The 144179-nt window shown below is 36.9% G+C and overlaps 8 protein-coding genes, 1 long non-coding RNA gene and 1 pseudogene across 14 annotated transcripts in view; 7 read left to right on the top strand and 3 right to left on the bottom strand.

Annotated features, from left to right (window-relative positions):
* Window positions 1-6510, top strand: part of LOC110622604 (probable methyltransferase PMT7) — a 7707-nt gene extending 1197 nt beyond the window's left edge. The window contains exons 2-7 of the mRNA XM_021767170.2: window positions 665-1079; window positions 2168-2457; window positions 3743-4126; window positions 4736-4982; window positions 5080-5218; window positions 6114-6510. Of these exons, the coding sequence (XP_021622862.1) occupies window positions 665-1079; window positions 2168-2457; window positions 3743-4126; window positions 4736-4982; window positions 5080-5218; window positions 6114-6272 (1634 nt within the window). The 3' untranslated portion in view covers window positions 6273-6510. The remainder of the gene's footprint in view (window positions 1-664; window positions 1080-2167; window positions 2458-3742; window positions 4127-4735; window positions 4983-5079; window positions 5219-6113) is intronic.
* Window positions 6511-8016: 1506 nt separating this feature from the next.
* On the top strand, window positions 8017-9088 carry LOC122724549 (annotated as a pseudogene).
* A 21933-nt stretch (window positions 9089-31021) lies between these two features.
* On the top strand, window positions 31022-31516 carry LOC110622648 (secreted RxLR effector protein 161-like). Its single transcript, XM_021767239.1, has one exon. It carries the CDS (start codon window positions 31022-31024, stop codon window positions 31514-31516), a length of 495 nt encoding a protein of 164 aa, XP_021622931.1.
* Window positions 31517-40959: 9443 nt separating this feature from the next.
* LOC110622137 (BTB/POZ domain and ankyrin repeat-containing protein NOOT2) lies at window positions 40960-44137 on the top strand. The gene is made up of 2 exons (XM_021766542.2): window positions 40960-41777; window positions 42624-44137. Exons 1-2 carry the CDS (start codon window positions 41313-41315, stop codon window positions 43590-43592), a joined length of 1434 nt encoding a protein of 477 aa, XP_021622234.1. The 5' UTR covers window positions 40960-41312; the 3' UTR covers window positions 43593-44137.
* Window positions 44138-83382: 39245 nt separating this feature from the next.
* LOC110623734 (ganglioside-induced differentiation-associated protein 2) lies at window positions 83383-86332 on the bottom strand. The gene is made up of 3 exons (XM_021768755.2): window positions 85979-86332; window positions 84582-84846; window positions 83383-83814 (listed from the first exon to the last, which is right to left on the bottom strand). Exons 1-3 carry the CDS (start codon window positions 86244-86246, stop codon window positions 83580-83582), a joined length of 768 nt encoding a protein of 255 aa, XP_021624447.1. The 5' UTR covers window positions 86247-86332; the 3' UTR covers window positions 83383-83579.
* A 578-nt stretch (window positions 86333-86910) lies between these two features.
* LOC110623049 (lycopene beta cyclase, chloroplastic/chromoplastic) lies at window positions 86911-90125 on the top strand. 3 transcript variants are annotated; one of them, XM_021767895.2, is made up of 2 exons: window positions 86911-87342; window positions 88434-90125. In XM_021767895.2, exon 2 carries the CDS (start codon window positions 88493-88495, stop codon window positions 90005-90007), a length of 1515 nt encoding a protein of 504 aa, XP_021623587.1. In that variant the 5' UTR covers window positions 86911-87342; window positions 88434-88492; the 3' UTR covers window positions 90008-90125. The 3 variants fall into 3 exon arrangements, with proteins under 3 accessions (XP_021623587.1, XP_021623586.1, XP_021623588.1); XM_021767894.2 differs by having other exon boundaries at window positions 86911-87346; XM_021767896.2 differs by having other exon boundaries at window positions 86911-87346; window positions 88405-90125.
* A 2582-nt stretch (window positions 90126-92707) lies between these two features.
* On the top strand, window positions 92708-94807 carry LOC122724550. The gene is made up of 2 exons (XR_006352003.1): window positions 92708-93743; window positions 93865-94807. It is a non-coding gene; the product is annotated as an uncharacterized LOC122724550 (long non-coding RNA).
* A 395-nt stretch (window positions 94808-95202) lies between these two features.
* LOC110622647 (pyrroline-5-carboxylate reductase) lies at window positions 95203-102093 on the bottom strand. Of its 2 annotated transcripts, XR_006351858.1 has the most exons (8): window positions 101682-102093; window positions 101351-101399; window positions 100143-100234; window positions 98052-98124; window positions 96742-96862; window positions 96464-96569; window positions 96064-96163; window positions 95517-95651 (listed from the first exon to the last, which is right to left on the bottom strand). XR_006351858.1 is itself a non-coding variant. In XM_043959454.1 (7 exons), the coding sequence occupies exons 1-7, from the start codon at window positions 101877-101879 to the stop codon at window positions 95463-95465; spliced, it is 828 nt and encodes a 275-aa protein (XP_043815389.1). In that variant the 5' UTR covers window positions 101880-102090; the 3' UTR covers window positions 95203-95462. The 2 variants fall into 2 exon arrangements, 1 of the variants encoding a protein (XP_043815389.1); XM_043959454.1 differs by lacking the exon at window positions 96064-96163 and having other exon boundaries at window positions 95203-95651; window positions 101682-102090.
* Window positions 102094-106552: 4459 nt separating this feature from the next.
* On the top strand, window positions 106553-112180 carry LOC110622166 (mitochondrial fission 1 protein A). Its single transcript, XM_021766586.2, has 5 exons — window positions 106553-106774; window positions 107167-107305; window positions 110815-110936; window positions 111762-111825; window positions 111915-112180. Exons 1-5 carry the CDS (start codon window positions 106682-106684, stop codon window positions 111998-112000), a joined length of 504 nt encoding a protein of 167 aa, XP_021622278.1. The 5' UTR covers window positions 106553-106681; the 3' UTR covers window positions 112001-112180.
* A 1119-nt stretch (window positions 112181-113299) lies between these two features.
* LOC110623802 (AUGMIN subunit 1) lies at window positions 113300-118031 on the bottom strand. Of its 3 annotated transcripts, none has more exons than XM_021768828.2 (7): window positions 117492-118031; window positions 116996-117128; window positions 116779-116913; window positions 116458-116581; window positions 114005-114142; window positions 113760-113911; window positions 113300-113659 (listed from the first exon to the last, which is right to left on the bottom strand). In XM_021768828.2, the coding sequence occupies exons 1-6, from the start codon at window positions 117748-117750 to the stop codon at window positions 113804-113806; spliced, it is 897 nt and encodes a 298-aa protein (XP_021624520.1). In that variant the 5' UTR covers window positions 117751-118031; the 3' UTR covers window positions 113300-113659; window positions 113760-113803. The 3 variants fall into 3 exon arrangements, with proteins under 3 accessions (XP_021624520.1, XP_021624521.1, XP_021624519.1); XM_021768829.2 differs by having other exon boundaries at window positions 113300-113636; XM_021768827.2 differs by having other exon boundaries at window positions 113300-113911.
* Window positions 118032-144179: the final 26148 nt, after the last annotated feature.

Below are 144179 nucleotides of genomic sequence, written 5' to 3'. Positions count from 1 at the left end.
TTAAGAGTGATAGGAATGCTGGAGCAGTTTCAATAAGATTCTAGAAATCTGGCATTGTCCTTCACAACAAAGATTATTAATGGAAATGCATTTGGAATTGATTGACCCTTTCTTAGCTGAAAGTATTAAACAAAATAGCTTACCACCAATGAAATTGAATGAGATCACCTTGAAGGGGGAGCTTTATGTAATTCTTTTTTTGGATCAAGCATTATTTGATCATTATATAGGTATTTGATTTGTGATTAAATGAAGTTTTTGAGTCTCCTTGCATTAGTTGACTTGCAGACATTTTTTCTGGGATCAGCTTTTATACTTTCGTATTCCAGATTTGCCAGTCCTATGTAGCTTCAGATATCAAACTACATTTTACACATGCACATATATTATTATTCAATACCAGGTTAGTTAATGTTGATAAAAACATGTCACTTAGAATGTGCACGTGAATTGTTTTATGGGTCTTTTCTTTTCACCTAAACCCCAATTCATTTCTGTTTCTCATGAATGATATTTCCTTTGATTTCGGTTAAAATAAAAAACTGCAATTTAATTTGTTTTGGCCTCCTACGAATGATTGTTATGAAGTTCTTCACTTTATGTGTAATATTGCCTTTTAACTTCTTTTGTGCTTACTGAAATATATTATCTTGGAAACTTTCAGATATGTTCACATTTAGCAACAAAATTGCTCTTACTTATCGCAAAACACCACTGCTGATACCTGAAACTGGGATGAATATATGCCCCCTGAAGTTTAATGAGTACATCCCTTGCCATGATGTTCTCTATGTGAAAAGTTTACTCCCAAGCTTAGATCTTTCTAGAAGAGAAGAGCTAGAGAGGCATTGTCCTCCACCTGAAAAGCGTCTATTTTGTTTGGTGCCACCCCCAGAAGATTATAAATTGCCAATAAAATGGCCAACCAGCAGGGATTATGTTTGGCGAAGCAATGTGAATCATACACGTCTTGCTGAAGTCAAAGGTGGGCAAAATTGGGTGCATGAAATGGATCTATTATGGTGGTTCCCTGGTGGCGGTACTCATTTTAAGCATGGGGCACCTGAGTACATTCAGAGGTAAGTTAGATTATCTTAATACCTTCAAGCTGGTTTTATCATTTAATGTTCCACTATCCAAGCATTGTATTGGTTTGATATTATGGATAACTAGACATGTGCCAGCACATTCCGCAGAAAATTTTGTTTTTTAAAATTATTAATAAAATAAATTTAGAAAATGAATAAAATAAATGTGTACAATTTTGGAAAATTATTAAAATATACAAAAATTTCAATTTTAAGAATATACCTCGTATATATTTGTGAAGACTCTTGTGCATCGTCTCTGGATACTTTTTTATTACAAATTTTTAGATTTGAAGTTTGATGTTTGTAATGTTTTTAGATTTGTATAAGTGTTTTTCTGCTAGTAAAATTTAGCAGATCTATTTTTTCTAAGTAGTAATTTTACTTGGTATTTATTTATGTTTCCATACTTACGGTTGTGGCTTTTTGTATTTAACCATCATGTTTATTAATTATTATTATTATTATTATTATTATTATTATTATTAGCTTTCTTTAACCTATTTTTCTTTTTATTGTAAATCAATTATATATTGAGGTTTTATTTAATAATTTGGCTTTATAAAATTTATATAGGTATACATTTATATACATGTTAAATTAAGAGAATTAGGAAATCAAAGAGTTGTGCTGATTAATGATTACTGCTAAATTTGATCTTAAATCTTATTTAATATGTACATATTATTTTTCAATAATTAACAATAAAATATGGCTAAAGAGATTGAAATAAGATCGATTTAAAATTATGGGCAATCACTTACTAATTAAGAAACTAAAGGTCACTTACTAATTAATTTTATACAGTAATAGTTATACTAATTTTTTTATATACATATTAATTATTATTAATGACAAAAGTTGCATATTTGTTATTTTGACATTAAAAAGTCATATTCTTAAAAAAATAAAAATATAAAGTTACCTATTAATTAATGGTAAATAATACGATAGGGGTAAAATGTACAAATGGAAACAATCTGATAGAATGCTACTTGTCACTCTTATTTTAGAGATTGAATTTATTAGATATAGATTAGTTAAATACCATCCTGTTCCTTTTTTAATTCTAAGTGCAGGTTAGGAAATATGACGACTAATGAAACTGGTGATCTAGGGTCAGCTGGGGTTGTTCAAGTTCTGGATGTTGGCTGTGGGGTTGCTAGCTTCTCGGCTTATCTCCTTCCGTTGGATATACAGACAATGTCTTTTGCTCCCAAAGATGGTCATGAAAATCAGATTCAGTTTGCTTTAGAACGAGGAATTGGTGCTATGATCTCTGCTATTGCCACAAAGCAACTACCATATCCCTCTAGCTCTTTTGAGATGGTTCACTGTTCCAGGTGTCGTGTTGATTGGCATGAGAATGGTATGTTGCTACTCCATGCATATTCTTTTTTGTGCACAGTTGGGTTAGAAAATTGTGCAATATGAAAAAAATAAAAACTAGAACAATCTTGCAGTCATGCTGCAATGTTTTTTTTTTCCAATTAAAATAGTTTTCATATACAAGAAGTTATCACTAAGGAAACAAGTGGAGTGAGGGAGGGGGGTATTAGGGTTAATACAAGTACCGATATCCAAATTTGAACATCAAATTTTAATTTTTAGCATGTTTGTGTATCTGGATTGGTGTATACATATTAAACCATCCAGATCGCCATAGCCAGTGCAAGCTATCAAATCAGTTGAATGGATGATGGATCAGTGAATACATTTGATATGAAGGTGCTATTTTTTATATGGTTTGATAAAAGCCTATGTGGTCCATAGTTACCACATTCTCTCAACCATCCTATGAACTGCATTTTGGGTACTTTGTACCGGAATGCGATACTTTTGCATCCCAAATCATTGGGAGATGCCGACTTGAGTCACTAAAATAGAGGTTAGAACAAGAAATTAAAAGATGGAAGGGCTATAACAAAAGAAAAGTAAAAAGAATAAAACGTGGCATTGTTAACCTGGTAGTATAAATTACTACTGGTTAAACTTTAAAATATTTTCAAAAGTTACAAATATTATCAACTATTTAATTATGTAAACATTATATCATATTGCATAGACATAGTTTTACATGCTCCCAATTAAATTGGCACACCAACTAAAGGTACCACTAGTTGAATTAGTGTACCTATTAAGTTTACCCCTATGTATCCTATATTTCATTCATTGGCCTACCGCATATCATGTATCCGTACCACGATTTAGGTAACTATGATGTGGTCCTGTAGAGTTGCACGATAATTGTGCTAAGGATATTTAGAAGATAAAAAAAGTCATTTAGAAGATCGTACTGATTTTTTACAATGTAATAATTGCAGAGATCTAAAAGTTGTTTTCCTAGTCTACATGTAGAACCTTTTAACAGTTCCTACAGGGTAGAGGAGCAACCATTACCTCAAAAATTCCCAATTTCCTGGTCATACAAGGCAAGCTAATACTTCTTTTTCTCACCTTCCTTTCCCCCTAACTTCTCTTATGGGTGATTTTTTTCAATTCTGAATTTGTTTCAGTATAGGAATTGCGAGAAGCTTGATTGACAATGCCTTACTATATATCTTCATTTTTTATGATGTTAATCTGCTGATTTTCCTTCAATATTTTCACAAAGTTCAATGAATCTAAATTGTATTGCTATATTTTCCCTGCAGATGGTATTTTACTGAAAGAAATTAATCGTGTCCTGCGATATAATGGATATTTTGTCTATTCATCTCCTCCTGCTTACAGAAAGGATAAAGATTATCCAATGATTTGGGAGAAGTTGGTCAACCTGACTTCAGCAATGTGCTGGAAACTCATTGCTCGAAAAGTTCAGACAGCAATCTGGGTTAAACAAGAAAATGATTCATGCCTAATGCACAATGCAGAAATGAAGCTCATAAATATATGTGATACTGTGGATGATATTAAATCATTATGGAATATACCTCTGAGGAACTGTATAACAAGAAGAGGTGCACAAACAAATGCTCAGAATCTCCCTCCAAGGCCTGGGCGTCTCTCTGTTTATTCAGAGAGTCTCATCAAAATAGGTCTTTTTCTATGCCTTAACCTTTTTATGAGCTTTTGGTTAACTTTTTTCTCTTCCTTTCCCGGTTGAGTTCATTACCCTGCTTCACAGCTAATACTTTATTCACATTGACAAGCTTTAAAATAAAAATAAAAATAAAAAACTAAAAAGATGCTTGAGTTTTAAATTGAGAGTATTTTAAGATTTTCAGTTTTATTGTAATAAGCGGAGTGAAAAGAGCAATTCAGACCAAGGGCTTTGGAATGTAACCCTTTTTCCAATGTCCAATGCACAATTAAACCCCTCTTTTTTATATTTATATTGTTTGATTTGGAAAATAAAAAATTGTTGTTTTAGAAGCAAATAAGCCAATTTATGTTGAATGGACTGGATATAATATAAGTAGCTTTTGGTTCGCTACTATAACTTTTTCTTTAACTGTGTTTTATTTTTAAAAATTGTTGCATATCGAATATTTGAAAAACAAATGGAAAAGAATGATATGATATACAAGTTGCATGTCAATCATGAACTCGATGTTTAGCCTTATCATTAGACTTGTTGTTATGGTTACTCGGAAAGATACTTGATACATTTTACTTTGAATTAACTTCTGGAATGCTCATTACAGGTATTAGTGAAGAAGAGTTTGTTTCGGATGCCATATTCTGGAAAAATCAAGTCAAAAGTTACTGGAAGTTGATTGATGTCAGTGAGACTGATATACGAAACATCATGGACATGAATGCTTATCTTGGTGGATTTGCTGTGGCTTTGAACACATTGCCTGTTTGGGTGATGAATACAGTTCCTGTGGGCATGAATAATACATTGTCCGCTATTTATGACAGGGGCCTCTTAGGTGCTTATCATGATTGGTAAGAAATTGTTGATTGAATTCATATGGTTGCCGTATGCTAAATTTGATAAATATCTGTAGTAATGTACCAGTTTGTATGCACATTTTTACTTCAGGTGTGAACCATTCTCGACGTATCCTCGCACATATGATCTGTTGCATGCCAATCATCTCTTCAGTCATTATAGACACCATCTAGAAGGTTGCTTACTAGAAGATGTCATGCTGGAGATGGACCGTATTATAAGACCGCAGGTAATTATTTTTAAATGTTATACTTGATGCTTATATATACTAAAGAATTTAGAATTTAAATGCTGAAGTCGATGAAGAATGATCTGCACTGTTTGAAACTAGCTCAAAGCATTTGGTACTCTTTTTAGCCATCCTCTGCTCGCTAAACTTTTGTTCACTGATGCAATTTCTGATATATTGTTAACTCTGCTACGGTTTGCAGTTGTAATTTCTCCCAAAGCATATACACATATATAGACATCTGATAATTTGGGAAACAGAACGAATATAAATGGCTAAATGTTCAATGTCACACATATACTTATTGGTAATGTTCAATTTAGCCCATTTTTTTTCTTTTTCAAATTATTCTGAAAGTTTCAATTTAAGCTCAGCCTCCCAAAAAATTTAAAAAAGAGAAAATTTTGGCTAAATTTACAATTTATTGAATTAGATATAAAAACCAAGAAGCTCCATGTCATGATTTTTGAGCTAAATTTCTTTATTTTTTTGATTTAGCCCCAAAACCAGGTGAAGGTCAAGAATTGAACTTCCAAGCTAATTTGGACAAGAACTTAACTATGAATTAAATTGAACTTCCTTGATCAGTATCAATCCAAATATAAACATCCATTTTTTTCAGGGGTTGTCATCTTATATCTTACTGGAGGCCATTTTGCTTTTATTTTATTTGTTGCTTCATCTTTGTTTTTAGGTGCATGGCAAGGTAAAATTGATCTCAAGTTCTTTATGCTGGTGCTTTAAATTTCTTTGTTTATTTTGGTTTCTATTTATCTTTCACCATTTCATTTAAATGTTGATGTAATCTTACATTTGAAATCAACTTCATTTTGTTGGATCTAAATATCTACACATACTGATGACTCAGACTCATATTGAGCACATAAATATGCAGGGATTCATTATCATTAGAGATGATGAAGCAGTTACCTCAAGAATCCGTGATTTGGCTCCAAAATTTCTATGGGAAGTCAAATCACACTCTCTGGAAAACAAAGAACAGAAACTTGAAACTGTGCTAATTTGTAAAAAGAAGTTTTGGACAATCATCTAAGGTTTGCTCCCTTATATTTTGTTCTCTCTCAACCTAGTATTAGGCTACTCTTACCATGAGTCTGTTAGCTGTCTTCTTTAACGTTTTCTTCTTTTTCCCCCCTTTGCCTTGGCTTATGCTTTATTGACCTCACAGAATGAAGCATGGTCATAAGCCTATAATTTATTCATATTTTTTGTAATTATCTCATTTGTGCTTTGTTAGTTTTTTCACCCATTACAAGATTTCATTTTTGTGACCTGGAGTTTACATTCTTTTTGGGCCTTGGCCTAGCAATTACATTAGATCAGGCCCTTGTGGAGTAACACAACACTACATCCAGTTCGGCTAGTTAGGAAATGGAATACTTTGATGTTAAATAGAAATGCTTTAGCTCAATAATATTAGAATCAGTTTTAGGATTATAATCTTTTATTCAAAAATTAATAAACAAAAAGTTAGAAAATCAACACTTAATCATTAAACTATTGATTCAACAAACTAAGAAGTAAGAATCAGTTTATACATGAAAAAGACGAATGTAAAAAATTTAAAATAGTTATTAATAAATTTTAGCTTAATAATATGAAAGTTCTCTTCAAAATTGAGTTTGTAGTTTATAATTATAGTTAAATGACAGAACAATTCAATAATTTAAAATCTCTTGCATTATATTTGTAAGTAAAATATATAATATATATTTTTTTAAAATTATTTAGGGCAAATATATATATAAATTTAGAAGGGTGATTATATTTTTTAAACAAATATATAAATTTAGGGTAAAAATTATGAACGATATATGTATAGAGAAGACTGAATTCATAATCATGAAAAAATAGATGAGAATAATTTTAATGTCTTTTGATTTCATGGTAGATAAAATCTACTTAAGAATTTTCCATTGTCCAAAATTTGTAAAAGAAAACTTTTAACATTTGCTTGTGTTGGAGGAATGAAGTAAACAGAAATGAAAGTATGTCAGAGTGGTGGGAGTGATGGAGCAAAGACATAGCCATGCAAATGAAACAGAAGAAAAAGAGGTAAATAAGAAAGAGTGACAAGACAACTCAACCCCACGCTTGTCGCTGTTATTATTTCCTTTTTCCCACAGCTTTGCCTTCTTCTTCTTCCTCTCTTTCTTTTCTCTCTTCATTCTCCCTCTTTTCTTCATCGACTCTTTCTGTCCTCCCCATAAATTAATCAATTAAAAAAAAAAACATGTATAACAATTAGATATTAATTATTTATTATTTTTTCTTTACATAAATTACATTTCTTTTCTCGTATTAATTTTGCACGTATTTATTAATAATTCTTTTATATATATAATTATTAATAAAAAATAATTTAAATATAATATTTGAGATAATAATTGAAATAATAATAGCACTTAAAATAAAAACAAAATATAATATAAATTCTATGTAAGATTTTAACTTCTTAAAATAAAATCTTTTAAATTAAAAAATTAAATTATTTCGACTCACGCCACAGATATAAGGACGCAAGGTCGAGAGACTCCACTTACAATAATTCAATTCAGCTGGTGGATCAGTGAATTACAATGAACTGAAGCCCTTCGAACTTGAGCTTTGAGGGAAAGAACTAAGAGCCGAACCACTCTTAGTGGCGGATGCCGTGGACTGGTGTGGAGTAGATGAGCTAGGGCGGCTAACTCAAATCCCCGATCCAGAACGGGGCTATTTGCAGAAGTGTTAAACTATTAAGTTTTATCCGAGATGTAATCCCTATGCCACATAATGGCTGCCGACCCCTTAAAAAAGATACGTGTAAACAAAAATATGAAGAGATTTCAAGAGAAATAAATAATTCAACGATTTCAATATTATTATGGTTCGAGAGAAAATAACAATATCTACGCAGACAATGCAATGAAAATGTATTGAATCAATAATCAATAATAAATGTCTTTATTATGAATGTTTTATTCTGCCAGTTATGAAAGGCCTTTATGAATGTTTTATTCTGTTTCCAGTTATGAAAGGCCTTGGAGAAATAAAGAAACATGTATTACACGAGCAAAATCTGAGAAAATACCACACGAATTTTCTACTATAACAGGTATTCAAGAATCAATACATGAAATTTTAATGAATTTGAAAGAAATTGTATTAAGAAGCAATTTGTATGGAACTTGTGACACATTTATTTGTGTCAAGGGTCCTGTATATATAACTGCTCAAGACATCATCTTACCACTTTTTGTCAAAATTATTGATAATACATAGCATATCGCTAGCCTAACGAAAACAATTGATTTGTGTATTAAATTACAAATTAAGAGAAATCGTGGCTATCGTATAAAACCAACAAATAACTTTAACTTCAAGACGAGAGTTATTCTATAGATACTATATTCATATCTATTCGAAATGCGAATCATAATATTCATTTTTATGGAAATGGGAATGAAAAGCAAGATATACTTTTTCTCGAAATATGAACAAATGGAAGTTTAACTCCTAAATAAGCACTTCACAAAACCTCCGTAATTTGATTGATTTTTTTATTCATTTTCTACATGCAGAAGAAGAAAACTTACATTTAGAAATAGAAAAAAATCAATCCAAGGTTACTTTATCCCTTATAACTTTCATGATAAATTCACTAAATTAAGAAAAAATTAAAAAAAATAGTATTGAAATACATTTTTATTGACCAATCAGAATTGACTCCAAAATCTATAATTGCTTTAAAAGATCTAATATACATATATTATCAGATTTTTGAATAAAAGTCAAGAAAATCTTATAAAAATTGAACATTTTTGCATAGATGATATAAAACATATATCGGGTATTTTAGAAATAGAAAAATATTTTATAATTGATTTACCAAAAAATAAAACATTTTTATTTTTTTTTCCAAAGAAGATGGAAATGAATTTTGAATTTTTAGCACAATCTATATAGGTTAAAATTTTAATTTTAATTGAAGAATTCAAGTCATTGTAGCACTAGGATTATTTATTTTAGTTTTGTGATGATAAATGTAAAATAAATGAGTTGAGTTGGGCTCCGTATATATTAGATATTTAGACATAACTTAAATGGTAAATATTCTCCAACCACACATATTTGGGCTTCCCCATCTAACGCAACCAAAAATCCTATAGTTTGGAACATTCTCCAACCACGCATGAGGATTGGGGAGTAATTTTTATTTGGATATAAATTCAATAAAGTCCCTGTATTTTTCTAAGAACTAGATAAATTTAATTATTTATTTTATAATATTAATATTTTTTAATAATTTAATAATTTTTAATTACTTATTTAATTAACTAGTAAAATAAATGATAATTGAGATGAAAACTTTAATTAGGGACATTTTAATGCACAAAACATTGTTATCTAAGTTTTGAGAAATTTATTTTAAATTCCATCAAAATTTGAAGAAATTAATTTTAGTTGTAACCAATTCTATGAAATTTAAATTGCTAAAATTTAATTTTAATTTTTCTTCAAACTAAATACATAAAACATAAAATTTAATTAAATTCTATAAAATTTTAGAAATTGAAATTCAATCAAATAGAGTGTAAATTATTATGGACAAGCTGCAAGAAAATTATGAGAATCGAATTATTAATAAAATATGTTATTAATTTAAGAAAATTTTGTGATATTGTTTGAATATTCATTATTAAATTTTATTCCATCTATTCGTCATAATTTATTTTATAAAAAAATTTCAAATAAATTTTTATAGACTAATAGTATGATTATATTTTTAAAAAAAAATTATAAATTAAAAAAAATTGAATTTTCTCATTTTAAATAAAAAAAATCAAATTCTTATAAAATTATATATCCTAAATGGTTAATGATATAACAATATTTTCCCAAAACTTCGTTACTTTTTTTTTAAGGCTAAATTGGTTTGAAACTTTTTTTTTGGGCCAAATATTGAAATTTTTTATTCAACTGTTAAATGGACGGGCCGCCATACACGACCTTGAAATGGCCTTTCCAAGCCTTTCCTTCATGCAATAATAATTATTTTAATTAAAAAAAATTAAACATTCTAAAAGTATTATTAAAAATAAAATAAAATATAATATAATATAAATAAAGCGTAAATTTCCCTAAAATAAAGCCATTCCCATTTGATAATGGTAATAAAAAGACAAGAATGCCCCTAATTATACAGTGGTGTGACAGAAATGTCCATGGTTGACAGACTCTTAACTGCAGTTAACACAGTGGAGTAGTCATGAAATTCAAAGGCATGCAACAACAGAAGTTGCAGCAAAATAAAGAGAAAAAGAGAGAGAGAGAAGCGAGAGATTGATCAATGACAAGCAGAGGAAGAGAAAGGCAAAAGGAATGAGAGAGACTTGAACGAAAGGACATGTGATCTCTCTCTCTCTCTCTCTCTCTCCACTGTGATCTGTAGGGTGGACACGGTGGTGACTGGTGGTGGTGGCCTTGACAGGCCACCAGAGTCATTGCACGTGGGAGTCAGTGCCTTTTATACATAAATATAAAGATAATAATGATAAGAAGAAAAAACAGTAGACCATGTCTTCTTTCTCTCTGTATCTCTCATATTAATTTGAACTGTGTCGCAATAAATCCATCAGAAAGAAGGGGGACTGACTGGGAAAGATCATGGGTTATCGACACGTGTCCAGTCTATGCCCTGAGAGTTGCTTTAGCCGTTTTTAAAGTTTATTTATCTTTGGGTGAAAATGTAAGAGTAGCAGTAGTAGTTGAAGTAGGGTCTCTCTCTGTGTGGCTCTGGTAAATAAAAGGGTAGCTTGGCGCTGCCATGGATGCAGGCTGGTCTTCTGATATAAGGGCTTTTTGGGTTGAAAGGTCAGGTCATTTGTCTGCATCACTATCCCCCTCTTCACATGCACCCTTGTCTTGTCAAATCATTTCCACTCTACCAAACATTTTCCCTGACTTTTTCTTACCATTAATCTCCTTTTCTTTTACGAACTAATGAATTTTCGTAATTTTAAATCTCAAAAAATTGCTAATTTTTCTAACTAGGTTGATGTTTTTAAGATTGTTTTAAGCATAAATCAACAGATGGATTTTTAAAGTTTTCTTTTTTTTTCTAAATTTTTAAGATTCACGAGATCTTCTCTTTTGGATTTATGATCACTTCCATTTAGAAGATAGGACTATACAAGCTGACAAGTTCCTTCATATATTTTAAATGTACAAAAATTTTACAGTAATATTATATTAATTTTTATTGGTATTTACGTCAAATTAACGGTTTAGGCTCCATTTAATCAAAATTAAATTATAAAGGATTTATTTGATCTATTTTAAGAGTTGAGGGATCCATTTGATTAGAAATTTAGGTTAAAGGCAATGTACTATTTGAGTTAAAGTGAGGTTTCAATTTAATTTTAAATTTGATAGTTATACATACTTAAATATATACTTGCTTCGTCATATAATATTATTATCTATTTTTTAGATTATAATAATATATATTATATTTTATTTTATTTTTAAAAATTTTTAAAATATTTCTTATGATTTAATAAATTTTAATATATTTAAAATTGTATATGGAAAATTAATTAAAAAATTATATTTTTAAATATATGTGAAAAAATAAATTAGACAAAAATGAGATGGAAAAAACATAATAATTTTTCTTAAAAGAAAATATAATTAAAATAAACAGAAAAAAAATTGATTTTTCAATACTATTAAAAAATTGTGCTAAAAATAAAAATTATTAAATTTCTACTTAATAGAGTGTTTAATTAGTTGATTTGGATAAAATTTAAATTTAAACCATTTTCATCTATCATAATAAATTAGTTTTGTAACCAAATTTAATCTAATCACCATTCAAACCATATATTAATTTTATACGCTATCGATTATTAAAATTAATTTATTAATTAATGGTATACTAATTATTAAATATAATAAAAAAATTATTGAAGTCTCAACTTGTAAATTTATTAATATAATAAATATATAATTAAAAACTAAAAAATATAAATTAAAAAGTATTATAAAATAATTAAATTTAAATATTATATTAAACAAAAAATATCTAATTAATTTTATAAAAATTATACACTTTTAAATCTTTTAAACTAAAAAAGTTTAATTTTAAAATAAAAATTTTACTTTTTTAAAAATTAAAATAAAAATTAAAAATAATTTCTGTATATTATTTTAATTACTTTTAGAAATGCAATTAATTTAATTTTATAGAAATTAAAAAATAAAAATAAATTGTAAATTATTTTAACTTTTTTATAAACGTGTTTATTTTTAAATTTTATATGAATTAAAATTAAAATATTATATATATTAATTTAATTTTTTTATAAATGTGATTAATTTAAATTTTTAAAAATTAAAAAAATAAAATAATTGAATTGAGATATTATATTTTTAATAATAATAGAAATAAAAAAATCTAATTAATATTATATTCAAACTAATTTAAAGTTAAAATTTAAAATGTATAATTAAATATAAGATAATTATTTATCAATTAACTAAAAAATTATATAAATTAAATGAAATGTGCAAACCAATCTAAATAACACCCTTACAGCGAATATCATTAAATTTTTTATTGTGTGAATTTAGAAATTTGAAATAATTTAAACAAATGAAGCTACATAAAAAGGTTTTTTTAATTTTGTAATTATATTTATTTTAAAGATATTTAATTTTATTTAATATTAAAAGATATTTTTAAAAATTTATTAAAAATAAAATAAAATTATAATAATTAATTTATATATTATTATATTATAAAAAAACCAATAATTTTGAAAAAAAAAATGATAGGAGAGAAGTAGTTTTAAATTCCAACCACTCATCACCTAAATCATTCTTAAATCCAAAGGATTGGCCCATTTACTAATAAGCCTGACCTAAAAGATATTCTGCCTCATGCCTTCTCCTCCTATGTTCAACCAAACTCCTTTCTAATAATTGGAATTAAGAATTTCAAATCAGTTGATTTTTTTAATATTGAGTTGATAAATCCATTCTGACTGAGTAATATTTAAGTAAAATAGTCTCTACAATAAAACCCTAATCTTGCAGGTAAAGTCTATTTGAATTTAAACATATTTTCCCTCAATTTTTTTAATAAAAAATAATATAAAATTAATTTGATTTTTTCCCATAATTGGATCTGTAAGGTCTGAAACTGAAAGTGATTGTAATTAATGAGAGTTCTGATACAAAATCTAACTCAGTTGATTGGTGCAAAAGTAAGATGTTTGAAAGTTAGGCTTTATGAAGTTGGAGACAGCCTTTACAACCAAGATTTTGAAGATTTTATTACATTTCAACCAAATCTCTTATAAAGTGTATAGTTTTCTCACACTTTTATTTTATAAAAAATCTTATTCATATAAAATAATATAAATAAAATTTAATTTAATAATATTAAAATTATATTAGAAACTAAGATCTGATGCACTCAGGATGTAATAAATTATATACCTAATGGATTAGCTGGTTAAAAGTGATATACCTTTGTTATTTGAAAAATAATTTGCATATGAAAAATGTTTTTTTATGAAAAATAATTTTTATTATATAACTTATTTTTAATTAGTTTAATTTAATTTAAAAAATAAAAAAATCAAAAATTTATATATATAAATGTTAATAAATAAAAATACTAATTTTATGAAAATAAATAAAGTATCATAAAAATTTATAAAATAAAAAAATTAATTCACTTTAATAAACACATACAGAATTTAAATTTTCTTTTTTTTCCTTCAACTCACCACTGAATTTTAATTTTAGTAATAAACGCAGAGTTTACGTGTTCTAAGAGAGTATTGGATCCATGAAGACAGTGCTCACTCAAAGTCCATGAAGTTTCTCCGGAAAATCAGCCCAACACTTCCCGTCCTGGTCTGAACCCACGAAACGGATCGGGTCACTCACGAGTCCAGATTTGTCAGGAGAAAATCCAGTCCGGTGAGGTGACAAGGAAAAAAGCTCACTTTGTAGCCATGCTCGCATGCATGCCAAAGAAAATTAAATGGCCGACTGACGTGAAGAGAACATTTGACGCTTTCGTACGTACATACCTGCATAATAAAAGCAGGTAACACTGTAATAGAGAGACCGTTAGACGTCAATAGCAGACAAAATAAAAGAAACAAAATAAGAGAGATTTCCTCCTCTCATACCAAGTTTACACAATTATTGTGAATCTTATTCTCTGAATTTAACAACATCACTTAATATCTCATTTAAAAACGTGTAAATGTTATTAAAAATATATAAATATTATTTATATATAATATGGATAAAAAACAATAAAAGCACATTGAAAAATTAGTACATGTTTGTAATACCCGGCTTGATTCAGACATCGGAATTCCTACCGTTCGGGGGAGTTCGAGGATGTCAGAGGTCTCTGGAAGGGTAAGAGAACGTTTTCTAAAATATGTTCAAGTGTTTTAAAGGTTTAGCGTAGAAAAGGATTAAGTTTTGAAGAGATATGGCCAAGGAGGCATTTTGCCATGTTCGGCCCCCTAAGGTTAAGTTCGGCCGCCTAAAGTTCCCTAGTTTCGGCCCCCTAAGGTTAAGTTCGGCCCCCGAAGGTTGCATGGTTTTGCATGCGATTCGGCAGCCGAACCTGAGGCGGTTGCTCATCTATAAGGGCACCGAGTGGCAGAAAAAGGAGGAGGTTTCTTCTCTCCTTCTGACCTAGGTGAGGTCTTGATCTCCTTAAAGTATTTTCATGGTTTTTCTTCAAATCTTTCACGGTTTTAATGAGTTTTACCCTTGTTTTGAAGAGTTGTGAGCTTGAACCAAGGTTTTGGAGTTTGAAGCTTTTGAAGCTTGGTTTCTCCATATCTTTGAGTTTGGATCATCTCAGCCTTTGTTCTTCAAGAGGTAAGTGTTGATCCATGGTTCTTATGATGTTTTTATGAGTGTTGTAAAGGGAAAAGGGAGCTAGGCATGAGTTTGCATGAGATGTGCATCATAGGGTTTATGAATCCTTTATGTTTGATGTGTGTCTTGTGAGCTTGTTTGTTGGAGTTTAAAGTTATTTGAAGCTCCCTTAGGCTTGTTGAAGTGTTTATGCATGTTTTAGAAGGGTTAAATGCATGTGTTGAGGTCTGAACAGGTGATGGAGGGACTGGCAGGCGTCCTTGTGCACGAAACTGAGTTCTGGCTAAACTCAGGTTCGGCCCCCGAAAGTCCAAGTTAGGCCGCCGAACATGCCTGACTTTCGTCTCTGGAGGAGACATTCGGCCGCTGAAGGTGCTGCCGAAGGTGCCCTGTCCAGCCTTCCTTTGCTTGTTTTGCATGCATATTTTGAGGTAGTCTGGAGGGGTTTTGGGGAGTTGTTTCTCAGTTGTATAGAGTATGTTTGGTGCCTCATTTGCGTCCTCCATTGTAGGATTGGACCCGAGGAACCGAGGTGTTTAGCAGTCGTCGTAGCTGTTTCAGAGTTAGAGGTAGCCCAGAGTTAGCCAAGCAGTGGCTACAGGTGAGTGGAACTAAACTAACTATTTTATTGTGAGAAATGACACGATTCTAGCATGCTCCATGCATCATACATTGCCATGTTATATCTTAGGTTGTGTTGCATTAGAATTCACGAATATGATGCATTGCATATGTTGTTGTTCCTGTGGATGAATGTTGGATGATCCTTAGCCCTTGACAGAGAGCAGATACAGATTTATGGCATGAGATAGCCATACCAGGTCGCCCCTGGATAGTCCAGGTCGCTCCTGGTACTATGAGTGAGTGAGACAGCTGGGCTGTCAGATCAGAGTTAAGAGAAGACCAGGTGATGACATCGTCTCCCTGGCATAATTGGTCATGTTTGAGATCAGAGCAGAGATAAGTGGAAGACCAGGTGATGACATTGTCTCCTTGGCACTGTTGGTATTCTAACATGTAGTTGAGGGCTACTGGTGACAAGTTCATCTTTGAGCTGATATGATTGTGATGTGATGCATTTCATGAAAGCATGTAATTAATGAACTGTTTTACTGTTCCTCCTCACTGGGCTATAGAGCTCATCCCACTCCCTTAACCCAAGTTTTGCAGGTTCTGAGATAGCTATGGGAAGTTAAAGTCAGCAAGAGTACAGAGGGAAGATATGCATGAATGTATGGTTGTAATAAAGTAATGGACATGATGTAACTCAAAGATTAGTGGTAATGTAATGTGTATAGATATGTACTGTTGTATACTGGATAGACTTGTGGTTTTCCTAGTATCCTTGCTATAGTGTGATGTATGCTTAATCCCTTGTACATGAATCCTGTTTTACGTTTCTTGATGAGAAATGTGTGAGTTAGGCTTAATGTATGGCTTTGATGTGATACCAGTGGATTATGTTACAGAGTAAAAGGGTTTCAATCCCTTGATCCACAGCAGATAGTAGTCCCTGGTATAGGCCCTGAGGGCCATTTCAGATTGCTATGTCTGAGTAGCAGTAGTTAAGCCTACAAAGTTTTACAGGATTGTTGAGTATCTTTGTATCATGTATGGGATTTATCAGGTACACAAAGAGTATTGTCGGCTTGCTACGGGTCCCGGCGGCCTTAAGCCGATCTGGATCCTAGTGCCAGTGATGGTTCGGACCGTTACTGAGTGGTACCGGTTTCCGGGTCGTTACAGATTGGTATCAGAGCATAGGGCCTCAAGAGTACGGTGTGTTGGGATATCCCACATCGGAAAGAGGTGTTGTCTTGTATAGGAAGGAAAGCACAATAAGTTAAAATCATGTCCACTAGGATAGGATGTGGAGTCCTGTCTTGCATGCTGATGTGAAATGCCATGATGAGTTGCATGTGCATTATTAATATGTTTGATATGTGTTAAGGATTCATGTGTTTTCACATGGATCAGTTGATGATATTGTGTGTGCTGTTGTGCTTTTTTCAGAGGCAGGATGAGAGGAACTCGTCGATCTGCTAGATTGACAGGAGCTCCGCCGGAGGATGAGGACATGGATGCTCATCTCCCCGTTCTGCAAAGGACAACATCAGATAGTTTAAGCAGAGAAGGTACAGCAAGGGACCCTAGAAGGTCTGTTGATGCGAGTAGAAGGGGAGTTGTCCAGAGTGGTATGTCAGGGTTTATGAGAGGAGTAGAGGAGGATGAACAGAGTAGAGATGGTAGCTTTGGCAGGAGTAGGGTGGGAGGAGATATGGGTGAGTCCCAAGGAGGCACTCAGGCCTCGAGATTTGTTCCATCTCAGTATCCACCCTACCAGTGGGGGGCAGAGTACCCGATGAGAGGTACCTCAGAGTTTCCTAGGCATAACCCATATCCCACCTTTATGCCCTATCCTTCCTTTTACCCGCCATATCCACCGTCATATGCACAGTATACCATGTTTCCACCCTTCTTTTGTTACCCAGGGTCAATAACCCCTAACCCGGGGCATGTTACACCTCCTCCACCACCAGTAGACCCAGTAGCCCCAGTTATCCAAACACCCAAGCCTAGTTCACCTGGGGACAGTATGGTGCAGATGACAGCTTATTTGAGGTTGGATGTTCCCAAATTTGAGACTGGTGATGACCCTGTTGAGTATCTTAGACTGGTCAAGATGATAACTGAGGAGTTGGGAGCCAGTGAGAGTAGAGCCATTCAGATGGCAGGGAGCACATTGAATTGTGCGCAGGCAAGGGAATGGTTCACCCAGTATGTGGACCCGAGGGTAGAAAGCTTATCCTGGGAGCAGTTTACTATAGAGTTTGCAGGATGGGCTTGTCCAGATAGCTTAAAGGAACATAAAGAGAGTGCATGTGAGCAGCCAGGGCAGACAGAAAATATGAGTGTAGAACCTGACCCAGAGAATAGTGATCGTTTCCCTTTGGGTGAGGCTGCTGCAAAGAATAAAAAGAAAGTGAGAGGCCTGAAAGGGTCAAAGAAAAGAGAGTTCTGGAATAGGGTAAAGTTTGGCATGGGTTTTCGCGAGGGTTCGAGTTCTGGTTGGGATAGTTCTAGATGTGTGAAGTGCGGTAGGAGGCACAAAGGCGTATGTCGGGCTGGGACAACAGCATGTTTCAGGTGCGGACAGGAGGGGCACATGGCACGAGAGTGTCCCATTACGGTCATGTCAGCACAGTTCCCACAGACATCCGCAGACAATATAATTCCACCAGAAGCTCCAGCCTCGGTGCAGGGCAGAGGTAGAGAAAGAGGGGTAGTCCCTTCTTCAGGAGGTTCCTTCAGTGGACGTCCGTTAGTTCCGGCTCGGATGTTCACCCAGGTTCAGCCAGAGACAGACACACCGAACACAGTGGTGCCAGGTAAGCTCACTTGTGAGTGTTCTGCTGTGTGTATGGTTTTCTGGACACTAGTAGAAGATCAGTTGATGTGAAAATAGGAAAGTGTAATAGAGATAGATGGTCAGAGCTAAAGCGTGCAAGGGTAGTGAGCAAGGGAAGAGCTTGAGAGCTATAGCCGTGGATTTTATCAATCCAGCTAGAGAGAGAGTGATCTCTCATCCCGGAATAGAGACCTCAAGTATACGTGACCTAAAGTAGAGAATAGTGTAAGAAAGTGAAGAGGAAGAAAAAGAATAAAAGTAAGTAAGAGAGCACAAAAAAAATAGTAAATGAGGTAGAACCAAGCAGAGAAAGAACAGAGTAGAATAACGTAAAGTAAGCACGATCAGCTAGATTTCAGGTAGTCTGGGATTAGATGGCGATTGAGCTTTAGTTCAAATAGTTCGGAATACGTAAGGCGTGGAGTGTACACAAAAGTAGTCTGTTGGTATGGGACTACGGCATGCATAGATGCGAGCAGGAAGGACTCATTTTATGTGAGTATCCTACTGCGGCCCTGATTGGCACAGTCCCAGCAGATGACTGCTAGTAGTGTAACTCAGCCTGTAGCTCTAGCCATGTCACAGGACAATGGTTGAGGCAGGAGGAGAGAGTTCTCCTTTTCTTTGGTCGGTTCCCAAGGAAAGAGCTTTAGCTTGGATCTTTCTCCTGACTCAGTAGGAGGCTAATACATCGAACACGGTGACGTCAGAGACGTGCACTTGAGGGTGTTCAGATGTGTAGGTTATCGTGGACCCTGATGTTTCTTTCCCTATTGTTTTGAGAGCCGTTGATAGAGGGGGGGGTTTGATAACTTCTGGGCTTAGAGTGCTCTCTTTGGGTTGGTAGACCCGAGTGGGATCCATCTGTGGCAGAGTCAGTCAGTCAGTGCAGTTCATAGTTCGTTATGAGTAGATGCGATCCAGCTGACCTTATGGTTCTAGAGTTGACTGTGTGATGTCATTCTAGGGCGGATTGGCTAGCTACTCATGGTATTACCTGTGTCTATAGGGACAAGGTAAGAAAGTATAGAAGGTAAGATGGATTAGAGGCAGTCCTTAGGAGGGGACAGTATAGTATTCCCAGAAGTGTGATATCAGCCCTACAGGCTCGTGACTTCGTTGGGAAGGTAGTCAGGGGTTTTCTTGCTCTTGTGTGAACGCATAACAGTCAGGTCCGGGAACCAGCCTCAGTACTCATAGACAGAAAAAGAGAAAGAGAGTGATATATTCCAGCCACGTTAGTAGGATTACCAATAGAGTCGGGAAGTCAAGTGAGGATAAAGCCTAGACTTATCTTCATCTCTTCCTGTGAAATGATACCTATAGCATGTAAGAGAGGAAAACCTGTAAGACCTCTAGAAAAGCATGTTGAGAGAGATAGTAGAGTAGTGTGCACTTGGTAGCGAAGGATTCTATCTAACTGAGTACCACACACCCTGGAATGGTCCAGTATCATTGTGAGAACCGAAGGATGAAACCTTGAGATTTTGTCACAGCTGTGAACAGGTGCACAAAGTCACTACCAAGGATAGGTGTTCCCACACAGATCGGTGGAGACCGCTAGTTGGAACTGATTAGCCTCCACGATAGATCGAAGAGGGGGGTGGGAACTAGATGTTGCGAATAAGAGAGAAAAGTCAGTGTAATAGATGAGTAAACCAGAGGTAAGGGGTAACACTGCTCAGCGACTCTGTGTATCCAAGAGAGTATTTACTGGGAAAGGCAGATGAGATGTTAGCTGCCCTCAGTTAAAAGTCGCTTATCAGTTTATCCTAGAGAGACGAGCTAAAGAGCTAAAGAACTAGAGATAGTCCAGTGTAGTTCGAAGGATCAAAAGAGAACAAGCCAGGAGAGTAAAGAAGAAGAAAGGCGGGCAAGGATCAGAGTGCACAGCAAAAGCGTAGAATAGTTCAGAAACATAGAGAAGCATGCCCAGTATCTACGAAGTGGGGTAGATAAGAGAACACGGCATAGAGGCCAAGTTCTGTAATCTGAGTTCGGTTTTGGGGCATGTCTGTGTGACTTGTGATGTGTCACCATAGAGAAAGCTATAATCACGTCATCTAGCCTTTCCTAAGAGCTGTTGCTCCTCTGATCGGGTAAGTACAGAGAAGCAAAGGTGAGTGTAACCAGAGTTAGAACTGAGAAAAAGTAAAGAGAAAGGGAAGTCAGTAGGTAGCAAAGAGAGTCAAGTGGACTATGTACAGACAGAAGTGATCAGTAATCCAGATAGAGTGTAGACACAGCTTAAGCAGTGAAGGGTCAGCAAAGTCAGACAGTATAGCCAACCCGGGAGTTTTACTCCAGGGGTATCTGTGTCTCTTCGTAGAGACCGATGGTAGGCTTTCTTCTTGTTTCCCTGTATGTTTATTGTTGTTGTTTTACATTCGAGGACGAATGTTTTTAAAGGAGGGAAGAATGTAATACCCGGCTTGATTCAGACATCGGAATTCCTACCGTTCGGGGGAGTTCGAGGATGTCAGAGGTCTCTGGAAGGGTAAGAGAACGTTTTCTAAAATATGTTCAAGTGTTTTAAAGGTTTAGCGTAGAAAAGGATTAAGTTTTGAAGAGATATGGCCAAGGAGGCATTTTGCCATGTTCGGCCCCCTAAGGTTAAGTTCGGCCGCCTAAAGTTCCCTAGTTTCGGCCCCCTAAGGTTAAGTTCGGCCCCCGAAGGTTGCATGGTTTTGCATGCGATTCGGCAGCCGAACCTGAGGCGGTTGCTCATCTATAAGGGCACCGAGTGGCAGAAAAAGGAGGAGGTTTCTTCTCTCCTTCTGACCTAGGTGAGGTCTTGATCTCCTTAAAGTATTTTCATGGTTTTTCTTCAAATCTTTCACGGTTTTAATGAGTTTTACCCTTGTTTTGAAGAGTTGTGAGCTTGAACCAAGGTTTTGGAGTTTGAAGCTTTTGAAGCTTGGTTTCTCCATATCTTTGAGTTTGGATCATCTCAGCCTTTGTTCTTCAAGAGGTAAGTGTTGATCCATGGTTCTTATGATGTTTTTATGAGTGTTGTAAAGGGAAAAGGGAGCTAGGCATGAGTTTGCATGAGATGTGCATCATAGGGTTTATGAATCCTTTATGTTTGATGTGTGTCTTGTGAGCTTGTTTGTTGGAGTTTAAAGTTATTTGAAGCTCCCTTAGGCTTGTTGAAGTGTTTATGCATGTTTTAGAAGGGTTAAATGCATGTGTTGAGGTCTGAACAGGTGATGGAGGGACTGGCAGGCGTCCTTGTGCACGAAACTGAGTTCTGGCTAAACTCAGGTTCGGCCCCCGAAAGTCCAAGTTAGGCCGCCGAACATGCCTGACTTTCGTCTCTGGAGGAGACATTCGGCCGCTGAAGGTGCTGCCGAAGGTGCCCTGTCCAGCCTTCCTTTGCTTGTTTTGCATGCATATTTTGAGGTAGTCTGGAGGGGTTTTGGGGAGTTGTTTCTCAGTTGTATAGAGTATGTTTGGTGCCTCATTTGCGTCCTCCATTGTAGGATTGGACCCGAGGAACCGAGGTGTTTAGCAGTCGTCGTAGCTGTTTCAGAGTTAGAGGTAGCCCAGAGTTAGCCAAGCAGTGGCTACAGGTGAGTGGAACTAAACTAACTATTTTATTGTGAGAAATGACACGATTCTAGCATGCTCCATGCATCATACATTGCCATGTTATATCTTAGGTTGTGTTGCATTAGAATTCACGAATATGATGCATTGCATATGTTGTTGTTCCTGTGGATGAATGTTGGATGATCCTTAGCCCTTGACAGAGAGCAGATACAGATTTATGGCATGAGATAGCCATACCAGGTCGCCCCTGGATAGTCCAGGTCGCTCCTGGTACTATGAGTGAGTGAGACAGCTGGGCTGTCAGATCAGAGTTAAGAGAAGACCAGGTGATGACATCGTCTCCCTGGCATAATTGGTCATGTTTGAGATCAGAGCAGAGATAAGTGGAAGACCAGGTGATGACATTGTCTCCTTGGCACTGTTGGTATTCTAACATGTAGTTGAGGGCTACTGGTGACAAGTTCATCTTTGAGCTGATATGATTGTGATGTGATGCATTTCATGAAAGCATGTAATTAATGAACTGTTTTACTGTTCCTCCTCACTGGGCTATAGAGCTCATCCCACTCCCTTAACCCAAGTTTTGCAGGTTCTGAGATAGCTATGGGAAGTTAAAGTCAGCAAGAGTACAGAGGGAAGATATGCATGAATGTATGGTTGTAATAAAGTAATGGACATGATGTAACTCAAAGATTAGTGGTAATGTAATGTGTATAGATATGTACTGTTGTATACTGGATAGACTTGTGGTTTTCCTAGTATCCTTGCTATAGTGTGATGTATGCTTAATCCCTTGTACATGAATCCTGTTTTACGTTTCTTGATGAGAAATGTGTGAGTTAGGCTTAATGTATGGCTTTGATGTGATACCAGTGGATTGTGTTACAGAGTAAAAGGGTTTCAATCCCTTGATCCACAGCAGATAGTAGTCCCTGGTATAGGCCCTGAGGGCCATTTCAGATTGCTATGTCTGAGTAGCAGTAGTTAAGCCTACAAAGTTTTACAGGATTGTTGAGTATCTTTGTATCATGTATGGGATTTATCAGGTACACAAAGAGTATTGTCGGCTTGCTACGGGTCCCGGCGGCCTTAAGCCGATCTGGATCCTAGTGCCAGTGATGGTTCGGACCGTTACTGAGTGGTACCGGTTTCCGGGTCGTTACAATGTTGGTTTAGATATCTACAATTTTCTTTCCCAAATAGCTCCTTTGTTATTTTTTATTTTCATAAATAATTACTAATATAATTTAATTTATTAGTACTGAAATTATTTTAAAATCGAGATATCTCGAATTCGAACAGCAATCAAACTCAATTATATATATATAAAAAAAAATCATAAATAACTAAGAGAATACTCTCAAACTAGCTCAAGCCAGCCCCAATAATGGTAATATAAGTCAACTTCTATAATGTTCTCTACAATCTTCTTGCCAACAATGCTCGGTGTTCCAATTTTCTTGAGGTTCCTTCAGCAATGTACTATAGTGGTTTTAGGTTTGAGCATTGACCTCATTGAGCTAACCTTTAAATCACAATTCTCCAAATTTGACTTACTCTTTCATAATCTTTACTTGTCCTTGCCATTTCCTTCATTGACTATTCAAAGTATCATGATTTGATTGATCCTTGGCAGATATGGAAACTTATTTCATCTCTAATCAAAATAGACATTGAATTCAAACAAAGTTTAGTGTCCTAAATAAGGGATTTATACCCTTAACCACTAAACTATAAAGTCGTTGGATTTGATGAGTATTACATACTGGTAAGAAGAGGAGCACAAATCTAGAAAATGGGATGGGACCCAGGAGAGGAGTAGTAAAGAGAGAGCCACAAACTTGCTCCACTAAAATGTAAGTGTCCTCTAATGTAATGATGGGAATGGTTGCTGCCCTAATTGATCGAAGTCAAAGGGTATGTAAGAAAGTGGGTTTTAATAGGATCCCTTCTTTCTACTTTTAGTGGAGTGGTGGACTGGTCTCCCTAATGCCTGCAAGATCACTCCAATATTTCATCAAATATTTTATTTATTTATTTTTCTAATAGATCTTCATCCTTCTCTAATATTTCACATAATGTTTAAAGTGAGAAATTAATATCTTATGATCTTATGATTCAACAAATACATATTTTTCTTTTTTTCTCTTTTTTAAAAAGTTTTGTTGTTTCATATTTTAATGAATTGATAATATTGTGAATCCTCTAAAATAAGATATCGAAAGTTAATGTTTTAGAAAATAGGATTTATCGTATGTGTATAAACTTGATCAAGGGAAGATCACGTCCCTCCCTTTTAGTCTTTTAGTAACGCATAATCACCATCCTACTACAGTACCACATGTTTCTGTCATGCATGCCCGTACGTATGGACATGCCAATACATCCCCTCTCTGTCAGGCGGTCATTTAATTCATCTGGCACGCATGCTGGTAGGGCTGCAAGGTGACTGAGCTTGCTTTCCTACTCCTTGTCATGTCATCGAGTTAGGCTATCTTCTGGTGGACTTGTTCGTAGGACTAATTCAGCCTGCTTTGTGTGATCGAACTAGGGCGCGCCATATTGAACCGGTCTGCTTGAGAGACTATATGAGCTTTTGGACCTGTATTCTTTTCTAGGATTCGATCTCATCAAGAGTTGGAGAAGTCTGTCGATCATCAAAAGTCTTGCAATGGAAAAATTTGAAAAAAAGTATAAAATTAATAATAAAAATTTGATTGGTATATATGGTTATAAAAATTGTATATAGTGTAATGTTGTTCGCTGGCCAATATATACTTTTTTTTTTCTAATCATAGATAGTCAACGAAGCAAGCCATATACCATTTTGATTTTAATGTGGGCCCTTGGAATCAATCCTTTTGATGGGGATTTCCCTTCAGACCACTGAGTTCTTTCTCTCTTTCTTTATTTTCGTTTTCTTTACAATTGATATTCCCATTTGAATTTTATTTTTTCTTTTCAATAATTAAATACTGATAATCATTATATAATCACATGTGGATGTATGAGATATTCTATTTATATGCCTAGACTGCTAAGTTCCTTCTGTTGAAAAATACCTAATTCGATTTTGAAGTCTCAAATTTCATTTCGATTATATTTCTTTTAATTTTTTTTTTTTTTAAAATTTAACCCATTAATGAATTTATCGTGTAAAAATCTAAATTAATCAATTTCATAGATTTCAAATATTAAAAAATAAAATTAAAATATATCAATTAAAATAACTAATATTGAATAAGATCATAGTATAAATTATTTTATTGTTTTTGTTTCATAAATAAAATATCATTAATTGTTATTATTGTCGTTTATATATATCTTCAGACCCAAATGCTATTGTCCCTCCACATGGAATTCTTTGGTGCTTTTTATTATGGAGATGCAACCCACGACTTATGTCGCCATTTGAAGACAAGTTTTTGTCCTTTCTTCAAGTTGTTGGGCAATGGAAATAATAACAATAATAATATATATAATTAAATTCAGGTTACATTAATATAAATAATTAAATATTTTCCAGCATCTCTATAATTATACATAAATATAAATAATAATTTTTTTTAAATTTTTTTCTCATTTTAAAATAGTGGTCATATATGGATTAATTATACAAATAGAATGCTAATAATTTAGGCCAAGACCCATATGGTCCTATATTTTTTTTTTACATAGCTATAATGTAATAAGTTTTCTAGAGAGAGAGAGAGAGAAAACATGTGGCAAACCACATATTGTCAAATCCTAGCATATTACTTGTGTTTGTCAGCTTTAGGTCTATCATTTCATCAAGTCAAAGAACTTGGCACTTTGGCCGACCTTCCATTGAGAAAAAAAAAAAAAGAAAGAAAATTTTTTAGATTATAAATTAGGATATTTCTATTTATGCAATCTCTTTGAAAACCCATTTCAAAAAGATTGATAGAAAATATAAAAGAGTTTTGGTCTTTCAAGAGAGAGCTAAGAGCCTTAATTGGTGGAATGTGCACATTAGAGGATGGATGCATTTCCCCACCCAAATCTCCCAAACCCATATTTCCCTTTAAAGGCCTTGCTGTTTTTTGAGCTGACTCTTCCAATACTAGCTAGTCTCAAACCACCACCACCACCACCTCAACCACCACCACCACAAGATTTGGCAAAAATTAATTGTGGGTATTTTGACCCTTCATCTTCCACAAAATATATATATATATATGTCATGATCTTGACCCACCAAATTACTCATATACATCAAATCACCCACAATTCACCACCAAGACACATCAAGATTTGATTTCATTTTGAGAAGAATGATACCCTTTTGCATTCAAATGGGTTCCACCTAAGCTTGAAGTTCAAAGTCAAAACCTGATTCCATCTATCATTTCATTTTTCAATTTGAAGCAATCCCATATACACATAGCTTTTGATTGTTAGCAGAGAGAATGTATTTGTGCAATAATTTGAAGTCAAATCTTAGAGTTTTAGTCACATAGAAACTTTGAACTCTTCATTTATATCTTCAAGCTTGCATTGCATACATATAAAAATGGAAAGAATTTGAATGGACTAGGAACTGTTTTTACCAAAAAAAAAACTGACTGGTCACTTCTTGCAACCTAAACCATTGATGAATGATTGATGCATGTTATGAGTTGAGTTCCTTAAGAAAAGAAAAGAAAAGAAAAGAAAATTGCATGCATGCACAAAGCAAAGCAGGAAATGTTATTGAGATAAACATTAAAGATCATTGGAAGGGCACATCAGTGTACAGATCCCAATACAAGAGAGTAAAAAATTGTGGATAATATTGTATGTATCTCTCAAAAGCTACGTAAGTTCACATCAATCTCTATTCATTGATTAAGGTACTCTTCTAATTATTACTCACTTTATCTGGCATTCTATTATATGTATGCTTTTAACTTTTACTCTGTGATGAGTTCCCCAGCTGCCTTCCACCTTTAATTTTCCACTTGTTCTTATTAATTAGGTCCACAAATTTTTACTTTTATTACTTGTGGTGTTTGCTTCTGAATCTATATACATATATTCTTTTCTTAATTATTCTTTGCTATATTTTATTAAATTATTCGTCCAAACACCTTCACATGTCTTCATGAATGATGGCAACTGGCCCCTACCTTTTTTTTTTTTTTTTAATTTCACTTATTTTAAAATTAATAATATTAAAAAATAATTTACATTATTATTATTATTATTTTATTTTAATTTAAAATTAATTCATATCTTAATTTTTTGAATTCATACTAATTATTATTGTAGTTTGAATAAATTTATGATAAACAATATATATTAATTATATTTCATAATATGAAATATAAATTTTATTTAAAATTATATTTTGCATAATTTATTTTTGAAAATATAAAATAATAAACTAATTATAATTATTTTTAATATATTTTTTATAATAATATTTTTTACTTACTTTCAACTATATTGTTAATTATGCATTTTCTTAAATTGCAATAATAATAATAATTAGTGTAGCTTGAAAAAAAATAATTTAGAAGATGAATTAATTCAGAATTAAATTAAAATAAAATTGATATATTAAATCATTGATAAAATTTAAAAAAAATTACAATAATACTATAAATTATTTTTTAATATTATTAATTTTAATTTTAAGAGAAATGATAAAAAAAAATTAATTTTAAAAAAATTATAATTACACTCTAAATTTTAAAAATTTATCAATTAAATCCTAAACTTCACTGAGATAGAAAAATAATGTGGTAATGAAGTGACAATTTCATTAATTTCTAAGGAAAAATTTAATATTAGAGTACAATTAGAATAATATAAAGTGTGAATTTTAATTGGTAAATAATATGAATGGAAAGGAAATAAAATAATTATTAGTTAATAAGAATGACATTTAATAAAGTAATTCATTATTCATAAATAATTACATAAATATTATTATTGTGTTACTTGCTTTTTTTAAAGGATTTATATTTTTATATTAATTTAAAAAATTTATTAATTAATATTAAAAAAAATAAAATTTTCAGAGACTAATTAATAAATTTTTAAAAATCTCAAACATATTTTAATATATTTTTTAAATCATGAGTTTTTTCGTATTCTTAAACTCAATTATAAATGGTTAACAACTAAAATTAATAAAATAATTCAAAAACCGAAAAAGAAAGAAAAAGTTAAGAGAAAATAATTGAAAAAGTAGAAGAGGATCACTCTAAAGAAGGAATAAGAGATTAAATAGTACCAACTTGGGTTATTATAATATTAATCAAAACAATTGTGTTGCACTAAAGACTAAAGTGTTAAGAGAGGCTTTGATCATATGATTCTCTCCTAATATGGCATCAAGAGTTAATAACAATGTCACATGTCCATCCCCTTTCGGAAAACATTTTGCAAATGGCAATCCTCATTATCACTCTTTTTTACAGATGATTATTGCTTTTAATTCTTTTTATATTACTAATGGAGTTTCTATATATACCCACATTGTTATTTTCTTATTATTAAATTTGGTCCCACCATTAATCATTTGGGTAAAATCATAAAGTTTACCATTCAACCACCTGGCCATGACTACTTCTTTTTGTGTAAGACAAGTTGGCAAAAGCTCAACACAGACAACATCATCTAATTTCTAGCATAAAAATATATTAACATGCATAATTGATCACCCAACTAAAAAAAGTCGAAAGTAATTTTAAACAGTGAGATGGACGATACGGATTTTTTCTCTTTTAATCAGAAGTCTCGAATTTAAATTTTAGATATGGAATACTTTAAAAAATTTGAGAGGGAGTGCTCTGCTTTTTAATGGATCTATCCGATACGAATTCGAATTACTTGAATCAGTAGATTTTAGACACTAAGTATTCTCTTAATGGATCTGTTCAATGCGAATTCGAATTTCTTAAAGGAGGAGAATAAGAAAATATCACGTTGAATGCGAATCAAGAAACTTAGTGTTGTTAGATTTGATAAATAGAATCAAGGGATTACTTGAAGGAGGAGAATCAAGAAACTTAGGAGAGAGCGATTTCGATAGCGGAGTTATGTGTCAAGCGTTAACTTTATGAGGGACTAGAAAACGCTAAGGCCATTGGCGTTTCTTAAGCTTATGTACCAAACAAGAAAACGCAAACTGTATTGGCATTTTCTTATTCATCAACAATTATTGTCAAATGTTGTAATCATGAGTAAAGGGACAAATGATAGTTAAGTCCCTATTTTATTAAAATCAGTTATTTAATTTATAATTTATAATCACTCAATTAAATCATTTTATATTTTTTAAAAATTAAACCCTTTAATTTTTAAAGAATTAATTTATTTAGTAGCAGGTAAATATTAATTAACTAATTAGTTTTTTATCTTTTAAGACACAATTTTTGTCATTTATTCACATAATATAGATAGTTATATTTAAAATGAATAAATAATATGGCTAATTAATGTTATTGGACTTTGATAAATATTAATAAATAGTATAAATAATTAAAATTATATGAACTAACAAAAAAAATAAATTAATAAAATAATTAAACAGTTTTTTTACACAAATTAAAAATATAAATGAGTACATTATCCATGAAAATTAATTTATTAAATTCAAAATATGTTTAGATTTTATATTTAAGATACAGATAATATATAAAAATTATAAAATTATTTAAATTAAAAATAAGTATTACTCAAGGATATACCAAGGTATATTTTCATAAATTTATAAAAGAAGGACAAGATGGGTGGAAAGAGATCCCTCTCTTTCTCTTGGAATCTCTTATGAAAGAAGTTTTCACTCTTAAATTTCTTAAATCTAACTTAAACATTGAGGATTTTTATCAAATATTCTGGATAGACCCATGATCTTGTAGATCTCTCTATATTTTTATAAATATTTTTATTATTTTTATAATTATATATTTATAATTTTTTGAGAAATATTATATTTTAAAATGAAATTCATAAAAATATTTTTTTTATATGAATCACTAATTAAAATATATAAAATTAAATGAGTAAAGTATTATTCATATTATAATATCAGATTTAGAATGTCTTTGAAAATTTTAAGATAAATTTTAATTGAGTTTGGAAGAGTTCGGATATTAATAATATTAATCGGATTTAGATTTAGATTTAGATTTTGCAGGGTATTATTAATAACAAAAATAATTATAAAAATATATAAAAGCTTGTAAAATAAAGAAAAAAAAGAGTTGGACTCTGTTTGGGAATGTTCGGTAAAAACTCTCTAATACTCAAGTTAAATCTAAAAATTTTAAGGACGAATGTTTCTTTCATAAAAAATTTGAGAGTGAGAGAGGAGGAGGGCGGAGAAGAAAAGGAGGGGAGAAAGAAAATCTAGAGAAGAGAAAGTGAACTAGAAAAAGATACTATTTCCATCCGTCTTATGTTTTTTTAGATATGTGTGAGAATATGCATCGATATATTTTTAGGTGAGACACATTCTTTAATTTAAGTAATTTTATAATTTTTATATGTTATTAGCATCCAAAATATAAATTTTAAATTTATTTTATATCAGCTAGATGTCAAGTCAGCATTTCTCAATGACTTACTTGATGAAGTGATTTATATTGAGCAACTTGAGGGGTTTGTTGTGAAAAAGCAAAAGGAAGATGTGTACTTGCTAAAAAAAGCTTTATATGGTCTGAAGCAAGCTCCAAGGGCCTAGTATAGCAGAATTGATGAGCACTTGATGAAGCTGGGATTCAAAAAAAGTCTTAATGAGGCTACCCTCTACATTAAAGGTGATGAGATCAATTTTGTTGTTTTACTGCATGTGGATGATTTACTTGTTATAGGAAACAACCTCAAACTTGTGAATAAGTTCAAAAAAAACATGCAGCAAACATTTGAGATGACTGACTCAGGATAAATGGTATTTTTTCCTTGTAATGGAAGTTCAACAAAAGGAACAAGAGGTATTTATTTGCCAAACAAAATATGCCAAAGAAATTCTGAAGAAATTCAGAATGGATGAATGCAAGTTTGCTACAACTGCTATGGGTAAAAATGAAAAGGTGGACAAGGAAGATGTAGTTGAGAAGGTTGATGAAACTCTCTACAGAAGTCTAGTGAGTTGTTTGATATATTTAACAACCACAAGACCTGATATCTTATACTATGTAAGTATGCTATCTAGATTCACAAATTGTGCCACTAAAACTCATTTTATTGCTGCTAAAAGAGTTTCAAGGCATGTGAGAGGAACACTAGATTATGGGATTAAGTTCAGTGCTAGTCAAGATTGTGTTCTGCTAGGCTATTCTGATAGTGATCATGGTGGTTCTGATGATATGAAAAATACTTCATGTTATTGTTTTAATCTGGAATCAGGGATGTTCTCTTGGTATTGTAAAAAACAAGAGGTGGTCGCTAATCATCTGTAGAAGTTGAATTTATTGCAGCTACAGCTGCTGCAAATCAAGTCTTATAGCTTAGAAAGGTGTTGTTTGACCTAAACTTGAAGTAAAAGGAGGGGACAAATGTGTTTGTGGATAATCAGGTTGCAATAGCTATCTCCAACAATCCTATTTTTTATGAAAAAATAAAACATTTTAACATCAAGTCATTTTTCCTTAGAAATGTGCAGAAAAAGGGTTCTGTCAGTTTGAAATATTGCAAAATAAATCTTAATGTTGCAGACATCTTCACCAAGCCTTTAAGAAGGAACAAATTTGAGTTTCTAAGAGAAAAACTTAGAGCTTACAGCATCAAAACCAAGGAGGATTGTTAAGAAGTTGACTTAGTTGCTACTGCAATTTCATTCTTAATCATTAAGTTGCAGAAATTTCTTTTATTTTTCTGTTGTTTCTTAACTTTGACTTGTTCAATGACATATCATCCATTGAAGCATTTCAACAAATACCTAATATGCACAAAGTATACAAGGCAAACAATGAAAATGAGAACTAAACTAAAGTAAAGATTTCAAAATGCCATTGAGGAATTTTATCAAACAGTTTGTGTACAAGTTTAATATAGAACCATTCATCTAAATTTGATTAATTAACTTCAACTCAATGATGAAAAAGTTGTCAAAGTTCTAAGTGAAGTGATTTAAACACTAATTTATACGATGGCAGTAGGGGTGTAAACGAACCGAGCCGAGCCGAGCTTTGAAGAGCTCAAGCTTGGTTCGTTAAAATTTTTTCGAGCTCGAGCCGAATTCGAGCTTTACTCATATCGAACTCGAGCCGAGTATTAAGAAGCTCAAGTTTGGCTCGTTTAGCAAACGAGCTTAGACGAGTCGAGCTTTTATCGAGCTGAGTCGAGCTTTAATCGAGCTGAATCTCGAATAGTTCACGAGTAATTTAATTTATTTACATGTATAATAAGTTTTAGTTTAAAACTAATAAGTTTAAAACTAAAATAATTTTAGTTAAATAAGTATATTTACAAATTAGCATGTAAACTTATAAAGATGAGTTTTTAAATCTCAATGATCCAAATATATGCAAGTTTAAGAGTGTAACTAAACTATATAGAGCTGAATTTTAAAAAATTTAGATTTGGCTCATTAAAATATATGCAGGGTTTGAGTTTATTTCTCTTATGATAGTAATTTCAGTTTGTTTAACGAGACTGTTCACGAGCCTATTCGCGAGCCTGCTCATGAACTCAGAAACGAGCCGAGCTCACGAGCCTTAATGAGCCGAATACTATGGAGCTCAAGTTTGGCTCGTTTACCAAACGAGCCTAAAAATTAAGTTCGAGCTTGGCTCGTTTAGAAATCGAGTCGAACTCGATCGAGTTTTTATCGAATCGAACCTCGAATAGCTCACGAACGGTTTGGTTCATTTACACCCCTAGATGGCAGCAACAGATTACACACAAAGCAAAAAAAAAAATAAAAATTCATTGAAGTATTTCAACAAATACCTAATATGTACAAAGTATATAAGTCAAATTTAAAGAATAAATACATAAATTCTAATTCAAATAATTCAATTTCATAATTAAAGCATCAAAATAATACTTAAATTGAAGAAAATAAAGGGTTTACCTAAAATTGAAGAGTAAGAGAAATAATATGAAATTTCATTTTATTTAATTCAAGGAAAAAGCTATAAATAATGTTTAATTTATGTAAAAAGAAAATTAAAATACTCAAGATTGCAAGTTATAAAAGAAATTAAGTGTGCGAAAATTTTTTATAGATTTATAAGCAGAGCAAAGTGTGAAAAATTTAATTTTTATCATATATATATATATATATTCTTTTTTACCGAAACTAATGCGGCTGCACACCTGCACCACCTATCTTGGCCCTTGGGAACAATAATATTAAACTACTTAAATTCAAGATTAAAAATCAATATTTATTCAGTAATAAATATTGCTATTCAATGAATACGTATATATAAAACTAATCATATAAAGACTTTAGGAGGATAAATATATTGTTGAACACAAAATAAATATCATTTAAAAATTAAAGTACATTATTAATCTAATGAAATCAAGATTTAGATCTAAATTTAGCTTACAGTACTGAGAACCACTAGACCTCACACTCACTTGGGCTGAGTCGGAGTCCATAAAATCATATTAGGTCTTGAGATTGGAACACTCTTAGGTGGGCATATCCAGCGGCTTCGGCCCGGACTCCAGCTTTAATGATAAGCCGGATCATTTGCAAGTCCGAACCTAGTAAGAACAAAGTCGGCTCGATGATAGGACATGGGGAGAAACGAGCAGACTCCGTCCTTTTGCAACCATGTCTACACGCGTGTCGAGAAAAATTAAATGGCCGTTTAGCGTGAGGCAGATGTTTAATATTTTCGTACGTATGAGTGTGTGTATGACAGAGACAAGTGGTACTATAGTTGTAAGACAGACAAAGGAAAAAGAATAAAGGGAGGAGGGCATATTTCCCAGACTCAAACTTACACACACATATTAAAAACCCTATTATCTGAATCTCATAAATTAAGTACCTTGTATTATGAAATATTATGAAATTTTATCTCTTAGTATTCTTTATGTATGATTTAATAAGATGACTTACAACCTTTCTTTCTACTTAGTTAGCATATTGTTTGACAAAGTTTTCAACCAATCACTTATAAAAATTATTAACATTGTGATTCATCTTATATCACAGTATATCAAGTATTTCTATTAATTCAGTATTAATAGAGCCAAATTTAAAAGTTTTATATATCTCTATATTAATTATCATTGTTAGATTATATAATAAATTCTATCTATTCTATCTATGAACCTAACAATTTGCTTTATAGAATAATTTAGGTTATTTTTTAATAATCAAAACTAATGATTGATTAACTAAATTATAATTATTCACAATTACTCTAAACTTCCGTTATAGACTGCATAGCATATTACTCATTTTTAATATAATCACGTATATTTAACACTAATTATATTAAGAATTTTATAAACTAGATATGTACCTTATTTTTAAAATTAAAATACTTAGAACGCTTATTTGATAAAGTTTCCACTGACCAAACACTGAATATAGTCAATCATAAGTTTCATAAATTTCTAAGGTTGATCTAAAGGAATACCCAATTCTTATAAGTCCATTAAAGTATAGTATATACTAAGGGTCAGCAGAATTAAAATTAAAGGTGGAAATATACACGTAACTGTAAGTAAAAAAAGAAAAAGCATTAACATCTTCATGGGTATTAATTATAAAATGTAATATAATTGATTGAGCAAAGGAGTAATGAGTGTTTGGGTGTATACAAATCTGCCTCACATGGAGAGAAAGAATAAAAGAGAGAAATGAAAAGACAAGTCAAACGTCAAATCGAGGGTCTTGAAATCATAAGACAGACAGTGGATGTGTTGTCATTCAACAGGATTTTGTCTTTTTTTCTTTTATTTCTTATATTTTCATTTTTGTAATTTCACTCACCAAAACTACAGCTTCTCTTTCCCTTTCTTCTATTACCCTTTCCTTCCCTTCTGTTTCTGTTTCTGTTTCTGCACGTGCCACTCCCTTGTCTCACGTGCAGGTCTGGTCCCTAAAAGCAAAATTACTATACTTTTGTTGTTTTTGGGCACTAGTCCCAATATTTGAACATGAACCCCCAGCCGACACGGTTCCCTATGAGCCAATTCCCACCGCCACCACATCCACCTCCTCCTCCACCTCCTCCACCATCATCACTTCCTCTTCCTGCGCCACCACTAACACTGCCCACTTCTCAAATCCTAATGCCCCTTCAATTGTTTCTTTCATTTTCTATCTGTCATTTTCTTTCTTCGTTCTTTATCATTACACTCTTAACTTATTTTATTACCACTTTCATTTTTCTTAATTTTATTTTTTATTTTATTTTTACAGAAGTTTACGTTTTCAATAGTTTCAAATTTTAATTATTTGACTTTAAAATTGCTAGTTGATCCATAAAATTTAATAAAATTAATCTTTATAGTTTTAAAATATATCTATTTAGTACATAGTACAATTTTAAAAACAACTACTTAGTCTTTAAATAGGAGAATTAATATCAGATCCCTAAACAGAAAATTTTAAAAATTTGATTAATTTTAAAATAGAGATGAATTAATTAAATTTCATAAAAATATAAGGACTTTATAGTAATTTATCCATTTTAATTTGAAAACCACAATTACTCAGCCTTTATATTTCAAAATCACCATCATTTAGCCATTTCATCAATTTTTGTAATCTTACATTCACAATTCAACTCTTACAATTCACAATAAACACTAAATAATTAAAAATAAAAATTAACTAATATATTTTTAAAATTAAAGTTTTAATAATTAAATGACATGAAATTAAATAATATTTTTTTTTACTTTAACAACCTTTTCCATTCTCGAATTGTAAAATTAAAAACAAAAATTACAGGAGAAGTGAGTATGTAATCATTTTGTTGGGAACATGTCTGGTGGGTAAATAAAAATTTCAGCAGACAAAACACTTTTTGTACACCCAATGTGTTTAAAACCTCCTACATATTAGGTTTATCTTTCCTATGTCTTATAATTAATTGCTTGCTTAAGTTTTCTAATTGCATATTTAATTAATTATTCAACTATTAAATCATTCCTAATATTTAAATATTATTTGCTTTAAATGGGTTAGCTTTAAAAAAATTTTAGTAAATAATTTAATTAAATTGAAGTAAATAAATTATTTTTCTTTCAAACTATCTTGTTATTTTACTGATTAAAAGAATTAAACTGAAATATTTCGTCCAAACTGATACAAATAATTTTTGAATTCATTTTTTACTTATTTTAAAATGATTAATTCAAATAATTTATGATTTCATGGTACTTATTATATACAATTTTGATTTTTTATAATTTTCGATGGCTTCGCAGCGGAAGCAAGACAACTTACCCTTACATTCAGTCCCGCTAAATTTTGCGACATCCTCGACGCAATTGAATCGAATACAATTGTTAAATCAGGACCGGACTCTCAGGTATTGTGGTTCGCTAGTACCCTGGGTGGCTCTACCTCATCTCTCACGAGTAGCCCTTTTCTCTCAGATTCATTAATTTCGTATAATTTGTCTGATCTAAAATAACTTTGATACTAATTAAAATAATACGACCTAAATTAATTTAAATAATTTTTAAATACACCTTTCACTTATTTCAAAATGATCAATTTAAATTATTTATTAGTTTTATATCAGCTATTATATACCATTTTAATTTTTTATAATCGCTCGAGCATACCGTTTTCGCAGCGAAACTACACAGTTTACCATATAAAAACAGTGTGAATAGTGTAAAATTAATTAGTGGGGTGTGAAGTACTGAGTATAAACTTATAATTTGTAGGTAAGATTTGGGGAAAATAGAAGGGGAAAAGAAAGAGTAATGATTTGATGAAGAATTTTTAACTTACGAAAAAATGTGACTCTTTCTAATTTAATGGACCAATGTGGAGGTGATCATTAAGCACAAACAGGCCCCCTACCCGTTTTAGCCTTAATAAAGCTGCTAACGCTACTTTATTTTGGAACTTCCGAGCACACATTGAATAATAAAGAAAAGGACTTTGACACATGACAAAAAAATTATTATTATTCATTTTCTTTTTTTCTTTAAATATTATAATTATGCATTTAGATATATAATCATTGGACTAATTCACTGCAAAGAAGCTAAAACATAGTTATTAAATTTATAGATAATACTTGATAATTTAATAGTTGATATTTTTAAATAATTAATAAATAATTAATAATTTACATTATGATAAATTTTATTATTATTTTTATTTTTTAATATTTATTCAGTAATCGAATATTTAATTATATCTTAATCAGTTTAATAATACTAACACTTCTGCAACCAATAATAATAATAATAATAATTAAGGAAATGCATTACACCAAAGAAGTTATTATTCTTATTTTATTTGATGCCATATAGCAATAGTTCAAAATAAGTTAAGACCTGTAGTGTTCACTATAAGATAATATCTCATTATAAGAGTTTAATAAACTGATATGCGGTCCATTCATAAAAAAATAAGACTCAAACATCATAGTGTTCAGTTATTCACTAAGATTCGCTCTCCCGTGAGTAGTACGAGATTTTATAAAAAATTAATGAAAATTACTGTCATTGCACCTGTAATTGTAAGATCTCTTATCCATTAGTCGGTGATAACGAACGAATTTTCAGAAAGTTTGACAATCAACTCTACTTTTTTACAGTATAAAAATAGTATAAAAGTCAATGTGTATAGAGATTAAAATACACATTCTTACACAATCATTTTAGTTTCTAAACAATTTATTACATTTGTCAATAATTTTAAATAATTTATTATATTTGCTCATTTTTTCAATTTACTAATTTAATTGTCGGAGTATATCCTTTTATACAAATCGATAACCTTAATTTATTTATAAATTAAAAACAGACACGATTATATTTTAATTTTTATTGCTATTTTGATAATTTTTTAAATTAAAAGCTCCTAATTATTTCGGTTTGAATCGAATAAAAATATTAAATTATATTTTGAAATAAAAATATCAAATTATACCAAAATAAAAAATCATTATTATTAGATGAATTATAATTTATATTAATAGTTTTAATTTGACTCTGTTTTTATATTAAAAATTAAATTAAAATTATTCGAAACTGTACCGAATGGGAACTAAATTAAAATTTTAATTTAATACATTTATTTTAAATATATTTATAAATTTAGTAAAATTGCTTATATACTAATATGTAATTAAAATTATTAATAGATATATAACCCTAAGTTATGTTTATATATAAATGTATATAATTTAATATTATCCTTTATTTTGAAGTACAAATAAATTAAATTATTTTATATTTTTTAATTATATGAGTGAATTTTTAGTTATTTAATATATATTTTAAGTGGATATTTGATTTATCTTTTTTCTTATAAAAATTTAATAAGCTATTTAAAAAGCAAATAATAGCTGATAGATATATTATCAGCAGCCTTTTCGACATTTCTTTTTTTTTTTAAAGCTTTTTCTTATCAGTTTATACGATAAGACTTTATATTATATTCGAATTATATTATCTTTTTAATATTCATTAATTATAAAATTTTTATAATAAAGTAAAATTTAATATATATTAATAAGTTATTTATACTTATAAAATAAATATAAATATTATAAAAATAATTATATTAATTATAGTGTTTATTTACTTTCATATAATAAAAATACTCATAATATATTATATAATAAATTTTATTTTTATATATATTTCAATAATAAATAATATATAAATATTCTTATTCATCATTTTACATATTAAAAATAATAATAATACATATTTTATTAAATATTTATATTTTAATTATAATTAAAAATGTAAAAATTATTATTGTTATTAAAATATTGTTAAATTGGAAATTTAAATAGAAAGAAAAACACTTATATTAAAACAAATAAGAAAATAAAAGAAAAACTATTCATTATGATAAGGTTCAATGTGATTTTTCAAGTTAGCAAAGCATGGAAATTCTTTCCTTTTTCATAAAATTTAATATCTTTTGAAAAAATGAAAATTCATTTGTGTTCCTATGAAATTTTCTTTCTGAAAAAGAAAACAAGGTTAAAAAAAAAGAAATAAATTATGCATTCATATAATTTATGAAAAATATTTTTTATATTTCTTTTGACATTTAAAATATTTAAAAATTTGATCAATATGCATTCACATACTTAGTCTGATAGTAAGTATATTTGAATAAATCTGAAAAATCTCAGATTTTACTCACCCCATTCCCGATTTCCATTATAAAAAAAAATAAATTTGATCAATACTTTTTTAAAAAAATACTTATTTTTTTAGAAAAAAAATATTTTTTGAAAATTTAAAAATTTTATCTTAATAATAATAAAAATATTGTTACGTTACTCAAAATATAATAGTGAATGATATTTCTAAGATTTTTAAATATAGAAATGACTTTTTTAAAAAGTTATTATCTTAAAACAACTTAATTTCCATTTAATCATGATAATATTTTTTCATTAATTAATTGTTTTGAGTGGTTTAAATGCCAAAAAGAAAATATGAAACATATTTTCTGTAAAATAAATAGACAAAAAGGAAAAAAAAAAGCCACCAGAAATACATTATTGTCTAAGTAAAAAGTTGTATTCATATGTAGTAAAAAGCCACCAGAAATACATTTTAAAATTAAAATTAAATAATAAAAAATAAATTATTTTATTAATTTTTTTAAAAAATATTTTTTATTAAAAATATTTTTTAAGTATAAATTATTTTCTATGTAATAAACAGAGGCTTACAGTGAATTTTTTTAAAAATTCAATGTCGTTATATGTACACATGTCCTGGTTTCATTGGTGGCAATCTAAAGGAAAATTTTAAGAAAAAACAAGAAGTAAAAGGGAAAAGAAAAAGAAATGAAAAAAATTAGGGAGAATTCCAGATGCGCTGTTTCTTTAATTTATTAGTAAAATAATATATAAATATTTTTTACATTAAGATTTCAATTTAATAATTAACAAAAAATTATTTTTTAATTTTTTCTATCGTCTATGATTATTAATATTTGATTGTTAGCTTTCAATTGCAGATAACAAATCTCAATTATTAAATTAAACATAGTTTAATTATTTTAAAAAATAAATTATATGTTCTAGTATAATTTTATAAAGGCCTAATAAAGTAATTAAACTCTCATTTTATTCGTATTTAAAGACTTAATTTGATAATAAATACAGTTCAATTAATTTGAGAAGTCTCATATTGTATTCTTTTAATTTTTATCTTAAAAAAAATTCATTTGATTCAAACAATAAATGCTAGAAAATAAGAAATTTCAAAGGGCCATATGAAGAAATTAGATCTAGGGAGGGCACACCAGTCCTTCATTAAATATTAAAAATTATATTAATTAATTAAAAAAAAAACTGTGCTATATATTATTCTAGTAGTCAACACAATTAAGTCATAAAAGAACTTGACTTTGCTCTCAATAAAAAAATCCTTTAATTGGTATTTTAATTTTAAAAAATATTAAAATTAAATTAATTAATTAAAAAAAGGATTAATAGTTTATTAAAATTTTATGAATATTTAAATATATTACTTAGAGGAATTAATGAATGAATTGCACCAAATAAGTTTTTTTCAAATTTTTTACTAAGATTGATTAGAAAGAATAAAAATAAAAATATACCTATAATTTTTTATTAAATTCCCACATATTTTCCCTTTTTGCCTTTCCAGTTATTAAAAAATTAATTATTTATTCATTAGTTTATTTCTCTCAATCTTTTTTTTTTGGGTTTTTTAAATACCTCAGCCGCCCAGAATAGCCACCCATATTGCCCTCTCTCTCTCTCTCTCGCTCTCTCTCAAAATATCTAACACTTCCTCTCCATCGAGAGAATATAATCTCTCTCTTTGAACACAGTAAAACACTACCCATCATCATCATCATCATCATCCTTATCAGCAAGAACTCAAAATCAAGAAGAGAAGAAAAAGAAAACGAAGAAAAAGTTTTTTATCTTCTTCCCTTCTTGCTCCTTGTACACTTTTGATCTGCAATTCTCTTTGTTTCTGTGTTTTTCTTGTTTTTATTCTATTTTTTTCCCCCTCTTTCTCGTACAGCAACAACCCTAATAAAGAAAGAAAACACAGCAGAACAAAGTAATATTTATTTGAACCATGACCCTTGAAGACTCTTTAAGATCTCTCTCTCTAGACTATCTCAATCTGCTCATCAATGGCCAAGCCTTCTCTGATGTAACTTTCAGTGTAGAGGGTCGCTTAGTTCATGCTCACAGATGTATTTTAGCAGCAAGAAGCCTCTTCTTTAGGAAATTCTTTTGTGGACCCGACCCACCATCTGGGTTAGACCCATCCGGGTCAAGGATAAACTCGTTGGGATCACCAGGTTCGAGGCCAAATGTTATACCAGTGAACTCAGTGGGATATGAGGTGTTCTTGTTGCTGTTACAATTCTTGTATAGTGGACAAGTCTCTATTGTGCCTCAAAAGCATGAGCCAAGGCCTAATTGTGGCGAGAGAGGGTGTTGGCACACGCATTGCACCTCAGCCGTTGATCTTGCCCTCGACACTCTTGCTGCCGCTAGATACTTTGGAGTTGAACAGCTTGCATTGCTTACTCAGGTCTCTTAACTCTTTCTTCTTAATCATCATTTCCATTTTCTTTCTTTCTTTCTTTCTTTCTTTCTTTCTTTTTCTTCTCTTTCTCTCTCTCTTAACCAGTCTTGATTAGTGTGTGGAGTAGTCTTACTGTTTTGTGGGTATGAAGTCACTACTGGGTTTTTGTTTTTGGGAAGTGCGAAGGGATTTTTTGAAGTGGGTTCTAAATTCTTTATTTTTCTTTTCCTTTCTTTTTTTTTTTTTTTTTTTTATGGGTTTTTGTTTTTGGGAATTCTCATGATCTCACGGTGGAGTGGCTGAGTAATTTCATGTCTCCTCTCTCTTTCTCTCTCTGTGGTGATCTTCAGTCCATCATTTTTTTCAATTACTTCTTGAGTTTTCTTGTTCATTTGAGCTCCTTTTTTGTAACTTTCGCTTCTGTAGTATTCATCTAATACTATCTATTTTAGCAGTGAATCAAATTATTGTTTTTCAAATACACTGTTCTTTCTTCTCCTTCTTCTTGACTTCTGTTCATGCTTCTCCTTCTGCTGTTGATGTGATAAAATATACTATTTTCATGTATAAGAGTTGTAAACATCTTGATTTCATGTATTTCCTAACTTGGGATTTTCAATCTTAATCTTGCAAATCCAAGACTTTCTAAATATAGCTCTTGATCTCCAGTCTTGTCTTCCACATTATGCTTATTGAAACTATACCAAATGTAAAACTTTCCTCATTTGAGCTCATGATTGTAAAGCAAAATGGAACATATAATTAAACTGAATTTATCCCAATTAAATTCATACATATGTAAGGTTATGATCTACAGCTAATCCATTTTCATTATTTCTTTCTTTACCACAGAAGCAATTGGCTACCATGGTGGAGAAGGCTTCAATTGAGGATGTTATGAAAGTCCTAATTGCTTCAAGAAAGCAAGACATGCACCAACTTTGGACTACCTGCTCCCATCTTGTGGCCAAATCAGGCCTACCACCCGAAGTTCTAGCTAAACATCTTCCCATAGATGTTGTGGCCAAAATTGAAGAGCTACGCCTCAAATCTTCTCTTGCTCGTAGATCACATATGCCTCACCACCACCACCATCACGATCTAACCGCAGCAGCTGATCTTGAGGACCAAAAGATTCGAAGAATGAGAAGGGCACTAGACTCTTCTGATGTTGAACTAGTGAAGCTTATGGTAATGGGGGAAGGCCTAAATCTTGATGAAGCATTGGCTCTACATTATGCAGTTGAAAATTGTAGCAGAGAAGTGGTTAAGGCCTTGTTAGAGTTGGGTGCAGCAGATGTTAACTATCCGGCCGGACCAGCCGGGAAAACCCCACTTCATATCGCAGCAGAAATGGTGTCACCGGACATGGTTGCAGTCCTTCTAGACCACCACGCTGACCCTAATGTAAGAACAGTTGATGGTGTGACCCCTCTTGAAATTCTTCGAACCCTAACCTCCGATTTCCTGTTTAAGGGGGCAGTCCCGGGGTTAGCTCACATTGAGCCCAACAAGCTTAGGCTGTGTCTTGAGCTTGTCCAATCTGCAGCTCTGGTTCTTTCACGTGAAGAAGGAAATATTAATGCACCTACTTCAACTCCAATTTATCCACCCATGAGCGAAGAACATAACAGCAGCAGCAGTAGCAATCTTGCCAACTTGAATCTCGATTCACGATTGGTTTATTTAAATCTTGGAGCTACAAGTTCAGGCCAAATGGGATCAAGAATGGAAGGAGACGATGATTGTAGTCATAATAGCCAGAGAGATGTCATGAGCCGGCATGATCCAACGATGTACCACCACTCTCACGACTTCTAGCTCAACGTATAAGAGAATACACATATATTAGATGGAGGAGAAAGCCAAGTAAAACCTTCATGAAAGCTCATGGACGCTATTATTATTATTTGATTATATATATATATATCCCTTTCTTGTCAGTTCTTTCTTTCACTTGCTTTCTCTTCCTTTCTTTTCTTTTGCTGTCTTCTCTTTTATTTTTTGTTTCCTCCCTCCCTCTCCCTCTCTCTTTCTCCCTGTCTCTGGTGCTTGGGTTTGTTTTCTTTTGATTTTTGTAGGCTTTCAATGATCATCATCATATGAAGAAGTGAAGTTTCATTGGAGATGGGATGTATCTTTTCTCATGGGATGAGACAAGGAGAATCTGAGCTTTTGCTCTCTCCCTGGTGATATAATCTGGAGGTGATTTGGAAGAAGAGGAGAGAGAACTTGTTAAGAGAGAGAAAGAGAGAGGAAGGATGAAAGAAAGAGAGACGCAGGTCAATCTTTTCAAACTCGGCCTGTCAACTCCTTTGTATTTATTGATAAATCTAATATCATCACCTATATTTTTAGCCCTTTTATTTTCTTGTCCCCTCTACCCACCTTTGCCATCTTCAAAATATATACACGTATGCATATTCATAATATTTTTTTTATTTATTAATTTCATGTTAATTAAATTATTGTAAGTAACTTAAATTATAAGGCAGGTTTTCTGATTTCAGATTTCTAATGGTGGGGTTTCTAGCTAGGTTCATGATATGGCTTTGTTTGGACATGGGGTATTGCATATTCTATTGATGAAAATGAGCTGTCCTTCTCCTCTTTCCCAAATTTTCTCCTCTTATTCATGGGCTTTTGGAGAAGGTTGATTGGATGTGGTTCTTGGGTCTTAATTATTTTTAGATGAAATCATGATCATGATGATGATGATCATATGTGGGTTATAGACAATTTTTGATTGCTTGTCTTGCATGGATGAAACACTGAGTGTGACTTCACACGACAGATTAATATATTGGTATTATCTAAACGAGGATTCTCCTCCATGTAAATCCTCTTTTTTGTCCCCCTTTCTTCTCTTGCCTTATTTGGTTCTTTTATAATTCCGAAGAGACAGACACCCACACACCTAAAACCCTAGGCCTTCTTTTAATATTGTTACTTTCTATATTTCTAAACCCATTGGTGGGTTTATAATTGGTCTCTCTTTTCCTTTTCCTTTTAATCCTCACCTTCTCTATTTCATTGCATTCACAGAGTTCTTTTTGTATCTCTTTCTTCCATTTAGCCTCATTATATTGGTCAAACCATTATATAACTGTTGAACTTTAAAATACAACCGGTTCATACAAATTCAATTATAATCAATAGGTAATATGTAACCGTGGTATAAAATAATTTTCAAAAAAAAAAAAAAGATATCAATGTTAGTCTCTACTTGTTAGCATGTTAATTAATTAGCAGTGCTTTTCTTGTATCAAAATTTGTTAGCTACTCATGCTGTACTTTGCTCAAAATCTGAGATTTACACTTTTGGTCTAAAGTAAAATTTTACTTATAGAGCTAGGAATAACTTAACATGTGAACATCTGGCTAAGTTCAGGTCAATAGATCTTGCTCTAACTCCCATCTAAGGTGTAAAAGTGGAAAAATCTAGCAAAAGGTCACATCCAAGCTAGAATCTGACCCTTAGAGTTCTTTCAGAGTATAGATTTTTGCATGCTAATTGGGATTTAGGGCTGTATGAATACATTATTCTTCATTATCCATTTACGTTCTATGTTAGAAACAAGTATCAATCATGGCTTTCTTTCTCCTAAAAGACAAGCACATTTTGCAGTTAGTAAAAAATGGGGTTCAGTTTAAGTCAATGAATAGCTAGCTTATTCATATTAGATTTGATTATTTAATTTTCTGGCATGGTTTTGAGCTCTGGTTATGGTAACGAATGAAAGGAAAAGAAAGATACAGGTTTTTTATTATCAGGTAATATGTATCAATTTGATTGATTGCATGCATTTTCAATTATAATATATTAATACAGTGCGCAGATTTTTCAGGTTTTTTTACTTAAAATACAAACAATTAGGTTTGCAGCATTCTTGCTTATGAATATGGGTTTAGTGGCATGTCATGCTAAGTTTTTCCTGAATATATAAATAAAAATATTCTTTATAAAAAAAAAAAGTAGTGTACCAATGACATCAGAAGATAAAGGCTAAATCTATTGTTACAGGCGAAAATAACTGTTGCATTTGCATAAATTTTAATGTTAGAACATGCTTGTTCATTTCATGACAGTGTCCTTTCTTATTACAAGTCCAGATTCCCATATATTATCCATGTGAATGACATATTTTCTGTCGAACTGGAGAGATATGCATAGCACTTATGTGGAAAGGCTTAGCTATTAGAGGAAATGAAAGAGGTTGAAATTATGATTCTCATGAAGTCTTTGATCTGTTGGAATGCATGGGTGCATGTCTGAGAGGAGATTACGTATATGGTTTCTCCTTTTTATAGCTACATACAATTCATATGATATCATAGTATTATTGCACTTGACAAGTTATTTTTGTCTTATTGCCTGAATACTTGCAGGGACAGACTTATAAACAGAAATACGTATGAATAAGGTAAAATCCAGAACAAAATCAGTGAAAAATTCCAAGCTCAAGTCAATTGTTTCTTTAAGTATGGGTTATATATTTTTCAGAATTGATAGATAAATGATGTTTACGCAGGCAGTTCTTATGGAAGAGAAAGAGAAGGGAAAAAAAAAAAGGCTATGTCATTAGAACTACATATTACATTTTGCATTAATGATAATTATTTGTAAAAAAAATAATATACAATATGTAGATGGTTTTGTTTAGTAGGGTAAAAATGGGCTTCAACTCGCGGACAGTTCAAATCATTTGTATTTTTTTTTTTTTTTTTTTTTTATGAAAAAAAGAGATGGGACTCGTTTTCAAAATGACTTTTTTTACCCGATCCATTTTAGGATCGAGCCCATATAGATTGGATCGAACGGGCTCATAAACTACCGTTCTAGAAATACTGAAATAACATTATTTTATTTATTAATTTTATTTTTATCTGATGGAAACAAAATGATAAATAGAGAAAATATATCAAATTTTTAAATAAAATTTAAATATTGTTGATTTAAAAAAAATATGTTCAACTGCTATTTTTTTATGTATTTTTTAGTAAATTTATTTTGTTATTTAGACGGTTTTAATAGATTTAATTAATTTTTTTTAAAAAATATGAAATTAAAACTTTTTATTTATTGATCATCGTGCAATATAATATGTAATTTTAGTTAATAATATAAATTTAATTAAATTTTAATTTTAATTTTATTTTTTAAATAAATAAATTGTTCGGCTCAGTCTGCAGGCCCTTGTCAGCTAAGCTCAGCCTTAATATGAAAATTTTATTTTTTAATAAACTTTTTTAGTTCGGCCTGTTTTAAAATTGAGTGCGTGGAGGTTAGGCCGAGCCAAGCTGAATTAATTTTATTCAAAGGAAAATTTTTGTTTAAATCGAATTCATATGAACCTATAAAATGAGTGAAATCTACATTAAATTTTACTCAATTACATTACGAATTTATATAAATTTAATTTAAATAAATTTTATAATTTTTTATGTGGAGTAACGATAAAAAACACGTTATGATATATTTAATTTGAAAGTCCAAGTGGTAGTGGTTTACTTTATGATGGAGGTTAAACAATTAATTATTAATCTTCAACTATGCTTATGATCGATATAAATTTATTAGAAATATTAATATTTATTTTAATGGTAAATACAAATTTAAAATTTAAATAATTGAGTAATTTATAGATAAGTATATCTAAAATTAATATTTTAAGAAAAAAATAGAATAATTTGTATGAATCTCTAATTCATTTGCAAGTTTAAGTTTTTAGCTTTAGTAATATAATTTACCTATATTAATAGAATTTTATGCCTATTAATATGTCTTTTGCTTGAATACGGAATATATGAAAATAAGAGAATTATGGACAAATTTAATATTTAATAAAAAGTTCAGATTTGAACTTAGCACTTTACAAAACGGGAATCTCAAGCTCCAGCATGCAAAGATCAAATTTGAATTTTTCTTTAAGATTCATCTCTTTTTATTAAAAAAAAAAAAAAATTTCAGCTGCCTACTATTGAAACTTTTAAATTTAAGAATTAACGGCATTAAAAAAATATTAAAAATTTGCATTGATTCCTTTTACATATAATAAAAAAATTGCTATACAGAACACATATTCCTAAAAAAATGCATAAATTTCTAATAAGATAACTTTTCTTTTTCTCCAAGCATAAATTTTTCATAACAAAAAAATAAATAATTTAAAAATTATGTTAGCATGTTTTTTTTTTTTATTAAAGTGTAAATACATATAATCACTGAATTTTATAAATAATAAAAAAATCTATTTTTTATAAATTTTTGTGATGACCGCTGGATTTCCCTACCCCCAATTCTGGGCCTAGATTACGGCCACGGCTCATGAAAGGAAGGCCCGCACACCCTCTCAAGTAAAACAGGCCCGGATCATTAGACCCCTGAGGCCGGACTCCACCAGATTCTTCCTCATCGAGATCGGCCCAGCCCGTATAACCTCCCCACGGACTCCTTCTCCTCCTGGGTTCAGCGTCCAGCCCAGCTCTCGGCCCAGCCCAGAATCCAAAACGAGACTCGTCGTACAGCCTGGCAGATCCGCTCAAGTGTACGCACGGGGGAGAATCAGAGGCCGTTACGCATGGAGCAGGCGCCTGATATCCTCGTACGCCCATATCTGTATGGCAGAGACGCGTGGTCCAATCATGGGAGAGCCGTTATACGTCATCAGCCAGCAGGAAGAAAAGGATAAAAGGGATACCCCTCTAGAGAGATAGGCCAAGTTTTTATTCTTCAATACACAAACCCTTGTAAAACCCTATTCTATTGGATCTCAGATCATCAATTGGCGCCGTCTGTGGGAACCGAGGGAGATCTTTTCATCACCGGAGTTCCACTCTTAACAACACCCACTGAGATCCACGATGACTAATCACAACGAAAACAATCTTAACACCCCAAACGACCTAAGCTCTGCCCAAGAAGGGCAGCAGTTCTCCTTTTCTAGCCCTACAACATTAAACAACCAAACACCCATTCCTCTCAATCCTTCGCCAAGCTTGACAGGGAACGCACCCGCAGTGGCCTTGTCCAACCAAGACCTCCAAACTATCGCATTCCAGCTACAAAGCACCACCCACTGGTTGGGGCAGATAATGCAGCAAAGAGGCCTTGGCACCCCAGTGAACGCACTCCCAGTGGTAGAAGAACCCCAAACCAATGAGCCCCAACCTACCCCTGATCGCCTTCAAACCAGCAGCCGCGACTCCGGGGTACGGGAGAGAAGAATCGGAGAAGAGGAAGAGCCGGAGGCCCGAGTCCACGGAAGAAGGGCGAGGGAGATGATAGAAAATGAGAAGGCTGACAACTATTCCGCCGAGACAACCAGGTGGACCAGGAGTGAAGCAGAGGAAGAGGAGTATCGCCTGGAGAAAAAACCCAGGTCGGAAGATGAAGATGTGGACCAAAAACTGCAGAAGTTGAGAGAGCATCTTTTGGTCGAGCTGGGAAAGAAAGACCAAAGCCAAACCTTCCTGCCCACTTCTTCGCCTTTCTCGAAGTGGGTGCAGCAGGAAACTGTCCCTAAGAAGTTTATGATGCCGTCCATGGCAGCCTACGACGGAGCTGGTAACCCAAGGGAGCATGTCATGAATTACAAGACCTTTATGGAATTACAAACTTTATCGGATGCCTTGATGTGCAAGGTATTCCCAACGACACTTTCAGGGCCAGCGCGAGCATGTTTCAACAGCCTAGAGACTGGAAGCATTGGGAGTTTTGGAGATTTAGCCACTCGTTTCATTAGCCGGTTCATCGCCGGGGTACCAACAGAGAGGAAGACGAGCTACTTGGAGACAGTAAGACAGAGAGGGGGCGAATCACTCAGAGAGTATGTCGCTCATTTCAATACGGAGGCCCTGCAGATTCCCAAACTCGATGAAGGAAGGGCGGTAGAGGCCATGCAAAAGGGAACGACCTCTGCCGAGTTCTTCGGTTCCTTAAGCAGGAAGCCTCCGACCTCCCTGACCGAGCTGATGAAGAGAGCGGAGAAGTATATAAGGCAGGATGACGCCTTAGTAACAAGCCGATTTGCCAAAGGGATGACAGGAAAAGAAAAAGCCTCAGAAGAAAGGAGGCCGGAGAAACATGAAAAGAAACACGGCAAGAGGCCCGAGCCGTACAAGCAGGCCTGGGAGCGAAGGGATCAAAGGCCTCCCCCTCTACGGGTCCATGAGCCAAGATTGCTTCCCCCTTGGGTCCCTGAGAAGCCGACTCCACTAAATGCATCCAGAGCCGAGGTGCTCATGGCTGTCCAAGATAAGGAGTTCCTCCAGTGGCCCAAACCTATGAAGTCGGAAGCAGACCAACGGAATCCTGACAAATATTGTCAATATCATCGGACGCATGGCCACGATACCAACAACTGCTTCCAGTTGATAGCAGAGATCGAGAGGTTGATAAAGAGGGGGCATCTCAAGAACTTTGTGAAGAAATCAGAGGGACAAAGGCCTCAATCCAGTCCGGCGGTTCAGATGCCAAGGAGAACAGGAACTGGACCAGTGAACGATGGATCCAGTGGGACCATCAACATGATTGTTGGAGGAACGGGAGGTCGGATGGGCCGCCGAGGGAAGAAGAGAACTCGGGAGGGAGAGAGCAGCAGTACTGAGGTCATGCAAATCATTGACCACTCTCCCATGACCATCACCTTCTCTTCAGAAGATGCTCAGGGTATTCAGATGCCCCATGATGACGCGCTCGTCATTGAAGCCGTCATTCATAATTATCGGGTAAAGAAGGTCTTAGTGGATGACGGGAGTAAAGTCAACTTGCTACCATACCGGGTCTTTCAGCAGATGGGAATTCCGGAAGAACAGTTGGTCCGAGACCAGGCACCAATCAAGGGGATCGTAGGAGTATCGGTGCTCGTAGAAGGGAAGGTGAAGCACCCAGGACTCGCACTCACCACGAGGTATTTTTAGTGGTCAAACTTCCGTTGAGCTATAATATGATCCTGGGGAGGCCTGCGCTGTTCAACTTCGAAGCTGACACCAGTATCAGGTATTTGGCGCTTAAATTTCCAACAGAAGAAGGAGTGGAAATAGTCCGGGGCAGCCAGGAAGAGGCAAGAGCAGTATACTTAGCCACAATAGCAGAACCGAGCTCCACTGGAAAAGCTCTTGACTCGGAAGTGCTAGAGGTTCTGGATGAGAAAACAGAGGCCAGGACAGAACCGGTGGGGGAGCTGGAGATCTTCCCTTTATCAGAAGCAGAGGCAGAAAAGGTCTTCAGTCTCAACGCCGGCCTCACTGAAGAACAAAAAGATGAAGTCATGGCCCTGATCCGAGGTCATGCGTCTAGTTTCGCCTGGAAGCCCTCCGACATGCCTGGAATTGACCCTAAGGTAATGACACACAAACTGAATGTACTCCCCGAAGCCAAGCCAGTAAAGCAGAAGAAGAGAGTAGTAGGAAGAGAGAAGCAGCAGGCCACCAGGGAGGAGGTGCAGAAACTCGAGGAGGCAGGCTTTATTAGGGAAGTTATGTACCCGCAATGGCTAGCAAATCATGTATTAGTCAAAAAAGCCAATGGCAAATATAGAATGTGCATAGATTTTACTGACCTAAATAAGGCCTGCCCTAAAGATTGTTATCCACTTCCTGATATTAATAAAATGGTCGACTCTACGGCCGGTTTCGATTATATGTCTTCTTTGGATGCTATGTCTGGTTATCATCAAATCCCAATGGAAAGGTCGGATGAGGAAAAGACCTCGTTTATAACTGAAGATGGAACTTATTGCTACAGAGCTATGCCATTCGGATTGAGGAATGCCGGGGCAACTTACCAAAGATTGATGAATAAAATCTTCAAAAACCAGATTGGCAGAAATGTAGAAGTTTATGTAGATGATATGGTGGTCAAAAGCCCAAATTTCCAGCAGCACATGGCAGACTTGAGGGAGGTATTCGGGGTATTAAACCAGTACATAATGAAGTTGAACCCAGCAAAATGTGCTTTCTTTATTAGAGGAGGAAAATTCTTGGGATTCATGGTGAGCGGAAAAGGCATCGAGCCTAACCCGGAAAAGGTAGAAGCCATATTGAAAATGCCAGAGCCGACCTGTGTAAGGGACGTCCAAAGACTAACCGGAAGAGTAGTAGCACTCAACCGATTCATGTCAAGGTCAGCAGAAAAATACTTACCATTTTTCAAAAAATTAAGGAAGGTGCCAAACTTTGAATGGACAGAAGACTGCCAAAAAGCCTTCGCAGAGCTTAAGGGATATCTCAGCTCGCCCCACGTGCTCAGTAGTCCTATGAAAGGAGAAGAACTTCTGATATACTTGGCAGCCTCAGAACAAGCAGTCAGCGCAGTGTTAGTAAGGGTGGAAGAAGGGGAGCAGAAACCCATTTTTTACGTCAGCAAGGTACTCAGAGATACCGAGGTCAGATATTCGAACATTGAAAAAATGGCTTACGCCCTATTGCTAGCAGTCCGGAAATTCAAAGTTTATTTGGAAGGCCACCAAGGAGTTGTGATGACAGACCAACCCTTAAAGAAGATTCTACGCAGGTCGGAAACTTCAGGTCGGATGTTGGCTTGGTCCGTAGAGATCAGCCCTTACTGTCTAGAGTATCGACCTAGGACAGCTATAAAATCTCAAGCCTTGGCTGACTTCATAGCAGAATGCACATTCAACGGGGAGCAGAGAGGATCATCCTCAGGGATAGCAGGAAAGGAACGTGAGGGGGAGCCTCATCCAGAATTTAACTGGAAGTTGTATGTAGACGGAGCATCAGGCACTGAGGGCAGTGGTGCTGGAATAATGCTTAAGGGGCCAGAGGATTTTAAGGTATGTTACGCCTTACGTCTAGAGTTCAAAGCCTCGAATAATGTGGCAGAATATGAAGCCCTGATAAATGGGATGTTGGTGGCGCTGGAAGTGGGAGTAACCGATCTCGAGATAAACAGCGACTCTCAGCTGGTGATCAACCAAGTAACAGGGATGTATCAGGCTAGAGACCCCATTATGCAGAATTACCTGGCTAAAGTAAAAACTTTAGAAGCCGAGCTCACAAGTCGAGGAGTAACCATCAGATTTCAAAGAATACCTCGAGAGGAAAATGAGGAAGCAGATCTGCTTAGCCGATTATCTAAAGAAGAATTGGAACAGCTTCCCGATGAAGTGTACATACAACATGTCCATATACCTGCTTTTAATAAAACTAACATGATATTGCAGGTAGAACAGAACCCGACTTGGATGACCCCTTACTTAGAATACCTGGAGAAAGGTAAACTCCCCGAGGATAAAGATGAAGCCAAAAAGATAGCAGCTCGTGCCGCTAACTACCAAGCGATAAGGGGGACCTTATACAGAAAAGGAAAGTCCAGTCCGTGGCTCCGATGCGTGAGCCCGGAAGAGGCTACGAAGGTGATGGAAGAAATACATAGAGGCATGTGTGGAGCCCACGAGGGAGGAGGGACATTAGCTAATAAAGTATTCAGGCAAGGGTATTATTGGCCCACTGTTAAAAAAGAAGCAGAAGAGTTCGTCCGAAGATGCGACGTATGCCAGAGATTTGCTAATGCCATCAAAACTCCAGCCACTCCTCAAGCCAGCATATCCAGTCCATGGCCTTTCTCGCAATGGGAAATTGACATCCTGGGACCTTTCCCCAAGACTACGGGGCAGAGGAAATTTGTAGTGGTGGCTGTAGAGTACTTCTCAAAATGGCCAGAGGCGGAAGCAATAGCCACAATTACAGCTCGAAAGATGATAGATTTTGTGTGGGGACATATCATCTGCAGATTTGGTGTACCCAGAGTGCTTATTTCAGATAATGGCAGACAGTTTGATTGCAGCACCTTCAGAGCTTTCACAACGAACATGGGTATCTGGCATATATTTTCCTCTATGGCTCATCCTCAAACTAACGGCCAAACATAGGTCACCAACAGAGCCATCCTATAAGGATTAAAAAAGCGGCTAGATGGGGCAAAGGCAAATTGGGCAGAAGAGCTCAACAGCATCCTGTGGGCACTCCGAACCACCCCTAGAGCACCCACTAAAGAAACGCCCTTTGCACTTGCCTATGGTACAGAGGCCGTAGTCCCAGTTGAGTTGCAGATTCCTACTCATCGAGTCCAATTTGCTAGTGAGAGCACTAACGCCGACAAGCTAAGAAGCAACCTGGATGCCCTTGAGGAAATCAGGGAAGAAGCTCAAATCCGAACTGTCGCCTATCAACAACGGGCAGCACGATACTACAACCAAAAGGTCAGAGAAAGAAGCTTGAAAGTGGGAGACCTGGCCTTAAGAAACCTGGAAGCCACAGGAAAAAGGGCGGCAGCTGGTAAGCTAGCACCGACCTGGGAGGGCCCGTTCAAGGTAACAAAAGTAGTCCGGCCAGGAGTATACCGGATTGAAGATATGCAAGGGAACCATGAGCCCTACGCTTAGAATATTCAACACCTAAAGAGGTATTTCCCCTGATATAGTTGTAAAGAAAAACATTGTATTCTGATAAATATGAAGGAAACAAATTGTTTACACAATAAGATTATCTTTATGAATAATACTCCTCTATGACAAAGAAAGAACAGGGCTCGGAGAGACCCCTTAGAGGAACAAGACCTCAGGGAGGTAGGTGTACAGGATCCCCTAGATTTCCTGACACCATGAACCAAACTGAGAAGACGAAGCGACAGTAAGGCCACAGAGCCCGAATCTTGCGCAGGACCTCAGGGAGGTAGGTGTACAGGATCCCCTAGATTTCCTGACACCATGAACCAAACTGAGAAGACAAACAACCGGCGAGGCCCCGAGGCCATCCCGGAAAAATAAAGAAGACCGGGATCCCCTAGAACCCCCGGAAAAACAAAACAAAAAACAGCCGGCGGGGCCCCGAGGTCACCCCGGAACAAAAACGACCAGGATCTCGTGAGATCTCCTGAAGCACAAACAGCCGGCGGGGCCCCGAGGTCACCCCGGAACAAAAATAGCCAGGATCTCGTGAGATCTCCTGGAGCACAAACAGCCGGCGGAGCCCCGAGGTCACCCTGGAACAAAAACGACCAGGATCTCGTGAGATCTCCTGGAGCACAAACAGCCGGCGGGACCCCGAGGTCACCCCGGAACAAAAATAGCCAGGATCTCGTGAGATCTCCTGGAGCACAAACAGCCGGCGAGGCCCCGAGGTCACCCCGGAACAAAAATAGCCAGGATCTCGTAAGATCTCTTGGAGCACAAACAACCGGCGAGGCCCCGAGGCCATCCCGGAAAAACAAAGAAGACCGGGATCCCCTAGAACTCCCGGGAAAACGAAGCAAAAACAGCTGATGAAGGCCTTAAGGCCATCCTTAAGCAAAAATTCCCCATATCATATGCAGGGACAATTCATAAAAATACAGTTCCGACCTCACAAAAAGATGAGTCCAAAGGCATCAAAGAAAGGCCAAACTCCGATCTCCCGAAGGAGCTCGGAGCACTATAGCCAAAAGGCACTGAACTTAAAAAGTGATTGCTGACGCTAAGCTGGCTCAGCTTACAAAGAGGTCTAGACAGCAAATAGCCTGGAAGACACCCAGGGGTATGAGAAGCATCACAGGCCATAGGTGTAAAAGCCTAAGTGAAGAATGAAGAGCCGAGCTCTCAGCTCGGATAAAAAAAAAAAAAAAAAAAGGAAGACAAATGAAGCTGAAGGACCGTGCTCATAACTCGAGTCAGTTCGCCATAAATAGACATCCGAGCTCATAACTAAGGAAAACAGAAAAAAATATTTAAAATAAGCCCACACAAACATATACAGAGTTTAAGGATTTACCCCCTCAACACTCATGTAATGAAAGGTTGAGGAGGCAAAGGGGCAACTTGGGAAGAAAGGACCTCAGCTTCATTTCCTGACAAGTCAGAACTAAAAAGGAAGCCCAGCTAAGTACCATTAAAAGGTATGTGATCGGATTTCTCATAAGCTCAGACAATTAGCTGAGAACCGAGCTCATAACTAAAGGCTAGTTTAGTTCGGAAAAAGCTTATACAGTGTAAGTATTACAATTACGAAAAGAAGAGATAAATTCCAAGATATATGAAAAACAATAAGTAATTCAAGTAAAAAGATATTAAAATTCCATTGAGAGAAATGGCTATTACAATCTATCTGACGAGGTTGAAGGGAAAATAGTCCTTAAGGGACTTACATTTTTAAGAACATCCTCGCCTACACTATTTTTATTTACAATCATATCTGAAGGAAGCCCGGTATCCTTTGGGTCAGATTTCTCAATATCAACAACCGGGGCAATCTCCAACCCTGGGTTAAGGTCTTCCCCTTCAGAATCGGGGTCGCTTTCTTCAGATTCAGGGACTTCCATGTCCTCCCCATCCGGCTCGGATTCTTCTTCAGAAGACACAGCTGACGAGCCTACAACACGACAATCACCTCTAGGCATAGGGAAATCATCTTCCCCATATAACACCGGCTCGCCATCAGAATCCACTTCGGCCATACGAAGCTTTTCCAGAGGAGTATCAGGAGCATGTTTAGCTTCCCTTATGCCGCGATTGTAGCCAGTTACGTACATGCGGAAGGCTTTCTGAAGAACAGCAGCTTTCATGTCTGCAGAGGCTTTATATTCATCAAGATGTGATTCACAGGCCTCAGCTATAAATGCCTTCAACTCAGGGGAATCCTTGTAGTCTTGAAGGTAAGCTTCACAAGCCTGCTCAATCTTTCTTTTCAGCTCCTCCGACTCCTGATACTCCGCTAGACATTTCTCGCGTTCTAGCTGGACTTTGCTTTCAGCATGTTTCACTACCTTAAGCAGGGCTGAACATTTACGTTCCAAAGTCCTGACTTCATGGTTAAGCTGTTGATGGCGAAGTTGGAATTCCTCCGCCGATGAAGCCAGGTCTCTGATACGTTCAGAACTCGTGCTCAGCTCCTGCTCAAGGACTTCCACCCGAGCTAGGGCTTTCTCTTTCTGAACATTCACCTCATTCAGGTGAACCTGAAGTCCTTCAGAATCAGCCTTTAAGGCTTCATATTGGCGATGGACCTCATTTCTTTGACTCATAGCCTCGTCTCTTTCCCGAAGAGCCTCCGTCATAGAGGACAGCTGCTTTAAAACTCCTTCACAACGAACTTCCACGGCAGCCACCCTCTCATCAGACTCCTTGAGAACCATGCGAGTACGAGATAACTCTACTTCCAGGGACTTGGTGTGCTCCTTTGTCTCAGTTGCCCTTCCTTCAGCTCTTTTAAGGGCCTCCAACGCAGAATGCAACTCCGCCTGGAGGGATTGGGTATGCTCTCGGGTAGCTAAGAGATTGCCTCTGGCATCGCTGGTGGCAGATATATTCTCCTCCAAGCGCGCTTCTTCAATCCGGCGATCCACAGACTCCCAGAGAGAGTGGTCCCGAGCATCCACCTCCATAAAGAGGCCCGTCACCTAACACAAAAGAACAACCGTCAACAGAAAGAAATAAAGAAAACTAAAAGAGAAATGGAAAAATAACTTACCATCAGAAGCATCTCCCTGATTGTATTCCCAAGCTCTTCACGAGATCGAGATCGGAAGGATGCTTGTTCCTTGGTCGAACTGGCTAAAAGACCAGTAAGGGCAAGTAGACGTGGATCCGAGGCCTCTGTGGTTCCACCAAACATTTGTTTCCTAAGAAGTTCGGCGACAGCACTGGCCGGAGATTGCGAGGTGATATTCGCCGCATTTAGAGTGTCGTCTGGAGAAGACAACAGAGGTACAATAGGAACATTCTTCTCTTTCCCAATAGAAGGAAGGGCTGGAGAAGATCCTTTGGCAGCCCTGGATTTCTTCCGAGCAGGAGGCGGGGCAGACATCTCAGGAGGGGCTGGACGCTTGTCCCCAGTCTTCTCTATGATGCCTCCAGACCCAGACCCGGTCTCCACAGGGGCAGAGACATCTATGATAGGGACCTCTGGGACTTTGTCCTCTATAAGAATGATCTCTTTCCCCTTCCCAGAAGTCTCCTTATCTTCAGTAATGGGGGACCTAAATTTTCCCCCTGACACCTCTTCAGAAGAATGAGCAAGACCCAACTGCGCTTGTTCAACGACCTCGGTCTGCTCCACGATGGCCAGAGAAATTTCCCTCACACCCTCTGAAGAAGCTTGAGCGGACTTAGGGTCTTCAATAGGCTAAATAGTCAAGGCCGACTTGCCACGACTGGATAGCCGAGATGATTTGGTGCCGCGAGAGCTCGGCTTAGGATCTCGAGAGGAAGCCTTGGCAGGAGGTCGGCTAACTTTCTTGGAAGAAGCAACTTGAGCCACCTCTGCAGCAACCTCAGGCACCGAACGCCCAGCCCGAAGGGCATCGAAAATGGCATGCATATTATCCCGAGACAGGACTAAGTTCTTCGGATACCTGATCTCTTCCATTTTAACGTCATAAGCTGCAAAAACACGAAACTACAAAGAATTAACGCATTTTATGATATCATTTACAAAGAAGAAACAGAATCGCTGGACAAGGCACTATACCCGTGTCTCGGATATCCCTAAGATTAGACACGAACATACACTTCTCGACGTCATACTTCCTCTCAACAAAAGTCAATCGAAGCAACCCCACCTGCTCAATAAGGCTTAATCGGGGCAGGTCATTGCAGCCCGGAGGAACATCCTTCCAACTTAGATCTACTCCCCACGATAAGGCGGATTCTAATTTCAGCTCCGCCACAAGGAAACTCTCTACCCATCGCTTTATGGAATCCTTATAGCCCGTGAAGAGAGATAACCCACTACGAGGGGAGAAATAATAAAAATTCTGAACTGCCTTGACAAGACGGAAGAAAGTGACAAACAGACATGCCGTGGGCGTAAAACCCCAACTTCAGCAGATGGACTCAAAGCAACACATGAACAGAATGGAATTCGGAGATAACATCCGGGGGGTTACTCCAAAGTATCGAAAAACCTCGATAAAGAAAGGGGTAAAAGGGAAAGGTAGACCAAAATCTCTCTGTTTAAGGAAAAAGACTATACAACGCCCCCTTTGGGGATCCATCAAACCAGGAGGGGGAGGGTTCAGAAGAACTATCCTTTCATTTTGAAAAGGAGCTCGAATAAGATAAAGTGGAGTATCTAAATACCTCCGAGAAATGTGTTTAGTTATGGTAGAGGAAGTAATATGCGACCTAAGATTAGCAACGTCGGGGAGCTTTGGACCCTCCATGGAAGAACAAAGAAGCGTACCTGAAAACGCAATAGGGTGAAAAAAGCAGAAGAAGTTGCAGGAAAACAGAGAGCAGAAGAGAGCGAGTTTCTTCAGAAGACAGGGAGAATTCGAAGTGAAAGGCAATAATGAGATGAAACGTTGTTCTGAGCAGTTTTGTCTTGGAGCGGCGCGATCACTAATTACTCTCGAAGTTTACCCTCTCAACGGTTAGATAATAACCGGCGAGAAGGTAAAGGGGCAAAGAGATGACCGCTGGGCTTCTCCACCCCTACAAAGGGCCAGGCCCACGGCAATAGCCCATCAGCCGAAGGCCCACACGCTATCTACATAAAACAAACCCAAATTGTCAAAACCTTGAGACCGAGCTCCAATTGAATCTCTCGCTCAGGACAACCTGACATGCAAAATGCATATCATCGCCACTCAAGCAGCAAAAACTAAAGAAAAAGAGCAAGTCATAGAAAGATCCAAGGAGACAAACAGGGGGAAGCATGATAAAGGTCGGACTTGCTTATCACTTAAAAAGGTACAGGATTTGACTCATCATCATTAAGCAGAGGCTACGAGCCCAGAACGAAGCGATAAGGACGCCGCAAAATCATACAAAGTTATGGGTCAGAAGCTCAACTCATTGATTAAAAGCAGGGCTCACAAGTCAGTTAGCCCAGCTCGGAAAAAGTAAACCGAAAGCTCAGTTGGCTAGTGGAACTTAGAGCTCGACCCATTGATTAAAGACAGAGCTCGCAGGTCGGTTAGTCTCGCTTGGATAAAGTAAACCGAAAGCGAGCTCGCAGGTCGGTTGGTACAGCTCGAAAAGAGTAAACTGAAAACTCAGACTAGCTAAATGGATTCTGGGTCTGATCAATTAAAAGGCAAGACGGAAAAAACAATATCGCAGATTTCTCAGAAAAAACCACGAAGAAAGCAGTCTCAACACCTCATTCATAATAAAGAAGGAACAGTTCGGGTATGAACGAAAAAACGAAAGTTTCATTACAGCACGTTACGAATACCCACATTACAGAATAAAAAGCTATCCTCAGAGGATTTACATGACCAGATACATCATCTACGTTTACATCACTATCACCTATCACACTATCCTAGTTTTCGATACAGAGGAACTCTCGGATACGGAAAATGAGCCATGTAGGCCGGCCGAGTTCTGCTTCGTTATTATAGGGGAATTGAATAAGTTGATTCCCATAAGTATTTCTCACTGTTCCCCTATAGGCAAACATTCTGTTGCCCAAGTGTGATTCACGGTACATACGAACAAGCTCAGATATTATATGTTGTTCGTATATCACGCATGAAAAACATAAGTCTTCGAGTTACGGCTTCAAGAAGATCACAGAGCATATATTCGAAGGCGTCGATGGAAGCTTGACTGAGTGCAGCAGATCTCAGCCTCTCATAATACAGGTATTCCACACCAAAGGGGACAATAAATTGATCATTTTCGCCACCTCCATTTATATCAAAAGCAGACAACAAGGGCATCGGGGAAATTTCCTTCCCGAAGGAAGGTAAAGTCAAAGCAGACCCCTCAACAGCCCATAGCCTCTTTGGAGCTCGAACAACAACCAGAGGAGGAGGCCAGCCAGACGATCTGGGTAAAACAGTTTCAACGACCTGCTAAATGGCCCCACCCATCAACAGCCCTACTAGGAGGACCTCTGAAGCAACCTTCAGACTCCCTCGAGGTAATATCAGATTTTCAAGAGGTTTGGACTGACCCATCTTTATCTCAGGTACTGCAAAAAGTTCCAAACAGAGATAAGTCAGGATAATCTTTTGTCAAGATAATGAAAGCAAGATTAAAGCAAACTTCTGGGGCAACAAAGCAATGAAGCCCCAGGCTCACATCAATCCGTTTGAAAAAGGCGTCAAATAGATCCTTTGCAGAAAAAACAGGAGAATCTCGCTGGAAGAAGGAAATAGACAGAGGGCTGGAAGGAAAGACTCCCTTTCTCCGACAAAGGGCCTAAGAGTGAAGAGGAGTTAACGCTGATATATACTCAAAATCTGAAGTCTTAGCACAAGGTAAAGTAACTTTAGACTCTAAGCCCACGATGTCAGGATCTTTAAAAGATATTCATGGAAAAGGAAAAAAGAGGCATGTCCAGGCGATAATGACAGGAAAGTAAAAAGAGCAGAGTATATGAGGGGTAAGGAAAGGCCAGAAAGGGAAAAAGACAGATAGGATTCAAGAAATGAGGAATGACAAAAAGATGAAAGGGAGTTATGAAGGCATCTACACGCGAACAGGCGTGGTCATAATGGTTCTCGATATTCACCCCCTCTGCAGTCGGAGCAATAACTGCCAAGAAGGTGAAGGGGCAATTGATGACCGCTGGATTTTCCTACCCCCAATCCTGGGCCTAGATTACGGCCACGGCCCATGAAAGAAAGGCCCGCACACCCTCTCAAGTAAAACAGGCCCGGATCATTAGACCCCTGAGGCCGGACTCCACCAGATTCTTCCCCATCGAGATCGGCCCAGCCCGTATAACCTCCCCACGGACTCCTTCTCCTCCTGAGTTCAGCGTCCAACCCAGCTCTCGGCCCAGCCCAGAATCCAGAACGAGACTCGTCGTACAGCCTGGCAGATCCGCTCAAGTGTACGCACGGGGGAGAATCAGAGGCCGTTACGCATGGAGCAGGCGCCTGATATCCTCGTACGCCCATATCTGTATGGCAGAGACGCGTAGTCCAATCATGGGAGAGCCGTTATACGTCATCAGCCAGCAGGAAGAAAAGGATAAAAGGGATACCCCTCTAGAGAGATAGGCCAAGTTTTTATTCTTCAATACACAAACCCTTGTAAAACCCTATTCTATTGGATCTCAGATCATCATTTTGTAATTACACTTTATATTAAATTTATTGCCAATTAAATCATAAATTTTATATTTTATACTAAATACACTCTACCTTACTTTTTTGGTTAGAGACTAACATAATATTTACTTAAAATTAAAATTTATAATACATAAAATACAGTTTTTTTCTTAAAAATAATAACTAATGGTAAATTTACATAATAAATTAAAAAAAAATGATTGGATATGGTTTGAATCAAGATAGAATTAGAATAAATTATCATTCATGCGATATTGATAAAATAATAATATAAAATTAATTTTTAAATACAATTAATAATGAAAATATAACATTCTTAAAATTATAAAATTACAATTTTCATAGGAAACTTATAAAATTTAATTTTAGAGTTCATCATAAAAAATCATGAACCTTAAAAATATTCACAATTACATCTGAATTTTAAAAATTTGCTAATTAAATCCAGAATTTTTCAGTTATTACTAATTCTATCCTGAATTTTGCTAATATGGAAGGATGACACGATTCTATCCTGAATTTTGCTAATATGGAAGGATGACACGGCGATGATGTATCAAGTAACATGACAATCCCATTAGTCTCTAACTATAAATTGCATTTGGAATAAAGTATAAAGTTTAGAGTTTAATTAGCAATAAATTTAGTATAAGATGTAATTGCAAAAATTTATAAAGGATAAGTTTTATTTTTGGTGATTAACTCTTTCATAAAATATAACTACTAAACCCTTTAGGGCTATTGGCACTAAAAATCTTAACCTTTGCGACTTTTACGATCTAATCATCACCTTCCAATTTTGGTATGATTAGTCAATTTTTTAAAATTTCAAAAATTTTTATCCAGATTTCAGATTGGCACTAGGAAGAGTGTGTCTCCATCTATGTGGCATGTCATCTGAAATTTTTTATTATTTTTTTCACATACCCACTTACCACATCACACAACCATGGTATACATGTAGAGAACTAAGGTTAACATAAAGTATTATTAAGTTTAATTAACCATAAAAGTTAAAATCCATAATCAATATAATCCAAAAACCTAAATAAAAAGCCCTAAATTGTGAAAAAGAATTCTTCCAATTGACAGTAGAAGAAACCTGGTTAGAGTTATTTGTAGAGAGTTGAATCTCTCGTCATTTGTTTTGAAGTACACAGGAGAAGTTTCTTGAAGTGTATTGTTGAAAGCGACAAAAAAGCATGAGTCACAACTTTTTCGGATAGAGTAGTGTGCTGTCGAGGTGGACCATCCGACGGTAGAAGAAAGCAAACTCTAATGGTGGACCTGACATCTAAATCAAATAATGAAGAGAAGTGAGAATCATTAGAGGCAATTAACGAATAAAAACAAAAAGGGGTATTTTTTTATTATTTCTCCTAAATATTGTTATGATTGTCGTTTATATCTAGGATTTCATTTGTTTCGTTTATATATAGGGTTTCATATGTTAGCTATGGAGAATATTATATTGAGTGCATTGATAATAACTAATGTTGCATATACATTTGTTTATTGTTTTTGCATTTGTCCAAGTTGCCCTATTGAAATTCATGTGGGAGGAACCTACATTTACCTATATTGGTGGTATAAATATTAAAGGAGGATGGTATAATTGTACTGAAATAACATATCAGAATATATGTAATAGATGTAAGGAATAGATGTAAGGAAGCTGAATATGGTAAGGTAAAAAAAAAAGGATATTATAAATTTAAGAGAGATAATAACTTTTTGATTTTAGTATTCAATGATAAAGAAGTTAGATAAATGTGGGAAGAAGGGGAAGAGTATGGATTGCTGAAGATTTTTATTGAATTTGTTGAGAAAAATAATAATGCATGTAATAGGGATTCAGAATATGATGATGAGCCAATATTTGTTGAGAAATATTATTCATGTAAAAGTATAAAGGGTATAAGCAATGCTAGTGCTACTATCCAAGTACCTAGTGTTAACATGGATGATACTGGGGAATCATATGATAATGTGCAGGAACATCAAATTGAAATGCCACTAATGGATGCTCCTATAATGGATGAGAGTAGTGATGAGGATGATGATTTCATACCCAACATGTATAGTGACCAAAAGAACTCAATTGATGAGAGTTTGGTTGAGGAGATTGATAGCAAAGATGATGAATAGATTATAATTGTACAAAATAGGAATGCTTTTAGGGAAAGGGATTACAATGACCTGGGAGATGGGTTTGAGAGTGGAAATGAGAGTGCACACAATGAGAGTGTAATACCCGGCTAGACTCCGGTATCGGAATTCCTACCGTCCGGTGGGATCTCGGATGTCGGAGACCTCTAGAAGGGTAAAATCATATTTTTGTAAAATGTTTTCATGTTTTTAATGGTTTTAAGTATGAAATTAAATGAGTTTTTGCATGAAAAGTCCTTGGAGGAAAACCCAGGTTCGGCCGCCGAAAGTCAAGTTCGGCCGCCGAACATGCATGCGCTTTGGAGGCACGTTAGGCCCCCGAAAGCATGAGTGAGGGAAGTCCAGGTTCGGCCGCCGAAACTCAAGTTCGGCCGCCGAACATGGCATGGATGCGGAAGCGCATTCGGCCCCCAAACGTGGCCTGGCCAGCCACCTATAAAAGGGACACTTAGCCGAAATGGGCGAGTTTTCTCCCATTTTTGGCCACAGCAAGCTTCCGACCTTCCCTTTGCAACTCTCGTGTTCTTCCTCCAAATCTCTTCCATTTTCTTGAGTTTTAAACTCACGTTTGCAAGTTTGAGCATTTAAACCAAGTTTTGGAGCTTTGGGAACTCAGGAGCTCATTTTCGTGGATCTCCAAGTTTAGGTCGTCTCCCTCTCGATCTTCAAGAGGTAAGGGCCGATCTTAAGCTCCTTATGTGTTTTAAATAAGTTTTATGCAAGATCTATGGGTAGAAATGCATGTTAGGTTATATGTTGAGTTATGGGTTAATATTGATGTTTTGAACAATGTGTGTGGATTTTGTGTGTTTGAAGTGTTGTAGTTGGGGTATATGACTGCTTGAGACCCCTAGGAACTTGTATGCATGTTTTAGTTGAGATTTATGCATGATTTGAGGTTTTGGGAGGCAAGAGGTTCATGTGAACCAAGTTTCTGCCCTTCTGGCAGAAACCAGGTTCGGCCGCCGAAAGGAGTTTCGGCCACCGAACCCCCTTGTGAAAGCAGCATTCGGCTGCCGAAGCTTGCCCCCGAAAGAGGACATTCGGATCTGTCTAGGACTTTCGGCCGCCGAAGGTTCCGCCGAAAGTGCCTGACTTTCGGCTCTGGAGGGACTTTCGGCCGCCGAACCTGCCGCCGAAAGTGCCCTGTTCAGCCATTTCTTGCATGTTTTTATGTGATGTTTTCATGATGTTTTAGGGGGTTTTTGGGGAGTAGTTTATAGTTATGTTCAGGTGTGTTTGGTCCCTCATTTGAGTCCACCTGTGTAGGTTCGGACCCGAGGAACCGAGGACCCCAGCAGTGAGTTCAGCTGCTTCGGTGTTGTCAGAGTCAGCCAGAGGTGAGTGGAACTAAACTTAATCTTTTAAATTAAATGTTTTATCATGTTTCATGCATCATGATTATGCAATAGGGTGATTGCATTAGTTTCACGAATATGCCGCATTGCATCATGTGTTGTTGATGTGGGTGAATGTTGGATGACCCAATTAGTCCATGACAGGAAGACCAGGACCCCATTCTACGGCCTGGCACGGAAATGAAAGACCAGGACCCCATTCTACGGCCTGGCACGATTGTGGACTCGAAGACCAGGAGCCCAGAGGAGGCCCTGGAATAATGGTAAGTAATGTATGTATGACAGGAAGACCAGGACCCCATGCTACGGCCTGGCACTATGTTAGCTTGGACTAATTGGTGACAAGTTCACCCAACCCTTATGTGAATTGTTTGTGTTATGATGCATTTCATAGAGCATAGTATTTATGTGTTTTAATAGTTCAGCTCACTGGGCTTTTAGCTCACCCCTCTCCCTTTACCCCCAGGCTTGCAGGTACAGTATAGTGCGGGAGTCCGGATAGAGTAAAGAAGTCATGCTTATGTAATAGCTAGCAATGGACATGATCAAATTGTAATGTAAAAGTACAGTATAGTTATGTAATGAGGTTTATGGATGTTAGTGTGTGCTTGACCATAGATTGTGCTATCCCTTTAACACATGATCTTAGAGATTTTTACGATGTTTATGTAAACCAACTCAACGTATGTTATGTCACCCCTTGGGGGCATTGTTGAGATTCCACAGAGGGATCAATGTTATGTTAATGTTTATGCACAGGTTGAGTTTGGTTGATGTTCATGTAAAGAAAAGTTTTAATTTTTTTTGTATGTTGTTGATCATGTATGGGATTATTCAGGTTTACAGGTTATATGTCAGGCTTGCTACGGGTCCCGGCGGCCTTAAGCCGATCTGGATCCTAGCGCCGGTAGCGGTCCGATTTTCGGGTCGTTACAGAATGGTATCAGAGCCCTAGGTTCATATGGTCGGACCTAGAGTGTCGGGCTCATAGATGTTAGAGAAGGTCAAGCACAATAGGAAAGATCATGTCCACTAGGATAGGATGTGGAGTCCTGTCTTGCATGATGATGTGAAATGCCATGATGATAAGCATGTGCATTAATGATATGTTATGATATGTGATGTATGTGATGCGGGTTCATGTGTGCCCACATGAACCATATGATGCTAATGTTTATGTGCCATGTGTACTGTTTTTCAGAAAACAGGATGAGAGGAACTCGTCGATCAGCAAGATTGACTGGAGTACCACCTGAGGATGAGGGCATGAGCGCCCGTCCTCCAGCATTGCCTAGGGCAATGTCTAGTAGGTCTAACCGAGAAAGAGCAGCAAGAGACCCTAGAAGGTCTTTGGATCTGGGTAGAAGCAGATCAGTCAGAGGAACAGTTCAGGGAGGAATGTCTGAGAGCATGGGGGATGAGATGGATGTAGAGCAGAGGAGGGATGGCAGTCTGGGAGTTGGCATGTCAGAGGAAGGTATGGGAGAGTCCCAAGGAGGCACTCAGGCCTCAGGATTTGTTCAGCCACCTCACTACCCACATTTCTCACAACATCCCGGGTATTCGATGGGAGGTACATCGGATTACCCTAGTTTCACCCCTTATCCCACACAGATGCCATACCCACCATACTACCCACCATACTCTCAGTACCCAATGTATCCACCTCCACCCTACTATCCAAATCCAGCAAACCCTACCTCAGAAAATGTTGCACTACCTCCACCACCTGCAGAACCAGCAGCCCCAGTTGTTCAGCCACCTAGACCTAGCTCAGCCAGTGGGAGCAAGGTTAAGATGACCGACTACATGAAATTGGGTGCCCCTCAGTATGAAAAAGGGGATGACCCATTTGTGTATCTTGAAAGGGTTAAAGTAATCACAAATGAGATTGGGGCTGATGACAGTAGAGCCATTCAGATGGCCGGGTTCACGCTTAAGTGCAAGAAGGCACGGGAGTGGTTCAAGAATTATGTGAAACCGAGAGTGGACAGCATGACTTGGGAAGAGTTTGCAAACGAGTTTGCAGGATGGGCTTTTCCCGATAGTTCAAGGGAGTTGAAGATGATAGAGTTCGAACAGTTGAGGCAGACGGATGAAATGGGTGTGGAGGAGTTCACCGACAGATTTTTGGAGCTGTTGCCTTTTTCTGGGCAGAGTCTGGATACAGATTCGAAGAGGTCAAGGAGGTATGTTATGAAACTCCATTCCAGGTATTCCTCCTTGATCCAGTCAGTGGACAGGGAGAGCTTCCATGCCATAGTAGATATGGCCAGGAAAATGGAGGCCAGTGCCATCGTTCAAGGGACAGTTAAGCAGTCAGTGGCACAGTCTTCCGGTTCTAAAACTCCGGGTGGGGGAAGATTAGATCCCTCTACTCTGAGTGCAGCAGCTTCAGGCAGTAAGAGATGGGGTAAGCCCAAGGGTAAGAAGAACAAGTTCTGGAATAAAGTCAAGTCTAGTCTGGGATTTGGGAGTGGCTCAAGCTCTGGTGCGGATAATGCAGTTTGTGCGAGGTGTGGTAAGCCACACAGGGGAGTATGTCGGTTTGGGACGAACGCCTGTTTCAGATGTGGTCAGGAGGGGCATATGGCTCGAGATTGTCCAAGAGCAGTCCCGATGGCTCAGTCCCAGCAGACAGCTTCAGGCAGTGTGGCGCAGCCAGCAGCTCCAGCCATGACTCAGGCCAGTGGCAGAGGCAGAGGGAGAGGGGCAGCCTCTTCTTCAGCGGGTTTCAGAGGTGAAGGTCCATCAGCTCCGGCACGGATCTTCACAATGACACAGCAGGAGGCAGATGCATCTAACACCGTGGTGGCAGGTAACTTAATTATTGGTTGTTCAGATGTATATGCCTTGATGGACCCTGGCGCATCTCATTCTTTTATCGCTCCAAGAGCCGTGGGGAGGTTGGGTCTGATGACTTCTGGGTTAGAGTGTCCTCTCGTGGTCAGTGGACCCAAGTGTGATCCATCTGTGGCAGAGTCAGTCTGCCAGTGTAGTCCTGTGTTTGTTGAGGGAAGATGCTTGTCCGCCGACCTAGTGGTTCTAGATTTGACAGATTTTGACGTCATTCTAGGGATGGACTGGCTATCTACCCATGGTGCTACCTTGGACTGCAGGGACAAGGTAGTCAGGTTCAGAGGTCAGGATGGGTCTGAGGTTATCTTTAGAGGAGACAGGAGGGGTACACCTAGAGGTCTGATATCAGCCCTTCAGGCTCGTAGGTTGCTCAGGAGGGGATGTCAGGGGTATTTGGCTCATGTGAGAGAGCTTAGCAGTCAGGTTAGAGAGCCCGCCTCGGTGCCAGTGGTTAGAGAGTTCTTAGATGTGTTTCCAAACGAACTGCCAGGTTTACCACCTGCTAGGGAGATAGAGTTTGAGATAGAACTGATGCCTGGAACCCGACCGATCTCTATCCCTCCCTACAGGATGGCACCAGCAGAATTGAAAGAGTTGAAGGAGCAGTTGCAGGAGCTGGTAGACAAGGGCTTCATCCGACCGAGTACCTCACCCTGGGGTGCCCCAGTTTTGTTCGTGAGAAAGAAGGATGGATCCCTTAGACTTTGTATCGACTACAGGCAGTTGAACAAAGTCACTACCAAGAACAAGTACCCATTGCCAAGGATCGACGATCTATTCGACCAGCTAGCAGGAGCGGGTTGTTTCTCCAAAATAGATCTGAGGTCCGGGTATCATCAGTTGAGGATCAGGGAAGAGGATGTACCGAAGACAGCTTTCAGGACCAGATATGGGCATTTTGAGTTCCTTGTGATGCCGTTCGGGTTAACTAACGCCCCTGCAGCATTCATGGACCTCATAAACAGAGTGTTTAGCCAGTACCTGGATCACTTCGTTATTGTCTTCATAGACGATATCTTGGTGTATTCCAGGAATGCAGAGGAGCATGCCCATCATCTGAGGTTGGTCCTACAGACCTTGAGGGAACATGGCTTGTATGCCAAGTTCTCTAAGTGTGAGTTCTGGCTGAGGAGCATTTCGTTCTTGGGGCATGTAGTGTCAGAGAATGGTATAGAGGTAGACCCCAAGAAGACAGAAACTGTGGCTAACTGGCCTAGACCCACTTCAGTGACGGAGATCAGGAGTTTCTTGGGTTTGGCAGGTTACTACAGGAGGTTCGTTCAGGACTTCTCAAAGATAGCAGCTCCTCTGACCAGACTGACCAGGAAGAATCAGAAATTTCTGTGGACCGACCAGTGTGAGGAGAGTTTTGAAGAGCTCAAGAAGAGGTTGACTTCAGCACCAGTTTTAGCTCTGCCATCTAGTGATGAAGACTTTACAGTCTTTTGTGATGCGTCCCGTGTGGGACTGGGTTGCGTACTAATGCAGAATGAGAGGGTGATTGCTTATGCTTCTAGGCAGCTGAAGAAGCATGAGTTGAATTACCCCACGCATGACCTTGAGATGGCAGCAGTAATCTTTGCACTCAAGATGTGGAGGCACTACCTCTATGGGGTTAAATGTGAGATCTTTACAGATCATAAGAGCCTGCAATACATCCTGAATCAAAGAGATTTGAACTTGAGACAGAGGAGATGGGTAGAGCTGCTGAGTGACTATGATTGCAAGATTCAGTATCATCCGGGTAAGGCGAATGTCGTGGCAGACGCTCTAAGCCGGAAGTCACTAGGCAGTCTATCCCACATCACGGCAGAGAGGAGACCAGTGGTGAAGGAGTTTTACAAGCTCATTGAGAAAGGTCTACAGTTGGAGTTGTCTGGTACAGGTGTCTTGGTTGCTCAGATGAAAGTGACACCCGTGTTTCTGGAGCAGGTGGCTCAGAAACAGCATGAGGACCCAGAGTTAGTGAAGATTGCCAGGACTGTTCAGTCAGGCAAGGACAGTGAGTTCAGATTTGACAATAGGGGGATCCTCCGCTATGGGAGTCGATTGTGTGTACCAGATGACATAGGGCTAAAAGGAGACATTATGAGAGAGGCTCATAATGCAAGATACAGCATTCACCCCGGAGCCACCAAGATGTATCAAGATCTGAAGAAAGTTTACTGGTGGCCAGCTATGAAGAAAGAAGTGGCACAGTTTGTGTCAGCCTGCGAAGTGTGTCAGAGGGTGAAGCTGGAACATCAGAAGCCGGCTGGAATGCTTAACCCGCTACCTATTCCAGAATGGAAATGGGAGAATATAGCTATGGACTTCGTAGTGGGGTTACCGGCGACGTCCAACAGATTGGACTCCATATGGGTGATTGTGGACAGACTCACCAAATCTGCTCACTTTGTCCCTGTCAGGAGTGGCTATTCTGTGGACAAGTTGGCGCATGTGTACGTTGATGAGATAGTCAGACTGCATGGGGTTCCTGTTTCTATAGTGTCAGATAGAGGGCCCCAGTTCACCTTCAGGTTTTGGCGGAGTCTGCAGAATGCTATGGGTACTAGGTTGGATTTCAGCACTGCCTTCCACCCACAGACAGACGGACAGTCAGAGAGGACCATCCAGACCATAGAAGATATGCTAAGAATGTGTGTGCTGGACTTTGGCGGTTCTTGGAGGCAACATCTACCTTTGGTGGAGTTTGCCTACAATAACAGCCATCATGCTAGCATCGGGATGGCTCCATATGAAGCTTTATATGGGAGGAAGTGCAGGTCACCTGTTTGCTGGGAAGAAGTTGGAGAAAAGGCCTTGGCAGGGCCTGAGCTAGTAGAGATCACCAGCAGGGTGGTACCCTTAATCAGAGAAAGAATCAAGACAGCTGCAAGCAGACAGAAGAGTTATGCAGACATCCGCAGAAGACTAGTAGAGTTTCAGGAGGGGGATCTGGTATTGCTTAAGGTGTCTCCAATGAAAGGAGTGGTTCGGTTCGGGAAGAAAGGTAAGCTGGCTCCGCGGTACATCGGACCCTTTGAAGTCTTGCAAAAGATTGGGAGTGTATCGTACAAGCTGGACTTACCTGCTTCAATGGAGAGAATCCATCCGGTTTTCCATGTTTCTATGTTGAGAAAATTCGTGTCAGATCCGGGCAAGGTTCTTAGTGAGCCTGATGTGGAGATCCAAGAGGATCTCACCTATGTTGAGCAGCCAGTACGGATCCTAGACACCCAGATCAGGAAGCTGAGAAACAAGGAAATCCCGATGGTGAAAGTCCTGTGGAACCACCACAATATAGAAGAATGCACTTGGGAGACACGGGAGTCCATGCTCCGGCAATATCCTCATCTCTTTTAAGGTTAGTCTCTATGTGTTTCATGTGTATGTTATGTTGTTTGCTATGCATGTGCTAGTTGAGGAACATTCGGGGACGAATGTTCTTAAGGGGGGGAGAATGTAATACCCGGCTAGACTCCGGTATCGGAATTCCTACCGTCCGGTGGGATCTCGGATGTCGGAGACCTCTAGAAGGGTAAAATCATGTTTTTGTAAAATGTTTTCATGTTTTTAATGGTTTTAAGTATGAAATTAAATGAGTTTTTGCATGAAAAGTCCTTGGAGAAAAACCTAGGTTCGGCCGCCGAAAGTCAAGTTCGGCCGCCGAACATGCATGCGCTTTGGAGGCACGTTAGGCCCCCGAAAGCATGAGTGAGGGAAGTCCAGGTTCGGCCGCCGAAACTCAAGTTCGGCCGCCGAACATGGCATGGATGCGGAAGTGCATTCGGCCCCCGAACGTGGCCTGGCCAGCCACCTATAAAAGGGGCACTTAGCCGAAATGGGCGAGTTTTCTCCCATTTTCGGCCACAGCAAGCTTCCGACCTTCCCTTTGCAACTCTCGTGTTCTTCCTCCAAATCTCTTCCATTTTCTTGAGTTTTAAACTCACGTTTGCAAGTTTGAGCATTTAAACCAAGTTTTGGAGCTTTGGGAACTCAGGAGCTCATTTTCGTGGATCTCCAAGTTTAGATCGTCTCCCTCTCGATCTTCAAGAGGTAAGGGCCGATCTTAAGCTCCTTATGTGTTTTAAATAAGTTTTATGCAAGATCTATGGGTAGAAATACATGTTAGGTTATATGTTGAGTTATGGGTTAATATTGATGTTTTGAACAATGTGTGTGGATTTTGTGTGTTTGAAGTGTTGTAGTTGGGGTATATGACTGCTTGAGGCCCCTAGGAACTTGTATGCATGTTTTAGTTGAGATTTATGCATGATTTGAGGTTTTGGGAGGCAAGAGGTTCATGTGAACCAAGTTTATGCCCTTCTGGCAGAAACCAGGTTCGGCCGCCGAAAGGAGTTTCGGCCGCCGAACCCCCTTGTGAAGGCAGCAATCGGCTGCCGAAGCTTGCCCCCGAAAGAGGACATTCGGATCTGTCTGGGACTTTCGGCCGCCGAAGGTGCCGCCGAAAGTGCCTGACTTTCGGCTCTGGAGGGACTTTCGGCCGCCGAACCTGCCGCCGTAAGTGCCCTGTTCAGCCATTTCTTGCATGTTTTTATGTGATGTTTTCATGATGTTTTAGGGGGTTTTTGGGGAGTAGTTTATAGTTATGTTCAGGTGTGTTTGGTCCCTCATTTGAGTCCACCTGTGTAGGTTCGGACCCGAGGAATCGAGGACCCCAGCAGTGAGTTCAGCTGCTTCGGTGTTGTCAGAGTCAGCCAGAGGTGAGTGGAACTAAACTTAATCTTTTAAATTAAATGTTTTATCATGTTTCATGCATCATGATTATGCAATAGGGTGATTGCATTAGTTTCACGAATATGCCGCATTGCATCATGTGTTGTTGATGTGGGTGAATGTTGGATGACCCAATTAGTCCATGACAGGAAGACCAGGACCCCATTCTACGGCCTGGCACGGAAATGAAAGACCAGGACCCCATTCTACGGCCTGGCACGATTGTGGACTCGAAGACCAGGAGCCCAGAGGAGGCCCTGGAATAATGGTAAGTAATGTATGTATGACAGGAAGACCAGGACCCCATGCTACGGCCTGGCACTATGTTAGCTTGGACTAATTGGTGACAAGTTCACCCAACCCTTATGTGAATTGTTTGTGTTATGATGCATTTCATAGAGCATAGTATTTATGTGTTTTAATAGTTCAGCTCACTGGGCTTTTAGCTCACCCCTCTCCCTTTACCCCCAGGCTTGCAGGTACAGTATAGTGCGGGAGTCCGGATAGAGTAAAGAAGTCATGCTTATGTAATAGCTAGCAATGGACATGATCAAATTGTAATGTAAAAGTACAGTATAGTTATGTAATGAGGTTTATGGATGTTAGTGTGTGCTTGACCATAGATTGTGCTATCCCTTTAACACATGATCTTAGAGATTTTTACGATGTTTATGTAAACCAACTCAACGTATGTTATGTCACCCCTTGGGGGCATTGTTGAGATTCCACAGAGGGATCAATGTTATGTTAATGTTTATGCACAGGTTGAGTTTGGTTGATGTTCATGTAAAGAAAAGTTTTAATTTTTTTTTGTATGTTGTTGATCATGTATGGGATTATTCAGGTTTACAGGTTATATGTCAGGCTTGCTACGGGTCCCGGCGGCCTTAAGCCGATCTGGATCCTAGCGCCGGTAGCGGTCCGATTTTCGGGTCGTTACAGAGAGCAACTTAGGTGATGGGAATGTTGCTAGTAGTGACTGTGATGATTCCAATGATGATGGGTTTGAAACCCCACATAGTGATGATGATGGAGCATGTAACGACCCGGAAACCGGACCGCTATCAGCGCTAAGATCCAGATCTGCTTAAGGCCGCCGGGACCCGTAGCAAGCCTATCCTGAACTCTGTGTACCTGATAAATCTCATACATGATCAAACATAAACATAAAAACTGAAAGACTTTTCTTCCAGTTACCAAGCTTGACCTGCATGCACTATGTCTGTAAACATAGAACCCACTCTCATAGGGTCAGCATATCACATGTCAGCCTTGGTTCAACACATTTCTCATCAAGAAACATAAAACAGGATCCATGTACAAAGGGATTACACATACACCAGGGCAAAGCACAACTCTATCCATAAACACATTAACGTACAATCTATTACGTAACTATACATCATTTTACATTATATCACTTTGAATTACATCATGTCCACTACTAGCTATGACATACACTTCACCCTAGCTGCTGTCCCGTACTATCTCTGACTGGCCCTGTAAAACTGGAAATTTGGGAGAGGGATAAGCTATTAAAGCCCAGTGAGCAGAACAATAATACAAACCCATTTAAAACATATGCTCTCATGAAATGCATCACATCACAAATATATCATATCAAGGATGAACTTGTCACCCATAGCCCTCTACATATCGTAATATGTCCAACTACGCCAGGGGCGGTTAGGCCTCACCTGGGCTTCTCTTCCATCTCAAATAGTGCCAGGGGCGACCTGGTCTTTCTAACTCATGTCATATCTCATATCATATAATCTCATCTCATCTCAAGGGCTAAGGATCATCCAATATTCATCCACATCAACAACATATTATGCAATGCATCATATTCGTGGAGTCTAATGTAAAACAACCTAATACATATCATGGCATTTTTATAATGCATGGATCATGCGCTAAAAGCATTTAATTTTTCAATTTAAAACATTAAGTTTAGTTCCACTCACCTTTAGCAACTGCTGGGCTAACTCAGGACCAACTAACTCTGAAGAAGCTAACTCTGCCGACCTCCTCGGTTCCCCAGGTTCGATCCTACACAGGTGGACTCAAATGAGGGACCAAACAACTCTAACAGAATACTCAACATCTCCCCAAAAACCCCTCTAAAACACCTCAAAACATGCATGCAAAACAGGCAAAGAAAGGCTGGACAGGGCACCTTCGGCGGCACATTCGGCGGCCGAACCCCCTCTCCAGAGACGAAACTCGGGTACTTTCGGCGGCACCTTCGGCAGCCGAAAGTCCCTCTCCAGAGATGAAAGTCAGGCATCTTCGGCGGCCGAATCTTCTTTCGGCGGCCGAAAGTCTGCTCTCAAGCCAAAACTCAACTTTCGGGGGCAAGGTTAGGCGGCCAAACCAAGCAGTCAAAGGCATGTTCGGCGGCCGAAACCACCTTCGGCGGCAGAACCTGAGTTCATCCAGAACTCAGCCTCTCATGCCTACAAGCCTCCCAAACCTTCCAACACCCAAAACATGCCTCAAACCTCTCCAAAACATGCATAACTCATACAACAAGCATATAGGGGTCTCAAACTAGCCTCAACCCCCAACAAAACATCACATAACATGCAATAACATACTTTTGTCACAAAGGGTATCAAATCCCTAAACATGCAACTCATGCATAAAACCCTCTTAACCCTTCCTAAAACTCAGTTAAAACTTCCTAACCGCTAAGGATCTACACTTACCTCTTGAAGAACAAGAGTTGGTGCGACCTCAAACGTGAAGATATGGAGAATCCAAGCTCCAAAGTCTTCAAACTTCAAAATCTTGCTCAAAGCTCACAACTCTTCAAAACAAGGAGAAAACTCATGAAAACCTTGAAAGATTTGAAGAAACATCATGAAAACAACCAAAAGAGAGCCTGAGCCTACCCTTGCACGAAAAGAGAGTGAATGCTCACTCCATTTTCAGTCAACGGGGCTTTTATAGGTGGCCAACCGCCTCTCCTTCAGCGGCCAAACCTGCATGCAAAACCTCACCACTTTCGGGGGCCGAACTTGGGGTTCGGCGGCCGAAAGTAAGCCTCTTTCGGAAGCCAAACTTGGGCTTCGGAGGCAGCAAAACCATGCAATGTTCGGCGGCCGAACTTCACCTTCGGCGGCCGAACCTGGCCCATGCCTCCTTGGTATTTTCTCTTCAAACCTCAATTCCTTTGCATTAAAACCATATAAAAATATTTGAGAAAACACATTTACCCCTCTAGAAGACTCTGACATCTTCAGAAATTCCAGATTCCAACGGAAAATCCGCTGGAAGGTAGGGCTTCCGATGCCGAAATCTAGCCGGGTATTACAGAGCAAGAGACATTGTTATAAAGAAGAAGACGAGATACTTAATTATAATCCAGCATGTGATTACTCAAACTTTGATTTTTTAAATGACATGTTGTTTGAGAATGGAACTCAATTCAAAGATTGTGTGCAAAAGTATGCCATTTCAAATGAATATAATATTGGTTGGAAAAGTACAAGTAAGACAAGAATTGAGGCTAAGTGTATGAGGAATTGTCCTTGGTCTATATATGGTTTTATAAAAAAAGGTGAAAGGACATATGAAGTGAAGATATATAATGGGTTGCTCAGTTATTTCAGGAGCTTGAGCAACAAGCAAGCTAACTCCATATGGTGTGCTAAGGAGTTCCTAAATAAATTTAGAAGAAATCAGAATTACAGTGTGATTGAAATGATAAATGATTTGTAGGAGAAATATTCTCTCAATGTCTCAAAATGGGTGTGTTATAGAATAAGGACTAAAGCATTAAAGATTTTGCAAGGTAGCTTAGATGCACATTATGCAAAGTTGAGATCATATATTACTAAATTATTGAAGGTTTATAGAGAAAGGACGTTTGAGTTATTAAAAAAAGTAAGTGGTCCTGCTGGTCAATCTGTTTTTAAAAGATGCTATGTTGGGTTTAGTGGACTAAGGAAAAGCTATGTAAAGGCTTGTAGGCCTTATATTTGCTTGGATGGTTGTTTATTAAAAACCATAATTAGTGGTGTCCTTAGTGCAGTTGGAAGAGATGGAAACAATCAAATGTTTTCCATCTTTTAATGTGTAGTAGAAGGAGAAAATAAATATAATTGGAGGTAGTTTCTTGAAAGTTTGTTTGAAGATATTAATGTCGTTGATGGCCTAGGTCCAACCCTGGTTAGTGATCAATAAAAGGTGAGGTTCTATTCTGCTACAATCATTAGAATTTCATATTTTATATTTAATCACAAATTTAATATATTAATACATAATGTAGAGACTTACAAAGGTTGTTAAAGAGTTAATCCCCATACCGAGCACAGAGATTATGTCAGGCATATCTATGCCAATGGGAAGAAAATGCATAAAGAACATGAATTCAAAGCACTGTTCTAGAAAGTAGTAAATTCAATACATGAAGTTGATTTCAATAAACACGTAGAGATATTAAGAAGTATTTCAGTTCAAGCATATGAAAACTTTATGAAATAAGATCTCAAGATATTTTGCAGAGCCTTCATACATGTACTAAATGTAATGTAATCACATCCAATCTTGTTGATACCTTTAATGCTTACATTGTAAAGGCTAAGACAAAGCCAATAATTAGTATGTTAAAAGAGATTAGGACATGCTTAATGGAGAGGATGTTTAATAAGATTCAAATGATGAACTATATGTCCTAGAATTAGAAAAAAGATTAAAGTGTCAAGATTAGAGACTAGACTTTGCATTATCAAACTTGTTGTTGTGAACAAATTTTAAGTGTCAATTGGAGATAATGGTTATGTCGTATAGAAAATAGATGCCTGGTAAAAGGAGTGTGGAGTTTGTGAGTGGTTCAACTACTACTGCTATAGCCGCTAGAAGAAGTGGATCAAAGGCACTATCAACTAGAAGAAGTGGATCAACTACACGAGCAAAATCACAAACTTCTTTTCAACCTATTGGATCACAGGCACTAACAGAACCACAAGGATCATAACCTTTATCACAACCATCCTCTCAAATAAGTGGACCACAAACAAGAAGCAAATACCAACCTTATGGAGGAGGCAAAGGAAAAAGGAAATGCAATTGGAATTAGCAAGTTTTAAATCCCTTTCCATATTATTCTCAAGCTTCACCTTTGTTGAAATAATATTATACAAATTCTCCATTTTGTCAAATATAACATCAAAAATGAACTTTTCTCTAAATCTAGCCATGAGTTCATCATCATACCATTGAAAGAAATCACAATTGTCTTCCTACACTAAAAAACAACAGATAACATTCAAGTAAAATAGCTCATCTATTTAGTAAAAATAGTATAGAAAGTATAATTAATTTCCAAAAAAGGCATCGATAGAACCTTCTTCCAAGGTTTTTTTTTGAGTAAATGATGTCATTAGGGCACTAATTTCATTATGCACTAGACAAAAAACTCGAGTTGGAATAGGCATAGATGATGCTTTGCTGTAGATCGTCATTATCACTTCTAGGAACCGCAACTTTTGGAAATCTCAACTTCTAGAAATCATAAGATAGAAATTTTTTTCTTCTTTAGCTTTTTGTGAGAGAAAGTGTAATGGTAGTAAGTTTAACACTTACCGTTGATAAGTGGGTATGTAAGAATATATAGTGTTAGAGTTTTTGGAAATAGATTTAGAATTAACTATGATTAACTATTTAACTTTTCTAAGATATAATGTAGCAAGTGGTATGCAAAAAAAATAATAAAAAATTTCAGATAACATGTTATATGGATGGAGACACACTCTACTAATCTAAAATCTAGATAAAAGTTTTATGAATTTTGAAAAATTGACTAATCGTATCAAAATTAAAAAAATAGAATTAAATTGCAAAACATTACAAAAGTCAGGATTTTTAGCACCGATAGTCCAACCTTTTAACTTTATAAAGTAGCGCTATTTAACATTTAAAAGTTCAAAGTGTAATTCATGTTTCCGTGTATGAATTATATAGTTACACTTTTACAAATGTTTATATTAAAATTTAATAATGAAAATATCAAAATGAAAACTGAATTTTTATATAAAATTTGGGGAGTAAATTATAGATTTAGTGTAAATATTACAATAACAATTTCTTTACAATGTATATATATAGCTTAATGATATTAGGATACTATTTCTAAGATCGTAAATTTTAGTTTGATTGTCAGACAAAATTAATAGTAAAAAAATGCATAAATATATATGGGTGTTTTACTAAAAAGTTGTTAATGGTGATATTATTAACAAGTCATGATGTATTCTGAGAAACTATTGAAATATGGCAAAAGTTAATCTATTAGATATTTAGTTATTATATTTATTTTTAAGTATATTTTAGTTATTATTGTTATTTGAAAGTATATCTAATATATTTATTTGTCGAATTTTAAATAAATGAAGACTTTAAATTTTATTATTATGAACGCTTTTGTTTGTTTATTTTAAAAGAAATAAAATATCGATTTTCTAAGAATGTATTATGTATGTTTCATAAATATTAATAACTAAATTGATGGAAAAATAAATTATTTAACTAAATAAAAAAAATTAAAGGACGTTTATGAGTTTATTGCATATGGAAGTCTGTTTAATTTAGTTGTTGCGATTGCGGATAGTTAATAACTAACAGTGGATAGCTAATCATAATTTATAATCAATAATTGATACTACCTAATGTATTTTAGGTGTTTAGTAAATTATATCTTTTTTTTAAAGTAAAACTATTTATTATATTAATAAAATTTCATTAAATAAATAGGGATATCATCCCAAATAGAGAAATAATTATAACTAATAAATTCTCTAGTTAAAGTATAAGCAGTTAGAGTAGCGTTACGACGAAATCTACCTAATATATTTTAGGTGTTTAGTAAATTATATCTTTTTTTTTTAAAGCAAAACTACTTATTGTATTAATAAAATTTCATTAAATAAAGAGGGATATCATCTCAAATAGAGAAATGACTATACCTGATAGATTCTCTAGCTAAAGTATAAGTAGTTAGAGTAGCATTACGACGAACCCATAGATTCTCTAACTAAAGTATAAGCAGTTAGAGTAGCGTTATGACGAACCCATCTAACAGAATATCAGTTTTAGAGCCTAACAAAAATTTATGATCATTCAAAATCAAATTCAAAATCAAACCCTCTGCATAAGATAATTTAGCAAAAATGCTCTTCAAGTGGCTGTTTAAACCCCTACATAAGATAATTTGACAAAGATACTCCTCATTTTTTTCTCATCTCTCGAGCATAAATCATTAAAAAAGTCACGAAAGAGAGTTTCTATGAGATAAAACTCGAATAAGATTTCAAGATTGACGTCGTCGTTGCGATTTCGGAAACCCATAATAATTAGTAAACCTCTATTGAATATTACTTTCTAAGACAACCGAATCAATAAAATTTGAAGAAAAACCAACAACAAAAACAGACTCATGACTCTTCCATATTAACGAAAGACCTCCTCCCAATTCTCCTTGTCTATTGACTGAGAAACAACCATCAAAATTTAAAAAATTACGAAAAAATTTCATACGAGAACTAAGAGCTTTTGTTTCCATAAAAAATAAAATGTCCGATTTGTAACTTGGAACCAAATCTTTCAATACATTAACTGTCCGAGAATTGCTGCCATAAATCTGCTAAAAAGTCTGCATATTCTGAAAATTAATTGGAGTGTATGTGAGAAACATCCACACCATATAGAAATCACAAGTGACGATCGGAATATCTCTGGAGCTCTTAATAGGGACAATAATATCTTCTTTATCGATAGTTAATTGACGCAAAAGTTTAAGAAAAAAGGAAATGCGAGAGTATCGAGCCACAAAGAGACCACACACACCATACAGAAATCATAAGTGACAATCGGAATATCTCTGGAGCTCTTAATAGGGACAACAATATTTTCTTTATCGATAGTCAATTGACGCAGAAGTTTAAGAAAAAAGAAAATGCGAGAATATCGAGTCACAAATGGATCACAGAGGGAAACTTGCGTCAAAAATAATTTTTTTTTCCTCTAAAAGTTGTTTTTAATTTTTAATAAATTATATCCAATAATTAATGTGACATCGAAAATTATTAATAAAAGTATATATCATAATTTATTTATATAAAAATTTTAATTTTAAAAATTATAATTAATAAAATATAAAAAAGTAATGTAGTGTAAATAAAAAATAAAATCAAAACAGTTATCAACGAAATAGAGCTGATCCAAAAAGCAGTTAATAAATATCATATCAAATTATCAATAAATTATTCTTTAATTTTTTAAAATTTTATCTAATATTTGATTTAATTATTTAAATATCTATTAGCTATCAATTATATTTGATGATTAAACTGAAAACTCCAAATAAATTTATTTTACAAGTCTGAAAAATATGAATCTGAAGCATCTTTCTTAGGCGTAACGACGAGACGAAACAATAATGGAAAGCTGCCAAAATTTTTACTACATTATTTGCTGAGTTGTAAAAAGTTCAACTTATTCAATTATATATTATTAGTACAGTAAAAATAATTTTAAGAACATTTGCTCAATTGGGCCTTTCATATTTCTTTAAACAACAAAATTCAGAGGTTAGGAAACTATAATTTCATTATGCAAATTCGTCCTGATTTTAAAATGGATCAATTAATCTCTCCTAAGAAAGTCTCTGTTTGACATTATGATTTAAAAGTTGAAACCCTGTTTAGGAAAAATACTATAATGTTGTAAAAAACCATATTCCTTTAAAAAAGTTATTATATTTAATATTTTTTAATTTAGTTTTATCAAAAGGACAATTTATTTATTCAAAACAAGAAGAAGAGTACAAGTAAATAGTTTTTATATAAGGGGGGTATTTATTAGAAAAAAAAGGACAATAATTATTGATTGACAAGACTTGGCAAAGCAAAGTAGACTATGCCCTCCCAACTTGAGTTAAAAGGAAAGGGTAAAAAAAAAAAAAGATCATATAAGCTTAGTAATTGGACAACATGGGTCCATGTTTATGTAACTCCACTATGGTAATAATTTTTACCATAGTGTTTAGTACTCTAATTCGTATTTAAAAATTTAAAAAGTATATTATAAGCTCTAAAGCAGATTTAAACACATGATTGAACCTTAATCACCATAAAACTTCCATAGTACGTGGAACAAAAACTGGATAACTTCTTATTTTGTAACAAATTCTGTCAAATTAAGAATCATGTCCATCAGATTGGCAAAGCATGATACAATATCAAGGTTTGAAAGGACACAATTACTAACCAATCAGAAGAATAAGCTTCTCAAATGGCTTCTGATAATGGGAACAGCTCTTCTAGCTTATTATTTGAAAGGATTCTGTTGGGGTCCAATCCCTTGCGTGCCTTATTAGCCTTGCTTGCGAAGCTACAAGCTCTTCATGGTCCTTTGGAACCTACACAAGTTTTTGTTAATTTTTAAGTAACGATAATGCAATGAAACATCAATTTAATAACATTGATCACTGACTAGTCAGATTGCTGCGCTGCTGAACAACTTAAACAACAACATCTAAACCCGTTGACACACGAGAGAGAGAGAGAGAGAGAGAGAGAGAGAGGAGTGGAGTTCGGGGAGAATTTATAAATCAATGAGAAAAATGTGCTCAATGCAATGGGAAGGTGTAAACAATACCTCAACCTTGGCCCAATGTTCAAAAGTGGAATACTTTGTCCCACCACTGAGTTTGACTTAGATGTAGTGGAAGAATTCTTATGTTATTTCCTTTCTTTGGCGAGCATCCATCGTAGGAAGATACATGGTTATACCAACCTTATTTTATAATAAAAAAAAAGGTAAAATTACAGTTTGAGCATAACAACCAAGCCTAGAAAATTTCAAGATGCGGGGCTGTCGATAGAGCTGAGGAAATTGTTCAACATGAAATGGATTGAGCTCTCTATGAGCCAAAAAAATGAGACTCAATTGAAGACAATGTTTGAAACCAATTGTCTTATCAATGCATATTTAGTTTATATACTTCTACTCATCCTTCAAATTTATTCCTACAATTATACTTGTATTTTTTCTAATTATGTAATTTTTGGCAAAGGCCTATTTAATCCATTAACGTTTGGCCCAATAATCAAATAAGCCATTAGAGTTTTTCGATATTCAAATAAACTCTTCAAATTATTTAAAAAACAAATAAATTCATCAAAATTTAAAAATAGATCAAATAAACCCTTTCACTAGTTTAGGTACATGTTATATTCAGCTCATTTCTAAACATTTATGAGGAGAAGGGTTAATTTAGCTTCAATTAGATGCATGGACAGATTTCACTTATCAGCACAAGATGTTTGGATCACATCTACTTCATTAACTCCCAGAACTAGCACTCATCAATTCTACCTTTAACTGAACCCTGGTGGATCCTATCAGTAAATAGAAGGAAAACTGAAGATATTGATGAAGTGCATACCATCAGAATAGCTTCTAAAACAGTATATACTGCAAAATGCTGTTTTCAAGAATATATAAAATCTATTACACATTAAGTTTCAGATGACACATGGAAAGCTAGGCAAAACACTAAGCATATTATGTACAATATTGTTGCTTATGTAATAGCTTTAACCCCCATGACAACTTGGTACATTACCAAATACAAATAGCAGGCACCAGCCAACCTATGTGAAAGTGAAACTAAGTTGCATATTCCCTTGATGCCCACCTCTGTTCAAACCTCCCGAACGAGTAGGCTGTGCTGGGCGCCTCATTTAAGTGAAAAGGGTCAGGTTCAATGCCATAATCTGTTAATGGCCTTTTCTCAAGAATATCATCATGATTCTTAACAAATTCAGGGATCTCAATCTCCCCCTTCTTTATGTCATCCCATAAGTACTGAAGGCGGTTCACATATTTGATCTTCCAATATAAGCTGCCAATAAAAGAACAAAATATTAGAAAAATCATAGTCCAATTGCATTCAAAAAGTTCGTACTGCCCAATTAAATATATATCGCTCCTGACACAAGATTGTGATGAGTCTTCTCCAAATGAAAAGAACTAAAATATCCTTCCTAATTAGGAACATTTTCTCCTCTTCCTGCAACTTTCATGTGACAAATTGCTAAAGAAGGAAACTGTCAGCTGATCCCTCCTCATACAACACCACATCAAACACATGAAATCACATAATTGGCAACCTATAACAGAATAAACTTAAGCTCCTCCACAGTATTCTGGACTACAATATCCTACTACAAACGCAATGCCTAAAACAGATTGTGAACTTGAATGATGACATTATTGCCAGAAAGTTGTGGATTTAACTCTTAAAAGGCTTCAGTAAAAGACTCATCTTAACCCTATATACCTAATTAAAAGTTCACGTATAATTCTTAGACAACCTTCAAAACCTAAAAAGTTATTGAAATGTTTATTATGATGCAAGGTCATGTCATTCCAGAATCAGGTTTTCTTAGTTATGTGTTAAGTCAGGCACATACATGGTATATCTACTATAGGTGCATGTCCAAGGTCTGACTTGGTTATTTCCCAAAAATTTAAGGAATTTTCCCACTAATTTTAAGTGTTAAATGGTCATATACCCATATCTGAATATTCCTTATTTGTGAAGTGAAGCATTAAACAACTAGCTATTATTTAATGCTCATTAAATGTTAACATTAGAATACCACTCACCCTCCACTTAAGAAGAATCTACCAACAGTGGCGATTACAAGCCTTGAGCGGAGCCCAGGGTGTATGAAATATACAACTTGAAGCCTGTCCTTGTAATTGGCAGGAAGTTCTTCATATATCCACCTCAAGATAGTTGCACCAGGGGAGTTTTCCTCCTTTTGCACAGTACTATGCATGTATACAATGCAGAATGGTCCTTCAGGCAACTCACTGCATATTTTGTGGATAATGTACTTCTTCAGTCGCTCCCCACTAACAACTTGAGCTGCATACCATAAAAGGCAAACACATTACAATTACATTGAGGAGGGAACATAATATGAAAAAATGAAAAATAATACACCAAAGAGAGAGAGATTACATGAATAAAAAACATAAATCAATAAATATGTAGAAAATTATAAAAGAAAAGAAGAGTGAGAAAGAGAAGGGAGAGGAGAGAAAGTTTTGAACTTACTTTCCCCTCCAAATCTTCTCAGTTTTAAAACAGAACTATGGAAGAAAGAGATATCAAATGCTCTTACTTAACCCATTTTTCACCCAACCAAACAATAACAAACTCTCCCTTACACTCTACGCCTATATCCATCCATGCAGTCTCCCTCCATCAAAACAAAGTGGTAAAGAAGAACAATATAAGAGTAGATATTTAATAATCAAGACACGAGCCAACGTAGTACACTTTCTTCTAAGATAACTGAAGGCACATATATAAGCCGACTTGAACTTAGCTTTTTTATTTTTTATTTTTTGGTTGAAACTTGGCCAACTAGAAACAACAAAAGTAGGTAGTAAGCAGGGGGCATTTGTAGTTTAACAAAAATAAAACTTTGACAACGAAGTTATAGTAGGAGGCGGAGCATATCATCAACAAATAATATAAGATAATCTAGAGAAGGAGAGAGAAAGGGAGATGAGGGATCAAATGCTAGGTGAATTTAGTAAGCTAAGAGCAGAAATGAAATATTGATATGTCTTGCCTTAATTTCATAGAAAGCACAACTATGCTTGTTAGCTTCAGTCTAGCACAATGAAGTTCTCACAAGCCACAAGAATCAACGCACAACTGAGACAGTATGTTACACATCCAGCAAGATATAGTCCCTTCCATACATTAGTAGAAACAAAATCTCAGTATTGGGTACTTCCATACAGCATAATGAATTGCTTATAGTTCAAGAGAATATCAAATCATCACGGAACCAATCAAGCATGCCAAAACCTTCAAATTGCAACTTTTCAAGCATGTTTATAGTCATGAAGCAGCTAAGTAAACCACAAAAAAAGGCAAATTTCTGTGAAATTCACTACCAAAAAGAATTCAATTTCGTCACCCAAGCACAAAAATATATGAGCAACTGATTATCACGGTGGTTCTCTTTCTTTTTCGTATTTACCGGGAAAGTACTTGCCGACGATGCGAAATATGCGGTTTCCGCATTTATCAGAGCCCTCGAGGCGAAAGAATTGTAAGAGATCTAGATCGGAGAAATCTTCATCGGACAAGAGATCCTGGGAGCAATCATGCCAGTCTTCAGGTCCTTGGTCGTCTTCCTCTTTGATATCTCTTTCTCGGTTCGTCAAAAACGGCGTGGCATCAATACCCAAATCCGATGCCAGCACTAGAACAGAGAAATCATCGGTTGGCGGAGATGAGCTCGCCATTTTACTTTTGTTCTCTTGGGCGGCGGCTGAGGATGTGGGTCTGAAAGAGGGGGGATTGATCCGATTGGATACGCAAGTGACTGCGTGCTGGTCTTGGTGAAGAGGTTATACGTGCGCGTGCGCATGCACGTGCGATGACATGGATTAACTTTTTTTTTTTTATAAATTTGGAGTTATAGAAATTTTTATTTATAAATTAACTAACGATTTATTTAATAAAATAAAAAATATTTTAATTGAGTAATTTTATAATAAAGAATTAATGAATTTTCTTTAAAAAATTGAAAATTAATGGTAATTCTCTCTCGTTATAATAGATCTTTAAAAACTAAGGCTAAAAGTTACAAATTAAGGATTAAATTGTAGATTTCACAAAACTTTATAGATTAAATTACAAATAAATAATATTTAAGTTGTTACTATTTATCAATATGAAACAATGTGATTCATTTTGTTGCACATTAAAACAAAGGATTTATTTGAAAAAATGAGTTAAATTATAAAATATTTTTTAAATATTTTTTTCTAATTTAACCATAATAATCATAAAAAATTTTTAAAAATAAGTTTAGTCTTGACCGTTCATTATCATATCTTCAATATACACCGTCGGATCATCATCTGATTTTCAGCTGTAGTGGAGGAACTCTTTATCTTTCATTTTTCTCCGAGCTTTTTAAGAAAGAGAAAGAGGGAGAACCACTGGCCCGGCCTTCTCCTATCAACGGCGATGTCATAGTCCTTTTCGCAGCCCTATAGCTACCTCCGGTGAGGAGTAGTCTAGCCTGAAAGTCGTGGGGGTTAGACATACCGACGACCAGACACTGTTCCTCATTTTTTCTCGTTGTCCCCGAGGAAACTTAACCGGAAAAGTTTCTTCAGACGTCCTTTGACGAGTCCCTATTGCTTCTTTCACCGAAAACTTAACCGCGACTTCTTTCTTCAATTCCAGCTAAACGGTGAACGTTCACATGCCTTAAGACCACAATCAGAAGGCTCACCGGTGAAAGTACTTCTTTCTATCCCGTCTTCATCTACGGTGGCAGAAACTTGAAAATAGCTTGTTTTTCTCCAGTAACTGAGAAACTGCATCTCGGTAGGTGAGCTTCTTATTAATCTTCGTTGTGAATTTTTTGAAGATGTATATATATACTACTGTTTATGTTTGTTTTCCATTAGCCCTGTAAGAGCAGAGAAAAACGAACAGAAAAAAAATTGTAATTAGTGCATAACTGATATCAGTAAAAGGAAACCAGAATGCAGAAAATGAAAAATTGATGATAGTATAAATCAAAGGAACAATAAAAAATATTATCTATTGAAATTAATCCATAATTGATATGAATAAAATTTTGAAGCTTTCAGAAAAAGGAACAAGTCAATAGCTAGTCTGGAAGAAGCAAAAGGTAGAAAGATTAGTTACTCATTTAGTTAGTTGAATCTGTAACTCAGTTAGTTAGTTGTTCCTTAATTTAGAAAAAGATTTGTAAGAATCAAGATGCAAATGATGCTTCATGCTTTTGATCCGAAAGATAATTTTGACTCTTTTGTTTTTCTCATTCTTCATTCTCTTGTTTTGGCACTCACGCTCTCAACCTGTTTCTTGCACATCAAGCTGAGATTTACCTTTATGCACAATTAGTGTATAAATCAGTGTGACTTATGGCTTTTGCAACTTCAAGGTTTATTTACCATTTATAGTCTCTTATACCAACCAGAGAAAGAGAAAAAGAAAAAAAAAAACAATAGGGATAATAGTCTTTTTTATTCTTTAGTTGTCAAGCAATCTACTGAAGAGATACATATATGTCCATACGTATCTAGGTCAATGCGTTGAATATGATTATTTTTTCAAGGGATGAGCTAGTTCTAAATGGGAATCATGATTTTCAATGCATAAAGCACATTTTTGTGATTTTTGGAGCACTGTTGAGCTGTTTTCATGTTAGTATTTTCTTAATTCTGGTTTTTTAAAATTAGCCTTGGAAGGCTTTACTTAGCAATGAAACTTTCTTTATTTCTTTAATATTGAATTCCAGAGATCCGCAGAAATTAATGCATTCAATATATTCTTTTATACCTTTTTTACTTCTCTAATCTTTTTTGCTAGTTCACACATATTTGTATGCAATTGGAATTGCACTGCATTATTTCTCAGGGATTAACTTTTCAATTGGGAATTGACAGTGTCTTCCTAACCAGCCTGTGAGATCTTTGGAAGATACTTGAACCGATTATTGGAAATCATGGATACTTTATTGAAAACACATAATAAGCTTGAGTTCTTGCCTCAACTTCATGTGTTCCCAGAGAAAGCGAGTCATTTGGGCTCTATAAAGCTTCAAAACCCAGAGCTTAGTTTTTGTCTGAAGAGGCCTTACAATAAAAGGGTAAGGAATGGTTGTGTTAAGGCTACCAGTGGTGCTCTTTTGGAGCTTGTACCAGAGACCAAGAAGGAAAATCTTGAGTTTGACCTTCCCATGTATGACCCATCAAAAGGCCTTGTGGTTGACCTTGCAGTTGTGGGTGGCGGCCCTGCAGGGCTTGCAGTTGCACAACAAGTCTCAAAGGCAGGGCTTTCTGTTTGTTTGATTGATCCATCTCCTAAATTGATTTGGCCTAATAATTATGGTGTTTGGGTGGATGAATTTGAGGCCATGGATTTGCTTGATTGTCTTGATACCACCTGGTCTGGTGCTGTTGTCTACATTGATGACAAAACGAAGAAAGATCTTGGTAGACCATATGGGAGGGTTAATAGGAAGCAGCTAAAGTCAAAAATGCTACAAAAATGCATATCCAATGGTGTTAAGTTTCACCAAGCTAAAGTGGTCAAGGTTATTCATGAGGAATCTAAATCCTTATTAATTTGCAACGATGGCATAACAATCCAAGCTGCTGTGGTGCTAGATGCAACTGGCTTTTCTAGATGCCTTGTTCAGTATGATAAGCCATATAATCCAGGTTATCAAGTGGCTTATGGAATTTTAGCAGAGGTAGAAGAGCACCCATTTGATATAGATAAGATGGTTTTTATGGATTGGAGAGATTCACATTTGGATAATAATTTGGAGGTAAAACAGAGAAATAGTAAGATCCCTACTTTTCTATATGCAATGCCCTTTTCTTCAGATAGAATATTTCTTGAAGAAACTTCTCTAGTTGCTCGGCCTGGAGTACCCATGGAAGATATCCAGGAAAGGATGGTGGCTAGATTAAGGCACCTAGGCATAAAAGTGAAAAGTATTGAAGAAGACGAGCGTTGTGTCATCCCAATGGGTGGTCCCCTCCCCGTCCTGCCTCAGAGGGTTGTTGGAATTGGTGGTACCGCAGGCATGGTTCACCCTTCAACTGGGTACATGGTAGCAAGAACTCTAGCTGCAGCTCCAATAGTTGCCAATTCCATAGTCCAGTACCTTGGTTCTGGTAGAAGCCTTTCAGGAAATGAACTGGCAGCAGAAGTTTGGAAAGATTTATGGCCTATACAGAGAAGGAGACAAAGGGAGTTCTTCTGTTTCGGAATGGATATTCTGTTGAAACTCGATTTACAAGCCACAAGAAGGTTTTTTGATGCATTCTTTGACCTGGAACCTCACTATTGGCATGGTTTTTTGTCTTCTCGACTGTTTCTCCCTGAGCTTATATTTTTTGGTCTTTCATTGTTTTCCCATGCTTCTAATACTTCCAGGATAGAGATTATGACAAAGGGTACTCTTCCTTTGGTTAACATGATCAACAATTTAGTACAGGATAGAGAATAGATGGTTAGGTTTCTATTTGTTGTATTGTGATTTTGTTGCTACTGCATCATGAAAATTTTTATGCTGTTGTTCCCTATAATTGTCAATAGAAATCAAATTTACTTCTTGTATTGGTATCTTAATCTCAGGATATAGAATATTGCTTTCTATGTTGTTCACTTTGCTGTTTAGCTTAGCATCTGGAAAGTGAGAAAAGATCCTTTTGAAGATGTATGATCTGAATCAATTACATTCAAAAGAGAATTTTAATTGAAAACACATGAATAATTTAAAAATACAATCTCTTATATATACTTGAATCAAGTTATGTAATGAATAAAAATAAAAAAATAATAATAATAATAAACCAGCCCTTTACTCCATGATGAATTATTCATTACATATTTGACAAGAATTTATTCAATATAATAATTACATTGATGATGGTTGGTGATTATCACTATAACTCACCTGACAAAGAAAATGTTGGTGAAAATGTTGGTGATTATCATTTACGGTAGAGAAAGAATTTCGCCCAATAATAAAAAATTCCTACAGCCCTAAAAAAACTTTTCATTTATATTTATATATTTCATATTTATTGGAATAATTATATGAGAAATTTAAACCTAATTTTAAAATTTAGACATTGAAGTTAAAGAAATTTTAGAAATTATAAAAACTAGCAGACAACAAACTATCAGGATATGAAATGAGCACAAAACTACAAGATAATGGCAACCAACAATCTGTAGATAGAAATAACCTTATGGTTTTGAGCTCTTTCTAATTTTTGTGGGGTTTTATGGATTGAAGGAAGACTATTTATTGCATGAAAAACAACTGTTTCAAAAGCATAAAACATATTTGTATGGAACCCAGAAGTGAGTGACGAGTAGCTATTAGTCTACAAATTTGAATTAAGTCTAATTTTTACGGTAAATATCTATTGAAGAACTATAGTAATTTTTCAAAAAAAAAATTTTAAGACACAACTTTCAAAAGGCGCAAAGTCTATAATAAAATTTGAAGTGAAAAATTAATTGTTTAGGAGATTAATTTTTTATTTTATAAAAAAATTTTTTCATAATTTTTCATATTAAATTTTTTTCTATTATAAATAGCCATTTTCTTAATTATTTGAAACTCTTTTTAATTTTTAAAAATTTAATAAAAAATTTTAGTTTTTAATATTTTATTTTCACAATTTTATATTAATTTTTGAAAATTTAATAAAAAATTTTAGTTTTTAATATTTTATTTTCACAATTTTATATTAACCAAACATTATTGGTTTAAACAGTCATATTTCACTAAGAATGTAAGATTTTTTATGTTTAAACAATATGCATGTTTGGCGTTCAACATACCTTTCATGAGTGTTGAGAGTAAGAAAATCTTTGGAATACTCCATTTTTGTGTTGAATAAATTTTATTATTTAATATTTTTTAGTTTAAATAGTTTAATTTATTACCCACATAAATACTATTTAATTTTATTTATATTTATTATTTATTTTTTAAACAAAATTAATCCAACTTATAACTTATTAAATTCATTATTTTCTAGATTTATTTTTTTATATTTAAATAATTTATGAAAATATTAAATAATCTAATTATTACTTATAATATTTTTTTAAAATTTAAAATTTATTTTTCATAAATTTAAATAATTTAATATATAATTTTAATCATATAAATAAAAATAATTATTATTAAAGAGTAATTGTAAAAAATAAATATGAATAATTTAGCTTATAAATATTTTTAAAAAGAAAAAATATTAGTATATTTGAAGTTAAAATATCAAAAATTAAAAATAAATGTTTTAGATTGAAATAGAATGGAGTAGTTTATTGCTATAAAAATAATATTTAGTATTGCGATTTTATTTATGAGAGAATGAATCAAATTTCTTAATTTTTAGAAATTCACTAGTTTTTTTTTATATCAAAATTACATGAGTAAAACATTTTTATATTTTATAAAATTAAGTTATTTAGTAATTTATTAAAAAATTATTAGTGAATTATTTAGATTTTAATAAAAAAGAACCAAATAATATGAATATTTAAATTTATAAAATTATATGAATTAAAAATATAAATATTCAATATAGATTAATGATATAATTTTCCAATAAGAATCAACTAATAAATTTTTTAAGAATTTGAGATTTAATAATAATTTTCTCCATTTAGAGTTAAAGGAAAATTACTCAAACACACCTGGATAATTTAAAAAATTTTAGGGAGCCATGTCAATAAATACTAAATATTATGTATATTTAAAATTATATGGATTAAAAATATAAATATAGGTTAATGGTATAATCTTCGAATTGAGATAAATTAATAAATTTTTTTAAAGATTTTAAAACTTAATAATATTTTCTTCTCTCGTTTGTTTAAAGTTAAAGAAAAATTATCTAAATATACCTAAATAATTTATAAAATTTCAAGACATCATGTCAATGGATACTAAATAATATGTATATTTAAAATTATATGGATTAAAAATATAAATATTTAATATAAATTAATTATATAATTTTTAAATAGAAATAAACTAATAAATTTTTTAAAGATTTAGAGATTTAATAATAATAATTTTTTATTTATTTAAAATTTAAAAAAATTACTTAAATACACTTAAAATTTTTTTTTTTAAATTTCAGGGTCATAGCCCCTTGTCCCACTGTGGATCTGTGGATGAATAAACCCCTATTAGTTCTAAGTAGGTAACTAGACTGCCTTTCAGACTTAGAGATGGATCTAGTTTCAACGACATTTTCCAAATTTTCAAGAGAGGACAACTTCCGACCTATGTTTCCATATTCTACGTCTGTAGTTTCTGCCTGAACAGCTTCATCTTGATTGGAAAAGTGCGTTGTTGTGGCAAATCATTCCAAAACTAGCTCCTTGACTATTTTGTTAAAATTGGGCTATGTCATCCAAAAATTTGATTGGTTTTGATCCCCAATTTAGCTCAGCAGTGGCAAGGAGATTTAAGTTATGATCTGATGGTCCTCTTGAGAGGCCTGAGAGAGATAAAAAGCGGAAATTTCTGAATCCATTGAAAAGAAACAAAGGCTCTATCGATTGTGCTCATTGAGACTCCATTTCTCCATGTGAAACGCATTCCAGAAAGTTTAAGGTTTACCATCTTCAAATATGTAATGAAAGGTGGAAATGAATTTGTCATTCCAATTCTTGGGAAACGTTTGCTTTTTCTATCTAAACTGTTGAAAACTTTATTGAAATCCCCCCTTAGCATGATTGATTCAGATATGTTGCTCACAACTCTTCTAACTTCCTCCCACAATTGATCAGCGGCATTGAATGGAGGATAAATAAAGCATGAAAAGAATCAGCATTCCATGCCACTATGATACCATCTGATGACACCTTTGATTTCACATAAATCTGTTCTAAATTTCCCATGCCCTAGAATTTTTTAATCAATAGAAACGGGACAGGTTTATACTTGCTTTCAATCACTGCAACACAATCAACTCTATTTTTCTTTTATAACGCTTGGTGCTGCGCGAAGTGAGAGGAAAGATGAGAGCAATGACTGTCCCAACTTTTTTATTATTGTTGCAGCAAAAAAGAGAGAAGAAGCGAGAAGAAGATCGGATTGCGAGTATGCAAGAAGCGGCCGGAGTTGTTCTAACCACCGTTGGGGGGGAGTTTATGCAGGATTTTGGTTTGGTGGTTCTTGTATAGTTGTGGTGGGTGTTCCCTATTTTCAGGTAGGAGACGGTTTGTGTTGTTTAAGTCTTTTGGATCCATGGCATCCTATTTCTCCCTCATTGGTGCTGTGGTGGTTTGGATTTTCTTTTTGAGCTTGGATTTGTTTTTTTTATCATGCAGGTTATGTGGTTTCATTGTGAGGGAGCTGCTTGCTTGTTGATGAATCTGGTTCGATAAGGGCTCCGATTGGCTTTTAGAAAGGGTATTCTTTGTGGTATGTGGCATTTGGGGACTGCGCCACTACATTTAGCGAGTAACGCTCACGTATGCCATTGATAGGCTGAGTTCTGCCGCATCCTCTTCTCATTTGGCTGGTTAGAAGATCGTCTTCAATGACCTTGTTCTAGTTTGGTCGAGTCCAATCTTCCCTTGCATGTGCCTTTTCTCATTCTTCTGGTAATCGGCCTTTGGATGTATGTCTATTACTTGTACTCCAGTCATTTTCTGTCTTTGGCGCTCTTCGTGGTAATGTGTTGGTGGAGATGTCGGTGCGGTGATGAAGAGGTCGATCTGGTGTGAGTGGCGTTTTGGTCGATTTGAATTTTGTTGTGTCCTTTTCGATTTTGTTGGTTTGATTGCTTGTACTTATTTTAATTTTATCGGTTTATTAGTTTGATTTATTTTAGTTGGACCAGAGCCTTTGTTTTTACCCTCTTGTATATGACTTATTGAGCTTGTTAACAACTATTAATAAGACAAGCTAGAAGGCAATGATAGATGCACCTTCAATGCTATAATTCCTACACAAATATTATGCAACTTTAAGGTGATTTCCAATAGGCTATGGACAGTAATATACTCTTGTTACTCCCATATGTTAACTTATATACTCTCTCCTTATTTTTCTATTATTCCACTATCATTGCCTTCTAGCTTGTCTTACTAATAGTTGTGAATTGTTATTTGAAAGGATGGAAATGCATCAATGTTAGAGAAAAGGAAGAATCAATGAATTGGGGTTGCTTTTGTAAATGTGGACGTGATAAATTATATTTATTATTTTAATTATGGTTATTGATGTGCCATAAAATCTAATAATTAAAATTTTAATTTTTTTTATTTTTATCAATTATAATATAATTTTAGAAGTTTTATTTTTATTACTTAATATAATAATATTCCTATTTATTTTATTTAGTATAATAAAAAAATCCCTCTAGAATATATTTGTAAAAGTTATTTATAAATTTATGATTTTGCGTTGAATGGTATCCATAATTTCTCCAGATTCAGAGTTACCCTCCTCATATTTGTAACCAAAAACTTCGTAAGGATTTAATTGCGTTGAATGGTTTCACCCTTGTGCCTGTGCCCTGTTTAATGCAATTTTGAGCATGGTCAAAAAAAGTAGTCCAATGGACTTGAACTTTCATGGGTTAATCAGGTTAATGATTAGGCTTACAGTAAACTTGGAGTTTCGTATGTAATCTATAAAACCATGACCAGCCCAAGAGGAAATGGAAGAAATTCTTGCCACCATAGCTTAAACATGTGAAAAAACAGTTCCATCAAATTAGAGAAGTAATCTACGAACAAGAAAAAAAAATATATCGTATTGGAAAGTCCTAGTCCTCTATATAATTTATCTTGGCCACAAATTCACAAGGAAAAAAGAGGTCCAAGCAAGAGCTCATCTCAACTAAGAAAGAGGGAATAAATGAAAAATAAAAAGAACTCTTTATTACCATAGCCGCTGCCCACAAGGAATTGAAGAATTTTTAGCTCTGAGAAAGTTCCCGGCCGCGCTTAGCAGCTGCAACAACAGCATTCATTAATACACCACGGAATCCGCCTTTCTCTAACTCGTGAATACCAGCAATGGTTGTCCCTCCAGGTGATGTAACATCATCTTTAAGCTGACCTGGATGCTTCCCAGTTTTGGTAGCCATGGTTGCTGCTCCTAAAACCTGCAAAAGGAACATAACATTCAACTGCCAGCATAAATGCATTTCAAACAAAGGGCCACATCTTTAACATGGCAGCCAGAATTGCCAGAAAAAATAATCCAGTGTGACAGCTCTAAGCCGTGCCCCAAAGAAACAGGAGAGAAGATCTCCTGGTGTTCATTTAAGGTGGCCGAGCAGCCACCTCCATATTTTCTTATTTATGAGAGATGAACAGGTTCTGCACCTTTTTTTCACAGTACTTCTGTTTCTGTAATATTGATGAATTATGAAATATATGAGTAAATATTTTATTGTCATACTGTAATTGTTAACTCTTATATCATGTGGTAACTGATGAAACAATGTTACAGCAGAAGCATATCTAGACACAAAAATTGGCAACTAATTTCTCACAACTAAACAAGCAAATTACCTAATAAATAGGTAACATTGTAACTAAATTCTTGCCCATCCTTGTTTTCCTTTCCAATTCGATGTTTTCTCTTCTCTCTCTAGTCTCTAACATTACAAGCCTGCCATTTCAGCATTACATTGTAAATGGCTTCTATCAATAAGATACTAGCTCCAATAAAACAAAACGGTAATGTGCTAAATCACTTAGAAATCCACGCAGTCGCAGACTGTGGAGCTGTTGTAACAGCATTAGTACAAAAATTTGATAAAATTTTCTCTCTTTTCCGTTCTTTTCCCCTTTCTAGTGGGATGAAGCAGTTGGGTCATAAAAGGAGCTGATTTTAAATCCTCATCAACATAACATCACTAAATTGCATTACTTATTCAGTATAGATTATCGACATTATTGATTGACTTACAGTTTGGGAAGCTAGACCGAGGGCAAGATCTCGAGGTAGACCTGCAGCAACTCCTCCATCAGCCAATGCTTCAATTGCTAAATATACATAGGCTGGGCCGCTCCCACTATTCATTTGAGGGAAACAGAGTATTATGATGCGTGCCTACTTGATGTATATTGTAGCCTTTTCTCAAACTATTAACCAACTCCTTCCCATATAAGCATTAAGAATATAATGACGATACAAGAAATGGATACTGGTCAGAATAATTCTATTTTCCAAAAAAAGAAGCATACCTTAGGCCAGTGATTGCATCAAACAATTTATCATCAGCTCTCCATATTTTACCAACCGATCCAAATAATTTAGCAATTAATTCTCCGTCCTCTTCAGTTGCAGCTCCACCCAGGCTCATTACTGTTCAGAAGCAAGAAAATTAGACTACCAATAACAAATAATTTGTGTAAAACAAAGACTGTCGGCATTTCTTTCAAGTTTCCAGAAGCAAACCACCACTGAAATATGTGATCAAGTCTTTCACAATGAAGGAAATACGAACTATGATCTAACTTTCGTCATTATGATATGTCCACTACCAAAATTATTAGCCATAAATCAAAGAAACAGCCAGTAAATGATCAAGCTATAGCTTTTTAGACATAATTAACCCAGAATTCCCATGAGATTCTGCCCTCAAATTACAATTAACTATTAGAATTCAGATTGTACAGCTCAAGATGTTGTAGGAAGATTTGAATTTGATACTTCAGTAGGCTCTAGGCAGTAAAAGAAGTGTGGATATATGCCTCTAATTCAGGTGATAGAATGTACTACAGAAAATTCATATTGGATGACAACATCATGAGAAGCCTAGCATCTTCTTTCACAAAATCAGTGTTAAAATTGGACTAGGCCTAACTCACCCCAAAAGTTGGCTCAAAAGGAGGAGTGCCTATGACCCATGTCTGGGCCACGTTACCCCTTTCCACAAACGATGTGAAATTCAACACACCCCTCACGCCCAGAATTTTCCTGGTGCGTGACATATTTATGAGAGGCCCAAAATCGGATGGGGAGGCTCTGATACCATGTTAAATTTGGGTCAGGCCTAACTTACTCCAAAAGCTAGCCCGTGTCTATAGCTCATATAAGGAGCACATTACCCCTTTCCACAACTGACGTGGGATTCAACAATCAGAAATTACCAAAATCTTCAAAAAGTTCCATGTGGAGCTGTCAAGCATATATCATCATTATAAAAGAACGGATGAAACAATGATAAACCAATGGAGTCCCCTTGCCACAGTTATCATGCCAAGTCCATTGCAGCAGCATTGCAACTTCTTAAGCAGTTTTCTTGCACCATTACTTAGATAAAATAAATTGAATATGTATATATATATGTATGAGTGTGCGGATATCAAACATCAAAAACTACAAGGTAAGCTCTAGGCAAGCAAAGTTGCACATGAAAACTTGACAAAGGTTGTGTGGATAAATTTTACACGTTCATGACATACAATGATAAAATTTAACAAGTACAAGCAATGCTACTCCAGTGATAAGCACTATGAAAAATGTAGCACTAAAAATTACGGTAAAGTACCTGATGCTGCCTCGCCTATGGCAGCAGGAGTATTTGGCATCACTCTAATAAATCTGCTGTGACCGGCCCATTCCTAAAGCAGATGAAATTAAAAAAAAAAAAAAAAAAAAACCGAAATATATGATTCTAAAAAATTGAGAAATTAAAGATATATAAAAGAAAATGCATTTATTTTTCAATGGCACAAGCAAATGGAACTCTTATTTACAAAATGGGAATAGAAAATGTGAAACAAGTATATGACTGTCAATCTAGCACCCCAACTATAGTTCATTGGGGGGGGGGGGGGGTGATTCATGAGGGTTTTAGTCAACTAGAAATCAAATGGGCACAGGCAATCAAAATAAATTTTGGCCAAAAATAACTTTATTTTCAGAATATACCAACAATTGAATATCTATCATCAAGATATGCAGATTACACCATCAGTCAACAGTGACAATGCAAATTTGGCAAAGCTTACATAGAGACTCTAATTTCTTACATTTAAGGATAAAAAATACAGGACGGAGAATTGCTGCCAGATATAATCCCCCATAACCCCTAGCTCTGATACCAATTGTCAAGGTCTTGCGAAATGGATCTAGTTATGGGTCTGTGAGCTAATGAATTAGGTGAAAGGAAAGGATGAAAATGGTGAAAATTTAATCAGATTCATTAGAGGGAACCTGGATCTCTTGAGTTGAGTACTCAAAGACTTTTGGAAATTTTCTAGCTGATGTTTATTAACCTGCTATCAACTTAGATACAAGTTAGAGTTTTAACTACCTCCTAAAAAATAGGAACTTAAAATAGCATAGTAGAGGCTAACTTCCTACAAATCAAAATTTGGAAATAACTAAACAAAACATGGAAATAACTAAATAACTAAACAGAGCATGGTGACAATATCATAAGACCCATGATCTTTGCCACTACCCGTTACTATGCATAAACTCATGATTTATACCACTACCAACTACTGAATACCTACCCACTATTATATCAGTAATGAAGAATCTGTTGAAGTGGTGGTTTGCTAACATCTTCATATTTATACTATGATTTCTCTTTATAATTTGGATCTTTAATTCCTAATTAGGTTTTATTCATCTTCCTACTTAGTTTGAGATTGTAAACTCAATAAATACCTCTTATTTCTCTTTGTTTATAGTGTCTATAACTTTTGTCAATACAAGTATCTCTTTAATAAAATTGTGTATGCTTTATTATATCTTTAGATTATAGATTGAATCTTGGTTTCTAAGGATTTTGGATTAAATCTCATGCTATTTTGAGAGTTTGCTCATTTGACAATCGTTACCATGCCATGCACTGCATCATCTGCATAAGGAAATGAATAAAATAACTCTTTGGTCACTTATGACAACTTACATGTGAGAACAAATGATGCTACCTCTCTCACCATTTTGATCTTCTATTGGAGAAAAAAGTGATTTAGAACACAAATTTCATGGGAGTTTCCAAGACAAAATCACAATTCATTCACATATTGGGAGTCAGGATCAACTTGCCCAAGGATAAATAAAAAATTTAAGCTTGGACCTCAAGTAAGCTTGTGTAGAGTTTTATGGACAACCAGTCAAAGTGTGCAAACCTAAAACCTTGAAATATGATCAGTAGCAATCCTTCTAAGGCTTGTAGAACAAAAATAAGCAGTGTTACAACCTTGATGTTCTTATAATTGTTCCTCCAAAATCAAATTTTCATATTAGAGGAACATTCCACACAAAACACAGGAGATTGCGATCCTGGAAAACAGAACAGCACCATTGAAGACCTTGACTACAGAAAAGGGGAGAGAGAGAGGAGTCTAACTAAGAGTAGCCAACCCCAAGTCGTAACCCAGACACACATTAACAATAAGAGAGAAGAGAAACAGACCTAGAAAACAGGGAAGAATAAAATTGAAGGAGATGGAGGAATGATAGTCATTGAAATGCAGCGCAACAATATAGGACCAGTTTTTGGCAGCTTATCAGTTTAATTGGCAAATGGGGCTAGAGTTTGAAATTGGAGAAGTTCAGTGGCTGATTTTAAAAGGACACAGTAATAAGAAGGCTAAATAATACCTGAATGAAGTGTACAAACCTGCAAGTCTTTCAATTTTATTCCAGCAGCAACTGAAACCAGAAGCTTTTTCTTTGTAAGAACTGGCCTTAATTGCAAAACCACATCTTTAACTGTAACCAATTTTGAAAAGAACAATATCAGCATTTTAAAAATTTAAAATCTCCATTGTATTCAAATCATAATAAACCAAAAAGAAACCCACAGTAAAGAGAATTCATGGCAGCAAATAATAATTTGAACCAAGGCAAAAGTAAACCTAACCAGTCTAATTGAAATTGATTGCAAGAATGTTTTACTTCATTCGTTTCCATTTAACAATTTCTTCCATCTACTAAAATATTAAATAATCTTTTTCCACTTCACTTGACATCATTTCAGATGTACCTCTCGCTTTTTCACCTTGGCTACTTGAATCCACTCATTTCTCTAGAATAGTGCATCTTAGGCCTACATTCACTAAACCAAACCACCTCAATCATGCTCCTTGAAATTTTCCTTAATGAGCACCATTGCTACCTCCACCTTCCACCAACTGCAATTGTTTCTAACGAGTCCATTCTTGCATTTCCAAGCATCCACCATAACATTCTCATTTCCACCTCGACAGTGCTTGCAAGCAAAAATGTGTTCACCATCTGCCGATTTAGTCCTTGATCTTTCATGGAAAGTAACTACTCTGATATTTTTCACATTTACCATGATGTGGTGAAAAAATGTTCTCCAATGATGTATCATGTACCAATATTCCAGATATAGCTGAAGATAGTTCTCCAATTAAAGTTAGTGCGCCTGTATGCACATATATCTATAGCTCTAGTTTTGAAAGTGATTGCCTAGTTAATGTGCATCAGTTGCAAATGATGATGTTGCATAAACTTTTAATGTGGAATTCTAATAATAAATAATTATCATTATTATTATTATTACAAAAATCACGTTTCACTTATTTCATTTAAATCTTTCTCCTGAAAAATAAAATTATTGAGACTGAAAAGTTGGGTTCCATTACTACTTTGTGGAACTCTTTTGTCACCTCTTTCGAAATAAGCCAGGAACGACCTCCAACCCAAGTTCAAAAGTTCAAAAAATGCCAAAAGAATGGAAAGAAAAAACCAATTTTCAAAACATAAACTGCACCCTTTCTATGAGACATTCTACAAGTTAAAGATCGTACTTCTAAATCAGTAAAAAGTAAAAGAGAAGTAAACATGAAGCCAGGACTATACCAACTTGAGGTTTTACAGAGAATATGACAACATCACTGTCCTCAACTACCTGTTCCGAAGAAATTATAACCAGAATTAATATCTATTGAAGACAAATAATAACAATAATGAGGCTAATAAGCATATGGCATCCCAGAAAGCTGAAAATTTCTTTTTGGCCACTTCTGAAGAAGGGTCTATTTTATTATATGATTTTTCAAAAAGAGAGTTCAAATATTCCTGGGCTTGCGCAAACAGGCCAAAAGAACGCATTGCCAAGGTAAATCATTTAGCAAAAATATTTAAAAATCAAGGGTGACAATAAGAAAGAGAATCATGAAATTTCAATTACAGCTTGATTATGAGGGAGGATTTTGACACCGAAAGACTCAAAGGCAGAACATCGATTTGGATTGGAATGAGCTGTTCGAATGCGGGAAGGAGGCAACACCCCAGCTTGAACCACCCCTTTCGCTATACTCTCAGCCATTTTCCCTGCTCCAATAAATCCCAGCTTGTACGTTTCCGTCGGAATAGGAATTATCTCCATCGTCGTCGCGCCGCCAAGCTCACACTACTTGCCTCCTTAACCAACACAACTGGCGAGTTAAGTCCACCGTCGACCGGAAAGAAGAGTTGATGATATCCTAAAAAAAATTAGACGACCATTTAAAACTGAAGGCGTGTTTGCACTATGGGACGTGTGGTTTGGCAGAGAAAATTTTTTATTTGTTGTTGGTTAGCCCCTGCCGCTTGTCAAATTAGCGATAAATGGATGATTTTTGTCACCGTAGAAAAAATCACCCCCAGCAACCCTAAAGGATAAAATTTTCACACAAATTAACCCCCTTTAAAAAAGCCAAACTTAATACTTATCTTATGAATATTAACTCTCTTCCTTAAAAAATATTTTAAGATTTACCAATTTATATCTCAAATAAAATAAGTTTGCTAATTACCCATATTTAAATTTAGTTTAAGTCATGTTAAAGACCTTGAGAGCAAATTAAATTCGTTAGTTTAATTTTAAATACCCATTTAATTAATTATCAAATTAGTAATATCTTGATAGGACAAGTTCTATTGTGTTTAACCTTTTACGTTTAGTACGAATTAGCAATAAAAACTGATAACTTTAAATCTTTCTGCGCTCCATATTTATTAGATGTGGTCCTCCCTCGCCCCCTATTATGTGGATCTGATTCCTTCTTGGGCTCCCAGACGGATCTGTCAAATGGGTCTCTCCATGTTCTATCTAAGGAAGGGACATGCAAAATAAGGGAAAAGGGGTCAGGGGTCCACCGGGGGTGTCCCTGTGAAGACACTCCGACGTTCAAGTCAGATTTACGAGCTAGAATAGTGTGGATAAGCAAGAGTTGCGGAGAGAAAATAAGAAAAATGGAGTTCAGGAAGAAGGAGCAGGAGAGAGAGAAAGAAGAAGATCCCCCTTGCAAGAGAAGACCCCCGATATATAGTGCTTCGGTCATTTAATGCTCTCCAGAGAGCATGCGGGTAGAGCTGGTGAGTGATTGGGCCTACTCCCTTATGGGGCTTGTGCTCATATCTCATCTGGATCATCCTGGGTTGCCGGCCCAGGCTCGTGAAGTCGAGCCGCCTCTCGAGCGTATGATCTGATGGGCTTTGGACCTGTGGCCTTCTTTTGGACCCGACCGCTATGAAAGATCTAGAGGTTATCAAAAACATTCACTTTTTTTTTTTATAGAAGCTCTTTTTTAATTATACATAAAGTGAAATTCTCTATTTGTTCTCAATTATCATAAATTCTTGTTAACGCCTAGTATAATTATCTAATTAGTAATAAATGAATTTCTCATTCATTATAACGCCTAGTATAATTATCATAAATCATTGTCTAAGCTAAAGGTCTTGTTGGACAACAATGTTTAGTAGTCGTGTTTGGTGTTTAGGTCGAGGTAAAACTCTAATTTTTATTATTTATTGTTTAATAAGTACTATTTTATAGTAGTGTTTGATAGGGGTGAGCATTTGGTTGGTTTGAGTCAAAATTAAACCAAATCGAATAAACTAAACATTAAAATTTTAATATTTATGAAAATCGAATTGATTTTGATTAGAAATCGAACTAAATTAAGCTGGTCTGATTCGGTTTGATTTAATCGATTTGAACTTTTAATAAATTTTTTTATTTTTTAACACTTTATTTTTAATATTTTAAAATTTAATTAAAATATTTTAACCTTCATATAATCTAATCTCTCTATATTATTGAAAATAATATACTATTATCACTAATTGGTTTGATTTTTTTATTTTTTCTAACCAAAATCGAATCACAACTGAAATAACTGAAATTTTTAAAATTAAAAATCGAACCGAAATGAATAAAAAAAATAACTAAAATTTTAAATTAATTTAGTTCGGTTAATTTTTTGGTTTGAATAAATACTTCTCACTCATAGTGTTTGATGGTTAAATTAGTGGTTATTGAAAAACTACTCATAGATAACCACTAGTTGTATTTTTTTTTTTTACACTTATATTTTTTTTATTTTTTTTATAAATTTACATATTCATTCATATCATTTATTGTCATTTTGTATTTAACCACTAATTCAATATTTATTTTGTATTGAACACTCTCATTTTGAACACCCTTATATAAATAACTAATATTTAACGGTAACAGCAAAGTGAAACAATTAGTAGTTACTAAAATAACTAACGGCTAATCAAACCGTTAATATGTCGAATAGGACCAAAGTCTCACGTGCTAAGGGCATTAAACATCGAATCACCATCCCTTTGTAAGTGCAACTCCTTTCATATACTCATTTCTTCCAAACACAAGTTTTAACATTGTATTTTGTTTTTCTATTCAAACTGAAAAAATTGATCGGACTGAATTAATTTAAAATTTCAATTCGATTTTTTATACATTTTGATTTGGTTTGGTTTTTAATTTTAAAAATTTCGATTATTTCAGTTCGATTCGATTTTGATCAGAAAAAATTGAAAAAATCAAACCGAATTGATTAGTGATAATAATATACTATTTTCAATAATACCGAGAGATTAGATTAATAAAATATTTCAATTAAATTTTAAAATATTAAAAATAAAGGATAAAAATAAAAAATTTATTAAAAATTCAAATCGATCAAAACAAATTGAATCAAATCAAATCAGACTGATTCGGTTCGAATTGATTTTTTATCAAAATCAATTCGATTCGATTTATATAAATACCAAAGTTTAATTTTTAATTTATTTAATTCGATTCGATTTTAAATCGAACCAACCGAATACTCACCCTAGCCATTAACGTTTTTATAATGATTTTATTTGTATTTTTATATGTGCATCATATCTAAATTACGATGCAACTTCAATGTTTTTCAATGAGGAAGATAAAAAGATATACTCCTTTTAATTTAATTGAACTCCTAGTCTCTATGCTTACACTTCCTTTTATTAGATGACTTTTTAAACCTGAGATCTTATGAAATATAAGATGTTTGAATAAATATTATGATACCGTGGTTAATTTAAATAAAATTTGATTTTAATAATTTTTCTTTGTTATAAATGAAATATATTTATTATAAATTAGGCATAAATATTTATTAACAGTTGTAATGTACCCAAATAATATGAGTTGTAACATATTTATAATGTTAATTTGACTGTTAATAGTAAAGCGGCTCATCCCGTCAAATGTCGAAATAGCTGAAAACAATAACCATCATGTATTGAAACTGTCGAGAATTCGACTGTATTCGGACAATTAATACATTAAAGGATTTGGTTGCTAGTTACAAGTCGGATATTTTATTTTTAATGAAAATAAAAGTTTTAGCTTTTGTTTGCTCTTTTCATCACTGTTTGCTCTTTGCGATAAAATTTTTATCTTTTAATAACTGTATCCTTATGGACTGTTGGCAAGTGGTTCAATCTCTTCGATCTCCACATTTAGATATTTCTAAACTGAATTTGATTTTGAATGATGGTAAATCTTTATTAGACTCTAGAATTGATATTTCTATTAGATGGATTCGTGATCATGCCACTCTAACCGCTCATATTTTGGTTAGAGAATCTATTAAGTATGATCGTCTCTATTTGAGATAATATTTATCTTTATTTGATGAAATTTTATTAATACAATAGATAATTTTGTTAAAAATTTAAAATTTAAAGAAATTATTCAAAAAAACAGAAAGAGATAAATAAAATAATAGTAATAACTATATAGTTTATTATACTTTCATTATAAAATTAATAATATACATATATATATATAAATAATACAAATATATATTAGAAATTAAAATTCTTTATCATGGAATATGGTTGAGTGAGTACTTATCACATTACATAATATCTATTTCTAATGTTTATTATTTTATATTAAGAATATATTGATTATTTGATCCTCTAAATTTATTTTTTATATTGTAATAATATTACCTTGATTTTATATTTAAATTATAAATAATATTGTTCTATAAATCTATTGTTTTATGATAATTATATAATAATTTTAAATAATTTATTATTTGTAAAAAAATTAAAATTTAAATAAATAACATTACACATTTATAAAATATAAATATTTAAAAAATAAGCCAATTCATCAAATCTATTATTAAATCTATTAGCAAGCGGAATTGAGAATTGATAGTGAACTTGAAAATAAATTAAACTCATAAATTTAAATGAATCAAATTTAAAAATAATCTCAAACTCGATTTATCTAAAAAAATAAATTAAAATCGATCGATATTTTATCGAGTCGAGTCGAAACTAATTGGAATTTTATTTGAGTTAAATTTTTAATAATTTATAAATAATTTAATTTATTTATAGAAAATAATTTATATTTTTTTACTAATAAATAAATAATTTATATTTAAAAATATTTTTCATGAAAATATTTTTTTTATTTTTTAATAATTTATTTTTATTATTTAATTTTAATTTTAAAAATAATATATATATATTGATGTTAATAATATTTTTAAAGGAAGTAATTTTTTTTAAACAATTTAATTTTTTTTATAAAAAATAGTTTTTATTAATTGATTTTTTCGAATGACCAAAATATTAGAAAATGTGAAACAAATAAAATGACACGTTTCCCTACTCGCAAGTCAATTACTTAATCCTAATTCTCAAAAAACAAAAAAAATTCTAAAAAAAATCAATTACTTGATCCTCAATCCGTTTCCGCAGATTCGACCAAAAAAGATAATAATAAAAATAAAAGAGAACAAAATCTGTTTCCACAGAAGCTCTTCCCTGTCCTACAACGCAACCGAAAACTACATATATATAAGATTTTCTTTCGAGTATTCCGATTTATTGAAACCTATGGATCCAAAGATCAAACGTTTCTTCGATTCCGTCGGCTCCTTTTTCTCCGGCGGGGATCAGATCCCCTGGTGCGACCCCGATATTATCCTTGTATGTATTCTGAGTTCTCCGTTTTCTGATTCAAGAATCCCCATTTCCTTAATCTTATAGCATTTTACTATTAGTCGAGTCATAGACCAAAAAGCTGCGATTGAGAAAGATTTTTCTTCTTCTGAAAATCAAGATGGAAAAGGGAATTTTTTTTGTATATGCAGTAATTTATCTTGTTTATACCAACGTTTTGATGTGAGAAATGTCTTTTTTATTATTATTTTCTGAATTAACAATGGGAGAAAGAAAAAGGGCTGGGAGTTGTTTGATTATTGACCTGTTATTGGATATTTTCTGTGTGATTGATTACTTGAAAGTGATGTCTAAGCAATCGATGAATGTGTTCTTTTGGTCTTGATTGTAGTTCTGACATTCCATTGTTTGGATGGCAGGGCTGCGAGAGAGAAGTTATAGAAGCTGCTAAAGGTGACTCAGAGGAATTCAAGAGTGAGAGCATTATGAGGTTGTCATGGGCTCTCGTTCACTCCAAACGACCAGAAGATGTGCAGCGTGGAATCGCTATGGTTGAAGGTAAACTATGTAAATTTTGTAGAGAAGTGTCTTCTGTCTTGCTAGGTTCTAATTTTTTCAATCCTGATGGTATTTTAGAGAAATGTAAGGGGCGAGGGGAGTGTTAACTTGGAGCCTTTGCAGTGTTTCTATATGAAGTTTACATTGTTTAGGGTGTCCAAATATGATTGAAGAACAAATATTTGGTGCAAATAATTGATGAATTCCTGGTACTTGGATTTGAACATGTGAACATGTTAGCAAGTTTGACCCGCCTATTTTTCTAAAACTTCCTTTGATTTTCCACTGATTTGGAAGTTTTGTACATGTTCATGTCTAAGGTTCTCAAACAGGTTACTTTATGTTTGGGTGAAGAGTTGTAGCAACTATCATGAATTCAAAGTTATCATGTTGCTGTTTTGGTCTTAGAGGCAGAACAGTTTGGTGTACAGAAAAATTGGGAAATTTTATGGGAATTAATTTCTGTATTAGTGGAAGGCTGGTTAGACTGATTTGGAATAAGGGTGATAAGTTACTGTGAACTTTTTTTTTTTTTTGTGAACACATTATTGACTCCACTTTTCTCTCTTTACGTTCTCAATGTGATCTTGCTTGCACGTTTTCCTATTGTTTTAATCCTGCATCACAGTATCCCCCATTGAATCAATAAATTGCACCTATCTTAAAAATGTGATATCTCAGTCACACCATTTCGTGCATGATTTTAAATAAATAAGGCCATTATTTATAGGTTTTTAACTCTTCCTTTACTGTTACACCTTTACTTAAAGGCGGAGAAAAATTTGTTTCCGTAACAGCTGTTATTTACCATTATGTAATGGTAATGGTCAGTTATATAATTTTTTTAAAGCCATATATGGGGGCAGTTACTCATGTTTTTTCTATTTTGGGAAGTTTTATGCTATTATGTCTCACTTTTCTCAAATTTCCATCAGAAGTTAACTATCTACAAATGTCTTCTTTTCTCAAGCTAAGATCGTCAATTATCTTTTTAATTCTACATATTTATACCATATAAAAGTTTAGTTATCTTTTTTTTTGCATTATTTTACTTATTTGTTAAAGAAAAAAATGTTGAATGCCAATCTCTTTTTGTCAAATATAGAATATGAAGAATTATTCCTTACTATCTATATTATCTACATTGTTATTTCAACTATAAATTAATTATTGTTGAAGGTGTCTAATAATAATGAATTGGATATCTTTATTTGATGTATTAATACTTATTATTTGATTGGATATATTGGTTATTCTCATCTTTAAATGTCTTTTTATTTCATGGGTTTTACAAATTTCTTTAAAAAATTTGCATAGTGATAAGCCGTTACTGTTACATTTCAGTCATTATATGCCTGTTCCCATTACCTGTGATCACGATAGCAAATGTGGCCGCGACTGCTATTTAAATCCATGATTCCTTGGAACATAATCATTTTCATTAAACTCAACTAATCTAACTTTTAGTTCCAAATTAATAGAGTTTGACTTCTTGAATCTTTTCCTCCAGTTTGTTCTTTTCAGATTCAGAGTCATACTTGTGCACCAGGAGTTTAATTTTTTTACAAATTCATCAAGTCTAGTTCTCCCCATCTCTTTTATATTATTCACTTATCTTTACATTTTGACAGTTCTCTTTGGCATGCTTAGAGGCATATTGTAGATGTGAGATCTTAAAGAAGCTTTCATCAATTTTTCCTCAATTGATGTCACTTCCAGCTTTTGTTGGATATACTAATTCATCTTTTTTTCTTGTCTTATCACATGTGACAATGTACTTACTACTGTCTCACTTGTTTTGTGTCAGTATTTTCTAATGCATGTGTCCAAATTTCATAGCACTTACTGGCATCTTATATAATTGGGCTTTTAACCTAGTAAAGGTTCCACTATTACTACACATCAGATTCCTCTGTTTCGTGCAATTCTGCTTAGGAAAAAGCTGGTCCAAGAACTAATAAGGAAGTAATTAGCAACTACACCCAAGAACAAAGATAGCGCAGAACATTTTCTCTATGATATTCTCCACCAACTTGCCATTATCAATTGTCAGAATCCCATACCTTCAACTCACCATCCACCACCTCCCACCATGTTGGCTTGGCAGTATCATTTTTCACCACATCAGCAAAGGATGCTGTCTCTACCTTTGGCTGCATTCTCCAACCTTCACATCATCCAAGTTCTAAGGCCAAAAACAATTTAATCACTTCCAACAACCACCACAAAGGAGAAAGAAAATCACAGCACAGAATGTATTTTTGAGCTCTTTTCCTTTTTTTTTCTTAATCTCCTGATATTATTATAACTTATTGGTGGAGAAAAGAATTGAATTGTTACTAAAAATGTGAATAAGTAACAGAAATGGCAGATAAGGTCTGAGATTTGTATTTGTATTCTTGAACATAAATGGCTGAAGCCAATACAAGATAAATTTCTTAATAAATTCCTCAGGCTATGCTGAAAAAATACCCCCAAGCTAAACAGCTGGCTAAGAACAAACTCTGGGCAAAATTCTCACATGCCCCTCCACCTGTAATACTCTGCCTTTTAAGTAGATTCTTTTCCTGTACCAGGACAAACGGCTCCCTCCTTGAATTCCACTCCTCGTCACCTCTTGATTCTCTTATATATAAGAATCTAATAGTAATTAAGAAGGGAGTTGTATGAATCTGTTTAGATGGTTGTTACAAATCTATTAGGGAAGAAGGAATTGGCTGGAACAGTTAATTCCAGCTGTCTCTAGAAGAAACTGGCCTATAAAAGAAATGGAATAGCTCCAGGATTGTCATTCTGAAATGCTAATCAGTAAAGATCTACTTTTTCCTCTCTCTAATTTCTTTCTCTTAATTCTCTCTTCTTCTACTCCTCTTCTTCTTTTCTCTATTTCTTCTCTAATTTCTATTATTCTGTGATGGAGAATCTGGTTATGTGACAGATTCTTCTGGAAGAAACCTTCCATTCTCTCCAAGATGTCTTCTGGGCTTGGCCCATAAACATGGTTCTCATCACTTTTCATCTGAAAATACTCCACCTAGGATACAGTGTATTTGTGAACTTGTATAATGCCATCCTTTTTCCTTCTTTTTCATTACCCTTATTTCTGTTATAGGTGCATTGATTGGTTACATTTTGTATGCATTAGCAATGTTATCACCATTTTCTTCAAATTTGTTGGAAGCTTGCCTAGATGTGTCCATTTAGACAAAATAGTCCATCCTGTTACAGTGGAGAAAATGGCTTATGGGCAACTATGAGGCTAGTTCTCTGCATGTTCACTTCTCGCTAATCTTTTTTTCCAAATTAGCCCCATTAGTTCAACAGATTAAGATCTGTTGTAATTGAGAAAATATGAGGATGTCATCACCCTTGTGATAAATTATTAGGTGTTTAATTGGATGTCATCTTGGTCAGCTTTCATCTAGAATGAATTTGATGCCATCTTTCATTTCATTGCTTTATTGATAACATGCATGTTCTCGCTTGACCCAAAACCACATTGTATGCAGCATCATTAGCCAATGTTGGTTCCCCTTTGCAACAGCGAGAGAAGGTTTATCTACTGGCTGTTGGATATTACAGAAGTGGTGAATATTCAAGGAGCAGACAACTTGTGGAGCAATGTTTGGAGGTCTCCCTCTCTTTTTTTCCTTTCTTTCACACACATGTTTGCATGTTTATTTTGAAATGCAAATAAATTCTGAAATTTGTATCTGCTGGATTTATTTCCTTACAATTCACTGTCAAAATTTACTTTAGACATATCACTTTCTGATTTAACATCTTAAATTTGTCTAATTTCATCGAATTGTTGTGGGATAAGAAAGTTTTTCTTAACTTTTTTATATGCAAGTGCTTTGGGGCTTTGAAATGAATATAGTTGAATCCTTTTCTATTTTTTGTTGGCCTTCAAAGTAATGTCACTGAATCTTGTTCAGTATGAATGGGAAGTTACATCTTTTAGGTTCTCTTCTTTAATGTTTAAATACAACTGTTACTTACCTTCAGCTGACACTTTATCCATGTTATAATTTTCCCATCGTCTTTGCAATATAATTCCTTTATAGAAAAAAAAAAATAGAGTATTTGATTGAGTGTGCTCTCTCTCTCTCTCTCCCTCCCTCCCCCCCCCCCTCCCTCTAATTATCTCAGTGCATATGTTTGCAATATATGAACAGGAATACTATGTGCAATGAAATCCTGTTATCGTCACTATTTCCCATTATAATTTCTATGTAAGTTGATCATATTTTAGTGTATAGTGGTGGATTCTTTTTGTCCCATTTATCTGCAAATCTCTATCGTTAGCTAATCTTATCTGCTTTCATATCTCTCTCTCTCTCTCTCTCTCTCTCTCTCTCTCTTTTGCTGTGCGTGATTTAGTGCATTGTGCATGCACATGAACTTTTTTTTTTGTCCTTTTCGTATCTTAATTCTGAAACTTGTGAAATCATAGGTTGCACCAGATTGGAGGCAAGCTCTGGTTCTGAAGAAGACAATTGAAGATCGTATTGCTAAAGGTTGTGACTAGAAACATACTTGAAACTTTTCTCATTCTTTTCATGGCATTAATGTGAACAATTTCTCAATTGCATCTGTTGGAATGCAGATGGTGTTATTGGAATAGGCATAACCGCTACTGCTGTGGGACTCCTAGCTGGTGGAATTGCTGCTGCACTCTCTCGCAAGAAATGATAAAATCTCAACCCCAACAGTATACATAACAACTTGCTTCTATGCTTTGTCAATTTTGAAACCCCCAACTCTTTTATTATTATTTTCTTTTCAACTGAAGTAGTGTTCTAAATAATAGTATATGATAAAACTTGTAGCATCGCTTATTTAATTCAATATATCAGTCATATACTTTTTGCATCCTTGAACTTGATTATCTAGACACTAGAGTTATCTGAATCTGTAGATGTCAAAGACTGAAGAATATGGTCATTTTTGTGAATTCACTCGCTGTGATTAAATTGTCTTATTTCCTATTACAAAATTGTCATAATTTGTGAAAAATATTACTACAGAAAAAATAAGAATAAAATTCAACTATCACGTAAGAAGAGCAGTAGGGGTATACAGTTGATTATTTCGGTTAAAAAATTAAAAATTGAAATAAATATTTTTTGAAAGATCAAACCGAAAAAATCAGTTAGGTTTGATTAAAAACCGATTGGTTCCAGGTGTCAAATTACAGAGGCGAGCAAACGATTTCTCTGGAATTGAACTTCCACACAGGGCAAACCAACAATCCTAACTTCAGAAAACTTTCATAAAGCTATGGTATTAAACTTTTACAGAGAAGAAAAACATTCACAAAGAGCAGAACCGACAAACAATCTCAACCTAGTAAGCTTTAATTGCACATTCACAAATAACAAACCCAGAAACAAATGATATACCATTTGAATCAAACAACTCTTGAGAGAGAATCAAACAAAAGGATATATTACCCAAAATATGCAAGCAACGAGAACACCGAGTTAGAGGTGACCACGAGGATGCTTCTTGGAGAGATGAGGTTTCCTTGCGAGACCACAACTTTTCGAGCCGAATGGGATGCTTCCTCGCGATCTACTTTTCCAGAAGTAAAGGTAGAGAAACGAAGAGACACGTCTAGTTTTGCAAAAAGGAAATAAACAAGGGGAAGGCTGATCCAACAATCATTGATCTTTTTCCCCGAGCATTTGGCCAAAGGAAAGAAATTATTAGAGGAAGGCAGGAGGATGGCAGTTCGAGATTAGAATGGGCAAGGGTTTATAAAAGAATGAGAAATAGGTATATATCTTTTTCAATAAAAGATTGCATTGAACCAAAAAGCCAAATTTTAATAAAAATATTAACCGAACCAAAAAATTAAAGTTAATTGGTTCGTTTATTTAAACGATTCAGTTCAATTTAATTAGTACCTCTATATTAATTTATACTACTTGAAATTAACATATTAAATGCCAGAAATAAAATTAAACAAATATTTTTAACACTTAAGACTAACAAATCATAAAAATTAAACGTAGATTAGCCATGTCTTATCAAAAATAGCAAAAAATGGTAAAATGGCTTTACTTTTTGCTAATTCTACTCTAATTTTGTTAAATTAGTTAATCCATGGTAGTACAAGAGTTAATGTATTTAGCCATGACAACTGCATTCTGCATGCAACCCGCGGACAATGGGGAAAGAGCATAGAGCTACCAAACTAATAATTTTCAAAGCCTACGCACCAAAGGATGTATGATACTCGTTGCACATATCATTCAAGCTATTATGGAGAAGAAGATCCCCTCAAACAGAACATATGCTGATCCTTGTTTTGTACTCCCAACACCTATATTAAACATATACTTGCTCCTTGCATCAAATACAACGAAGAGAAAACCAGAAATTAATGATACACTTGTCGCATCAGAGAAAATCCTTTCATAGTTTCAATAGAAATAGAAAAATGTACCTGAACCAATACAAGAACGCAACAATAATCTATATGCAAGGTGTTTAATCAGAAGTGGCAAGGGCTGATTGCAACACATCTTCAAGATACTTCTCAGCAGCAGCATACTGTCTTTTCTTGTCCTCTATTGCTAGAGCAGCTAATGCTTTATCCTGCATTAACCACCAAAGTAAATAAATAACTTGAAAAATAAAATGACCCTGGACGCATGGCCACAATAAGTGTTAGTTAAAATGCAGAATTACCGGTGGCAAGTCCTGGTAACTCCTTAGAGTATCCAGAATGGGCTTTGTTTTCTTCTCCAAGTCCTTTCTGTGTTCGGCCATTTCAACTAATAATCCATGGCTGATCTCTGGCTTGTAGCCCACGCGATTAAGAAGTGCCTGCCCAGAGAACAAGTCGCTGTAAATTATAAACATGGTCATATATAAACGGAAAAGCATGCAGGTAAGGTAATACATTTAAATCATCATTTTGTGGACGCTCTTAGCTGACATGAAAAATCCTCAGATATGCTAAAGGTTAAAAAAAAACACCATTGAACATTTTATCAGAAACCTTTTGATAATTTACACTTTATCTCAAATTCTTTGTGCCTCAGACACACCAGTGTTCAATATCTTTCATTCCCTTCCATAAGCATAAGAGGGATAAGAGCCCAATAACAACGTTTCTGCAGCATAGAGTTACCAATTATGAAGTGTTGACCCTATTGCTGCTGATTTGCAACTCAGACAGGCCCAAAACAGACTCAATATGAACCTATAAACCTCTATTTCAACATCCAAATTCCATCTTGCATGAAGAAAACAAGACTTTTGAAAGATATTGAACTTGATAAACAACGACAAGCGCTAGCTAAGTCATACAATAGAACAAAATATTTTAAAAATAAATCCATTAGAACATCCAAGTATAAAGGAGTGCAGAGAGAGTGTATATTCTATTTATGTCCGTGTAAACATAGCAATATGGAGTGTGGACCAATTATCAATTTATACACTATATATGCAGATCCATACAAACTCACATACAGACCAATAACGTTCATTTGAAGCAATTTGGCTTATGATATACAAATGCATAGAGCCATAAAAATAAGATTATTGTTCTAATTATCACTATCTTCCAAGATGTGTATTTGGTTTAAAAGAAATCACAAGGCAATTGTAGTTAGAAACTACACTCCCATCTAAAGAAAAGAAAAACGGCAATTATCAGAATACAATGGATTTGCAGCCTAACTTCCACCATAGCATTACTATATATCCCCTAAATATTCAAATATATGTAAACTCCCACGTTCTTTTCTTGTCCCTGTTTCCCTTCACCTCTACCACCCCTTCCCTTTTGGAAAACACGTGAATTATGAATTCTTTCAAAACCTTGATCCTTTCTTGATTTTCTAACAGCTATTGGGAAATACATTCTTCATTAAATTTACAAGTCTTCGAGTTTAATTGTTCCTTATGAATAAGCCTCCTCATATGTCTTAGATAAAAAGCCTTGAATATTGCTGGCTATATAAAAAATACATCAATCCATACATCACAAACTATCAGGAAACAAAAAAGATAAGAATGTGACTGTCGATCAGCTTAGGTTGAAATAGGAAGGGCAGAAAACTGAAATTCAATTTGTTGCAGCAAGCCATGCAGATTAACCCTCTTAACAGATTCTAATTCTAAAAGATAAAATTTGATTCATTTGCTAACTACTCTAACCTAATTAACTGGATCTCCTTAGATAAGCTGGAGCAGGAGATATCTGAAAAGGAAGCAAGTAAAAACTTACTCTGACGGAGGGAAAAAAAAAAGCATTATGATAGAGCTGATAATATAGAGGAGGCTGGTATTTTAAGCACACCTCAACAATTCAGACTGTATTCTAGAAGAGAGAAAGGACAAGGTAAGGGAAAGGGAATATCCAATGTGTGGGGATTGGCTGTTGCAAATATAGGAATTGAGGACACCTGTCCAGAATTGGTTGCAAAGGGAGAATCTGCTGTACCATAAAAGGTCAACAGGTATGACAGAAGGGGGCATGAAAAATGTGATGAGGAAATTGCTGAAAGGGCAATAGAAGATTATTCGCTGCACAGGAAGGGGCTGGTTTCGGTCATCTTCTTTTTCTTTTTTTTTTTCTTCTTTTGTTGTTGTTCTTCTGACAGAGGTCATTGAGACATTTCTGGTAATAGTAATTCCTAGATTGCTATAGTTGCTCTTGTTTGGAGTAATATCATGAGGCCTATTCATTGGGTTTGGCCTTTGTTAACTGTTAGAAGAGAGTTGACTGTTTGTGTTCTACCTAGTCTGTTTAGCTCTAATCCTTTACTCTATCACACTAAGAAATTCAAAAGGGTAAAGGTTTTCCCACATCAAATTAGCACAAATTTTGTAAACAGAAACCAAAATTAAATTTCTATATTCTGACTATAGTTACATATATAAACTTGTCAATCAATCATGCATCTAGGGCAACCTAAATGACATGATTAATTGAAAACTTAAAATCTGAAGTTGAGAAATTATCATTTGGGTAGCTGACCACTTAAGGGGATTCAAATCCTTACTTTGAATTATCTTAGTTTCTTATTATTGTTTGTATACCCTAGAAAAGGACAAGAAATGACGTTTTTATATTTATATTTATTCCTGTAATTTAATTTCTCCCTCAAGTGATAGCAAAAAATAGATACCTTGTAGTTGGAATATTGTTGCAGATATTGTCGCTCCTTTGATGCCATAACTGCCAAGTTTGTCTTCCAGTTTTCCATTTGAGCTTCACAAGGAGCTACATCATCCTCAAGTTGTGCAAGTGTTCTACAAGAGCACATTCAGAAAATAAGAGACCCAAAAAAAAAGGAAAAGGAAGGAAAGGAGAGAAAGCAAGAGCATCCTGTTCATGAAACAACAGCTTACTTAAAGTAGAAAGGTTTGGACATATAATATTATTATATAGGATACCCACAATTTAAGATATAATTGAAGACGAATCTAAAATTAAATTAGGAATTTACCTTTTTAAATAGGTAAGTCTTGCAATTGCCTTCCGAGTGTAATCAAGAAGAATTTTGGACTCCTTCTGTGCTTTAGCTCTCTTTTCCTCCACTGCAGTCTTTCTCAAGGAAATATCCCCCATTGCCACAAGAAAACTGTACATTTTCCCCATTTCAAACTTTAAATATTAAGAACAAATAAAAGAAATAGAATTGAATCGCCAGAATGACAACCCACCTGTTTAGTTCAGTGTCTCTTATGTTCAACAAGTTTGCGACATTTGCAAGAACTTGAGCAGACCCAACCACATTTGAGGGCAAACTCTCTTGTGCTAGCCCTACATTCTCCAATATCTCTCTAATCCTTGCAGCTATAGCCATAAAACAACCAAAATAATTGTTTCACGAGACCAGAAAATCAAGAATTTCTAGCAGAATAATGAAATAAACTCTCTGTGTTATTATCCCCAATATGCTTGAAAAGCGTAAACTAGCCAAAAGTTGACATTTGAATATTTCTTATCCCGAAATAATCATAGAGAAAACAAGAAGACAAATGATATCGATCTGACAATAAAAAAAAATTACAGTATGCCACTTCAAAACGCCCACAACAAGAGAAATTTTTTTTCACAATGCAGCAAACTATAAGAGAGAAATATCTAGCATTAGAACATACAATTAGCCTAAGCAATCAGACACCAAAAAGAACACACGTAAAGCCAAACGCAGACCTTGAGCACGATACTCGGTGGCTTTCTGGCGGAAATCGTTAGCGAGGATGTTCGCAGCCTGCGTCTTGGCTTGGGAAACAGTGGCCAAATTGTACAAATGAGCAATGCTGCGAGGAGTATATTCAAATTCAGGAACATCTTTACCAGCCGCATCAAATTGAGAGCTGAGCCACACCTTCACCTCTGCAATCCTCGCGGCATCGGTGCCACTCTTCGCTTCAGTTACCGGCGCATCAACGGGCGATATTATATCGCTCATTTGCTTGTATGGAATTACCTGATAGGGTTAGCAAGTTACACAATGTGCTCTGCCGTGGATTCTCTCATGTGGAGCCAAGATCCGATTCAGGGGTTAAAAGGCCGCCCTAGCGGCAATGGTGTTTGCAGGCGGTCAAGATCTTAGCTGATAAAGGCTGAACAAGCTATTGTGAGAAGTGGTTTTAGGATACGTCAGAGAGGCGAGAGAGATTCAGCGAGGAGAAATATTATCCTGTGCCGTTCATATCGCCGGCCACGACCGCTATTTGACAAGATCGAGAGATCCTTTACTGTTATAAGACGGCTGTGTTTTGAATTTTTGGGTATTTTACAAAATGATCCTTGAGGTTCAAACAAATTGCTATAGGAGAAATTATTATTTGATCCCTAAAGTTTTTAACAAATTACTATATCATCCTTATTTCAAATTATTCAACTTAACGCATCTCTATATTTTATCAAAATCAAAATTTTTAAGTCATTTTGATAAAAAAAACTATTAATTACCTTTAATATTTATATTATTTAGTTTCTATAATTTTAATTATGTGTATTATTTAATTTCTATAATTTTAAATATTTAAATTATTTTATCTCTTTGACTAATGACAAAAATAATTTTTTTGATAGAAAGGATAAACTATTTAATTTTACAAAATATAATAACTTTTTTAATTGCTAATCAATGCAATTATACCCTTTATTTGATTCAACCAGCAAATTTAACCAATACCAAGTAGGTCGACACTCCTTTAAACTTAACATGGAGTATTCTAAGCATGCAGGGACACCACCTTCAGATACTCGTCGCTATAGACAATTGGTTGGACGTCTTATTTATCTTACCACAACCAGGCTTAATATTTTCTATATTGTGCAAGTGGTTAGTGAAATTTGTTTCCTCTCCATGTCAACTTTATCTTATTGGTGTTCATCGTATTATTTATTATATTCGAGATACACTTTTTAAAAATTTATTTTCCTCTTTTATTTTTAATTTTTAATTTAGTGTCTATGTTGATTCTGATTAGACTAGTTGTCTTGATACTCATCGTTCTATGACAAATTGGTGTATTTTCTTTAATGACTTTCACTTTTTAAAAGTGTAAAATTTTATTGTTAGGAGTTTTTTTTAAAGAACTTAAGAGTTATTTTCTTCACATCTGCTCCACTCTATATTGATAATCTAAGTGCTATCTGTATTAGATCAAATCTCGTATTTTAAACAAGTTGAAGTGGATTGTTATTTCAAACTGATGTTTTTGTTTCCTCGTATCCCTTCTTAGCTTCAACTTGCTTACTTGTTTACCAAGTTAGTGACTCGTGCTCGTCTTGATTTTCTCGTTAGCAAATTGATGTTATTTCTTATTTAATTTGAAAGGGAGTGTGAACCAAATAAAGACAAGAATTTTACTTGTGATCCTCAATTTATATATCAATATTTGTTTGATATTTTTCTTAATTTGTTTTTACAACTATATGTCATAAGGATATTATTGTAACTTACTTTTCTCTGTACATAAAGATGATCTTGAGATAGGATTCTTTAACCTCTGTCCTGTTCGTTTTCCAGCTTATAGTGCTGCATATTCTTTTTCTCTTTATCATTAAAAACTTTTTTGAGTTAATCGAGCATATAATATATTATATAATTTTGAGTTGTTAAATTACTAAATTTTTATTTTTAGAATATAAATTTAATCTAAATTAATATTTATATGTATTGTGTGATAAAATTTTATATTATACTATTCAAATTTATTAGCTTTTATCATAAAAATTTTTAACTTAAAGTAATTATCCAACTTTACTTTTTATATTTAACCATAAATTCATATGATTTATATTTTAGTTTAACTGATCAATATAATATAAAGTCAAGTATATAAAAAACAAGCTTGATTGATATAAATAAAATTTTCCAACAAAGTAATTAATAAATATCAAATTACTTAATTCAAAATGTAAAGTCCATAATAATATCTATAAACAAAAACTAATAAACCATATCCAAAATAAATTCATAATAGCATTTATAAAAAGTTGACCTATTAGGTAATATTAATAAACTAGATATGTTAATTTATAAATATTGTCTAATTTAAAATTATCTAGAAATAAGAGCTGAATTTTTATTGTGTTTAATATTTTTTAGTAAATGTGATTATATGTATGTAGGCTTAGATATAGAGAGCATCTATTTCGTAATTAATAATTACTGCGTCTAAGGTTATATCTATTTGATATCTCAAAAATTAAAGTTTTAAATTGTTTTATTAATTTTTGTAGATTTCATTGAAAATCAATATGATTAGATTAGGTCAATATTAAAATGAGTTAATTTTGTCAATCATCAATTTGGACGATATATTATTAGTGATTAATATTAAACTTAATCTAATATCCATATACCAGTAAGTTATTGTAATACCCGGCTAGACTCTGGTATCGGAATTCCTACCGTCCAGTGGAATCTCGGGTGTCGGAGACCTCTAGAAGGGTAAAATCATGTTTTCATAAACTGTTTTAATGTATTCCATGGTTTTAAGTAAAAAGGAAATGAGTTTTTGCATGAAAACAACCTTGGAGGAAAACCCAGGTTCGGCCGCCGAACATGCATGCATTTCGGGTGTGCCTTAGGCCCCCGAAGGCATAAGTGAGGGAAGTCCAGGTTCGGCCGCCGAACCTCAAGTTCGGCCGCCGAACATGGCATGCATGCGGAGGCACGTTCGGCCCCCGAACGTGGCCTGGCCAACCACTATAAAAGGGTCCCTTAGCCGAAAACGGGCGAGCTTTTCTCCCCATTGTCGGCCAAGGTGAGCTCTCCGCCATCCCTCACCAATCTTTGAGTTCTTCTTTCAGATCTTTCAAGATTTTCATGAGTTTTTGCCTTGTTTTGAAGATTTTCAAGTTTTGAGCAAGTTTTGGAGCTTTGAGGTTCAAGGAAACTCAACCCCACCCATCTTCGAGTTTAGGTCGTCTCTCTCTCGATCTCCACGAGGTAAGAGCTGATCTTAAGCTCATTGCATGTTTTAAGTAAGTTTTAAGTAGATCTATGGGGTAGAATGCATGTTTAGCTCATGGTTAGGTTTATGGGTTTTATATGCGTTTTTGAACAATGTGGATGCTTGATGTGTTGTAGATGGGGTTTAAGATAGTTTGAAGCCCCTAGGAGCTAGTATGCTTGAGTATGTGTGTTGTAGAATATGATTATGCATGTTTAAAAGGTTTGGGAGGCATTGGAGGCAAGAGGAGCCAAGTTTCTGCCCTTTGGCAGAAACCAGGTTCGGCAGCCGAAGGACTTTCGGCCACCGAACATGGCTGGGGAGGCACGCCTTTCGGCTGCTGAAGCCTGCCCCCGAAAGGAGACTTTCGTCTCTGTCTGGGAGTTTCGGCCGCCGAAAGTGCCGCCGAACATGCATGAGTTTCGCCTCTGTCTGGGAGTTTCGGCCGCCGAAGGTGCCGCCGAACCTGCCTGACTTTCGGCTCTGGAGGGACTTTCGGCGGCCGAACCTGCCGCCGAAAGTGCCCTGTCCAGCCTTCCCTTGTATGTTTTTCTATGATTGTTTCATATTGTTTTAGGGGGTTTTTGGGGAGTAGTTTAGAGTTATGTTCATGTTTGTTTGGTCCCTCATTTGAGTCCACCTGTGTAGGTTCGGACCCGAGGAACCGAGGACCCCAGCAGTGAGTCAGCTGCTCCAGTGTCTGGTCGGAGCTATCCAGAGGTGAGTAGAATAAACCTTTACGTTTTAAAGTAAATCAAATTGTAAAGTTTTGAGCATGTTCATGCATCATGAATGCCATATGATGATTAGGTTGTTTGCATTAGAATTCACGAATATGTTGCATTGCATATTTAAATGTTGATGTGGGTGAATGTTGGATGATCCATAGCCCTCGATCTATGATGTGACGATGTGATATGTACGGTACGGAATGTAAGACCAGTGGGACCCATTCTACGTTCGCTGGCACTATGTAAGGGAAAGACCAGGACCCATTCTACGTTCTGGCACAGTTGGACTGTTATGTTATGCTATGTTATGTAAGAGAAAGACCAGAACCCATTCTACGTTCTGGCACAGTTGGACTGTTATGTTATGCTATGTTATGTAAGAGAAAGATCAGGACCCATTCTATGTTCTGGCACAGTTGGACCATGTAGAGGGCTATTGGTGACAAGTTCATCCTTGATGTGATTAGCTGTGATGTGATGCATTCCATGTTATCATATGTTTTAAATGTTTTATTATTCTGCTCACTGGGCTCTAGTAGCTCACCCCTCTCCCTAATCCCCCAGGTGTGCAGGTACAGGGTAGACCAGGAGGTCAGCAAGAGTATTGAAGTCGTGTCTATGTAATAGATAGTGTGGACATGATAAATTGTAAAATGATGAATAGTTATGTAATGTAATGATATTGAGGATTAGAGGTTGTGCTTGACCCTATGTGTATGTTATCCCTTTTAATACATGATCTTAGATGTTTTATGATGCTTATGTAAACCAACTCAACGTATGTTACATCGTCCATTGGGGCATTGATGAGATCCCACAAAGGGGTCATGATTATGATTATGATTATGTACAGTGCATGCACAGGTTGAGCTTGGTGTATGAAGGAAAGAAAAGTTTTAAATTTTTATGTATGTTCTTGATCATGTATGGGATTAAACAGGTTTTCAGGATGTATGTCAGGCTTGCTACGGGTCCCGGCGGCCTTAAGCCGACCTGGATCCTAGCGCCGGTAGCGGTCCGATTTTCGGGTCGTTACAGAATGGTATCAGAGCCCTAGGTTCATAGGATCGGACCTAGAGTGTCGGGCTCATAAGTGTTCTAGAAGGTCAAGCACAATAGGAAGATCATGTCCACTAGGATAGGATGTTGAGTCCTGTCTTGTATGATGATGTGAAATGCCATGATTATATGCATGTGCATTGATGCTATGACATGAATGATGTATATGTGATGCGGGTTCATGTGTTTCCACATGAATCATATGATGCTAATGTTTGTGTGATGTGTACTATTTTTCAGAAAACAGGATGAGATGAACCCGTCGATCTGCAAGATTGACTGGAGTACCACCAGAGGATGAGGGCACAAGCGCCCGTCCTCCTGCATTGCCTAGGGCAATGTCATGTAGATCAAACAGAGAAAGAGTGTCAAGGGACCCTAGAAGGTCTTTTGATGCTAGCAGAAGGGGGACAGATAGAGGAGGAAGTTCTTCAGATGTGAGGGAGGTTATGGAAGAGGATCAGAGGAGGGATGGGAATCTGGATGTCAGCATGGCGGAAGAAGGGACAGGGGAGTCGCAGGGAGGCGCAGGGAGGCGCTCAGGCCTCGGGGTATGGTTTTCCACCCCATTATCCACCCTTCCCACAGGGTTCAGGGTATCCGGTGGGAGGCACATCGGATTACTCCAACTTTAACCCCTACCCTACCTACATGCCTTATCCACCTTTCTATCCACCTTACACACAGTACCCAGCTTATCCACCCTCACCTTTCTATCCTAACCCGGCAAACCCCACCTCGAGGAATGCTGCACCCCCACCTCCACCACCTACAGAACCAACAGCCCTAGTTACTCAACCTCCTAGACCTAGCTCAGCCGGTGGGAGCAAGGTGAAGATGACAAATTACCTTAAGCTGGATGCTCCCAAATACAAGTCAGGGGATGATCCCTTTGAGTACCTGAGAGTGGTGAAGACGATAACTGATGAGCTAGGGGCAAGTGACAGCAGGGCCATTCAGATGGCAGGGTTCACTTTAAAGTGCAAAAAGGCACGGGAATGGTTCAAGTGTTATGTGGACCCGAGACTAGACGGCATGACATGGGAGGAATTTGCAAATGAGTTCGCTGGATGGGCTTTTCCAGACAGTTCCAGAGAACTGAAGATGATTGAGTTTGAGCAGCTGAGGCAGACAGAACACATGAGTATAGAGGAGTACACGGATAAATTCTTGGAGCTATTGCCTTTTTCTGGGCAAGCTCTAGATACAGATATGAAGAAGTCTAAGAGATATGTTATGAAATTGCATTCTAGGTACTCCTCTTTGATTCAGTCAGTTGAGAGGGAAAGTTTCCACACTGTGGTGGATATGGCTCGAAGGATGGAGGCGAGTGCTATAGTTGAGGGGTCAGTGAAGCAGTCAGTGACCCAGTCATCAGGGGTTAAGATCCCAGGCAGAGGAGGGCCAGGTCTCTCTTCTCAGAGCTCAGGTAGCAAGAGGTGGAATAACACCACCAAGAAGCCGAAGAAGAATAAGTTTTGGAGTAAGTTGAAGTCTGGTCTGGGTTTTGGCGGTGGCTCGAGCTCAGGCTCAGACGGTACAGAATGCCAAAGGTGTGGGAGGCCACATAAGGGAGTGTGTCGAGCTGGGACTAATACTTGTTTCAGATGTGGACAGGAGGGACACATGGCTCGGGAGTGTCCCAAAGCACCTTTTATGGGCCAGCCCCAGCAGACAGCTTCTGGTAGTGTGGCACAGCCAGCAGCTCCAGCCACAACTCAGGGCAATGGCAGAGGTAGAGGGTGAGGAGCAGCCTCTTCTTCTGGTTCCCGAGGTGAAGGTCCATCAGCTCCAGCCAGGATCTTCACCATGACTCAGCAGGAGGCTAACACATCCAACACCGTGGTGTCAGGTAATCTCATCATTGGGTGTTCTGATGTGTATGCATTAATGGACCCGGGTGCATCTCATTCTTTTATTGCTCCGAGAGCCGTTGAGAGGTTGGGTCTGATAGTCTCTGGGTTAGAGTGTCCCCTATGGGTCAGTGGACCCAAGTGTGACCCGTCAGTGGCAGAGTCAGTCTGCCAGTACAGTCCAGTTTTTGTTGAGGGAAGATGCCTCTCCGCCGACCTTGTGGTTCTAGATTTGACAGACTTTGACGTCATTCTAGGGATGGATTGGCTATCTACCCATGGTGCTACCTTGGACTGCAGAGACAAGGTAGTCAGGTTCAGGGATCAGAACGGGTCAGAGGTCGTCTTCAGAGGAGACAAGAGGGGTACACCTAGAGGTCTGATATCAGCTCTTCAGGCTCGTAGGTTGCTTAGAAAGGGATGTCAGGGGTATTTGGCTCATGTGAGAGAGCTAGATAGTCAGGTCAGGGAGCCAGCCTCGGTGCCAGTTGTCAGAGAATTTCAGGATGTTTTTCCAGACGAGCTTCCAGGTTTACCACCTGCTAGGGAGATAGAGTTCGAGATAGAGTTGATGCCTAGAACTAGACCGATCTCTATCCCTCCCTACAGGATGGCTCCAGCCGAGTTGAAGGAGTTGAAAGAGCAGTTGCAAGAGCTGGTAGAAAAGGGCTTCATCCGACAGAGTACCTCACCTTGGGGTGCTCCGGTCTTGTTTGTGAGAAAGAAGGATGGATCCCTTAGACTTTGTATCGACTACAGGCAGTTGAACAAGGTCACTACCAAGAACAGATACCCTCTGCCGAGGATCGACGATCTATTCGACCAGCTAGCAGGAGCGGGTTGCTTCTCCAAAATAGATCTGAGATCGGGGTACCATCAACTAAGGATAAGGGAGGAAGATGTGTCAAAGACAGCTTTCAGGACCAGATATGGGCATTATGAGTTCCTTGTGATGCCGTTCGGGTTAACCAACGCCCCTGCAGCATTCATGGATCTCATGAACAGAGTGTTTAGCCAATACCTGGATCACTTTGTTATTGTCTTCATAGATGATATCTTGGTGTATTCCAGGAACGCAGAGGAGCATGCCCATCATCTGAGGTTGGTTCTGCAGACCTTGAGGGAACATGGCTTGTATGCCAAGTTCTCTAAGTGTGAGTTCTGGCTGAGGAGCATTTCATTCTTGGGGCATGTAGTGTCAGAAAATGGAATAGAGGTGGACCCCAAGAAAGTAGAAGCTGTGGCTAACTGGCCTAGACCCACTTCAGTGACAGAGATTAGAAGTTTCTTGGGTTTAGCAGGTTACTACAGGAGGTTCGTTAAGGACTTCTCAAAGATTGCAGCTCCTCTGACCAGGTTGACCAGGAAGAACCAGAGGTTTGTGTGGACCGACCAGTGTGAAGAGAGCTTTGAGGAGCTCAAGAAGAGGTTGACTTCAGCACCAGTGTTAGCCCTTGTAATACCTGGCTAGAATCCGGCATCAGAATTCCTGTCGTCCGGTGGAATCCGGGGTGTCGGACTTCTAGAGGAAGGTAGGATTTATGTTTTACTATGTGTTATGTGTGTGTTAATGTGTTAAAGTCAAATGGACTTAAGTTTTGAGCTGAAATGACCCAAGGCTGATGAGCCAAGTTCGGCCGCCGAAGGTAAGTTCGGCCGCCGAAAGTGCTCAAGGTTCGGCTTCCGAAGTGTAAGTTCGGCCCCCGAATGTTGCATGAGTTTGCATGCGATTGGGCAGCCGACGCTGAGGTGGCCAGCCAGCTGAGTCATGTAGTTTGACAGATGTTGGCCTCAGATTCTTGCCCTAGAGCAGGCCACGTCTCTCATGACTCATCTGCAAGTGGTATTCAGCTGCTCATGCAGAAGATTAGTGTGTGTGTGTTCTAAGGTTTTGAAAGCTTTGACGAAAAACAAAAGAGTTTGAGCGCTTGAAGGAAGTTGGTCCGTTTCCTTTGTTCAGAGTGTTTAGCTTCTTCTTACAGGAGGTAAGTGATGCTCTTGAACCTGTGGATATGTTTTCTGAAGGTTTGATAGGAAGTATGAAGAGAGAGGCATGTTTGGTGGTTTTGATGATTTATGCATGTATACATGGTTATGTGTTATGTTTGATTTGTTGTTTGGGGTTATTAGATAGTTTTGGACCCCTGTGAACATATACTTGCGTATATGTGTGTGGAATAGTTGACGTATGCATGTTTGGAGATGTTGAAGGGAAGGAGGAGCTTGGTTTGCCGTCGGGCTGAGTTCTGGATGAACTCAGGTTCGGCAGCCGAAGGTTCATTCGGCCGCCGAACCTCTTGCATGGTGGCTTAGGCTGCCACAGCTTGCCCCGAGAGTTTTGCATGTTCGGCTCTGTTTGGGGACTTCGGCCGCCGAAGGTGCTGCCGAAGGGTAGAGACTTTCGTCTCTGGAGTGCCTTTTGGCCCCCGAAATGTGCCCCCGAAAGGGTTCGGCCGCCGAAGCTTGAGATTCGGCCGCCGAAGGTGCTTGAGTTTCGTCTCTGGAGAAGACTTTCGGCCGCCGAACCTGCCGCCGAAAGTGTTCTGTCCAGCTTTCTTTTGCATGCTTTGCATGAGGTTTAGAGTGAGTTTAAGGGGAGTCTTGGAAAGTTTAATAGAGTTGGTCAGCAGCTAGTTTGGTCCCTCATTTGCATTTATCTGTATCTGTATAGACCAGAGGAACCAGAGAGAGCAGCAGTGAGTACTGCTCCAGAGTTTTCAGAGCCTGCTCAGTCAGTCAGTCCAGTTAGCCAGAGGTGAGTGGAACTAAACTTAATCTTTTAATTGAAACATGAAATGCTTTTAGCATCAGTCATGCATCATGAGTATATCGTAGGTTATGTGCATTAGTATCCACGAATATGTTGCATTGCATAGTTATCTGTTGATGTGAGTAAATGCTGAATGATCCAATAGTCACAGACAGGAAGTCCAGGAGCCTTTGACTACGCCCTGGCAGGTATAGTAAAGACCAGGAGCCTTTGACTACGCCCTGGCAGGTATAGTAAAGACCAGGAGCCTTTGACTACGCCCTGGCAATGGTAAGTACAGAGGTGTTATATACACATATACATATATGACAGGAAGACCAGGTGCTCGATTCTACGCCCTGGCACAGAGTTACTGGGACTATGTGGTGACAGGTTTACTCTTGATGTGGTTTATCTGTGTTATGACGCATTCCATGAGATCATGTTTTACTGAGATATTTTACTGTTCTACTCACTGGGCTATAGAGCTCATCCCACTCCCTTAACCCCAGTTTTGCAGGTTCAGTGTACAGTGTACAGGGACAGTCCAGCAGAGTACAGAAAGAGTAAAAGAGCTTGTAATAGTATAGAGTGGACATGTAAATTGTAAAGAGATGTAATAGTTGTGTATAACGTTAAAGTTGTGCTTGACTTAGTTGTATTGTGTTGTAAAGCTTTTGTTACATACATGATCTGTATATGTATATATGTTTTATAACCAGGCTTAACAGGTATGAGTTAACCCATCTAGAGCAAGCTCTAGTCAGGGGTACAGAGTACAGAGTACAGAGTACAGAGTACAGAGATAGTGCATGCACAGGTTAAGCCTTGGTTCAGCAAAGAGTTTTATTTTCACAGAAAATGTATCATGTATGAGTTTTACAGGTACACAGAGAGTATTGCAGGCTTGCTACGGGTTTTGGCGGCCTTAAGCCGACCTGAATCCTAGTGCCGGTGACGGTCCATTTTGGGGTCGTTACAGATTGGTATCAGAGCCCTAGGTTCACATGATCGGACCTATAGAGACAGTGTCGGGCTCATAGAGAGTGGTCAAGCACAATAGGAAATCATGTCCACTAGGATAGGGTGTTGTGTCCTATCTGTGATATGCCATGAGTTATGCATGTGCCTTATTGTTATGTGTTGTTTATGTGCTAAAGTGCTCTGTTATATGTTGTGTTTCCAGAGTAAAGATGAGAGGAACTCGTCGATCAGCCCGATTGACTGGAGTCCCACCAGAGAATGAGAGACCAGCTGCTCGTCCTCCTGCATTGCCAAGGGCAAGGTCTCAGAGATCTAGCAGGGAAGGTATGTCAATAGACCCTAGAAGGTCTGTCGACGAGAGCAGAAGAGGAACAGTGAGGGGAGGAAGATCAGAGGAAAGGATGGAAGCTATGGAGATTGATCAGTCTAGAGATGATAGCATGGGTATAGGCAGTTTTGAGGAAGGTATGGGAGAGTCGCAGGGAGGTGCTCAGACCTCAGGTTTTGGCTACCCAGAGTATCCGATGGGAGGTATGTCGGAGTACTCTAGTTTTGTGCCATATCCTTCTTACATGCCATATATGCCTTATCCTCCGTACTATCCACCATATCCTATGTATCCATCTTCCCCTACCCATCCAAGTGCAGCACACCCAGAGCCAAATGACCCAGTACCACCACCAGAACCAATAGCCCCTGTTGACAGACATCAACCTAGCTCATCTGGAGGTAAAGTGCAAATGACGGAGTACTTGAAATTGGATGCTCCTAAATACAACACGGGAGATGATCCATTTGAATACCTCAGATCAGTTAGGATGATAACTAGTGAGTTGGGAGCTGATGATAGTAGAGCCATTGAGATGGCAGGTTTCACATTAAAATGCAAGAAAGCCAGAGAATGGTTTAAGAACTATGTGGAACCCAGAATGGACAGCATGTCATGGGGAGAGTTCGCCAATGAGTTTGCAGGGTGGGCTTTTCCTGACAGTTCTCGGGAGATGAAAGTAATAGAATTCGAACAGTTGAGACAGACAGATGAAATGAGTGTTGATGAATTCACAGATAAGTTCTTAGATTTGCTTCAGTATGTGGGTCAAGCCTATGATACTGATCAGAAGAAGGCAAGGAGATATACTATGCGATTGCATCCCAGGTATGCTTCCTTGATTCTTCCAGCAGAAAAGGAGAGTTTCCACACCATAGTGGACGCAGCCAGGAAAATGGAAGCTAGTGCCAATATTCAGAAACAATCAAAGGCACAGGCTTCGGGTTCTAAGGCCCCCAGTGCAGGCACATCAGGCAGCAAGAGATGGGACAGAGCAAAAGGAACAAAGAGTAAGTTCTGGAATAAAGTGAAGTCAGGTCTGGGAATAGGTAGTGGCTCAAGCTCTGGCACAGCTCCAGTCTGCAGAAGATGCGGAAAACCACATGGAGGAGTTTGTCAGTTGGGATCTACAGCTTGTTTTCGCTGTGGACAGGAAGGGCATATTGCTCGGAATTGTCCGCAGGTGACTTTTGCACCATCCCAGCAGATGAGTTCAGGCAGTGTGGTACAGCCAGTTGCTCAGCCAGCAGCTCCAGTCATGCCTCAGAGTAGTGGCAGAGGTAGAGGGAGAGGGGCAGCCTCTACTTCAGCAGCAGGTTCCCGAGGTGGAAATCCGATAGCCCCAGCACGGATTTTCACAGTGACACAGGAGGAGGCGAACATGTCGAACACAGTGGTGTCAGGTAATCTCATCATTGGGTGTTCAGATGTGTATGCTTTGATGGACCCCGGTGCTTCTCATTCCTTTATTGCTTCGAGAGCCATAGAGAGATTGGGGTTGATCAGGTCTGAGTTAGAGTATCCTCTCTGGGTCAGTGGACCTAAATGTGACCCATCAGTGGCAGTGTCAGTCTGTCGTTTCAGTCCAGTGTTTATAGAGGGTAGATACCTTCCAGCTGACCTTGTGGTTCTAGATTTGACGGATTTTGATGTCATTCTAGGGATGGATTGGTTATCTACATATAGTGCTACTTTGGACTGTAGAGAGAAGATAGTGAGTCTCAGTGACCAGGATGGGTCAGAGTGTGTCTTCAGAGGAGACAGGAGAGGTACACCCAGAGGTATGATTTCAGCCCTTCAGGCTCATCGTTTGCTTAGGAGGGGTTGTCAGGGGTTTCTAGCTCATGTGAGAGAGCTAGACAGTCAGGTGAGGGAACCAGCCACAGTACCAGTAGTTCGAGAGTTTCTCGATGTGTTCCCAGACGATTTACCAGGACTCCCACCTGATAGGGAGATAGGGTTTGAAATTGAATTGCTGCCAGGTACCAGACCTATCTCTATTCCTCCCTACAGGATGGCACCAGCAGAGTTAAAAGAGTTGAAAGAACAGTTGCAGGACTTGGTAGATAAGGGTTTCATCCGCCCTAGTACCTCACCTTGGGGTGCTCCGGTGCTTTTTGTTAGAAAGAAGGATGGATCCCTCAGACTTTGTATCGACTACAGACAGTTGAACAAGGTCACTATCAAGAATAGATATCCGCTACCTCGGATTGATGATCTTTTTGACCAGCTAGCTGGAGCAGGTTGTTTTTCGAAAATAGATCTGAGATCCGGGTATCATCAGTTGAAAGTCAGAGAGGCAGATGTGCCTAAGACAGCTTTTCGGACCAGATATGGGCATTATGAGTTCTTAGTGATGCCGTTTGGGTTGACTAACGCCCCTGCAGCATTCATGGATCTCATGAACAGAGTTTTCAGTGCGTTTCTGGATCACTTTGTCATTGTTTTCATCGATGATATTTTAGTGTATTCCAGAGATGCAGAGGAGCATGCCCAGCATCTGAGGATAGTTTTGCAGACACTGAGAGAGCATGGTTTATATGCCAAGTTCTCGAAGTGTGAGTTTTGGTTAAGGAGCATTTCCTTCTTGGGACATGTGGTATCAGCAGAGGGTATTGAGGTAGACCCCAAGAAGATAGAGGCTGTAGCTAACTGGCCCAGACCCACGACAGTGACTGAGATTAAAAGCTTTCTGGGACTGGCAGGTTACTACAGGAGGTTCGTTCAGAACTTCTCAAAGATAGCAGCTCCTATGACCAAACTAACTCAGAAGAACCAGACGTTTATCTGGTTAGACCAGTGTGACGAGAGCTTTGAGGAGCTCAAGCGGAGATTGACAACAGCACCAGTGCTAGCTCTGCCTGTGAGTAATGAGGATTTCACAGTGTTCTGTGATGCATCTCGAGTGGGATTGGGCTGTGTATTGATGCAGAGTGATAGGGTGATAGCTTATGCTTCGCGACAGTTGAAGAAGCACGAGTTGAATTACCCTACCCATGACCTCGAGATGGCAGCAGTTATCTTTGCACTTAAGATGTGGCGGCATTACCTCTACGGGGTTAAATGCGAGATCTTCACGGATCACAAGAGTTTACAGTACATCTTGAGTCAGAAAGAGCTGAATTTGAGGCAGAGGAGATGGGTAGAATTGCTCAGTGATTATGATTGTAAGATCCAGTATCATCCGGGTAAGGCGAATGTCGTGGCAGACGCCCTCAGCCGGAAATCACTAGGCAGTTTATCCCATATAGCAGCAGAGCGGAGACCAATAGTGATGGAGCTTTATAAGCTCTTCGAAGAGGGGTTACAGTTAGAGTTGTCTGGTACAGGTGCGTTGATAGCACAGATGAGAGTGACACCTGTGTTTCTGGAGCATATCGCTCAGAGACAGCATGAGGACCCTGAGTTGATGAAAATTGCCAAGACTGTTCAGTCAGGCAACAGTGCAGAGTTCCGATTTGATAGCAAAGGGATCCTTCGTTATGGGAGTCGACTTTGTGTACCAGATAGGGGCAGTGTGAAGGAAGACATTATGAGGGAAGCTCATAATGCGAGGTATAGTGTTCACCCAGGAGCCACCAAGATGTACCAGGATCTCAAAAGGATCTATTGGTGGCCAGCTATGAAGAAAGAAGTGGCGCAATTTGTGACAGCCTGTGAGGTTTGCCAGAGGGTGAAACTAGAGCATCAGAAACCAGCAGGAATGCTTAACCCATTGCCGATTCCAGAGTGGAAATGGGAGAACATAGCCATGGATTTTGTAGTGGGTTTACCAGCAGCATCCAACAGGATAGACTCTATATGGGTGATTGTGGACAGACTCACAAAATCTGCTCATTTTCTTCCAGTTCGGAGTCACTATTCTGTGGATAAGTTGGCACAAGTCTATCTGGATGAGATAGTGAGATTGCATGGGGTTCCAGTGTCGATAGTTTCAGATAGAGGACCTCAGTTTACTTCCAGATTTTGGCGAAGTCTGCAGAGTGCGATGGGCACGAGATTAGAGTTTAGCACTGCTTTCCACCCACAGACTGATGGACAGTCAGAGAGGACCATCCAGACCATCGAGGATATGCTTCGACTGTGTGTGTTAGACTTTGGCGGTTCTTGGAGGCAGCATCTACCTTTGGTGGAGTTTGCCTATAATAACAGCCATCATGCTAGCATTGGGATGGCTCCTTATAAAGCTTTGTATGGGAGGAAGTGCAGATCCCCTGTTTGTTGGGAAGAGATAGGAGAGAAGGCTCTTGCAGGGCCAGAGTTAGTGGAGATTACTAGTCGAGTAGTGCCCGTGATTAGAGATAGAATCAGGACAGCGCAGAGTAGACAGAAAAGTTATGCAGACGTTCGCAGAAAACAGTTAGAGTTTCAGGAGGGTAATTGGGTATTGCTCAAGGTGTCTCCAATGAAAGGAGTGGTTCGGTTTGGAAAGAAGGGTAAGTTAGCTCCACGGTACATTGGACCCTTTGAGATTTTGCAGAGGATCGAAAATGTGTCGTATAAGCTAGATTTGCCTGCTTCTATGGAGAGGATTCACCCGGTATTTCATGTTTCTATGCTACGACAGTTTGTGTCAGATCCGAATCAGGTTCTGAGTGAGCCTGAGGTGGAGATTCATACAGATCTCACCTATATAGAGCAGCCAGTGCGGATTCTGGACACACAGATCAGACAGCTAAGGAACAAGGAGATTCCGATGGTGAAAGTTCTATGGAACCACCATAACCTAGAAGAGTGCACCTGGGAGACGCGGGAGTCTATGCTCCAGCAGTATCCATATTTGTTTTGAGGTTAGTTTCCTCCAGTTTATGTGTTATTTGTTTCCGAATCATTCGAGGACGAATGTTTTTAAGGGGGGGAGAATGTAATACCCGGCTAGAATCCGGCATCGGAATTCCTGTCGTCCGGTGGAATCCGGGGTGTCGGACTTCTAGAGAAAGGTAGGATTTATGTTTTACTATGTGTTATGTGTGTGTTAATGTGTTAAAGTCAAATGGACTTAAGTTTTGAGCTGAAATGACCCAAGGCTGATGAGCCAAGTTCGGCCGCCGAAGGTAAGTTCGGCCGCCGAAAGTGCTCAAGGTTCGGCTTCCGAAGTGTAAGTTCGGCCCCCGAATGTTGCATGAGTTTGCATGCGATTGGGCAGCCGACGCTGAGGTGGCCAGCCAGCTGAGTCATGTAGTTTGACAGATGTTGGCCTCAGATTCTTGCCCTAGAGCAGGCCACGTCTCTCATGACTCATCTGCAAGTGGTATTCAGCTGCTCATGCAGAAGATTAGTGTGTGTGTGTTCTAAGGTTTTGAAAGCTTTGACGAAAAACAAAAGAGTTTGAGCGCTTGAAGGAAGTTGGTCCGTTTCCTTTGTTCAGAGTGTTTAGCTTCTTCTTACAGGAGGTAAGTGATGCTCTTGAACCTGTGGATATGTTTTCTGAAGGTTTGATAGGAAGTATGAAGAGAGAGGCATGTTTGGTGGTTTTGATGATTTATGCATGTATACATGGTTATGTGTTATGTTTGATTTGTTGTTTGGGGTTATTAGATAGTTTTGGACCCCTGTGAACATATACTTGCGTATATGTGTGTGGAATAGTTGACGTATGCATGTTTGGAGATGTTGAAGGGAAGGAGGAGCTTGGTTTGCCGTCGGGCTGAGTTCTGGATGAACTCAGGTTCGGCAGCCGAAGGTTCATTCGGCCGCCGAACCTCTTGCATGGTGGCTTAGGCTGCCACAGCTTGCCCCGAGAGTTTTGCATGTTCGGCTCTGTTTGGGGACTTCGGCCGCCGAAGGTGCCGCCGAAGGGTAGAGACTTTCGTCTCTGGAGTGCCTTTTGGCCCCCGAAATGTGCCCCCGAAAGGGTTCGGCCGCCGAAGCTTGAGATTCGGCCGCCGAAGGTGCTTGAGTTTCGTCTCTGGAGAAGACTTTCGGCCGCCGAACCTGCCGCCGAAAGTGTTCTGTCCAGCTTTCTTTTGCATGCTTTGCATGAGGTTTAGAGTGAGTTTAAGGGGAGTCTTGAAAAGTTTAATAGAGTTGGTCAGCAGCTAGTTTGGTCCCTCATTTGCATTTATCTGTATCTGTATAGACCAGAGGAACCAGAGAGAGCAGCAGTGAGTACTGCTCCAGAGTTTTCAGAGCCTGCTCAGTCAGTCAGTCCAGTTAGCCAGAGGTGAGTGGAACTAAACTTAATCTTTTAATTGAAACATGAAATGCTTTTAGCATCAGTCATGCATCATGAGTATATCGTAGGTTATGTGCATTAGTATCCACGAATATGTTGCATTGCATAGTTATCTGTTGATGTGAGTAAATGCTGAATGATCCAATAGTCACAGACAGGAAGTCCAGGAGCCTTTGACTACGCCCTGGCAGGTATAGTAAAGACCAGGAGCCTTTGACTACGCCCTGGCAGGTATAGTAAAGACCAGGAGCCTTTGACTACGCCCTGGCAATGGTAAGTACAGAGGTGTTATATACACATATACATATATGACAGGAAGACCAGGTGCTCGATTCTACGCCCTGGCACAGAGTTACTGGGACTATGTGGTGACAGGTTTACTCTTGATGTGGTTTATCTGTGTTATGACGCATTCCATGAGATCATGTTTTACTGAGATATTTTACTGTTCTACTCACTGGGCTATAGAGCTCATCCCACTCCCTTAACCCCAGTTTTGCAGGTTCAGTGTACAGTGTACAGGGACAGTCCAGCAGAGTACAGAAAGAGTAAAAGAGCTTGTAATAGTATAGAGTGGACATGTAAATTGTAAAGAGATGTAATAGTTGTGTATAACGTTAAAGTTGTGCTTGACTTAGTTGTATTGTGTTGTAAAGCTTTTGTTACATACATGATCTGTATATGTATATATGTTTTATAACCAGGCTTAACAGGTATGAGTTAACCCATCTAGAGCAAGCTCTAGTCAGGGGTACAGAGTACAGAGTACAGAGTACAGAGTACAGAGATAGTGCATGCACAGGTTAAGCCTTGGTTCAGCAAAGAGTTTTATTTTCACAGAAAATGTATCATGTATGAGTTTTACAGGTACACAGAGAGTATTGCAGGCTTGCTACGGGTTCTGGCGGCCTTAAGCCGACCTGAATCCTAGTGCCGGTGACGGTCCATTTTGGGGTCGTTACAGCCCTGCCATCTAGTAATGAAGACTTCTCAGTCTATTGTGATGCGTCCCGTGTGGGACTGGGTTGTGTGCTAATGCAGAATGAAAGGGTAATTGCTTATGCTTCTAGACAGCTGAAGAAGCATGAGTTGAATTACCCCACACATGACCTGGAGATGGCAGCAGTAATCTTTGCACTCAAGATGTGGAGGCACTACCTCTATGGGGTTAAATGTGAGATCTTCACGGATCATAAGAGCCTACAGTACATCCTGAGTCAAAGAGATTTGAACTTGAGACAGAGAAGATGGGTAGAGCTGCTAAGTGACTATGATTGCAAGATTCAGTACCATCCGGGTAAGGCGAATGTGGTGGCAGACGCCTTAAGCCGGAAATCACTAGGCAGCTTATCCCACATCACGGCTGAGAGGAGACCAGTAGTGAAGGAGTTTTACAAGCTCATGGATGAAGGTCTATAGTTGGAGTTATCTGGTACAGGTGCTTTGGTAGCCCAGATGAGAGTGGAACCCGTGTTTCTGGAGCAGGTGGCTCAGAAACAGCATGAGGACCCAGAGTTAGTAAAGATTGTCAGGACTGTTCAGTCAGGCAAGGATAGTGAGTTCAGATTCGACAATAAGGGGATCCTCCGCTATGGGAGTCGATTGTGTGTACCAGATGACATAGGGCTAAAGGGAGACATTATGAGAGAGGCTCATAATGCAAGATACAGCGTTCACCCCAGAGCCACCAAGATGTATCAAGATCTGAGGAAGGTTTATTGGTGGCCAGCTATGAAGAGAGAAGTGGCACAGTTTGTGTCAGCCTGCGAAGTGTGTCAAAGGGTGAAGTTGGAACATCAGAAGCCGGCTGGAATGCTTAACCCGCTACCTATTCCAGAGTGGAAATGGGAAAATATAGCTATGGATTTCGTAGTGGGGTTACCGGCGACGTCCAACAGATTGGACTCCATATGGGTGATTGTGGACAGACTCACCAAATCTGCTCACTTCATCCCTGTCAGGAGTGGCTATTCTGTGGACAAGTTGGCGCAGGTGTATGTTGATGAGATCGTAAGGCTGCATGGGGTTCCTGTTTCAATAGTGTCTGATAGAGGGCCCCAGTTCACCTCCAGATTTTGGCGGAGTCTGCAGAACGCCATGGGTACCAGGTTGAATTTTAGCACTGCTTTCCATCCACAGACGGACGGACAATCAGAAAGGACCATCCAGACCATAGAGGATATGCTCAGAATGTGTGTGCTGGACTTTGGCGATTCTTGGAGGCAGCATCTACCTTTGGTGGAGTTTGCCTACAATAACAACCATCATGCTAGCATCGGGATGGCTCCATATGAAGCTTTATATGGAAGGAAGTGCAGATCACCTGTTTGCTGGGAAGAGGTTGGAGAAAAGGCCTTGGCAGGGCCCGAGCTAGTAGAGATTACCAGCAGGGTAGTACCCATAATCAGAGAAAGGATCAAGACTGCTGTAAGCAGACAGAAGAGTTATGCAGACATCCGCAGAAGACAGGTAGAGTTTCAGGAGGGGGATCTGGTATTGCTCAAGGTGTTTCCTATGAAAGGAGTGGTTCGCTTCGAGAAGAAAGGTAAACTAGCCCCACGATACATCGGACCCTTTGAAATCTTACAAAAGATTGGGAATGTGTCGTACAAGCTGGATTTACCTGCTTCAATGGAAAGAATCCATCCGGTTTTCCATGTTTCAATGTTGAGGAAGTCTGTGTCAGATCCGAGCAAGGTTCTTAGTGAGCCTGATGTGGAGGTCCAAGAGGATCTCACCTATGTTGAACAGCCAGTGTGGATCATAGACACCCAGATCAGAAAGCTGAGAAACAAGGAAATCCCGATGGTGAAAGTCCTGTGGAACCACCACAATTTGGAAGAATGCACTTTGGAGACACGGGAGTCCATGCTCCAGCAATACCCTTATCTTTTCTACGGTTAGTTCCTTGTGTGTTTCATGTGTATGATATATTGTATGCCTTGCATGTGCTAGTTGAGGAACATTCGGGGACGAATGTTCTTAAGGGGGGGAGCATGTAATACCCGGCTAGACTCCGGTATCGGAATTCCTACCGTCTGGTGGAATCTCGGGTGTCGGAGACCTCTAGAAGGGTAAAATCATGTTTTCATAAACTGTTTTAATGTATTCCATGGTTTTAAGTAAAAAGGAAATGAGTTTTTGCATGAAAACAACCTTGGAGGAAAACCCAGGTTCGGCCGCCGAACCTCAAGTTCGGCCGCTGAACATGCATGCATTTCGGGTGTGCCTTAGGCCCCCGAAGGCATAAGTGAGGGAAGTCCAGGTTCGGCCGCCGAACATGGCATGCATGCGGAGGCACGTTCGGCCCCCGAACGTGGCCTGGCCAGCCACTATAAAAGGGTCCTTTAGCCGAAAACGGGCGAGCTTTTCTCCCCATTGTCGGCCAAGGTGAGCTCTCCGCCGTCCCTCACCAATCTTTGAGTTCTTCCTTCATATCTTTCAAGATTTTCATGAGTTTTTGCCTTGTTTTGAAGATTTTCAAGTTTTGAGCAAGTTTTGGAACTTTGAGGTTCAAGGAAACTCAACCCCTCCCATCTCCGAGTTTAGGTCGTCTCTCTCTCGATCTCCACGAGGTAAGAGCTGATCTTAAGCTCATTGCATGTTTTAAGTAAGTTTTAAGTAGATCTATGGGGTAGAATGCATGTTTAGCTCATGGTTAGGTTTATGGGTTTTATATGCGTTTTTGAACAATGTGGATGCTTGATGTGTTGTAGATGGGGTTTAAGATAGTTTGAAGCCCCTAGGAGCTAGTATGCTTGAGTATGTGTGTTGTAGAATAGGATTATGCATGTTTAAAAGGTTTGGGAGGCATTGGAGGCAAGAGGAGCCAAGTTTCTGCCCTTTGGCAGAAACCAGGTTCGGCAGCCGAAGGACTTTCGGCCGCCGAACATGGCTGGGGAGGCAAGCCTTTCGGCTGCCGAAGCCTGCCCCCGAAAGGAGACTTTCGTCTCTGTCTGGGAGTTTCGGCCGCCGAAAGTGCCGCCGAACATGCATGAGTTTCGCCTCTGTCTGGGAGTTTCGGCCGCCGAAGGTGCCGCCAAACCTGCCTGACTTTCGGCTCTAGAGGGACTTTCGGCCGCCGAACCTGCCGCCGAAAGTGCCCTGTCCAGCCTTCCCTTGCATGTTTTTCTATGATTGTTTCATGATGTTTTAGGGGGTTTTTGGGGAGTAGTTTAGAGTTATGTTCATGTTTGTTTGGTCCCTCATTTGAGTCCACCTGTATAGATTCGGACCCGAGGAACCGAGGACCCCAGCAGTGAGTCAGCAGCTCCAGTGTCTGGTCGGAGCTATGCAGAGGTGAGTAGAATAAACCTTTACGTTTTAAAGTAAATCAAATTGTAAAGTTTTGAGCATGTTCATGCATTATGAATGCCATGTGATGATTAGGTTGTTTGCATTAGAATTCACGAATATGTTGCATTGCATATTTAAATGTTGATGTGGGTGAATGTTGGATGATCCATAGCCCTCGATCTATGATGTGACGATGTGATATGTACAGTACGGAATGTAAGACCAGTGGGACCCATTCTACGTTCGCTGGCACTATGTAAAGGAAAGACCAGGACCCATTCTACGTTCTGGCACAGTTGGACTGTTATGTTATGCTATGTTATGTAAGAGAAAGACTAGGACCCATTCTACGTTCTGGCACAGTTGGACTGTTATGTTATGCTATGTTATGTAAGAGAAAGACCAGGACCCATTCTACGTTCTGGCACAGTTGGACCATGTAGAGGGCTATTGGTGACAAGTTCATCCTTGATGTGATTAGCTGTTGTAACGACCCGAAAATCGAACCGCTACCGGCGCTAGGATCCGGGTCGACTTAAGGCCGCCGGGACCTGTGAACCTGTATAATCCCATACATGATCAACAACATGCATAAAAATTTAAAACTTTTCTTTTCATAAACATCAACCAAACTCAACCTGTGCATAAATATAAACATAAATTTGATCCCTCTGTGGGATCTCATCTGTGCCCTCAAAGGGTAACATAACCTGTGTTGAGCTGGTTTACATAGACATCATCAAAATCTCTAAGATCATGTATAAAAAGGGATACAACATTCTATGGTCAAGCACACACTAACATCCATAAAACTCATTACATAACTATACTGTACTTTTACATTACAATTTGATCATGTCCATTGCTAGCTATTACATAAACATGACTTATTTACACTATCCGGACTCCTGCTATATCCTGTACCTGCAAGCCTGGGGGTAAAGGGAGAGGGGTGAGCTAAAAGCCCAGTGAGTAGAGCTATTAAAACACTTTAATACTATGCTCTATGAAATGCATCATAACACAAACAATTCACATAAGGGTTGGGTGAACCCGTCACCAATTAGTCCAAGTTAACTCTGTGCCAGGCCTGTAGAATGGGGTCCTGGTCTTTCCTTACTCTGTGCCAGGCCTGTAGACTGGGGCCTGGTCTTTCCTGTCAGAACATACATTACTTACCATTTTCCCAGGGCCTCCTCTGGGCTCCTGGTCTTCAAGTCCCATAACCGTGCTAGACCATAGGATGGGATCCTGGTCTTTACTTACTCTGTGCCAGGCCTGTAGACTGGGGCCTGGTCTTTCTTACTCTGTGCCAGGCCTGTAGCATGGGGCCTGGTCTTCCTGTCATGGACTAACTGGGTCATCCGACATTCACCCACAACAACAACAATTTTATGCAATGCGGCATATTCGTGAAAACTAATGCAATCATCCTATTGCATAATCATGATGCATGAAACATGATAAAGCATTTAATTTAAAAGATTAAGTTTTAGTTCCACTCACCTCTGGCTGACTCTGACAACGCCGAAGCAGCTGAACTCACTGCTGGGGTCCTCGGTTCCTCGGGTCCGAACCTACACAGGTGGACTCAAATGAGGGACCAAACATACGTAAATACAACTCTAATATACTCCCCAAAAACCCCGTAAAACATCCTGAAAATATCACATAAAAACATGCAAGAAGTGGCTGAACAGGGCACTTTCGGCGGCAGGTTCGGCGGCCGAAAGTCCCTCCAGAGCCGAAAGTCAGGCAGGTTCGGCGGCACCTTCGGCGGCCGAACCTCCCAGACAGATCCGAAAGTCTTCTTTCGGGGGCAAGCTTCGGCAGCCGAATGCTGCCTCCACAAGGGGGGTTCGGCGGCCGAAACTCCCTTCGGCGGCCGAACCTGGTTTCTGCCAGAAGGGCAGAAACTTGGTTCACACGAACCTCTTGCCTCCCAAAATCTCAAATCATGCATAAATCTCAACTAAAACATGCATACAAGTTCCTAGGGGTTTCAAGCAGTCATATACCCCAACTACAACACTTCAAACACACAAAATCCACACACATTGCTCAAATCTTCAATATAACCCATAAACTCAACATATACCCTAACATGCATTTCTACCCATAGATCTTGCATAAAACTTATTTAAAACACATAAGGAGCTTAAGATCGGCTCTTACCTCTTGAAGATCGAGAGGGAGACGACCTAAACTTGGAGATCCACAAAAATGAGCTCCTGAGTTCCCAAAGCTCCAAACTTGGTTTAAATGCTCAAAACTTGCAATGTGAGTTTAAAACTCAAGAAAAATGGAAGAGATTTGGAGGAAGAACACAAGAGTTGCAAAGGGAAGGTCGGAAGCTTGCTGTGGCCGAAAATGGGAGAAAGCTCGCCCATTTCGGCTAAGTGCCCCTTTTATAGGTGGCTGGCCAGGCCACGTTCGGGGGCCGAAAGTGCCTCCGCATCCATGCAATGTTCGGCGGCCGAACCTGGACTTCCCTAACTCATGCTTTCGGGGGCCTAACGTGCCTCCAAAACGCATGCATGTTCGGCGGCCGAACTTGACTTTCGGCAGCCGAACCTGGGTTTTCCTCCAAGGATTCTTCATGCAAAAACTCATTTAATTTCATACTTAAAACCATTAAAAACATGAAAACATTTTACAAAAACATGTTTTTACCCTTCTAGAGGTTCCCGACATCCAAAATTCCACAGGACGTAGGAATTCCGATACCGGAGTCTAGCCGGGTATTACATTCTCCCCCCCTTAAGAACATTCGTCCCCGAATGTTCCTCAACTAGCACATGCAAATAATCATCACCACACACACATAAAACACATAAAGACTAACCTTAAAAAAGATGAGGATATTGCCGGAGCATAGACTCCCGTGTCTCCCAAGTACACTCCTCAATATTGTGGTGGTTCCAAAGGACTTTCACCATCGGGATTTCCTTGTTCCTTAGCTTTCTGATCTGGGTGTCTAGGATCCGTACTGGCTGCTCAACATAGGTGAGATCCTCTTGGATCTCCACATCAGGTTCACTAAGAACCTTGCCTGGATCTGACACGAATTTTCTCAACATAGAAACATGGAAAACCGGATGGATTCTCTCCATTGAAGCAGGTAAATCCAGCTTGTACGATACATTCCCAATCTTTTGCAAGACTTCAAAGGGTCCGATGTACCGCGGAGCCAGCTTACCCTTCTTCCCGAACCGAACCACTCCTTTCATTGGAGACACCTTAAGCAATACCAGATCCCCCTCCTGAAACTCTACTAGTCTTCTGCGGATGTCTGCATAACTCTTCTGTCTGCTTGCAGCTGTCTTGATTCTTTCTCTGATTAAGGGTACCACCCTGCTGGTGATCTCTACTAGTTCAGGCCTTGCCAAGGCCTTTTCTCCAACTTCCTCCCAGCAAACAGGTGACCTGCACTTCCTTCCATATAAAGCTTCATATGGAGCCATCCCAATGCTAGCATGATGGCTGTTATTGTAGGCAAACTCCACCAAAGGTAGATGTTGCCTCCAAGAACCGCCAAAGTCCAGCACACACATTCTCAGCATATTTTCTATGGTCTGGATGGTCCTCTCTGACTGTCCGTCTGTCTGTGGATGGAAGGCAGTGCTGAAATCTAACCTAGTACCCATGGCATTCTGCAGACTCCGCCAAAACCTGGAGGTGAACTGGGGTCCTCTATCTGACACAATAGAAACAGGAACCCCATGCAGTCTGACTATCTCATCAACGTACACCTGCGCCAACTTGTCCACAGAATAGCCACTCCTGACAGGGATAAAGTGAGCAGATTTAGTGAGTCTGTCCACAATCACCCATATGGAGTCCAATCTGTTGGACGTCATCGGTAACCCCACTACGAAGTCCATAGCTATATTCTCCCATTTCCACTCTGGAATAGGTAGCGGGTTAAGCATTCCAGCCGGCTTCTGATGTTCCAGCTTCACCCTCTGACAAACTTCGCAGGCTGACACAAACTGTGCCACTTCTCTTTTCATAGCTGGCCATCAATAAACCTTCTTCAGATCTTGATACATCTTGGTGGCTCCGGGGTGAATGCTGTATCTTGCATTATGAGCCTCTCTCATAATGTCTCCTTTTAGCCCTATGTCATCTGGTACACACAATCGACTCCCATAGCGGAGGATCCCCTTATTGTCAAATCTGAACTCACTGTCCTTGCCTGACTGAACAGTCCTGGCAATCTTCACTAACTCTGGGTCCTCATGCTGTTTCTGAGCCACCTGCTCCAGAAACACGGGTGTCACTTTCATCTGAGCAACCAAGGCACCTGTACCAGACAACTCCAACTGTAGACCTTCCTCAATGAGCTTGTAAAACTCCTTCACCACTGGTCTCCTCTCTGCCGTGATGTGGGATAGACTGCCTAGTGACTTCCGGCTTAAAGCGTCTGCCACGACATTCGCCTTACCCGGATGATACTGAATCTTGCAATCATAGTCACTTAGCAGCTCCACCCATCTCCTCTGTCTCAAGTTCAAATCTCTTTGACTCAGGATGTACTGTAGGCTCTTATGATCTGTAAAGATCTCACATTTAACCCCATAGAGGTAGTGCCTCCACATCTTGAGTGCAAAGATTACTGCTGCCATCTCAAGGTCATGTGTGGGGTAATTCAACTCATGCTTTTTAGCTGCCTAGAAGCATAAGCAATCACCCTCTCATTCTGCATAAGCACACAACCCAGTCCCACACGGGACGCATCACAAAAGACTGTAAAGTCCTCTCCACTAGATGGCAGGGCTAAAACTGGTGCTGAAGTCAACCTCTTCTTAAGCTCTTCAAAACTCTCTTCGCACTGGTCGGTCCACAGAAACTTCTGATTCTTCCTGGTTAGTCTGGTCAGAGGAGCTGCTATTTTTGAGAAGTCCTGAACGAACCTCCTGTAGTAACCTGCCAAACCCAAGAAACTCCTGATCTCTGTCACTGAAGTGGGTCGAGGCCAGTTAGCCACAGTTTCTGTCTTCTTGGGGTCTACCTCTATACCATTCTCTGACACTACATGCCCCAAGAACGAAATGCTCCTTAGCCAGAACTCACACTTGGAGAACTTGGCATACAAGCCATGTTCCCTCAAGGTCTGCAAAACCAACCGCAGATGATGGGCATGCTCCTCTGCATTCCTGGAATACACTAAGATATCATCTATGAAGACAATAACAAAGTGATCTAGGTACTGGCTAAACACTCTGTTCATGAGATCCATGAATGCTG

Source organism: Manihot esculenta, chromosome 9, assembly GCF_001659605.2.
Source record: "Manihot esculenta cultivar AM560-2 chromosome 9, M.esculenta_v8, whole genome shotgun sequence".
In the NCBI taxonomy this organism is placed as follows: Eukaryota; Viridiplantae; Streptophyta; class Magnoliopsida; order Malpighiales; family Euphorbiaceae; genus Manihot; species Manihot esculenta.
This window is presented reverse-complemented; position numbering and strand designations above follow the sequence as displayed.

Bases quoted from the DNA above. Each gene is read 5' to 3' on its own strand.
- LOC110622648 (XM_021767239.1), top strand. From the start codon at position 31,022: ATGGAAGTTCAACAAAAGGAACAAGAGGTATTTATTTGCCAAACAAAA.
- LOC110622137 (XM_021766542.2), top strand. From the start codon at position 41,313: ATGACCCTTGAAGACTCTTTAAGATCTCTCTCTCTAGACTATCTCAAT. The intron at 41,778-42,623 runs GTCTCTTAACTC...TCTTTACCACAG, and splicing joins AGCTTGCATTGCTTACTCAG to AAGCAATTGGCTACCATGGT.
- LOC110623734 (XM_021768755.2), bottom strand. From the start codon at position 86,246: ATGGCGAGCTCATCTCCGCCAACCGATGATTTCTCTGTTCTAGTGCTG. The intron at 84,847-85,978 runs GTAAATACGAAA...TATGGTATGCAG, and splicing joins CGTCGGCAAGTACTTTCCCG to CTCAAGTTGTTAGTGGGGAG. The intron at 83,815-84,581 runs GTGAGTGGTATT...TTTTATTGGCAG, and splicing joins AGATTCTTCTTAAGTGGAGG to CTTATATTGGAAGATCAAAT.
- LOC110623049 (XM_021767895.2), top strand. From the start codon at position 88,493: ATGGATACTTTATTGAAAACACATAATAAGCTTGAGTTCTTGCCTCAA.
- LOC110622647 (XM_043959454.1), bottom strand. From the start codon at position 101,879: ATGGAGATAATTCCTATTCCGACGGAAACGTACAAGCTGGGATTTATT. The intron at 96,570-96,741 runs GTATGCTTCTTT...TCAAATGAATAG, and splicing joins GATGCAATCACTGGCCTAAG to TGGGAGCGGCCCAGCCTATG. The intron at 95,652-96,463 runs GTAAGTCAATCA...TTCCTTTTGCAG, and splicing joins TCGGTCTAGCTTCCCAAACT to GTTTTAGGAGCAGCAACCAT.
- LOC110622166 (XM_021766586.2), top strand. From the start codon at position 106,682: ATGGATCCAAAGATCAAACGTTTCTTCGATTCCGTCGGCTCCTTTTTC. The intron at 106,775-107,166 runs GTATGTATTCTG...TTTGGATGGCAG, and splicing joins GCGACCCCGATATTATCCTT to GGCTGCGAGAGAGAAGTTAT. The intron at 111,826-111,914 runs GTTGTGACTAGA...GTTGGAATGCAG, and splicing joins TGAAGATCGTATTGCTAAAG to ATGGTGTTATTGGAATAGGC.
- LOC110623802 (XM_021768827.2), bottom strand. From the start codon at position 117,750: ATGAGCGATATAATATCGCCCGTTGATGCGCCGGTAACTGAAGCGAAG. The intron at 116,914-116,995 runs GTGGGTTGTCAT...GAAAATGTACAG, and splicing joins AGAGACACTGAACTAAACAG to TTTTCTTGTGGCAATGGGGG. The intron at 113,912-114,004 runs GTAATTCTGCAT...TGGTTAATGCAG, and splicing joins GTTACCAGGACTTGCCACCG to GATAAAGCATTAGCTGCTCT.